Genomic DNA, 121,896 nt, shown 5'->3' on the forward strand with positions numbered 1-121,896 from the left:
CGCGGAGGAGAGCACAGCAACAGGAGTGCAGAGGGCAAAGCGGAGAGATTCCCGCACAGAGGATCGGTACCAACCAGCACTGACCAGCCCGAGAGGCTTGTCTGCTCACCCGCTGGGGCAGCCGGGGCTGGGAGCTGAGGCTCAGGCTTCGGTCGGATGCAGGGAGAGGACTGGTTTTGGTGGCATGAACACAGCCTGCAGGAGGTTAGTGCACCACGGCTAGTCGGGAGGGAGTCCGAGGAAAATTCTGGACCTGCCAAAGAGGCAAGAGACTTTTTCTTGCCTTTTTGTTTCCTGGTGCGGGAGGAGAGGGGATTAAGAGTGCTGCTTAAAGGAGCTCCAGAGACGGGCGCGAGCCGCGGCTAAAAGCGCGGACCCCAGAGACGGGCATGAGACGCTAAGGCTACTGTTGCCGCCACCAAGAAGCCTGTGTGCGAGCACAGGTCACTATCCACACCCCCCTTCCGGGGAGCCTGTGCAGCCCGCCACTGCCAGGGTCCCGGGATCCAGGGACAACTTCCCCGGGAGAACGCACGGCGCGCCTCAGGCTGGTGTAACGTCACATGCCTCTGCCGCCGCAGGCTTGCACCACACTCCGTGCCCCTCCCTACCCCTGGCCTGAGTGAGCCAGAGGCCCCAAATCACCTGATCCTTTATCCCCGTCCTGTCTGAGTGAAGAACAGACACCCACTTTCGACCTACACGCAAAGGCAGGGCCAAATCCAAAGCTGAGCTCCTGGGAGCTGTGAGAACAAAGAAGAGAAAGGGAAATCTCTCCCAGCAGCCTCAGAAGCAGTGGATTAAAGGTCCACAATCAACTAGATGTATCTCGCATCTGTGGAATACATGAACAGACAACGAATCATCCGAAATTGAGGAGGTGGACATTGAGAGCAAGACTTATGATTTTTTCCCCTTTTCCTTTTTGTGAGTGTGTATGTGTATGCTTCTGTGTGAGATTTTGTCTGTATAGCTTTGCTTCCACCATTTGTCCTAGGGTTCTATCTGTCCTTTTTTTTTTTAATCTTTTTTTCTTAATAGTTATTTTTTATTTTAATACTTTATTATATTTCATCTTACTTTATTTTACTTTATCTTCTTTCTTTCATTTTTTCCTTCCTTCCCTCCTTGCTTTGTACCTCCCTCCCTCCTTTCTTTCTTTCTTTCTACCTTTCTATCTATCTTTCGTTCTTTCTACTTCTACTAATACTTTCTTTCTACTTTTTCTCCCTTTTATTCTGAGCCGTGTGGATGAAAGGCTCTTGGTGCTGCAGCCAGGAGTCAGTGCTGTGCCTCTGAGGTGGGAGAGCCAACTTCAGGACACTGGTCCACAAAAGACCTCCCAGCTCCACATAATATCAAATGGCGAAAATCCCCCAGAGATCTCCATCTCAACACAAGCACCCAGCTTCATTCAACGACCAGCAAGCTACAGTGCTGGACATCCTATGCCAAACAACTAGCAAAACAGGAACACAACCCCACCCATTAGCAGAGAGGCTGCATAATATCATAATAAGTCCACAGACACCCCAAAACACACCAACAGACGTGGACCTGCCCAACAGAAAGACAAGATCCAGCCTCATCCACCAGAACACAGACACTAGTCCCCTCCACCAGGAAGCCTACACAACCCACTGAACCAAACTTAGCCACTGGGGACAGACACCAAAAACAACGGGAATTATGAACCTGCAGCCTGCAAAAAGGAGACCCCAAACACAGTAAGATAAGCAAAATGAGAAGACAGAAAAACACACTGCAGATGAAGGAGCAAGATAAAAACCCAACAGACCTAACAAATGAAGAGGAAATAAGCAGTCTACCTGAAAAAGAATTCATAATAATGATAGTAAAGATGATCCAAAATCTTGGAAATAGAACAGACAAAATGCAAGAAACATATAACAAGGACCTAGAAGAACTAAAGATGAAACAAAAAAATGATGAACAACACAATAAATGAAATTAAAAATACTCTAGAAGGGATCAAAAGCAGAATAACTGAGGCAGAAGAACGGATAAGTGACCAGGAAGATAAAATAGTGGAAATAACTACTGCAGAGCAGAATAAAAAAAAAAAAAATGAAAAGAACTGAGGAGAGTTTCAGAGACCTCTGGGACAACATTAAACGCAAGAACATTCGAATTATAGGGGTTCCAGAAGAAGAAGAGAAAAAGAAAGGGACTGAGAAAATATTTGAAGAGATTATAGTTGAAAATTTCCCTAATATGGGAAAGGAAATAGTTAATCAAGCCCAGGAAGCAGAGAGAGTCCCATACAGGATAAATCCAAGGAGAAATATGCCAAGACACATATTAATCAAACTGTCAAAAATTAAATACAAAGAAAACATATTAAAAGCAGCAAGGGAAAAACAACAAATAACACACAAGGGAATCCCCATAAGGTTAACAGCTGATCTTTCAGCAGAAACTCTGCAAGCCAGAAGGGACTGGCAGGACATATTTAAAGTGACGAAGGAGAAAAACCTGCAACCAACATTACTCTACCCAGCAAGGATCTCATTCAGATTTGATGGAGAAATTAAAACCTTTACAGACAAGCAAAAGCTGAGAGAGTTCAGCACCACCAAATCAGCTTTACAACAAGTGCTAAAGAAACTTCTCTAGGCAAGAAACACAAGAGAAGGAAAAGACCTACAATAACGAACCCAAAACAATTAAGAAAATGGGAATAGGAACATACAAATTAATAATTACCTTAAATGTAAATGGACTAAATGCTCCCACCAAAAGACACAGATTGGCTGAATGGATACAAAAACAAGACCCATATATATGCTGTCTACAAGAGACCCACTTCAGACCTAGAGACACATACAGACTGAAAGTAAGTAAGACACATACAGATGGAAAAAGATATTCCATGCAAATGGAAACCAAAAGAAAGCTGGAGTAGCAATTCTCATATCAGACAAAATAGACTTTAAAATAAAGAATATTAGAAGAGACAAAGAAGGACACTACATAATGATCAAGGGATTGATGCAAGAAGAAGATATAACAATTGTAAATATTTATGCACCCAACATAGGAGCACCTCAATACATAAGGCAAATACTAACAGCCATAAAAGGGGAAATCAATAGTAACAGATTCATAGTAGGGGACTTTAACACCCCACTTTCACCAATGGACAGATCATCCAAAATGAAAATAAATAAGGAGACACAAGCTTTAAATGATACATTAAACAAGATGGACTTAATTGATATTTATAGGACATTCCATCCAAAATCAACAGAATACACATTTTTCTCAAATGCTCATGGAACATTCTCCAGGATAGATGATATCTTGGGTCACAAATCAAGTCTTGGTAAATTTAAGAAAATTGAAATTGTATCAGGTATCTTTTCCAACCACAAGGTATGAGACTAGATATCAATTATAAGAAAAGATCTGTAAAAAATACAAACACATGGAGGCTAAACAATACACTACTTAATAACGAAGTGATCACTGAAGAAATATAGGAGGAAATCAAAAAAATACATAGAAACAAATGACAATGGAGACTCGACAACCCAAAATCTATGGGATGCAGCAAAAGCAGTTCTAAGAGGGAAGTGTACAGCAATACCATCCTACCTTAAGAAACAGGAAACATCTCGAAAAAACAACTTAACCTTGCACCTAAAGCAATTAGAGAAAGAAGAACAAAAAACCCCCAAAGTTAGCAGAAGGAAAGAAATCATAAAGATCAGATCAGAAATAAATGAAAAAGAAATGAAGGAAATGATAGCAAAGATCAATAAAACTAAAGCTGGTTCTTTGAGAAGATAAACAAAATTGATAAACCATTAGCCGGACTCATCAAGAAAAAAAGGCAGAAGACTCAAATCAATAGAATTAGAAGTGAAAAAGGAGAAGTAACAACTGACACTGCAGAAACACAAAAGATCATGAGAGATTACTACAAGCAACTCTATGCCAATAGAGTGGACAACCTGGAAGAAATGGACAAATTCTTAGAAATGCACAACCTGCCAAGACTGAATCAGGAAGAAATAGAAAATATGAACAGACCAATCACAAGCACTGAAATTGAAACTGTGATTAAAAATCATCCAACAAACAAAAGCCCAGGACCAGCTGGCTTCACAGGCAAATTCTATCAAACATTTAGAGAAGAGCTAACACCTATCCTTCTCAAACTCTTCCAAAATATAGCAGAGGGAGGAACGCTCCCAAACTCATTCTACGAGGCCACCATCACCTTGATACCAAAACCAGACAAGAATGTCACAAAGAAAGAAAACTACAGGCCAATATCACTGATGAACATAGATGCAAAAATCTTCAACAAAATACTAGCAAAGAGAATCCAACAGCACATCAAAAGGATCATACACCACGATCAAGTGGGGTTTATTCCAGGAATGCAAGGATTCTTCAATATATGCAAATCAATCAATGTGATACACCATATTAACAAATTAAAGGAGAAAAACCATATGATTATCTTAATAGATGCAGAGAAAGCTTCCGACAAAATTCAACACCCATTTATGATAAAAACCCTGCAGAAAGTAGGCATAGAGGGAACTTTCCTCAACATAATAAAGTCCATATATGACAAACCCACAGCCAACATCATCCTCCATGGTTGAAAAACTGAAAGCATTTCCACTAAGATCAGGAACAACACAAAGGTGCCCACTCTCACCACTCTTATTTAACAAAGTTTTGGAAGTTTTAGCTACAGCAATCAGGGAAGAAAAGGAAATAAAAGGAATCCAAATCAGAAAAGAAGAAGTAAAGCTGTCACTGTTTGCAGATGACATGATACTATACATAGAGAATCCTAAAGATGCTACCAGAAAACTGCTAGAGCTAATCAATTAATGTGGTAAAGTAGCAGGATACAAAATTAATGCACAGAAATCTCTAACATTCCTAGACACTAACGAGGAAGAATCTCAAAGTGAATTCAAGAAAACACTCCCATTTACCACTGCAACAAAAAGAATAAAACATCTAGGAATATACCTACCTAAGGAGACAAAAGACCTGTATACAGAAAATTATAAGACACTGATGAAAGAAGTTAAAGATATACAAATAGATGGAGAGATATACCATGTTCTTGGATTGGAAGAATCAACATTGTGAAAATGACTCTACTACCCAAAGCAATCTACAGATTCAATGCAATCCCTATCAAACTACCACTGGCATTTTTCACAGAACTAGAACAAAAAATTTCACAATTTGTATGGAAACACAAAAGACCCCGAATAGGCAAAGCAATCTTGAGTACGAAAAACAGAGCTGGAGGAATCAGGCTCCCTGACTTCAGACTATACTACAAAGCTACAGTAATCAAGACAGTATGGTACTGGCTCAAAAACAGAAAGATAGATCAATGGAACAGGATAGAAAGCCCAGAGATAAACCCACGCACATATGGTCACCTTATCTTTGATAAAGGAGGCAGGAATGTACAGTGCAGAAAGGACAGCCTCTTCAATAAGTGGTGCTGGGAAAACTGGACAGGTACATGTAAAAGTATGAGATCAGATCACTCCCTAACACCATACACAGAAATAAGCTCAAAATGGATTAAAGACCTAAATGTAAGGCCAGAAACTATCAAACTCTTAGAGGAAAACATAGGCAGAACACTCTATGACATAAATCACAGCAAGATCCTTTTTGACTCACCTCCTAGAGAAATGTAAATAAAAACAAAAATAAACAAATAGGACCTAATGAAACGTCAAAGCTTTTGCACAGCAAAGGAAACCATAAACAAGGACAAAAGACAACCCTTAGAATGGGAGAAAATATTTGCAAATGAAGCAACTGACAAAGGATTAATCTCCAAAATTTATAAGCAGCTCATGCAGCTCAATAACAAAAAAACAAACAACCCAATCCAGAAGTGGGCAGAAGACCTAAATAGACATTTCTCCAAAGAAGATATACAGTCTGCCAACAAACACATGAAAGAATGCTCAACATCATTAATCATTAGAGAAATGCAAATCAAAACTACAATGAGATATCATCTCACACCAGTCAGAATGGCCATCATCAAAAAATCTAGAAACAGTAAATGCTGGAGAGGGTGTGGAGAAAAGGGAACATCCTTGCACTGCTGGTGGGAATGTGAATTGGTACAGCCACTGTGGAGAACAGTATGGAGGTTCTTTAAAAAACTAAAAATAGAACTACCATACGACCCAGCAATCCCACTACTGGGCATATAGCCTGCGAAAACCATAATTCAAAAAGAGTCATGTACCAAAATGTGCATTGCAGCTCCATTTACAATAGCACGGAGATGGAAACAACCTAAGTGTCCATCATCGGATGAATGGATAAAGAAGATGTGGCACATATATACAATGGAATATTACTCATCCATAAAAAGAAACGAAATTGAGCTATTTGTAATGAGGTGGATAGACCTAGAGTCTGTCATACAGAGTGAAGTAAGTCAGAAAGAGAAAGACAAATATTGTTTGCTAATACATATATATGGAATATAAGAAAAAATATGTCATGAAGAACCTAGGGGTAAGACAGGAATGAAGACACAGACTTACTAGAGAATGGACTTGAGGATATGGGGAAGGGGAAGGGGAAGCTGTGACAAAGCAAGAGAGAGGCATGGACATATATACACTACCAAATGTAAGGTAGATAGCTAGTGGGAAGCAGCCGCATAGCACAGGGAGATCAGCTCGGTGCTTTGTGACCGCTTGGAGGGGTGGGATAGGGAGGGTGGGAGGGAGGGAGTCGCAAGAGGGAAGAGATATGGGAACATATGTATAACTGATTCACTTTGTTATAAAGCAGAAACTAACACACCATTGTAAAGCAATTAGACTCTAATACAGATGTAAAAAAAGAATAGAACTGAAAAGTGTAACACCTGAAATGGAAAAATCACTGGAGAGGCTTAACAGCAGATTGAAATAAAGGTCAAAGCCTGTAGAGAGATTCAAAGAAAATATCCAGTTCTAGGAAAAGAATAAAAGAAAGAAAATACAAATAAATCCTCAGTGATCTGTGGGACACTATCTAGAGTTCTGGCATATATTCAGTTGGATTCCTGGAAATAAGGGAAAGAATGGAACAGAGAATATTTTAAAAGAAAACTGGCTGAAATGTAACCACATTTTGGGGAAAAAATCAGCTGACATATCCACAAAGCTCAGAGAACTCCCAGCAGGAAAGACACAAAGAAAACCACATATTTTAGACTAACTATTTTAACATATTTTAGACTAACTGCAGGAAAGCCAAAGATATAAAACAATGACAGCCTACTCGACAGATAAAAATGGAAATCAAAGTGATACTATCTTTAAAATGTGCGGAAATAAAATAAAACACTGTCAATCCACAATTCTATATTTAGTAAAGATGAATCTCAAAAATGAAAGCAAAATAAATATATTTTCAGATTAATAAAAGCCGAGAGAACTTACTGCAAGCAGATCTGCACTTTAAGATATCCAAAAGGAAATTCTTTAGTCCAAGGAGAGGTGACACTATATGAAACTCCAATGTCCAAGAAAGAATAAAATGCACATGGACTTATGTATATGTGGGTAAGTATAAGATCTATCTTCTTTTTTCCCTTCTCTTAATACCTATAAAAGAGAACTGACTCTATGCCAAAGTTATAACAATGTACGTGAAATTTATATCATATGTCCATGTAAAATATGTGACAACAATGACATAAAGGATTGAGAAACTGAAACATACTGTTGCACATTTTTAAATTTTGTACGAAGTGACATAATATTAACTCTAAGTGGACTGTGACAACATAAGAGCAACTGGTTAAAAATAACAACACACAACACAAAAAGATGCAGCTAAAAACATCAAGACAAGTGGAAACAAATACTTAAAACAAAAAAGATGCAGTTGTTGTCACGTGACTTATTCAAGTTGGAACATCATTAGATCCTGACTTTGAGAAAGACTTGAGTTTAACTCGTCATAGCTTTGGTGCCTGTTTCTTTGTTTTATATTTTAACACACTTTCTACATTTGAAAAATGTCCTGTTCAATAAGAAAATTTTAGAAAAAGAAAAAGGGAAATGTCCTGTGCAATTTCTAAGGAAAACTACGGTATGATTTTAAAAATTTATTCTCACACACATACTGACAAATAGCATGCAAACAAAGGAAGATGGAAAATTGCAGAACTCCCCTCCCATATGCTTTCCTCTATCCAAACTTCTCCCATACTGGGGCACTGCGAAGTACTCTTCAGAGCTTAATCCATTTTTGTCCAGTTTTGATTGCTTAATCTAGAGGTCTGGGACCTCTAGAGTTTATCCTTCCAGTGAGTAACCAAGCAGGACTCTGTGGGGCCTTTCTGGGACAGACCTCCCCCACCCAAAATTCTCCACCTGCCTCTTGTCTGTAGAAAAACTTTAGCCTCCTAGGTCTTCACTGAGTTCCAAAGAATACATTTAATCAGAGAAGTGAGAAAATGCAGAAAGAAATGAAAACAGTCAAGCAAGACAAAATAATCCTATAATAGTTTTAGCCATTAAACAAAGTCGAGGACCTTTAGTTCCTCCTCAAGGGCCATACATAATATTCTGAGCCATATCTTTGAGCTATTTTGCAGATACTGAAACCGCCACCAGGTGGAAGAAGTTAACGGTATGCTGCCCACAAACACTCAGGCCCCAGACTGATGGGAAGCAGAAGGTTGATGATGTTGACTCCTGATTACCTCACAACCAACCAATCAGAAGAATGTCCACCAGCTGATGGCTCAGGCCACAACCTGCCTCCTTCACCCTGGCTTTAAAAACCTTTGCCTGAAAGCCATCAGGGAGTTCAGGTCTTTTAAGCACTAGCTGCCTAGACTGCTTGCTTGGCGCCTGGCAATAAACACTGCACCTTCCTTCACCACGACCCCAGGTCAGTAGATTGGCTTTACTACACTCAGGGCACGCTGACCCAACAGCGACAAGTGAATTATGTTCCTCCCCACGGACCACAAACCTCAACTTCAGTAGTCTGAAAACAATACTTGTGCCTAACAACAGTAATTAACACATGGCTTTGTTCTCCCAATGCCAGAAAACACAGGCAACACAGCTCCCGCACCTCTCTTTCCTGGCACCCCTTCCTCCCTCCCTCCAACATCAAACTGGCCTCCTCCAATCCTGTGGAAAGGAAAACAAATGTCCGAGCCCCCGCGCTCCAGTGTTTCCAGCCAACATTGCATCGCCAAGGCCAATTCTCCAAGCCAAGCGTGTGAGGGACTGACAGGTGCAAATTAACAGGGCTCTTACGAAAAGTGTCTTCTTCTTTTCCTTTCTGGGCTCTTTAATCTCTGCCACGAAGCCCTGCCTCACAGGCTCTAGAAAGTGCCTTTAGGATTAGAGGCAGCCGTCGACTTGCTCTCTTTTTCTTCACCTCACATGTGAGCGGTGACAACTAGCTTTCCCTCTTTTCCTGTCCGCTGTGTTTTTTACTTGAAAGCCGGCTTCTGCGGCGGCCCACGCCTCCAGGGGGCAGCTGAGCCGGGGCTGCGGAGCACCCAGCGCGGGGGCGGGACGGGGCGGGGAGACGGCGCCCGGGGAGGGTCCCCGCCCGCGTGGTCACGCCCCCGACCCCCGACCCCTGCCCCCTGCCCGGCGGGGCTCTATTTGGTTTTAATTAGAAAATCCTCCTCTTCCTTCTCCCTTTCCCGGCCCCGTCCCTTTCTCTTTCCTCCCTGGATAAACTCAGACCCCCAGTCCTGGCGTCGTGGGTGCCGTGCGGACAGCGGGCCGGGAGGTGAGTGGGGCCGGGCGGGCGGAGAGCCGAGTCGCGGGAGCCGCGAGGAAAGGCCCGAGGCCGGAGGCCGCCCCGCGCCACATCCTCAGGTGGTTCCCGAAGTTTCGGGACTGCCGGGAGGGAGCGGTCTCGGGCGCTGAGTAGGGGTCGGGGTCCTTTGGATCTGAAGTCGGCGGCCGTGGTCCCCAGACGGACTGTGTTGGGGAGACCGTTGTGCCTGCGCAGAAGCGCGCCCCGGAGAGCGGGCTGCGCTGCCTGGCCGAGCTGCGCCCCTTTCCCGCCTCTCCTGGCGCGCCTCCCGCCGCCCGGGGCCGCCCGCCACCCGCCTGTTTCTGTCCCGCAGGCCGGGTCCCGCCGGATGCGACTCAGTTGGGGTCTCCGGCGGGTGCTCCCTCCGCGTAGCTCTGGGGAACCGGGTCAGGTCGACTCGCAGGTAAAAGCGTTTGTAATCACTTCTTGACGGGCCTGACGGGCGGGGTTACAGGAAGAACCCATCTATCACTTTAGCATTCAGGCAAACTGGAGAGATGTAATTATATCGGGATGCACTTACATGTAGAATAAAACTTATATTTCTAGACTTAGATTTTCTCTTAATTTTATATTCTCCCCCTTTGTTTACCTTTACTGAGAACCTGCATTGAGTTTTAAATTTTATATCACATATTTAAAATTGGAGCCACCTAAACAGGTCTAGGTGAAGAAAATATGTGTGTACTAAGTTCATTTCTCACCTACTTAAAGCGTTATAAATTAGTATTTTAAGTTGCACGTCTCTCTGATAGGAATATACAGATAATCTTCTGTTCTTCTGACATGTTTAATGGTAAAACACTACTATCATCTCCGTCAAATTTGAAAAGGACAAGAATGTTCACCATCACACAATCAATGTGATAATACTGTGAATTGTACAGCCAAGCAAATTAGGTAGAACACGTTACTCTGAATGGAAAAAGAAGATGCAAAAACCACCTTTATGCATAATATGGTTGTATTCCTTGAATATCCAAATGAAACAACTGAAAAGCTATTTGAAAAACTAAGAAAATTTAGTAAACTGGATAACTACATTTAATCTTAATCTACAGAAAACGTTACATTTCCTGTATATAAACACCTAAAAAATTAAAATACCCTCTTTTCAGGTTATCAACAAGGAGCACAAAATGTACAGGACTTTTTTTTTTTTTTTTGCGGTACGCGGGCCTCTCACTGTTGTGGCCTCTCCCGTTGCGGAGCACAGGATGACTTTCTCATTTTGTTTTTTAATGATGGCAGGTTTTGAAACTAGTTATAGATACCATGCTAAAAACAACCTGGACAAGATAGCTTACATTGTAACTGAAGACAGAGGCAGCCAGCTTTATTCAGAATGATGCTGAGACACATTAGCGGCTGTCCACCTACTATTCCTTCATGAAACAGGATCTAACAACCCCACAGGAATTCCATCTGACACAGACAAAATTCCATTTCACCCCTACTACACAATTAAAGACATTCTAGGTGCCTTACTACTAATCGAGTTGAGGCTCTCAGGTCATTGACTGTATGGACCAGAAGTCATGACAATGCAAGAGACCTTTCAGATGCACCAACTTCTGTTGTCCCTGCCCCAGGCAAGAAGTCAGAGAATGGAAGTCTAATCCATTGTTTCTTCCTGATCCAACTCTTCATCGCACGGCTATGCTCCTTCCAAAACTACAGAGGAGGGGATTTCCTACTGGCTCTGCCAGTCAGAATGGAAGATTGGTGGGGAGGGGGAAACCAAATTATTTCACCTAAGAAAAATCACAAAGGGCTTTTTCTTATGGGTTCATGCTCTTCAATGGTAATTGGTGGGTCAAGCACAGATTAGGGTTGTTTAGTCAGTGACCACAATTCTATCAGTTGTGTCTACTGAATTAGAAATTTACCTATCACCTAGAACAGAAGTCACACACATTTATCTAAATGTCTCTTTGGATCCCTAGATAAGGTGTTGCTAAGCATACACTTATGCTTTTAGAATTAGAAGAGATTTTAGATAACTTTACACTACCCATCACAACCCAATGTCTTGCTACAGATAAAGAAACAGTGGTTCAGAAAGATTTAAGTGCCTGATGACGGTGTTACGTTCAGCTGGTGGCAGTGCTGGAACTAGAAAGCAGATGTTCTGGGTTACAGTTTGTTACTCTTCTACAACCTGTGCAGCTCTAGGAAAATTGTTTGCTGCAGGGAGAAGAAAAGCAGCTTTAAATAGAGACAAACCAGAATTTTGAATTCTATGTATGTTACCTACTTAAATGTGTACAGTCTACTTAACCTCTTTGGGGCTCAGTGTTCTTATACATAAAATACATATAATAATACCCCACAGAATTACTTTTAAAAGACATATTATGTTAAGTATGAGTGTTTACTAAATATTAATGTATTAATGTAAATAAATATTAATTTATACATTTACATTAATTAATATATTTACATTAATACATTAACATTTAGTAAATGCTGATACTTAATAATTATGGTTTTTTTTTAATTTATTTATTTAATTTATTTATTTTTGGCTCTGTTGGGTCTTCGTTGCTGTGCACAGGCTTTCTCTAGTTGCAGCGAGCGGGGGCTACTTTTCATTGAGGTGTGCAGGCTTCTCATTGCAGTGACTTCGCTTGTTGCAGAGCACAGGCTCTAGGCACGTGGGCTTCAGTAATTGTGGCACACGGGCTCTAGAGCGCAGGCTCAGTAGTTGTGGCGCACGGGCTTAGTTGCTCCTCGGCATGTGGGATCTTCCTGGACCAGGGCTTGAACCCATGTCCCCTGCATTGGCAGGCGGATTCTTAACCACTGCGCCACCAGGGAAGCCCAATAATTAAGTGTTTGGATTGTCTATAGAATGGAGATAATAATAGTACATATCACCTGGATTTTTTTGAAGATTAAATAGTAAATAAATGTAAACTGCTCAGAACAGCACCTGGCACATAGTACAGTGCTCAAAAAATGTCAGTTGTTATTTCCAGGTATTATACTTTATCATTACTGTTTTTGTAATAATAAGCTTGTATTTAGCATGAATCTTCACTTCTAATCCTTGATTCTTTTGGATATTCTAGGAATATCCAAAAGATATTTGCTTCATATTCATGGCTTGGTTTTCTTCTCATATCCTGTAAGTGCAGCCTCCTAAGATTAAAGTAAGCCATGATGTAGTAAAGCTAATCAAAATGACAAGCCTACTCAATTTATGGAACATTTATCCCATGATAGATTTTTTTCTGATTTCTCTAGTTTTACTTGTATTCGTGGTGTGTGTGTGTGTGTGTGTGTGTGTGTGTGTGTGTGTGTGTGTGTGTTTAGTTCTGTGAAGTTGTATCACTTGTGTAGATTCCTGTATCCACCACCACAATACAGATACCCAACAGTTCAGCACTACAAAAATTCCCTTTTATAACCACACCCACAATAAAATTAGAAAGGGAACTGGCTGTTTTATAGCAGGTGGTAATCAAGCTTCCTCTGTGTCCTAAAGGAAAACGTGGCCCCATCCTTCAAAGTTCCTCCCTGCAAAGACATTCTTGAAGAGTAGGAGTGAAGTGCCAGAGATCCATGGAGGACTATCTCTCCCAACAACAGTTTCCCTAGTTCTTGAGTGAGTTAAGAAACACATCTAGGTGGTGTGTATGTGTACATGTATAAATGTAGCATCTTCGCCTCTGTCACTGCTTCATTTACAGCTGGAGGTGCAGTGTCCTGGCATCACCACTGGCTTTGTCATGGAACACTGGAACCTGTGAAGGGTGGTGTACAGCATCCAAAAAGAGAAGAAAGAAAATGTGATGTGAGTGCATGGGCCATGCTCCACCTACAGCTGTGGTTCGGATTCTGTTTTTGAGGTAACCTAATGTTAAAATAATGTATTTAGAATTTTCTCTACCTGGGGTAACCAACTTCAGAATGATATTGTTTCAGTCCACTATCTCATGTTAAGTGAATTGAGGTTTATAATATCACTGATAAAATGAATATAGTAGTATGGTGAAAGAGTTAACCAGCTGACATCAAAATATTTTCAAAGATTGCTAATGGATTGCATGGTATTTTTCCAAAATGTGAGCTCTTTTTTTGATGATTTCAGCAGTTGATAAAGGTAAAAAGAGTAATAACTCATTAAAAACCTTATGAGAGAAATAACCTGACCTAATCTATTTTTTTAGTACAGGTAAAACTCATAATAGGTCATATTATAGCATTTTTTCAGTAAAAAAAACCCAACATTGCCTTTATTTCAGTGGCTACAAATAATTCCTTATTGTCTAACAAATTTGACAAAAGAAATTCACAGAAATATTTCCTGGATTTTTTTAAAGATTCCTTTCTGAATGCCTTACAATCCAGCTAAGTTCATCATGTACATCCAGTAAACTTTTCGAGTTCCCATTTTATTTCACCGTATCATCAGGCATTGCTTATGTGATAAAAAGGCCATTGTAGCAAAAAGAAAATGTGGATAAACTGAAGTGTGGGGAGAAAAGAGTGTATTATTCCCATGACCAAGTGACATTAGCACATTTACCCTATAGCAAGTGCCAGGGTCCCCCTTTTAGAAGGAGAGTCTTTTTGGTGTCCTAGGATACCTTAAAGAAGACAGTGAATTTAGCCTACAGAAGCTTATGTGATTATATGGATTGTGTGAAGTGCACAGCACCATACATACCTCCTTGCTTTTTCATGTGGCTTCCTGAACTGGAGGAGTTTTCCTCCCAATCCCCAGTCCTCATCCTTTGCTATGTTGAAAAGAATTTAGGAATTAGTTCACATCATACCTCTTGACACAAGTTCCCCCTAATGCTTCATTTAAGGATGAAGAAAGAGCATTGCCTGGTAATTTTAAGATGTTGTCCAGCTTAGCTCTTAACTAGTTGCATAGTACCTAACCTTTCCTAACTCTTAACCCTTTCTTCATTTGAAATTACATAACTTCTATATCCTTTTCATGCACTCTTTTTATGCTATCTCAATATAAACTGCTTCTAATTAGAAGATTAAAACATGTATTTTAACACTTTTCAATCATCACAAAGTCTCATTCTTGTCTTTCTAGGTCAAATCACTCAATGGTGTATCCAACGTGGGCAGTGTTACTCAGAAGTGGAATGGTGTGTTATCTGCAATGAGCGATGCTGACCACTTTGAAGTTCACTTCCCATTAGACCTGGATGTGATGATGAAAGCCATCTTTTCTGGAGCTTGCTTCCTCACGGTAAGTCTGTCACTTTTGAGTTATCTTGAAAATGTTATCCTTTCTGATGGGAAGTAGTACAGGGTGCTGGGAAGGGAATAAATGTGACAACTAGGATATCTCCTGACTCCGCCACTCACTAGGTACATGACTTGTGACAAGATTCAATTGAAAAGGTCAGTCAGTAAATTTTAGTTATTTATTAACCTACACCGAAGCCAAGGGCGTGTCTAGTACATCTGAAATGCTCAATTAATGTTGAATAAATGAATGACAGAATGAATAAAAGTCCTGTTGTTTGTAAGACATTGCTAGGTATTTAAGGAGATTCAAAGATGAACAGAATAGTACTCTATCCCTCAGCAAGTGTAAAGCAAGAATATATAATTAAAGTATGAAACTCACCAAGAGTTATTGATATAAAATAATTAATCAGTTTATACATGTGTGTCATATGATTCTCAAAACTACATCATGAGACAGGTATCAGTTAACTGTCCTTTTTAGAGACAAAGCTGAAATTTCATTAGGAGTTCATAGTAGGCAGATGGGGTGCTGAGGAATCTCTTCCCTCAGATGTAATTGTAAGAAAGGGAGTTGGAAAGAAAGGGAAAAACATGAAAGGTCCTGGAAGAGGGGATGCAGAACAGGTAGAATTTAGCTGATACAAGAGCTGTTGAGCTTATGAGTCTCAAAGTTCCAACAGAAACTTGGTGAGGCAGCCTGCTGTCCTAACCCTGTTTGCCCAGTCCCCCGATAGGCTGGTGGTCATTGTCACTGGTGTGTGTGGCAGAGCAGGGGGAGGTGCTGGGATGACTGTGGCTCATCCACTCTTGAGGTTAAAGCTGTATTCAGTTTACTCAGCCTTGTGTGTATCTTAGAGCGTCTATCCATGTAACATTTTCTGGATTCTACGGAACCAAAATATGTGTGCCCTAACATAACACATTATAAGGCAAATGATTTATGCTGGAAACCTATATATAAGTGTAGCTTTAAAAAAATAAATAGTAAGTTCTAAATGCATTATATAATTAGATAGCTTAATAGTTGCCCATTACATTTTCCTGTGGTTCTTAGTTCTGCTGCTTCTCAACAAAGACCAGTCATGTGAAATCAAATAATTTTTCTATATATAGTTGTTAGGTTTACCTTAAAACTTAATTGCAGGCCAGATGGATATGCATTTGGGTAAATATGGAGGAAAAAAATCCTAGTGATGAAATAGGTGGGATACTGTAACCGATTACCTATAACAACAGTGATGCTAATGATGATAAGAGCAGCTAGCCCTTTTTAGTGCTTGCTATATTCTAGGCATGGTTCTGGTTCTAACTACTTTCCATATAGTAATTAATTTAATTCTTATATGTTAGATAAAGTACTATAATAATTCTCATTTTAAAGATGAGAAAACTGAGGTTAGGTATCTTGTTCAAAGTCATCCAGTTAGCTAAATGTCCGAAAGCCACTATCGAAGGTGGTTCCAGAGGCTACACCCTAAACCACTGTGCCATGTGCCTTTTTCATCTCTGTGTGATATTTGGTTTCTTTCTGTGTTAGGAAGAAAAATAGAGTAAAATGGTGGCATGTTGCCTCTAGAAGCCCATGAGTCTCCAAGCAGGTCTTGTCTGAGGTTACACTCTATGAGCAGTTTGCTTTTCCTTCTGCTGGTGTCCCAGTGGTGCAGCCAATTGAAGACCACTTTTTATGTTATTCTGTCAGTTTGATGCTTCCCAATTTCTGTATGTGTTTTAAATATGAACCCCTAAACAACAAGTGCAAATCTTGATTATGAATTCTCAGTGGACGGTTTTTTCCCTACCTCTGGCACAGGCCAGTGCAGTCAAGCTTTTTATTAATCCTCATTTGCCGGTGGGTAAATTTTTTCTAGTCTATCCTTTATACCGGATTGTGTCCCTTTGAGTGTTCCCACTTTGTTGGGGCATCTCTATTACAATACATTTATTGCTCAGGCCCACTGCCTTGCCACAATTGATGAAATCAAATCACCTTGCTAAGGAAGATTGGCAACTCTTAGGAGCCAAAGAAAATGTCTTTGTAACACTCGAATTTTCAGACTTTTCCTTACTTTTTGCCGCACAGATTTCTCTAACTTCCCTAGGTGTTTGGCTTTGCATGGAAATAGGTTTTAATTATACAGTTGTTCCTTGAACAACAAGGGTTTGAACTGCAGGTCCACTTGTATGCAAATTTTTTCAAGAAATATGTGGTATAGTACTACATGATCCACACTTGGTTGAATCCACGAATGCAGAACTGTAAAGTTATATGTGGGTTTTTGACTGCACAGAGGATCAGTGCTCCCACTGCCTGCATTGTTCAGGGGTCATCTGTACTTTAGTCAGCACATTTAGATTTTCACAGTATCTACTTTGCACATTGCCAGAAATGGAAGTGACAGTTGTGAAAAGGGGACATAGATTTTAGTGCCAAAAACATAGGAAGAATGTTCAAGCTTCAACATAACAATTAAAATAATTTTCTTCTTGTGAATTATTAATTGTTGGCAATGACTAAAAAAGATACTCCTTTGTTTTCTGTTTGAGATGACAAATATGATGTTTCTGCCATATGGAATTTCAAATCATCTGAAAAGGTTTGTTTCTACTACTGTTTTTTAGATAAAACATTATTCAGTTAATATGGTAGCAACTGGGTGGGGGGTGCCTTCAAGATGGCAGAAGAGTAAGACATGGAGATCACCTTCCTCCCCACAAATACATCAGAACTACATCTACATGTGGAACAACTCCTACAGAACACCTACAGAACACCTACTGAACTCTGGCAGAAGACCTCAGACTTCCCAAAAGCTTTCCTTTTGCCATTTGACCTAGGGTTCTGACTGGTTGTTTTTTGTTTTTTTTGCTTTTTTCTTTTAGTATAGTTTTTACCGCTTGTTATCATTGGTGGATTTGTTTTTTAGTTTGGTTGCTCTATTCTTTTTTTTTAATTACTTTTTAATTTTTAATAATTTTTCCATTTTAATAAATTTATTTTATTTTATTTATTTATTTTTTCTTTCTTTCTTTTTCTCACTTTTCTTCTGAGCCATGTGGCTAACCCTTTTCTTCTGAGCCATGTGGTGCTCAGGACGGGTGTCAGGCCTGAGCCTATGAGGTGGGAGAGCCGCGCTCAGGGCATTGGTCCACCAGAGACCTCCTGGCCCCACGTAATATCATTTGGCGAGAGCTCTCCCAGAGATCTCCATCTCAACACTAAGACCCATCTCCACTCAATGACCAGCAAGCTACAGTGCTGGACACCCTATTCCAAACAACTAGCAAGACAGGAACACAAACCAAACCATTAACAGAGAGGCTGGCTAAATTAATAATAAGTTCACAGACACCCCAAAACACACCACCAGATGCGGTCCTACCCACCAGAAAGACAAGATCTAGCCTCATCCACCAGAACAAAGGCACCAGTCTCCTCCACCAGGAAGCCTACACAACCCACTGGACCAACCCTACCCACTGGGAGCACACATCAAAAACAACAGGAACTACAAACCTGCAGCGTGCGAACATGAGACCCCAAACACAGTAAGTTAAGCAAAATGAGAAGACACAGAAATACACAGCAGATGGAAGATCAAGGTAAAAACCCCCCAGACCAAACAAAAGAAGAGGAAATAGGCAGTTAACCTGAAAAAGATTTCAGAGTAATGATACTAAAGATGATCCAAAATCCTGGAAGTAGAATGGAGAAGATACAAGAAACATTCAACAAGGACCTAGAAGAACTAAAGAGCAAACAAACAATGATGAACAATACAATAAATGAAATTTTAAATTCTTTACAAGGAATCAATAGCAGAATTACTGAAGCAGAAGAACGATAAGTGATCTGGAAGATAAATAGGGGAAATAACTGCCACAGAGCAGAATAAAAAAATAAAGAATGAAAAGAATTGAAGACAATCTCAGAGACCTCTGGGACAACATTAAACGCACCAGCATCCGAATTATAGGGGTCCCAGAAGAAGAAGATTAAAAAAAGGGACTGAGAAAATATTTGAAGAGATTATAGTTGAAAACTTCCCTAATATGGGTAAGGAAATAGTCAGTCAGGTCCAGGAAGCACAGAGTCCCATGCAGGATAAATCCTAGGAGAAACATGCCAGGACACATATTAATCAAACTATTAAAAATTAAATTCAAAGAAAAAATATTGAAAACAGCAACAGAAAAGCAACAATTAACATACAAGGGAATCCCTGTAAGGTTAAGAGTTGATCTTTCAGCAGAAACTCTGCAAGCCAGAAGGGACTGGCAGGACATATTTAAAGTGATGAAAGGGAAGAATCTACAACCAAGATTACTCTGTCCAGCAAGGATCGCATTCAGATTCGATGGAGAAATTAAAACCTTTACAGACAACCGAAAGCTAAAAGAATTCAGCACCACCAAACCAACTTTACAACAAATGATAAAGGAACTTCTCTAGGCAGGAAACACAAGAGAAGGAAAAGACCTACAATAACAAACCCAAAACATTTAAGAAAATGGTAATAGGAACATACATATCAATAACTACCTTAAATGTAAATGGATTAAATGCCTCAACCAAAAGACATAGACTGGCTGAATGGATGCAAAAACAAGACCCATATATATGCTGTCTACAAGAGACCCACTTCAGACCTAGGGACACATACAGACTGAAAGTGAGGGGATGGAAAAGGATATTCCATGCAAATGGAAATCAAAAGAAAGCTGGAGTAGCAATTCTCATATCAGACAAAATAGACTTTAAAATAAAGACTATTAGAAGAGACAAAGAAGGACAGTATATAATGATCAAGGGATCAATCCAAGAAGAAGATATAACAATTGTAAATATTTATGCACCCAACAGAGGAGCACCTCAAAACATAAGGCAAATGTTAACATCCATAAAAGGGGAAATCGACAGTAACATAATCATACTAGGGGACGATAACACCCCAGTTTCACCAATGGACAGATCATCCAAAATGAAAATAAATAAAGAAACACAAGCTTTAAATGATACATTAAACAAGATGGATTTATTTGATATTTATAGGACATTCCATCCAAAAACAGCAGATTACACTTTCTTCTCAAGTGCTCATGGAACATTCTCCAGGATAGATGATATCTTGGGTCACAAATCAAGCCTTGGTAAATTTAAGAAAATTGAAATTGTATCAAGTATCTTTTCCAACCACAAGGCTATGAGACTAGATATTAATTACAGGAAAAAAAATATGAAAAAAATACAAACACATGGAGGCTAAACAATACACTACTAAATAACCAAGAGACCACTGAAGAAGTCAAAGAGGAAATAGAGAAATGCCTAGTAACAAATGACAATGAAAACATGACAATGCAAAACCTATGGAAAGCAACAAAAGCAGTTCTAAGAGGGAAGTTTATAACAACACAATCCACCTCAAGAAACAGGAAACATCTCAAATAAACAACTTAATCTTACACCTAAAGCAATTAGAGAAAGAAGAACAAAATAACCCCAAAGTTAGCTGAAGGAAAGAAATCATAAAGATCAGATCAGAAATAAATGAAAAAGAAACAAAGGAAACGATAGCAAAATCAATAAAACTAAAAGGTGGTTCTTGAGAAGATAAGCAAAATTGATAAACTATTAGCCAGACTCATCACGGAAAAAAGGGAGAAGACTCAAATCAATAGAGCTAGAAATGAAAAAGAAGTAATAGCTGACACTGCAGAAATACAAAGGATCGTGAGAGATTACCACAAGCCACTATATGCCAATAAAATGGACAACCTGGAAGAAATGGACAAATCTTAGAAAATCAGAGTCATCTGAGACTGAACCAGGAAGAAATAGAAAATATGAACAGACCAATCACAAGCACTGAAATTGAAACTGTGATTAAAAATCTTCCAACAAACAAAAGCCCAGGACCAGATGGCTTCACAGGCGAATTCTGTCAAACATGTAGAGAAGAGCTAACACCTATCCTTCTCAGACTCTTCCAAAATATAGCAGGAGGAACACTCCCAAACTCATTCTACGAGGCAACCATCACCCTGATAGCAAAACCAGGCAAAGATGCTACAAAAAAAGAAAACTACAGAACAATATCACTGATGAACATAGATACAAAAATCCTCAATAAAATACTAGTAAACAGAATTCAACACCACATTAAAAGGATCATACACCATGATCAAGTGGGGTTTATCCCAGGAATGCAAGGATTCTTCAATATGCACAAAATCAATCAATGTGATAAACCATATTAAGAAATTGAAGGAGAAAAACCATATGATCATCTCAATAGATGCAGAGAAAGCTTGTGACAAAATTCAACACCCATTTATGATAAAAACCCTGTAGAAAGTAGACATAAAGGGAACTTACCTCAACATAATAAAGGCTATATATGACAAACCCACAGCCAACATCATTCTCAATTGTGAAAAACTGAAACCATTTCCACTAAGATAAGGAACAACACAAGGTTGCCCACCCTCACCACTATTATTCAACATAGTTTTGGAAGTTTTAACCACAGCAATCAGAGAAGGAAAAGAAATAAAAGGAATCAAAATCTGAAAAGAAGTAAAACTGTCACTGTTTGCAGATTACATGATACTATACATAGAGAATCCTAAAGATGCTACCAGAAAGCTACTAGAGCTAATCAATGAATTTGGTAAAGTAGCAGGATACAAAATTAATGCACAGAAGTCTCTTGCATTCCTATACACTAATGATGAAAAATCTGAAAGAGAAATTAAGGAAACACTCCCATTTACCACTGCAACAAGAAGAATTAAATACCGAGGAATAAACCTACCTAAGGAGACAGAGACCTGTATGCAGAAAACTATAAGACAGTGATGAAAGAAATTAAAGATGGTACAGACAGATGGAGAGATATACCATGTTCTTGGATTGGAAGAATCAACATTGTGAAAATGACTACCCAAGGCAATCTACAGATTCAATGCAATCCCTATCAAACTACCAATGGCATTTTTCACAAAACTAGAACAAAAAATTTCACAATTTGTATGGAAAAACAAAAGACCCAGAATAGCCAAAGCAATCTTGAGAAAGAAAAACAGAGCTGGAGGAGTCAGGCTCCCTGACTTCAGTCTATACTACGAAGCTACAGTAATCAATACAGTATGGTACTGGCACAAAAACAGCAATATAGATCAGTGGAACAGGATAGAAAGCCCAGAGCTAAAACCATGCACATATGGTCACCTTATCGTTGATAAATGAGGCAAGAATATACAATGGAGAAAGGGCAGCCTCTTCAATATGTGGCACTGGGAAAACTGGACAGCTACATGTAAAAGAATGAAAGTAGAACACTCCCTAACACCATACACAAAAAGAAACTCAAAATGGATTAAAAACCTAAATGTAAGGCCAGACACTATAAAGCTCTCAGAGGAAAACATAGGCAGAACACTCCATGATGAAAATCACAGCAAGATCATTTTTGACCCACCTCTTAGAGAAATGGAAATAAAACCAAAAATAAGTGGGACCGAATGAAAGTTAAAATTTTTGCACAGCAAAGGAAACCATAAACAAGACGAAAAGACAACCCTCAGAATGGGAGTAAATATTTGCAAACGAAGCAACTGACAAGGGATTAATCTCCAAAATATACAGGCAGCTCAAGCAGCTCAATATCAAAAAAACAAACAACCCAATCCAAAAATGGGCAGAAGACCTAAATAGACATTTCTCCAAGAAGATATACAGATTGTCAACAAACACATGAAAAGATGCTCAACATCACTAATCATTAGAGAAGTGCAAATCAAAACTGCAATGAGGTATCACCTCACACCAGGCAGAATGGCCAGCATCAAAAAATCTACAAAGAATAAATGCTGGAGAGGGTGTGGAGTAAAGGGATCCCTCTTGTGCTGTTGGTGGGAATGTAAATTGATGCAGCCACTATGGAAAACAGTATGGAGGTTCCTCAGAAACCTAAAATAGAACTACCATACGACCCAGCAATCTCACTACTGGACATATACCCTGAGAAAACCATAATTCAGAAAGAGTCATGTACCAAAATGTTCGTTGCAGCTCTATTTATATTAGCCAGGACATGGAAACAACCTAAGTGTCCATTGACAGATGAATGGATAAAGAAGATGGGGTACATATATTCAATGGAATATTACTTGGCCATAAAAAGAAGTGAAATTGAGTTATTTGTAGTGAAGTGGATGGACCTAGAGACTGTCATACAGAGTGAAGTAAGTCTGAAAGAGAAAAACAAATACCATATGCTAACACATATATATGGAATCTAAAAAAAAAGGTTCTGAAGAAACTAGGGGCAGGACAGGAGTAAAGACGCAGACATAGAGAATGAAGTTGAGGATATGGGGAGGGGGAAGGGTAAGCTGGGACGAAGTAAGAGAGTGGCATGGACATATATACACTACCAAATATAAAATAGATAGCTAGTGGGAAGCAGCCACGTAGCACAGGGAGATCAGCTCGGTGCTTTGTGTCCACCTAGAGGGTTTGGATAGGGAGGGTGGGAGGGAGATGCCCGAGGGAGGAGATATGGGGATGTATGTATATGTATAGCTGATTCACTTTGTTATACAGCAGAAACTAACACACCATTGTTAATCAATTATACTCCAATAAAAATGTTTAAAAAATATATATGGTAGCAACTCTTTTATGATCCAGGACACAGAAGAATTTATTTTGGAAGAATTGCTGAAACCATGTTTTTCCTGAAAATTTCAGGAGCATGTTTGCTCAGTTGTCTACACTAACAATCACTGAACATTATTTACTCTTTTTTTGTTAAAAATAAGCAAAACAGATTGAGAAAATAAACAATTTTAGAAACTCTTGCTTATGCAAGTTTAGGCAGATGAGGGATGCCAGAGAAAATAATTAAAATGAAAACATATTTGTCTAGTTTTTTAAAAAATTATTGCTGCTGGAAGCCTTTTCCACCTTCTCCGCTATAAAACTGAATGAAACAAGCCTACAAAATGGGGCAGCACTAACTCATAGCTTTCTTTACTAAAATATACTCATTTTCTTAGCCAAAATTATGTCAGTTCTAATTAGAACATTTTAATGAATAGAAGCAAAGAATTTTAAAGTTAGAAGGAACATTAAGGACTGTCTACATTCTAATGTACAAATAGGAAGCTGAAAAGCTCTAGTTTGTGTATCCAAAGTTACACTGGGAATTAGTAATAGAACCAGAACTATGACTACGCACTCCCCCTTTCTGTCCAGTATTTTTGGAACCACACCAAAAATTTGATTTAAATCATTTCAAGGTACTTTCATAACAATGACATTTTAATTAATAATTATTCTAAATTAATTCTAAATGATTTTTAAGCACATGCAAATAGAGCCCATTTCAATAATCCAGACTGATCTCACAGCAATCCTCTAACTATGAAGGAAGAAGCAAATTACTGTTACAAAAAAAAAAAACTTTAAAAATGTCTATATCATGGATGACATAGAGATTTATTTTATTTCAAACATTGATACACTTGTATCTTTATTGTCATGCCTACCATTCACATCTGAGTTTAATTTCTTTTATTAATATAGCTACTTTTAGATTTTTTTGTAAAAGGATATTTAGCATTTGACAGATTCACTTGTACTGAGGTAGTTTAATTATTGGTGGCACAATATAAGATGAGACCAGACAGAATCAAACTATTACCTTGATTAGGAGAAGGGAAATGTATCTATTTAATGGGCAATGCCCAGATGTGACCTAGCCTTCCTGCTGGCCTGACAAAAGACTTAACTGGGGATGTGGGAATATCTTATTCAGGGGTCTAGCAGATTCATAGTCAGCTATGACCTGGGGACTGCTACACTGTTTCCTTTATTTTTACAACAACTGTAATATTTCCATTTTTTCTTTTTTTTTATGTTTGTATATTTCTCTCTGTTCTGTATGTCTTTGTATGTTTCTGTCTACATGTAATCCATGCCACTAATTTGAGATATGGCTATAGCACCTGTCTGGACATGGATATCAGGGAGAGATTGTGCTGTTTTCTTCGCTGATAGCTTTATAATGTTCTAAGAGAGAACATGTTCATATTTTTTGCATTTCGAGAGGTCACTTTATACTATCACTGTTCTTTGTCAGTGAATAAAATCAATTGAGAGACATAGGAGTGAGAAACATGTTATCTTTATCCTGACAAAGGTGTTGAGAGGGCATGGTTATGTTCTTTGGGAACATAGTAAGTCCCCTACATACGAACCTTCAAGTTGCAAACTTTCAAAGATGTGAACGTGCATCTGGTTCCAGCAAGGAGCCATAACCTGTGCCATCAATGTCAGGCGTGAGTGAAATTGCAGCTTGCCCTCTGTCTCCTATCACTGACAATCCTTCAGCTCTACCATCTCCCACCCCTTCTCCCTCCTCGAGTCAGTAACTCTTCTTGCCTGTTCACTCGATGCCAACCCCTGTATGCCAGCTGTTACACTGTACTACTGTACTTTTCAAGGCACTGTATTGTAAGATTAAAAAGGTTTTCTTTATTTTCTGTGTTTGTTTGTTTTTTATATAGTACTTGTGTGAAAAGTATTATAAACCTATTACAGTACAGTACTATATAGCCAACTGTGTTAGTTGGGTACCTAGGCTAACTTAGTTGGACTTATGAACAAATTGTACTTACGAATGTGCTCTTGGAATGGAACTCGTTCGTATGTAGGGGACTTACTACAATAGACTTGTAGAAGGATGCAGATTGAGATTTACTCTTCTTGTCTCAGGCAGAGCCAAAAATCCACAGTCCTTTCTTATGGAGGCCTGCCACTATAAACTTTACTCCATGGAGGAGCTAGGAATGTATTCTCCCTGCAGACAGGCTGCCTCTCCAAAGAGAGTCAAAGATAAACAGGGCTGAACTCCTACCCAGCTTCTTTCAATCTCACCAGACCAATAAGTCATCCCTATTCCCTGAGGCAAGCAAATGAGGTGACAGAAAAGGTCAGGTGTGTTCTCTAGAGTCACTGTCTCTACATGGAAATTTCAGGAGTGGAGAGTAATTGTGGTAGAGGTGAGCTTGTCCCTTAAGTCTTTTCTCTTTTTTCATAATATCATAACCTGTGATTTCATTGATTTCACATGAAAACTTGGAATAAAGAGAAAATTTCCCATCCTACTATGCAGCTAGGTGTGATGACTTAGCAAAATTTGGGCCTACTAGATGTGAATTGTAGCAACTGTTTTAAAAGATAATTGGCACACACCATTTGCCTCTCTCTTTGAGTCTTTCCTGATTCCAGGGAACACCTTTCCTCATTTCAGGGAGTATCTTTTCTGGGACACCAGCTGATTTGGGGAATGAAAACCATGAATAGTTGAGCCACAGGGTAGGAAAAACCTGGGTTCCTAAGAACTCCTTAGGGCTAATAGAGCTAACGTAAAGATATTATATGATTCCTGGACTGCCCAATGGCAGACTTTCATGTAACTTGTATCTTGTTCTGGGTCTCTGTTACTTGCGCCTAAACATAATACTAAAAGATACATCTCTTAAAAAAAATCAATTAGGTTATTCTATTTTAAATAATTGCTCAGTTAAATTCATCAATTCTTGGACAATTTTTATAATAGTCCATGACACATGATTTTCACTCATGATTTTCAAAAGAAAACACATGTTTTCTAAGTATGTAAATCATGAGTCATGGACTATTATAAAAATTGTCCAAGAATTGATGAATTTAACTGAGCAATTAGGTTAATTGATTTTTTTGAAATTGTTTTCCTAGGGCATATTCTTGTCAGAGTATAAGCAGACTAGGTTATTTGCAAATAGCTTCCTATAAGGTGGCATGTTGTTATACTTAACTGTAGGTAGGAAGTAATATACTTCATACTGGTAGTTCCCAGTCCCCCATTTCTCTTCCTTTTTCTTGATTCTTAAATGAACTAAGTCTTTCACCATTTTCCCAAAATGTAAGGAAACCTCCTATGCACTGTGATCAAAACTTAATAAAATATGTAAAATTATTATCTTTTTAACTGGCTTAAGAAACATTTTTGAAGAGATTTGACTATTTAAAATTTATTTATCTGAATCAAGTAGGATGTTCAGTCTTCCTATGTTTCCAGTAAAATGTAATTACTCCTAGTCACATTGTCACATCTAAACTAAAATTCCTGTGGAGTCAGGAACAAGGCAAGATGTCCCCTCTCACCACTCATTTTCAGCATCGTGTTGGAAGTCCTAGCAAATGCAATAAGACAGGAAAAATAAGATCATCTATGTAGAAAATCTGAAAGAATCAACAACAAAAACTCCTGGAACTAATAAGGGATTATAGCAAGGTTGCAGGATACAAGGTTAATAGGCAAAAGTCAATCACGTTCCCATACACCACCAATGAACACATGGAATTTGAAATTTGAAACACATTACCATTTACATTAGTACCCCCCAAAAATGAAATACTTAGGTATAAATCTACCAAAATGTGTCCAAGACCTATATGAGGAAAACTACAGAACTCTAATAAAAGAAATCAAAGAACTAAATAAATGAAGAGATATTTCAAGTTCTTGGATAGAAAGACTCAATGTTGTCAAGATGTTAGTTCTTCCCAACTTGTGTATAAAATCAATGTGGTCCCAATCAAAATCCAGCAAGTTCTTTTGTGGATATAGGCAAACTGATTCTAAAGTTTATATGGAGAGGCAAAAGACACAAAATAGCCAACATAATTTTGAAAAAAGAAGAACAAAGTTGGAGGACTGACACTACCAGACTTCAAGACCTACTGTAAAGTTATAGTAATCAAGAAAGTGTGGCACTGGCGAAAGAACAGACAAATAGATCAGTAGAACAGAATAGAGAGCCCAGGAATAGACCCACATGAATATGGTCAACTGATCTTTGACGATGAAGTGAAGATAGTCTTTTCAACAAACAGTGCCAGAACAGCTGGACATCCACATGCAAAAATGAATCTAGACACAGACCTTAAACCCTTCACAAAAATTAACTCAAAATGGACCACAGACCTAAATGTAAAGTGCAAAACTATAAAACTCCTAGAAGATAACAGAGGAGAAAATCTAGGTGTCCATGGATTTGGCAATGAATTTTTAGATATAACACCAAAAGCATGATCCATGAGTGAAATAATTGATAGGCTGGACTTCATTAAATTTAAAAACTTCTGCTCTTTGGAAGAGAATGTCAACAGAATGAAAGACAAGCCACAGATTGGGAGAAAATATTTGCAGAAGACATATCTGATAAAGGACTATTACAAAAAATATACAAAGAACTCTTAAAATTCAACAATAAGAAGACAACCGAAATAAAAAAATGGGCCTAAGACCTTAACAGATGCCTCACCAAAAGAAGATATACAGATGGTAAAATGGCATATGAAAAGGTGCTCCACATCATATGTCATCAGGGAAATGCAAATTAAAACAGCAGTGAGATACTACCATATACCTATTAGAATGGTCAAAATCCAGAATACTGACAACACCAAATGCTGGTGAGGATGTGGAATGACAGGAACTCTCATTAATTGCTAGTGGAAATACAAAGTGGTGCAGCCACTTTTAAAAACACTTCAGCAGTTTATTACAAAACTAAACATTCTTACTGCATGATCCAGCAAACCTGCTCCTTGGTATTTACCCAAAGAAGCTGAAAACATCTCCACCTAAAAACCTGCAGTAAAGTATTACATGCAGACAATGGAGTATCATTCAGTGAAAAAAAAAAAAAAAGACACGGAGGAAACTTAGATGTATAATAACTAAGTGAAGGAAGTCAGTCTTGAGAGGCTTCTTACTATATGATTTCAACTATGTGATATTCTGGCAAATATCAAAAAAGGCAAAACTGTGGAAATAATAAAAAGATCAGTGGTTGCTAGGCAGGGGTTGGAAGGGATGGAGAAATGAACAGGCAGAGCATAGGATTTTTAGGGCAGTGAAACTACTCTGTATGACATTATGACGGTGAATGCATGTCATTATAAATTTGTCCACACCCATAGAATGTAAAACACCATGACTGAATCCTAATGTAAACTATGGACTTTGTATGATGATGATATGTCAATGTAGGTTCATCAGTTTTTACAAATGTACTACTCTGATAGGGGATGTTGATGATGGCAAAGCTATGCATGTGTGGGAACAGTGGGTAAATGGTAAATCTCTACCTTCTGCTTAATATTGCTGTGAACCTAAAGCCACTCTATAAAGTAGTCTATTAAAAACAAACAAAATTCTTATAGAGGCCTTGTAAATGACATTAATGAGTGAGGAATAATTACCGGGGATTGTTGCAAACTGGAGACCCCATCTAAAGGGGGAAGCTGATTGTTACCATCAGCAGATTGAGTCATCAGAGCGTGTGAAAGTAATATGGACAGAATATCAGTCAGGGTAGTCTAGGTTATGCTGTGGTGACAACTCCTAAGTCTTAGTGGCTTATAAGAAAAAAGGTTTGTTCCTTGCTTACCCCATATGTCTAGTGCAAGTTATCAGAACACCTCTGCTCATCAGAGTTTCTCAAGGACATATGCTGGTAAGACTCCATATTGATTCAATCTTTCATAATTGCCAGGGTGTGAGGAGGTGTACAGTGCAACTCACAGACTGGATCTTAAAGTTTCTGCCCAGAAGTGAAGTACCTCACCTGAAGTCACAATTCATTGGTTAGCACAAGTCATGTAGATACAACCAACTTAAATGAGTAAAAAAAAAATGCAATCTTATATACCTGGAAGGAAAGAAAAGAGTTTGTAAATAACGTTAATGACTACCCCACAGATGTTCTGGTTTTTTGTTTTTGTTTTCTTTTTCTTCAGAAGAGCTTATATGAAATCACTTCATATATAAATGTGGGCAAATAGTTACATTTTAAAAACACATCATTAGGTTGATGATGCTTGTTGGCTTCTAGTTTTTCACTTTTATCAACTAACATCTTAGTAGAAGCTAGGATAAATTTGGCAGCTGAGTAAAGGCAGTGAAAGGCCCTAGGGATAAGGAAAATGAGAAAAATAGAGGGAAGCTTCTCGACTGGACACAGGCAGTGGTATCAAAGCTATACTTTCTCTCACTTCGAAGTTTGCCTGACCTGAATGCTTAAAATTAAAAAGACTAACAAGACCAAGTGTTGGTGAGAGTAGAGAGCAACTGGAACTCTCATAAATTGGTTTGCCATTTTGGAAAGCCATTTGGAAGTATCTAATAAAACTAGACATATACTTTATTATTCAGCTATTTAACTTTTAGGTATATACTCAAGAAAAGTAAGTGCAAATGTTTACCAAAGGTCATGTACAATAATGTTTCTAGCAGCTATTTTCATAGCACCAAATTCAAAGATCCCAAAATATCCATCAATAGGAGAATAAAGTGTATTGTATTCACACAATGGAGTACCACAGTAATAAAAGGGAGAAACTGCGACGTACAACACAACATGGCAGATGGAAAAATCTCAGAAGGTGTCTGTATTAGGGTTCTCCAGAGAACCAAGAGAATGTATATATGGAATTGGCTCATTGGGTTTTGGAGACTAAGTCCCACAATCTGCAGTTGGGAAGCTGGAGACACAGGTGAGCTAATGGTATAATTCTAGTACAAGTCCAAGGCAGGAGAAAACTGATGTCCCAGCTCAGACAGAGAGAGAGTAAATTCTCCCTTACTCCACTTTCTCTATTCAGGCATCCAGCTGATCAGAAGAGAATCAACCATGTTGGGGAGGGCAATCTGCTTTGCTCAGTCTACTGACTCAAATATTAATGTCATCCAGAAACACCCTCACAGACTCACCCAGAATGTCTAACTCTATATTTGGGCACCCCATGGCCCTGTCAAATTGACACAGAAAACTAACCATCACAAGTCCACTCCTTGTCAACTTGGCATCCATACATATCTCCTTAAACCATACTTAATCTTTGAACACAGATAATAACAAGTTGATAATTCCACCTGACATGATAGGGCTATACTTCCTACGGTTGAAAACACACTGGGACTTCCCTGGTGGCACAGTGATTAAGAATCCACCTGCCAATGCAGGGGACACGGGTTCAAGCTCTGGTCTGGGAAGATCCCACATGCCGCGGTGCAACTAAGCCCGTGCGCCACAACTACTGAGCCTGCGCTCTAGAGCCCGTGCTCTGCAACAGGAGAAGCCACTGCAGTGAGAAGCCTGTGCACCACAGCAAAGAGTAGCCCCCGCTCACCACAACTGGAGAAAGCCCGCACACAACAATGAAGACCCAATGCAGCCAAAATTTAATTAATTAATTAATTTAAAAAAGAGAAAAAAGAAAACACACTAACCTCTTCCCTAGAAGAGAAAGTCCTTGGGTGATGTTTACTCTTCTCCTGATATCCAGTAACTTAAATACCATGATATAAAATTAATATGTAAATACCATGATAATAAGTCAATATATCTTATGTTACATGATAAGGGAATAGGAGAGGAAAACAAAGATATTTGCTCTACATACAACATATAACAGAGTAAGGAATACTCAGTTGTAATTCTCAATTCTGTAACAGGTCACATAGTCATAGCTGGCATTTATAATTGCCTTCTCCCACTATTTATTACCTTTGCCTTCAGACAGCACTTCAGCTGGTTGTGGTTTTCTACCTAGTGGAATTATCCAAACCTTCATTCCTAAATGTCATGGGACATTAGTAGTCCTGTCTGGATTGGGTTATTGTAGTTTTCCATTGACATTAACACAGGGCATAGTAATACCAAGAGATGCCCTAAAGGATCTCCTGTATTCCAGAATATTCGTCCTTACCTCCATTGTTGACTAGCCGTCCAATATCCCCTTAGTAATCAGGATCAATCACCTCATCCAGTATAGTTACACCCTTCTTTGCCTGTTGACTCAAAGGCATGAAGAGTCCAAAGTGCCAGGGTGACAGTCTTCACTTTCAGAGTAAAGGAATCACTGTTTTGCCTCCCAGTGTGAGAATTCCTCACTCTGGTACTAAGTCTTCTAGGCCAGCAGAGCATAAGGTCACAGGAACAGGAAACATAAGTTTTGCTAATGGGTTTGCTAATTTCCACCCCTAGATTCCTGGATTCATGAATACTGACTATCGAAGAAACAGCATTGTACTTTGGTTGCTGATTCAGAGCATATGTAGCCTCCTGGAGAACCTTGCCCCAGCCTTGCAAGGCATTGCCACTTACTTGGTGCTGTAGCCAAATCTTCAAAAAGCTGTTTCACCATTATATCAATCCAACTTCTTCAAGGTGGTGAGGAACATGGTAACACCAGTGAATTCCATGAGCATAGGCCCATTGCCACACTTCTTTTGCTGTAATGTGTGTTCCTCAGTCAGAAGCAATGCTGTGTGAAATATCATGGTGAATAAGGCATTCTATAAGTCCACAGATGGTAGCTTTGGCAGAAGCCTTGCATGCAGGGAAGGCAAATTCATATCAGAGTAAGCGTCTATTCCAATAAGAACAAAACGCTGCCCTTCCATGATGTAAGAGTCCAATGCAGTCAACCTACCACCAGATAGCTGGCTGATTACCTCATGGAGTGATACTGTACCGGGGACTCAGTGTTAGTCTCTGCTGCTGGCAAGTTGGCTACTCAGCCATGGCCATAGCCCAGTCATCCTTGGGGAGGGGAAGTTCTTGTTGCTGAGCCCATGTTGACCTGATCCCTGCCACCATGGCCACTTTTTCCATGAATCCAATGGGCAATGATGTGTGGCTGGGAAAGGAGTTGGCTAGTAGAGCAGAACGTCTCATCCTAGTTGCATGATTATTAAAATCCTCCTCTGCTAAGGTCACCCTTTGATGAGCATTCACATGGGACACAAATAATGTCATGTTTTTTTGTCCATTCAAAGAAGTCTACCCACATACCTCTTTCTCAAATTTCCTTGTCACCAATTTTCCAACCGTGTTCATTCCAAGTCTCTAACCATCTAGCCAAATGGTCATCCAGCCATTGACCATAGCCCATGAATCAGTATCACGCATCTGGCTTTTTATCCTTGCAAGCAAAGTGAACAACCATGTGTCCTGCCCAAAGCTCTGCTAACTGGAAGGATTTTCTTGACCACTGTCCTTCAGGGCTGTCCCAGAAAGGGGCTGTAGTGTTGCAGCTGTCCACGTCCAAGTGGCGCCTGCATATCATGGGGAACCATCTGTAAATCAAGCCTGAGTCTTCTCCTCTGTGAGCTGATGGTAGGTGCATTCTGAGAGAGAGAGAGAGAGAGAGAGAGAGAGAGGGCGATGTGGCAGGAATGGGGACCATGGACATTTGGGCCATTTTTTTCAAAACAACTAGTTACTCATTCTTATACTGTCTGACAGGTAATTCGTATGATTACTACTCATTTAAGGGAGGAGGATTTCTTGGGTGTTCTTTACGTCACCAACCTCCAGGTAAAGCTCTGCTAAAAAATAAGCAAACAAATCTCTTCTTGCTTCTGATTTGTGTGTGTGTGTGTATGCCATTACTTTTAATGAGGTCTAATCATTTTTATGATAAAGTATAATTGTGAAGTATTTTAAGCTATGTGATAGCAAAGTTTTAATAAGTATTAATTGTACAGTAATAGTAAATAATTTAAAGAAGGGGAAGGCCAATCAAAACAAAAGTGAGCTTGTATTTTGTAAATAAGTTTTTCTAAGTTGTGCATAAAGTAAAAAGCAGGACAACTTTTACCAGATTCCTTTGTTCTTCCCTCTGTTGTAAAATCATATCTAGGTACTGACTCTCCAGTTTTATCATATGTGGTATTTTTATGACACACTCTTTAAGAATGTGGGAAGGAAATAGGTTTTGAAGGGTAAAAAACTGGGATCAACAGAAACACAAAATTGAACCAGTAATTATTTTATTACATTTTCTTTTCTTACTGAAAATATGGATGTGTGTTATTTAAGCAATCACTTCCTTAAGAGAAAGAATTGACTTATCACTCTTTGTTAATTTATATAGTGTTCCAGGATATAAAATAATGTAGAGCTTCTCATCTGGTCAAATTGTGGAACAAAACTTGGAATTCTGCCAAATGATGAGGCCGATAGTATTCCAGGCTTCTGACACCATGAGACCACAGTGTCACTGGCTTTCAAAAACACATCCGTGCAGCCCATTTAACTAATGGTTGTCATTTTTGTTTCCTCCTTAGTTTTTGGCAGTGTCCTATTTTATTGTACAGGTCATAGACCTCCACATCTGGAACTGATCTAGTTTTTTTTTTTTTAACTGAAATAGTGCTAAGTTCATATCCATGCCTCAAAGTTTCATGGGAGTTGGTATTTTGAGGATTATTAGCCAAACCACTCTTCCAATAGCATTTTGATTTCATCCATCCTTAGGGAATTATGAGCAAGTGCTAGATAATTAAATTCAGTCATATTATCAGACATAAAAAATATATAAAATTATGTCATTTTTGCTTCAGAAATCCAAATATGACCAGGATTTGATTTCCTGGCTCTGTCCTTTTTGGACAAAATCCTCGATGAAGCCTCTGTTAGCCTTGATAAGTAAAGGTAATAATTCCCTCTTTTTAGGATTTTTGTTATGATTAAATAAGCATGTTTTACCATTATTATTTTATTTATATTATTAATACACCCTTGATTCTCACCTATAAACATTTTTATGGCTTTCAGATGATGCATAAGTACTCAAAGTGAGAGATAAATTTCTCAGAAAAATAATGAGAAAGTAAAGTTTTACTAATTCTAAATATTGGATATATCTAATCTAGCATTTTCCACACTGAGGAATTAGATGCTCTCCTACAATACTGGTGTATATTTGTAACGTATTTTTGATTTTTGATACTCAATTCAAATAACAACTATAATTATTTACATGTGTATTTATGTAAATAAGCCATACATTCTCCAGATTAGTTTTCCAACAATATTTTCCAAATTTTAGTTTTTGTGAAGACTTGTTGAAGACTTGTTCTAAGTTGAGAATCCATAATTCAGTTTAACTTTTACCTCTCAAAATATGTGATGACTTTCCTTCAGAGTACAGCAAGGAGAATTCGAGAGCATTTATACAATCACAGGATTTATAACTAGAAGAAACTTTAGTATTCTTTAATAGGTAAAATATTGTTTTACAGAGAGTATTATTTTATAGATAAGAAAACTGAGGCTCCAGTATTAGTTAATTAATGTTCACTGACACTGTGGACAGATGTGAGGTATTACTTTTATACCCACAGTCTTTCACAGGATTTCCAATTCTCTTCCCTTTGTTCAAGGGGACGTAAAAGTGTCCAGGACAATTGTGTTGTCCGTAGGTCCATGGATGAAGTGAGCGGAGGGGGTCATGCACAAGGGCAGCTCCTCCATAGCATCCCTAACACTACACTTCTAGGTCTCATGTGTTCACAATTTCTCTCTCTTTTTTATTTTTAATATCATTTTCACTCCTGTTTCGAATTAGTATGGTCTTCCTTTTTATTTTATTGAACCTTGTACAAAATAGAATATTCTGATTCACATTACATGTAGTGTGTCTCTCTTTTTCATACATATAATTGAGGGTGATGCTTCTCAATACTGTGCTCTCACACAAGGTTCCAGAAAGTAATCCAATCCAACAGTGGACTGGATTACAATGCTCTGAAACCATTTTATGGGCCACAGTGTAATTCTTCATTATCTTATCTTACCATTAACTTAGATAATTATATAATTTTACTGAATAAGTGCTTTTTTAATGAAATATAGTTGATTTACAAAGTTGTGTTAGTTTCAGATGTACAACAAAGTGATTCAGTTATATATATATATATTCTTTTTCAGATTATTTTCCAATATAGGTTATAACAAGATACTGGATATTGTTCCCTGTGTTACACAGTAAGTCCTTGTTGCTTAGCTATTTTATGTAGAGTTGTTAATCCCATACTCCTAATTTATTCCTCCTCACCTTCCCTTCCTCTTAGGTAAAAATAAGTTTGTTTTCCAGGTCCATGAGTCTGTTTCTGTTTTGTAAATATATTCCCTTATATTATTCCTTAGACTTCTCATATAAGTGATATCATAAAATATTTGTCTCTCTCTGTCTGACTTACTTCACTCAGTATGAAATTTCCAGGTCCATCCATGTTGCTGCAGGTGGCCATATTTCATTCTTTTTTATGGCTGAGTACTGTTCCATTGGCCATCTGTATGTCTTTTTTGGAGAAATGTCAATTTAGGTCTTCTGCCTGTTTTTTGATTGAGTGTTTTGTTGTTGTTTTACTGAGTTGTATGAGCTGTCTGTATATTTTGGATATTAACCCCTTGTCAGTCGCATCATATGCAAATAGTTTCTCCCATTCTGTAGGTTGTCTTTTCGTTTTGTTGATGGTTTCCTTTGCAGTGCAAAAGATTTTAAGTTTGATTAGGTCCCATTTGTTTATTTTTGCTTTTATTTATTTTGCATTGGGAGACTGATCTAAGAAAGTATTGCTACCATTTATGTCAGAGAATGTTTTGACTTTCTGTCTGATGTTCTGATTGGGTGATTTCCATTATTCTGTCTTTCACATCCCTTATTTGTTCTTCTGCATTATTTAGAATGCTGCTCATTGCTTTTAGCTTGGTTTTTATTTTGGCAATTGAGTTGTCTAATTTTGATTGGTTCCTCTTTATAGTTTCTACTTCCTTGTTACAGTGATCTGCATTTCTATTGATAATCTTTCTTAATTCCTTTACCTTTTTTTTTTTTTTTTTTTGCGGTATGCGGGCCTCTCACTGTTGTGGCCTCTCCCGTTGCGGAACACAGGCTCCGGACGCGCAGGCTCAGCAGCCACGGCTCACGGGCCCAGCCGCTCCGCGCCATGTGGGATCTTCGCGGACCGGGACACGAATCCGTGTCCCCTGCATCGGCAGGTGGACTCTCAACCACTGCGCCACCAGGGAAGCCCCCTTTAGCATTTTTATTACCTCCTTTTTTGAATGGGGTCTAGTAGACTGGAGAGATCTGTTTCATTGTTTGTTCTTTCAGGGGATTTCTCTTGTTCTTTTAATTGGGAGTAGTTCCTCTGCTTTTTCATTTTACTCAAGTTTCTCTGTCTCTGTGTATTTAGGAGAAACAGTTATATACTGTGGTCATGAAGGGCTGTTTTTATGTGGGAGAGTCACTGTGTAGACTGTGTGAGTCTACTATTTTTGGTGCCAGGGCTGTTTCTGGTATGGATGCCTGCCATAACTTTCCTCAGAGTGTGCTGGCTATTATTCCCCCATAGGGGGTGTGTTTGGTTTTGTAGGGACCAGAGCCTGCACTGGAAGTTGGGTGGGGCCTCCTCTTTGATCTGTGGCTGTCACAACCCTGTCAGGGGCAGGTCTGCTCCCCAGTTGTTGGAGTAGAAGCCCTGAGATTTGGGTTCAGTAAAACTCTGTTGCCCTTAGTGTGTGCTCTGTGCCTAAAGAGGTGAGTGCTGAAGCAAGTGAGGCCTGTGTGGTCACAGTGAACCTATGTGCCACCTATGCTGGTGTCCTTGGTTTTTCTCAGAAGTAGCCCAAGGTCACATCCCTTTCTCCATTGTGTTCATCCCAGACCTAGTGTTAGGCTGGCGCAGGGGGCCGGAGTGCTGTGGCTGCAGGAATCAAAGTGGTTGTACTGCTGCCTAGAACCTGACCTGCCTCTGTGGTAGGCATCTCTTAGGGCCCATCCACCCCAGATCCAGCTCCAAGATGCAGTGTGATATAGGTGGGAATGGAATGCTCCTGCTGGGAAAGGAACCACTCCATACTCCTCCCCAGGGGCTGTCCTCCAAGGACATGCAATTCTGTGATGCCATCCACCACCTGATGTGCAGGCTAACAAACACTGCTGCTGCTGGGCCTGCCCCCTGGACACACCCCTGCTCTGGGAGAGTTAATAATCACTCTGCCCCTGCCCTCAAGTCACAAAGCTTGCAGCCTCTGGAGCCACACCCCACCATGGCATGCTGACAATGAGGCTCCCATGGCATACCCACACCCTGCCCTGCACATGCTAATATTGGAACTCCTATGGCATACCCGCCCCCCACCCTGCATGCACTAGGCAGCCCGGACCACACACCAGGCCCTATAGGCTGTCTGTGTGCAGCTAGACTTAGTCCTCTCCCAGGGTCCATCCACTGAAGCCCTAGTTTCAGTGTCTAGGCACTGCACGTACTAGCAGCCCCACCTGGCGCACATTTCGGGCTGGGAAGGGCAGGGACATGAAAGCCATCAGCTCCTGTCTCTCTCTGCCCTGATTGCTAGGCAGGCAGATACCATGCCCCTTCAACTCTCTATCTGTCATAGTGAACCTCCCAGCCAACAAAGGGGGTTCCCAGGGCAAGGGAAACTTTTCTCTTTCACAGCTCCCTCCCAGGAGCACCAGTCCCATCCCAATGCCTTTTTTTTTTTCCATCTTGCCCAGTTACATGGGGATCTTTCTTGCAGCTTTGATTGTATAAGAGGTCTTCTGCCAGTTTTCAGTTGATGTTTTGTGAGAATTGTTCCACATGTACAAACATGATGTGTTAGTAAAGGGAAGTGAGCTCCACATCCTTCTATTCCACCATCTTGATCTCTGCCTTTAACAGCTTTTTCCTACTGCATAATTTCTTATACATTGAAATTACATCCATTTATGACAGCACTTATCACAGCTTGAATGTAGGCAGGGCCTATGACTTGCTTCTAAAATAATAGAATATGAAAATGAGATGGGATATCTCTTCCTTGATTAGGTTAATTATATGACAAAAGTCATAAGATGTCACTCTTAGCTGACTAGAGACTTTTCTCTATTGCTGGCTTGAGGAAGCAAGCTGCCAGTTTGTTTGTGAACCCAGGGAAAGGTCCAGGTGGCAAGGAACTGCAGATGGCCTTCAGCTGACAGCCAGCAATAAAATAGACATTTCAGTCACACAGCAGCAAAGAAGTGAGTTATGTCAACAAACTGAAAGAGCTTGGGATCGGATTCAGCCACTCAAGGCTCCAGATGATAATTCAGCCTAGATAACATCTTAATTGATACCTCGTGAGACCCTGAGCAGAGGATCCAGCTAAACTGTGCCTAGACTCCTTACAGAAATTGTGAGATAGTAAATGTATGTTGTTTTAAGCTGCTAAGTTTGTGGTAATTAATTACAGAGCAACAGAAAAGTAATACAGTCAACAAAGTCAAATTGCAATCATTTGAGCTTGCTTTACCATTTTCTATAGTGCTGTCTCATAAACAGTTGCAATTTGATTTGTGATTTTTTTTAATGAATAAAAATATTTTATTTTTCTGGATTTGAGGTGTTTGTGGTATTTATCAATTTAAAAAATTTTAGATTTGTTAAATGTGTATTTCTTTTATAAGTCTTAAGCAGCACTCACTTTCATACCTAATTTTGTACTGTTTTTCTTAAGGAAGGCTTGCAAAATCCTACCTGCTTTGGCCCTTCAAAATCTGGATTCACCCTGAGCTCTGATCATACTCTCTAGTCCTTGGACAATCTTGCACACCAACTACAAGCTCCTTGAGCTGGCACAGATAGGCTAATTCCTCTCCCTGGCTGATAGTCCTGCCTACATCACTAGGCAAAACTGACTGAACCAACAAAGGGACAGATTGGAAAGGCTTACTGACTTTAAATAGCCAGAGGAAGTGCCCTTCTCCCTGCCAGCGCTGAGACTCAGCTCACTTTCCCAGAGACACCACATAGTAGGGGACACTAGCTAGGGGGATCCCACCACAAGTACCTGGCCCTTGAGGTTCTCTTCTCCCCCACAGGGCACAAGACTCTTCTCCGCAGCCCAGAAACACCATTCTGCTGGCAGCACTGGCAGACGGCATCATGCCAAGATTAATACACAATCTAGGAAATGTTCTTTGTCCCATGCACCTTAGAGGTGTGAGATCACTCAGCCTGGGGAAGCTCCTTCATCTCCCTCAAATTGCATTAGCTGAGACCAGTGGCAGCCTCAGGTTACAAGCTAAGAGAAGCAGCAGACAGCAAAATAGCACTGCATTGACTTTGAAAATTAGATTGTCATTGGAACCACAGCTCACAGAATTAGGCCAAAGATAAACAGAGGACTGATGCTAAAACAAAATATTAATAGGACCCAGGGCTTCCTTTAAAAATAGGCAAAATGCCCAGGATACAGTAAAAAAAAAAAAAAAAATTGACCCATTATACAGAGGATGGAAAATTAACATGAATGAGAGTAGAAAATTAGTTGACACCAACACCAAGATGAGTCAGGTATTGGATGATCTGACAAAGATTTTAAAGCAGCCATCATAAAAATGACTTTTACAAGCAATTACAAATTCTCTGAAACAGATGGAAAAATAGAAGCCCAGCATAGAAACAGAAGTTACTTAAAGGAACAAAATGGAAAGGATAGAGCTGAAAAATACAGTAACAAATTCTTTTAAACTCTCTAGATGACAGAGGATAGAATTAGTGAACTTGATATAATTGACCTAATCTGAACAAAAATAAAAAAATAGACTGAAAAAAAGAAAATGAACAGGGCTTCAAGGACCTGTGGGACAGTAACAAAGAATCCAACCTTTGTATCATCAGAAAAGACAGAGAGAGGGGGGCTGAAAGGGTATTAAAAAATAATGGCTGAAAACTCCCTAAATTTGATGAAAGATATAAATTCACAGATGCAAGTAGATGACAGGTATATCTACATGGAAAATCCCAAGAAATCTACATAACAAATTAAGAAAATTAGAACTAATGAGCAAGGTCACATGATACAGATCAAGACATAAATATCAACAGCATTTCTATATACTAACAATGAGCATATAGAAAATCAAAATTAGAAATGCAATATCATTTACTATCACTCCAAAGAAAACAAAGGACTTAGGTAGTCTTTAACAGGCCTTAGTTTTAGGTAGAATGATTTCTCCTACTTTATTCATAAACTTAACAAACATGTACAGGATCTATATGCTGAAAGTTACAAAATTCTGATGAAAGAAATCAAAGATGTAAATGAACAGAAAGATATACTGTTTTCATGTATTGGAAGATTCAACATAGTAAAGACAGTTATCTCCAAATTGGTTTATAGGTTTAATGTAATTTCTATTGAGTCAGAAAAAAAAACAGAGGAAAAACTTGTGTAGGCATAGACAAGCTTATTCTAAAATTTATATTACAAAAAATTAATAAACAGAAACCTTCAATTAACTAGAATTAGGAGACCAGAACAGGAAGTTCGCACGCCCTGCGACAAAAGCAGAGCCTAACAGGAGGAAGAAAGACTCCTTTTCTTCCCTGGCAAGGACTCAGCCAATGAAAAGCCATGGACAGTTGTGTTTACTATAGCCCTCCCAACTTTTTTTTCACTCTGGCCATGGATACAGACATAACTGCAATTCTCTGCTGATCAAATAAACTCACCTTTGCTAGAGAAATATCTGGCAATCTGTTTATTTCATGTTAACAATATATAAAGACACAGGCCCTAGAATAGCTAAAACAATCATGAAAAAGAACAAAGGTAGAAATCCTTCTACCCAATATTAAGGCCTAATGGAGAGCTGCAGTAGTGAGGACGGTGTGCTATTGGTGGAGGCATAATCAAATAGATTAGTGGAACAGAATACAGGGTCCAAAGTTAGATTCACACAGACTTGTTGAACTGATATTTTTACAAAAGTGGAAAAACAATTCATTGTACGAAGGATAGCTTTATCAACAAATAGCTGGAGCAATTGGAAATCCACAGGTAAAAACATAAACCTCAACCTAAATCTCACACCTTACACAAAAAATTAACTCAAAATGAATCAGATATTGAAATGTAAAACTTAAAACTATTAACATTTTATTTAAAAAATAGAAGGGCTTCCCTGGTGGCGCAGTGGTTGGGAGTCCGCCAGCCAATGCAGAGGACGCGGGTTTGTGCCGCGGTCCGGAAGGATCCCACGTGCCATGGAGCGGCTGGGCCCATGAGCCGTGGCCACTGAGCCTGCGCGTCTGGAGCCTGTGCTCCGCAATGGGAGGGGGCCACAGCAGTGAGAGGCCCGCGTACCACAAAAAAAAAATAATAAATAATAATAAATAAATAAATAATAGGAGAAAAGGGCTTCCCTGGTGGCGCAGTGGTTGAGAGTCCACCTGCCAATGCAGGGGACACGGGTTCATGACCCGGTCCAGGAAGATCCCACATGCCGCGGAGCAGCTGGGCCCGTGAGCCATGGCCGCTGAGCCTGCGCGTCCGGAGCCTGTGCTCTGCAACGGGAGAGGCCACAGCAGTGAGAGGCCCGCATACCGCAAAAAAAATAAATAAAAAATAATTTGTGATTAACTCTCAACATACAAGGTATTGTAAGAAACTTTCTCCGTTTGATAAAGGGTATATGGGAAAGCTACTTAATGCTAAAATATTGAGTGCTTTTCCACTAAGATCTGAAAAAAAGTCAGGATGTTCAATCCTACAATTTTTTTTTCTTTAATAGATCTTCATTGGAGTATAATTGCTTCAGAATATTGTTAGTTTCTGTTGTACAACAAAGTGAATCAGCCATATGCATACATATATCCCCATATCCCTTCCCTCTTGAGCCTCCCTCCCACCCTCCCTGTCCACCTCTCAAGGTGGTCACAAATCACTGAGCTGATCTCCCTGTGCTATGCTGCTGCTTCCCAATAGCTAACTAATTTGCATTCAGTAGTGTATATATGTTGATGCTACTCTCACTTCACCCCAGCTTCCCCCTCCCCTCTGTGTCCTCAAGTTCATTCTCTATGTCTTCATCTTTATTCCTGCCCTGTCACTAGGTTCATCATTACAATTTTTCTTTTTAGATTTCATATACATGTGTTAACATATGGTATTTGTTTTTCTCTTTCTGATTCACTTAACTCTATATGACAGGTTCTAGGTCCATCCACCTCAATACAAATAACATAATTTAGTTACTTTTTACGGCTTAGTAATATTCCATTGTATATATGTGCCACATCTTCTTTATCAATTCATCAGTCCATGTCCTGGCTATTGTAAATACTGCTGCAATGAACATTGTGGTACATGTCTCTTTTTGAATTATGGTTTTCTCAGAGTATATGCCCAGTAGTGGGATTGCTGGGTCATGTGATAGTTCTATTTTTACTTTCTTAAGGAACCTCCGACTATTCTCCATAGTGGTTTTATCAATTCACATTCCCACCAATAGTGCAAGAGGGTTCCCTTTTCACCACACCCTTTCCAGCATTTATTCTTTCTAAATTTGTTTGTTTGTTTGAATTTTATTTTATTTTTTTATACAGCGTGTTCTTATTAGTCATCCATTTTATACACATCAGTGTATACATGTCAATCCCAATCGCCCAGTTCATCACACCACTACCCCCACCCACCACTGCTTTCCCCCATTGGTGTCCAGACGTTTGTTCTCTAGATCTGTGTCTCAATTTCTGCCCTGCAAACCAGTTCATCTGTACAATTTTTCTAGGTTTCACATATATGCGTTAATATACGATATTTGTTTTTCTCTTTCTGAATTACTTCAGTTTGTATGACAGTCTCTAGATTCATCCACGTCTCTACAAATGACCCGATTCTGTTCCTTTTTATGGTGGAGTAATATTCCATTGTATATATGTACCACATCTTCTTTATCCATTCGTCTGTCAGTGGGCATTTAGGTTGCTTCCATGACCTGGCTATTGTAAATAGTGCTGCAATGAACATTGGGGTGCATGTGTCTTTTTGAATTATGGTTTTCTCTGGGTATATGCTCAGTAGTGGGATTGCTGGGTCATACGGTAATTCTATTTTTAGCTTTTTAAAGAACTTCAATACTGTTCTCCACAGTGGCTATATCAATTTACATTCCTACCAACAGTGCAAGAGGGTTTCCTTTTCTCTACACCCTCTCCAGCATTTGTTGCTTGTAGATTTTCCAATGATGCCCATTCTAATTGGTGTGAGGTGATACCTGATTGTAGTTTTGATTTGCATTTCTCTAATAATTAGTGATGTTGAGAAGCTTTTCATGTGCTTCTTGGCCATCTGTATCTTCTATTTGGAGAAATGTCTATTTAGTTCTTCTGCCCACTTTTTTTGAGGTACACGGGCCTCTCACTGTTGTGGCCTCTACTGCTGTGGAGCACAGGCTCCAGACGTGCAGGCCCAGCAGCCATGGCCCACAGGCCCAGCCGCTCCGCGGCATATGGGATCCTCCCGGACCAGAGCACGAACCCATGTCCCCTGCATCAGCAGGTGGACTCTCAACCACTGCGCCACCAGGGAAGCCCCCCATTTTTTGATTGGATTGTTTTTTTACTATTGAGCTGCATAAGCTGTTTATATATTTTGGAGATCAATCCTTTGTCCATTGATTCGTTTGCAAATATTTTTTCCTATTCGGAGGGTTGTCTTTTCGTCTTGTTGGTAGTTTCCTTTGCTTTGCAAAAGCTTTTAAGTTTCATTAGGTCCCATTTGTTTATTTTTGGTTTTATTTCCATTACTCTAGGAGGTGGATCAAAAAAGATCTTGCTGTGATTTATGTCAAAGAATGTTCTTCCTATGTTTTCCTCTAAGAGTTTTATGGTGTCCAATCTTACATTTAGGTCTCTAACCCATTTTGAGTTTATTTTTGTGTATGGTGTTACGGAGTGTTCTAATTTCATTCTTTTACATGTAGCTGTCCAGTTTTCCCAGCACCACTTATTGAAGAGACTGTCTTTTCTCCATTGTATATCCTTGCCTCCTTTGCCATAGATTAGTTGACCATAGGTGCGTCGGTTTATCTCTGGGCTTTCTATCCTTTTCCATTGATCTATATTTCTGTTTTTGTGCCAGTACCATATTGTCTTGATTACTGTAGCTTTGTAGTATAGTCTGGAGTCAGGGAGTCTGATTCCTCCAGTTCCATTTTTTTCCCTCAAGACTATTTTGTCTATTCGGGGTCGTTTGTGTCTCCATATAAATTTTAAGATATTTTGTTCTAGTTCTGAAAAAAATGCCATTGGTAATTTGATAGGGATTGCATGGAATCTGTCGATTGCTTTGGGTAGTATAGTCATTTTCACAATATTGATTCTTCCAATCCAAGACCATGGTATATCTCTCCATCTGTTGGTATCATCTTTAATTTCTTTCAAAAGTGTCTTATAGTTTTCTGCATACAGGTCTTTTGTCTCCGTAGGTAGGTTTATTCCTAGGTATTTTATTCTTTTTGTTGCAATGGTAAATGGGAGTGTTTCCTTCATTTCTCTTTCAGATTTTTCATCATTAGTGTATAGGAATGCAAGAGATTTCTGTCCATTAATTTTGTACCCTGCAACTTCACCAAATTCATTGATTAGCTCTAGTAGTTTCTGGTGACATCTTTAGGATTCTCTATGTATAGTATCCTGTCATCTGCAAATAGTGACAGTTTTACTTCTTCTTTCCAATTTGTATTTCTTTTTCTTCTCTGATTGCTGTGGCTAGGACTTGCAAACTATGTTGAATAATAGTGGCAAGAGTGGACATCCTTGTCTTGTTCCTGATCTTAGAGAAAATGCTTTCAGTTTTTCACCATTGAGAATGATGTCTGCTGTGGGTTTGTCGTATATGGCCTTTATTATGTTGAGGTAGGTTCCCTCTGTGGGTTTGTCATATATAGCCTTTATTATGTTGAGGTAGGTTCTCTCTATGCCCACTTTCTGGAAAGTTTTTTTTTATCATAAATGGGTGTTGAATTTTGTCAAAAGCTTTTTCTTCATCTATTGAGATGATCATATGGTTTTCCTTCTTCAATTTTTTAATATGGTGTATCACATTGATTGATTTGCATATATTGAAGAATCCTTGCATAAATCCCAGTTGATCATGGTGTATGATGCTTTTAATATGCTGTTGTATTCTGTTTGCTAGTATTTTGTTGAGGATTTTTGCATCTAGGTTCATCAGTGATATTGGCCTGTAGTTTTCTTTCTTTGTGACATCCTTATCTGGTTTTGGTATCAGGGTGATGGTGGCCTTGTAGAATGAGTTTGGGAGTGTTCCTCCCTCTGCTATATTTTGGAAGAGTTTGAGAAGGATAGGTTTTAGCTCTTCTCTAATTGTTTGAAAGAATTCGCCTGTGAAGCCATCTGGTCCTGGGCTTTTATTTGTTGGAAGATTTTTCATCACAGTTTCAATTTCAGTGCTTGTGATTGGTCTGTTCATATTTTCTATTTCTTCCTGGTTCAGTCTTGGAAGGTTATACCTTTCTAAGAATTTGTCCATTTCTTCCAGGTTGTCCAATTTATTGACATAGGGTTGCTTGTAGTAGTCTCTTAGGATGCTTTGTATTTCTGCAGTGTCTGTTGTAACTTCTCCTTTTTCATTTCTAATTTTATTGATTTGAGACCTCTCCCTCTTTTTCTTGATGAGTCTGGCTAACAGTTTATCAATTTTGTTTATCTTCTCAAAGAACCAGCTTTTAGTTTTATTGATCTTTGCTATTGTTTTCTTTGTTTCTATTTCATTTATTTCTTCTCTGATGTTTATGATTTCTTTCCTTCTGCTAACTTTGGGTTTTGTTTTTCTTTTTTCTCTATTTCCTTTAGATGTAAGGTTAGATTGTTTATTTGAGATTTTTCTTGTTCTTGAGGTCGGCTTGTATAGCTATAAACTTCCCTCTTAGAACTCCTTTTGCTGCATCCCATAGGTTTTTGATCTTCGTGCTTTCATTATCATTTGTCACTAGATATTTTTTGATTTCCTCTTTGATTTCTTCAGTGATCTCTTGGTTATTTAGTAACGTATTGTTTAACCTCCATGTGTTTGTGTTTTTTGCGTTTTTTTCCCCTGTAATTGATTTCTAATCTCATAGCGTTGTGGTCAGAAAAAAATGCTTGATATGATTTCAATTTTCTTAAAGTTACTGAGGCTTGATTTGTGACCCAAGATGTGATCTATCCTGGAGAATGTTCCATGTGCACTTGAGAAGAAAGTGTAATCTGCTGTTTTTGGAAGAATGTCCTATAAATATCAATTAAATTTATCTGGTCTATTGTGTCCTTTAAAGCTTGTGTTTCCTTCTTTATCTTCTGTTTGGAGGATCTGTCCATTGGTGTAAGTTGGTGTTAAAGTCCCCCACTATTATTGTGTTACTGTCGATTTCCTCTTTTATAGCTGTTAGCAGTTGCCTTATGTATTGAGGTGCTTCTGTGTTTGGTGCATATATATTTATAATTGTTATATCTTCCTCTTGGATTGATCCCTTGATCATTATGTAGGGTCCTTCCTTGTCTCTTGTAACATTCTTTATTTTAAAGTCTATTTTATCTGATATGAGTATTGCTACTCCAGCTTTCTTTTTATTTCCATTTGCATGTAATATCTTTTTCCATCCCTTCACTTTCAGTCTGAATGTGTCCCTAGGTCTGAAGTGGGTCTCTTGTAGGCAGTATATATATGGGTCTTGTTTTTGTATCCATTCAGCAAGCCTCTGTCTTTTGGTTGGAGCATTTAATCCATTTATGTTTAAGGTAATTATCGATATGTATGTTTCTATTACCATTTTCTTAATTGTTTTGGGTTTGTTTTTGTAGGTCCTTTTCTTCTCCTGTGTTTCCCACTTAGAGAAGACCCTTTACCATTTGTTGTAAAGCTTGTTTGGTGGCACTGAATTCTCTTAGCTTTTGCTTGTCTGTAAAGCTTTTGATTTCTCCATCGAATCTGAATGAGATCCTTGCCAGGTAGAGTAATCTTGGTTGTAGTTTCTTCCCTTTCACCATTTTAAGTATATCATGCCACTGCCTTCTGGCTTGTAGAGTTTATGCTGAGAAATCAGCTGTTAACCTTATGGGAGTTCCCTTGTATGTTATTTGTTATTTTCCCTTGCTGCTTTCAATAATTTTTCTTTATCTTTAATTTTTGCCAATTTGATTACTATGTGTCTCGGTGTGTTTCTCCTTGCATTTATCCTGTATGGGACTCTCTGCACTTCCTGGACGTCGGTGGCTATTTCCTTTCCCATGTTAGGGAAATTTTCAACTATAATCTCTTCAAATATTGTCTCGGGTTCTTTCTCTCCCTATTCTCCTTCTGGAACCCCTATAATGCGAATGTTTTTGCGTTTAATGTTGTCCCAGAGGTCTCTTAGGATGTCTTCATTTCTTTTCATTCTTTTTTCTTTATTCTGTTCCATAGCAGTGAGTTCCACCAGTCTGTCTTCCAGGTCACTTAATCCGTTCTTCAGCCTCAGTTATTCTGCTATTGATTCCTTCTAGTGTATTTTTCATTTCTGTTGTGTTGTTCATCTCTGTTTGTTTGTTCTTTAATTCTTCTAGATCTTTGTTAAACATTTCTTGCATTTTATTGATCTTTGCCTCCATTTTTTTTCTGAGGTCCTGGATCATCTTCACTATCATTATTCTGAGTTCTTTTTCTAGAAGGTTTCCTATCTCCACTTCATGTAGTTGTTTTTCTGGGGTTTTATCTTTTTCCTTCCTCTGGTACATAGCCCTCTGCCTTTTCATCTTGTCTATCTTTCTGTGAATGTGGTTTTTGTTCCACAGGCTGCAGGATTGTAGTTATCTAGATTTTTTGATAATGGCCATTCTGACTGTTGTGAGGTGATACCTCATTGTGGTTTTGATTTGCATTTCTCTAATTAGCGATGTTGAGCATCTTTTCATGTGTTTTTTGGCCATCTGTATGTCTTCTTTGGTGAAATGTCTATTTAGTTCTTCTGCCCATTTTTTAATTGGGTTTTTTGCTTTTTGATATTGAGCTCCATGAGCTGGTTGTATATTTTGGAGATTAATCTTTTGTCCGTTGTTTCATCTTCAAATATTTTCTCCCATTCTGAGAATTGTCTTTTCATCTTGTTTATGGTTTTCTTTGCTGTGCAAAAGCTTTTAAGTTTAAATGGGCCCCATTTGTTTATTTTTGTTTTGATTTCAGTTACTCTAGGAGGTGGGTCAAAAAAAAGATCTTGCTGTTGTTTATGTCAAAGGGTGTTTTTCCTATGTTTTCCTCTAAGAGTTTTATAATATCTGGTCTTACATTTAGGTCTTTAATACATTTGGAGTTTATTTTTGTGTATGGTGTTTGGGAATGTTCTAAATTCATGATTTTACATGTAGCTGTCCAGTTTTCCCAGCACCACTTATTGAAGAGGCTGTCTTTTTTCCATTGTATGTTCTTGCCTCCTTTGTTCTAAACTAAGTGACCATATGTGCATGGGTTTATCCTGGGCTTTCTATCCTGTACCATAGATCTATATTTCTGTTTTTGTGCTAGTACCATTGTGTCTTGATTACTGTAGGCTTGTAGTATAGTTTGAGGTCTGGGAGCCGGATTCCTCCAGCTCTGTTTTTTTCCTCAAGATTGCTTTGGCTATTCGGGGTCTTTTCCATTTCCATACAAATTGCGAAATTTTTTCTTCTAATTCTGTGAAGAATGCCATTGGTAATTTGATCGAAATTGCACTGAATCTGTAGATTGCTTTGGGTGGTAGAGTCATTTTCACAATATGGATTCTTCCAATCCAAGAACATGGTATATTTCTCCATCTGTTTATGTCAACTTTTATTTCTTTCATCAGTGTTTTATAGTTTTCTGAGTACAAGTCTTTCGCCTCCTTAGGTAGGTTTATTCCTAGGTATTTTATACTTTTTGTTGCGATGGTAAATGGGATTGTTTCCATAATTTCCCTTTCTGATTTTTTGTTGTCAGTGTATAGGAATGCAAGAGATTTCTGTCCATTAATTTTGTATCCTGAAACCTTACCAAATTCATTGATTAATTCTAGTAGTGTTCTGGTGGCATCTTTAGGATTTTCTATGTATAGTATCATGTCATCTGCAAACAGTGACAGTTTTACTACTTATTTTCCAATCTGTATTCCTTTCATTTCTTTTTCTTCTCTGATTGCATGGCTAGGACTTCCAAAACTATGTTGAATAATAGTGGCGACAGTGGACATCCTTGTCTTGCTCCTTATCTGAGTGGAAATGATTTCAGTTTTTCAACTTTGAGTATGATGTTTCCTGTTGGCTTGTCATATATGGCCTTTATTATGTTGAGGTAGTTTCTCTCTATGTCCATTTTCTACAGAGTTTTTATTGTACATGGGTGTTGAATTTTATCAAAAGCTTTTTCTGAATCTACTGAGATGATCGTATGGTTTTTACTCCTTGTTAATATGGTGTATCACATTGATTGATTTGTGTATATTGAAGAATCCTTGCATCCCTGGGGTAAATCCCACTTGATCATGGTGTATGATCCTTTTAATATGTTGTTGGATTCTGTTTGCTATTATTTTGTTTAGGATTGCATCTATGTCCATCAGTGATATTGGTCTATAATTTTCTTTCTTTATGATATCTTTTTCTTGTTTTTGTATCAGGGTGATGTGATCTCATAGAATGAATTTGGGAGTGTTCGTCCCTCTGCAATTTTTTGGAAGAATTTGAGAAAGATCTGTGTTAGCTCTTCTCTAAATGTTTAATAAAATTCACTTCTGAAGCCATCTGGTCCTGGACTTTTGCTTGTTGGAATATTTTTAATTACAGTTTCAATTTCATTACTGTTGATACGTCTGTTTATATTTTCTAATCCTTCCTGGTTCAGTCTTGGAAAATTATACCTCTCCAAGAATTTGTCCATTTCTTCGTGGTTGTCCATTTTATTGGCATATAGTTGTTTGTAGTAGTCTCTTATAATCCTTTGTATTTCTGCAGTGCCAGTTGTGATTTCTTATTTTCATTTCTAATTTTATTGATTTGCGTCCTCTCCCTTTTTTTCTTGATGAGTCTGGCTAATGTTTTATCAATTTTGTTTATCTTCTCAGATAACCAGCTTTTAGTTTTATTGTTCTTTGCTATTGTTTTCTTTGTTTCTCTTTCATTTATTTCTTCTCTGATCTTTATGATTTCTTTCCTTGTACTGACTTTGGGTTTTGTTTGTTCTTCTTTCTCTAATTCTTCTAGGTATAGGGTTAGATTGTTTATTTGAGATTTTTCTTGTTTCTTCAGGTGAGATTGAATTGCTGTAATCTTCCCTCTTAGAACTGCTTTTGCTGTGTCCCATAGTTTGGGTTGTTGTATTTTCATTTGTTTCTGTGTATTTTTAAATTTCTCCTTTGATTTCTTCAGTGGTCTCTTGGTTATTTAGAAGTGCACTGTTTAGACTCCATGTATTTGTGGGTTTTACAGTGTTTTTCCTGTAATTGATTTCCAATCTCATAGAGTTGTGGTCAGAAAAGATACTTGACATGATATCAATTTTCTTATATTTTCCGGGGCTTGATTTGTGACCCAAGATATGATCTATCCTGAAGAATGTTCCGTGTGCACTTGAGAAGAAAATGTATTCTGCCACTTTCGGGTGGAATGTTCTATAAATATCAGTTAAATCTATCTGGTCTGTTGTGTCATTTAAAGCTTGTGTTTCCTTCTTTATTTTCTGTTTGGATGATCTGTCCATTGGTGTAAGTGAAGTGTTAAAGTCCCCCACTATTACTGTGTTACTGTCGATTTCCTCTTTTATAGCTGTTAGCAGTTGCCTTATGTAGTGAGGTGTTCCTGTGTTGGGTGCATAAATATTTATAATTGTTATATCTTCTTCTTGGATTGATCCCTTGATCATTATGTAGCATCCTTCCTTATCTCTTGTGACAGTCTTTATTTTAAAGTCTATTTTATCTGATACAAATATTGCTACTCCAGCTTTGTTTTCATTTCCATTTGCATGGAATAGCTTTTTCCATCCCTTCACTTCCAGTCTGTATGTGTCCCTAGGTCTGAAGTGGGTCTCTTTTAGACAGCATATATATGGGTCTTGTTTTTGTATCCATTCAGCCAGTCTGTGTGTTTTGGTTGGGGCATTTAAACCATTTACATTCAAGGTTATTATCGATATGTATGTTCCTATTACCATTTTCTTAATTGTTTTGGGTTTGTTTTTATGGGCCTTTTTCTTCTCTTGTGTTTCCCACCTAGAGAAGTTTCTTTAGCATTTGTTGTGAAGATCGTTTGGTGGTGCTGAATTCTCTTAGCTTTGCTTATCTGGAAAGCTTTTGATTTCTCTGCCGAATTTGAATGAGATCCTTGCTGGGTAGAGTAATCTTGGTTGTAGGTTTTTCTCTTTCATCACTTTAAGTATATCCTGCCACTCCTTTCTGGCCTGCAGAGTTTCTGCTGAAAAATCAGCTGATAACCTTATGGGGATTCCTTTGCATGTTATTTTTTGTTTTTCCCTTGCTGCTGTAATATTTTTCCCTAAATTTAATTTTTGTTAGTTTGATTAACATGCATCTTGGTGTGTGTTTCTCCTAGGGTTTTTCCTGTATGGGACTCTCTGTGCTTCCTGGACTTGGGTGACTATTTCCTTTTCCATCTTAGGGAAGTTTTCCACTATAATCTCTTCAAATATTTCCTCAGACCCTTTCTTTTTGTCTTCTTCTTCTGGGTCCCCTATAATTTGAATGTTGGTGTGTTTAATGTTGTCCCAGAGGTCTCTGAGATTGCCTTCAGTTCTTTTCATTCTGTTTTTCTTTATTCTGCTCCTCAGCAGTTATTTCCACCATTTTGTCTTCCAGCTCATTTATTCATTCTTCTGCCTCAGTTATTCTGTTATTTCCTTCTAATGTATTTTTCATTTCAGTTATTGTGTTGTTCATTTCTGTTTGTTTGTTCTTTAGTTCTTCTAGGTCTTTGTTAAACACTTCTTGTATCTTTTCAGTCATGCCTCCATTCTATTCTCAAGATTCTGGATCATCTTTACTATCATTACTCTGAATTCTTTTTCAGGTAGATTGCCTATTTCCTCTTCATTTATTTCGTCTTGTAGGTTTTTACCTTGCTCCTTCATCTGTGACATGTTTTTTTGACATCTCATTTTTTTTTCTTTTTTGTGAGTGGGATAGTGTTCCTGTTTTACTGGTTGTTTGGTGTGAGGCTTCCAACACGAGTTTGTAGGCTGTTGGGTAGAGCTGGGTCTTGGTGCTGACATGAGGACCTCCAGGAGACCTCACTCCAATGAATATTCCCTTGGGTCTGAGGTTCTCTGTTAGTCCACTGGCTTGGACTCAGAGCTCCCACCTCAGGAGCTTTGGCTGGACCTCTTGCTTGTGAGCCAAAATCCCACAAGCTGCGTGGGGTGGCAAAAATAAAAAAGAAGAAGAATAATAATGAAGTAAAAAATAAAATTAGACTAGGAAACTAATAGCTATGTTAGAAAAAATATAAAAATAAAAATATAGATGAAATAACAACCAGAAGGTAAAACAGAACCAGAATAGTAAAAAAGAGAACAAAAAAAGAAAAAGTGGAAAAGGCCTTGGCTGTGGAGAGCAAGGCCTAAGCAGGGGTGAGGTTTGGGTGGTGGGTGGGGCTTATGCTTAGGCCCCACGGGGCTGGAAATGGCTCTGGGGGTTTGGGGATGGGGCTTAGGCCCAACAGAACAGAAGGGGCCCAGGCGTGCCTCCCACCTCTGATCTCAGAGGGTGGGGCACTCCACCTGGGTGCCCAGCAGACTTCCTGGGCTCGAGTGGGCAGGGCATACAGCCTCCTGCTCCTCTGGTCCTGGGGTTCCCCTCCAACCTGCCTCTCCTGATCTCCCTGGCCTCCCTTCTATTCCCCCAGTAACCACATGGCCTGGAGTGGGCTTTGGAGGGCAGGGGATCAGCCTTGGAGCTTAGCAGGCTTCCTGAGCCTGAGAGGTGGGGAAAATGCCCTCTGCTCCTCTCTGGCTCCTCTGGTTCCAGAGGGCCTCTCCCACCTGCCTCTCCTGTTCTCTCCTGGCCTCCCTCCTACGCCCCCAGGACCAACCCAGCCCAGAGCGGACCTCTGAGGGCATAGGACCCAGCCCAAGAGCTGGGCAGACTTCCCTGGCTAATTGGGCAGGGGAAACTCTGACCATGCTCCCCCCCAATCCAAGCTCCTGAGGGTCTCCCCAGGCATGGGAACCCCTCCCTCTCTCAGCCACCCCTCAGGGGCTCCAGTCCTGTCTGCCCTCCACTTCTCCTCCCCCATCAGTCCCCCCATGTCCTTCCTACAAGTTCGCTTGGGGGTTCTTCCCATCTCCTTAAGCGTTAGGGTCCCCCGCCAGCATCTGGCAGGCACCCTAGTTGTGGGGAGATGCGAAGTCCGTGTCTTCCCACACCACCATCTTGACTCTGTCCCCAGTCCTACCATTTCTACTGAACTTTGTACTGGAGCTATAAGCTGATTGCAGTAAGGCAATGAAAATACTTAAAAGGCCTAAAGTTCAAAAATAAACAAAACTCTCTCTATTGGTAGATGACATAATTTTTAACATAGTAAAAACTAAGGAAACTATAATAAAGATACTAAAAATAATAAATGAGCTAGCAAGCTCACAGATTATAATTAAAAATCAATTGTATTTTCATACACTAACAGGAAAAAAATTTGGTAAATGAAATTACAGAAATAATTCCATTTATAATGGCATCAAAAATCATAAAATATTTAGAAATTTAACAAAGGCTATGAAAGACATTCACACTGGAAACTACTATACATTGATGGAAGGTAATAAAGGAGACCTAAATAAATAGAATCAATTTACTGGGTTTTATTGGTTTGAAGACCTGAAATTGTTAAGGCATCAATTCACTCCACAGCAATCTATAGATTTAGGGCAATCCTAACACAATCACGATAATAATAATAATATTATTATATATTAATTATATATATAATATTACATATTAATAATATAATCAGTCTAGGACTGATAAACAAATTACAGAATAGAGAGTAACAGAATAGAGTTCAGAAATACAATCATATATTAATGGTAGTTTTGACAAAGGTGCCCCTGAACTCCAAAAGGGATAGGAATGTCTTCAACAAATGATCCAGAAAAGGTGGATATCCATATGGGAATAATTAATTTCAAACACTATCTAATGCCATACAGAAAAATTAACTCAAGCTGTAACATAAACTAAAATATAGTAGGTAAATCTGTAAAGCTTTAGAAAAATAATCATAGCATAATATCTTTGAAATGTGGATTTAAGCAAAAGTTTTGTAGACAAAACTAAGAAAGCAATAACTATAGTAGAAAAAATGTAAGTTAGACTTTATGAAAAGTAAAAACTTCTGTCATCAAAAGACATTAAAAAAATTAATAGGTAACCCAAAGACAGGGAAGAAACTTTACAAACATATCTGACAAAAGACTGCTATGTACAATATATATATTTTAAAACCCTATAACTCAATAATTAACAGACAAAAGAAAATCTATTAAATATGAGAAAAATATTTCAACAGAAATTTGACAAAAGGAGAGATATAAATGACCAATAAGCACATGAAAAACTGCTCAGTATTGCTTGTGACAGGAAGATGTCTAATACATTCACATGAAGATTTCTACACATCTCATCAGAATGGTTAAAATGAAAAAGAATGACCTAACTAAATGTTGGGAAGAATGTGAAGCACTTGTAACTCTCATACATTTTTAACTGGTGTGTAATATCGTACAACCAAACTGGAAAAAGCTCTGGCAATTTTTTATGAAACTAAGCATATGTTTATATTTTGACACTGTAATTCAAATCCTACGTGTTTATTCAAGAGAAATAAAAACACATGTTCACAAAAACACTTGTATAAAAATATTCATAGCAGTCTTTATTTGTAATAGCCAAAACCTGGAAATAGCTCATGATTCCATTGAGGACAATGGATAAAGAAGGTGGGATCCAGATGGTGGAGTTGGAGGACATTGAGTTCACCTTCCCTCATCATGAACATGTACATCAAAACTACAACTACATAGGGAACAACTCTCTCTGAAATTGACCTGAAGACTAGCAGAACATCTCTTATACCACCAAGGCTATAAAGAAAGATCCACATGGAGTCTGGTAGGTAGGGAAGAGGAGCGCTCTAGTCTGGACCCACACCCCTAGCTGGGGACCCAGAAGATAGGGAGATATCACAGGCTTGGGAAGTCCCTCTGGGGAGTGAGGTGTTCAAGTCACATAATAGGCACCCCAGCCCTGGGGTCTGACATTAGGAAGATGAGCCCTCTTAGCTGGTTTGAAAATCACTGAGGCTTGGGACTTCCCTGGTGGTGCAGTGGTTAAGAATCTGCCTGCCAGTGCAGTGGACATGGGTTTGAGCCCTGGTCTGGGAAGATCTCACATGCTGCAGAGCAACTAAGCGTGTGCACCACAACAACTGAAGCCCATGCACCTACAGCCTGTGCTCCACAACAAGAAAAGCCACCACAATGAGAAGCACGTGCACCACAATGAAGAGTAGCTCCCACACACCGCAACGAGAGAAAGCTCGTGCACAGCAATGAAGACCCAATGCAGCCAAGTAATAATAAATAAATAAATAAATTTAAAAAAAAGAAAAAAGAAAATCAGTGAAGCTTACCAGAGGGCTGTAAGAAACTGAGACTGTGCCCTTCAAGAGTATACACACAAACTTGCTTACTCCCAGTCACAGCATGGCGACAGCCAATTGAAAACTGCCTGGTGTTCTGGCTGGCTTGCCAGGACCACCACTAGCATACCCCCCAGCTCTCACTGGGCTCCTGCTCGGGCCCCTTTTGCTCTGATGCTGCTCCCAACTAAGACAGAGGCAGCCATTGCAAATGAGGATGTGCACACTAAGAGGGAACATAGCTGGCTTGGGCCCTGGCACTGCCTTTGACCAGGACAGAGGCAGCCATTGCAGATATACGCATGTGTGCACACATTTAGGAGGACATAAAACCAGCTCCAGGGAGAAGACCAGCATTTCTGGCACAAACATCCATGTTTACACTTGGGAGGGAATGAAACCTACTCAGTAGTATGGCCCCAACCTCTCTGGCCCCACCCAAGCCTAAAACTAGGGCACGCACACTGGGGGAAAATGTCAAACAAGCACAGAAGTACAGCTCCAAGTCCTTGGGCCTTGGTGACACCCCCAACCAAGATGGAGACTGCCATCACACCCATGAGAGACCCAACTCCCTCACAGCTCCTGCCCACCCCTTGGGTCCTACCCTTACCCCTGATAAGGTGGTGACTGCCATTGAGCATAGGAGGAGCCCTGACTCATACTTGGCTCTAGCTCTAGATCCTCCCACTCCAGCCCTACATCCCACCAATGCATTGCTTGCCACTGTACCCCTGGAGAAGACATAGCCTGTGCTCACTTCAGATCCATCTCTCCCACCAAAGCCAGTGGGCACACACAAACTGCATAGGGATGCTCCCACACAGGACACGCCTTTAATACTGGGATAGGTAACTGTTTCATCTAATCTACAAAGACAGAGAAAGTTAAACAAAATGAAAAGACAAATATGTTTCAAAAGAAAAAAGGGAAAAAAATCTCTGAAAAAACCCTAATGACACAGACACAAATAATTTACTTGATAAAGTGTTCAAAGCAATAGTAATAAGAATGCTAACTGAACTTGGGAAAAGGTGACCATAGTGAAAATGTCAACAAAGAACAAGAAAATGTAAAGAAGAACCAATCAGAGCTAAAAACAAAAATAATAATAACAGAAATGAAAAGTACACTAGAAGGAATTAGCAGATTCAGTGATACATAAGTAATCTGGAAGACAGAATAATGGAAATTACCCAATCAGAATACCAAAAAGGAATGCAAATTTTAAAATATGAGGATAGGGCTTCCCTGGTGGTGCAGTGGTTGAGAATCTGCCTGCCAATGCAGAGGACACGGGTTCAAGCCCTGGGCTGGGAAGATCCCACATGCTGCGGAGCAACTAGGCCCGTGAGCCACAACTACTGAGCCTGCACATCTGGAGCTTGTGCTCAGCAACAAGAGAGACTGTGACAGTGAGAGGCCCGCACACCACGATGAAGAGTGGCCCCCGCTCGCCGCGACTAGAGAAAGCCCATGCACAGAAGTGAAGACCCAACACAGCCAAAAATAAATAAATAAATAAATAAATTATAAAATATGAGGATAGTTTAATGGACTTCTAACATAACATCAAGCATACTAATATTTGCATTACAAAGGTCCTAGAAGGAGAAGAGAGAGAGAAAGGGGTAGAAAATTTGTTTGATAAAATTATGACTGAAAAATTCCCTAAGCTGGAGAAGGTAAGAGACATCTGGGAATAAGAAGCACAGAGTCCCAAACAAGATGAACCCCAATAGACCCACACCAAGACATGTCATAATTAAAATGGTGAAAGTTAGATATAAAGAGAGAAATTTAAGGCAACAAGAGAAAAAGAGTTACATATAAGGGTATCAGCTGATTTTTCTACAGAAACAGAAGTTTATAGCAATACAGGCCTTCCTCAAGAAACAACAAAAATCTCAAATAAATAACCTAACCTACCATCTAAAGCAATTACAAAAATAAGAAAAATAAATCCTAAAGTCAGCAGAAGGAAGGAAATAATAAAAGTCAGAACATAAATAAATTTAATAGAAACAAAAAAATAGAAAAGATCAATGAAACCAAGAGCTGCGTTTTGAAAAGATAAATAAAATTGATAAGCCTTTAGTTACACTCATTAAGAAAAGAACAGGCCCAAATAAACAAAGTAAGAAATGAAAGAGGAGAAATTACAATTGATATCACAGAAATAAAAGCAATCATAAGAGAATAATATGCCAAAAAATTGGACAACCTAGAAGAAATGGATATATTCCTAGAAACATACAATCTTCCAAGACTGAATCAAGAAGAAATAGATAATTTGAACAGACAGATTATTAGAATTAAAATTGAATCAGCAATCATAAAACTCCCCCAAAACAAAAGCTTAGGACCAGACCACTTCAGAGGAGAATTCTACCAAACATAAAGAAGTGTTAATACCTATCTGTCTCAAACTATTCCAAAAATTTCAAAAGGAGGGAACATTCGAAAACTCATTATATGAGGCCACCATTACCCTGATACGAAAACCAGACAAAGACACTACAAAACAAGAAAATTACAGGCCAATATCTCTAATGAATATAGATGCAAAAATCCTCCACAAAATATTAGCAAACTGAATTCAGCTATATTTTATAAAAGGATCATACACTACTATCAAGTGGGATTTATTCCAGGGAAGCAAGCATGGTTCAATATTCACAAATCAATCAATGTGATGCACCACATTAACAAAAGCAGGATAAAAATCACATGATCATCTCAGTAGATGCAGAAAAAGCATTTTACAAAATTCAGCATCTATTCATGACAAAAACTCTCATCAAAGTGGGCATAGAGGGAACGCATCTCAACATAATAAAGGCCATCTATGACAAACCCACTGCTAACATCATACTCACTAGTGAAAACTAAAAGCTTTTCCTCTAAAATCAGGAACAAGACAAGGATCCACATTCTTGCTGTTTCTATTTAACATGTTATTGTAAGTCTATCCACAACAATAAGACAAGAAAAAGAAATAAAAGGTATCCAAGTTGGAGTGGAAAAAGTAAAACTTTCACTATTTATAGATGACATAACACTACATGTAAAAAACCCTAACGTCTCCACACACAAAAAACTATTAGAACTAATAAATGAATTCAGTAAAGTTGCAGCATACAAGATTAATTACAGAAATCCATGCTTTTCTATACACTAATAATGAAATATTAAAATTTTAATTTTAAAATTGCATCAAAAAGAATAAAACACCTAGGAATAAACTTAACCAAGGAGGTGAAAGTCCTGTACTCTGAAAACTATAAAACATTTATGAAGCAAACTGAAGATGATAAAAAGAAATGGAAAGATATTCCATGCTCTTGGATTGGAAGAATTAATATTATTAAAATGGCCATACTTCTCAAAGCAATCTATAGATTTAATGCAAACCCTATCAAAATACCCATGACATTATTCACAGAACTATAAAAAGTAATTCTAAACTTTTTGGAACCACAAAGAACCCTAAATAACCAAAGCAATCTTGAGAAAAAGGGACAAAGCCAGAGGTATCATGCTCCCTGACTTCTGACATACTACAAAGCTACAGTAATCAAAACAGCATGGCATTTGCAGAAAAACAGACATATAGATCAATAGAACAGAACAGAGAGCCCAGAAATAAACCTATGCTCATGTGGTCAATTAATCTATGACAAAGGAGGCAAAAATATTCAATGAGGAAAAGATAGTCTCTTCAATATGTAGTGTTGGGAAAATTGGACAGCTACATGTAAAAGAATGAAATTAGAACTTTTTCTTACAATATATACAAACATAAACTCAAAATGGATTGAAGACCTAAATTTGAGACCAGAAACCAAAAAACTCCAAGAAGAAAACATAGGCAGTACTTTCTTTGACAGAAATTCTAGCAATATTTTTTGGATCTGTCTCCTGAGGCAAGGGAATCAAAAGCAAAAATAAACAAATGGGACCAAATCAAACTTAAAAGCTTTTGCACATCAGAGGAAACCATCAACAAAATGAAAAGACAACCTACTGAATGGGAGAAGATGTTTGCAAATGATATATCTGCTAGGGTGTTAATATCTAAAATATATAAAGGCTCATACAACACAATATCAAAAAACAAACAAAAACCTGACCAAAAACTGAGCAGAAAACCTGAAGAGACATTTTTCCAAAAAAGACACACAGATAGCCAACAGGCACATGAAAAGATGGTCATCATCACTAATAATCAGAGAAATGTAAGTCAAAACCACAATATCACCTCACACCTGTCAGAATGGCTATCATCAAAATGTCTACAAATAACAAGTGTTGGCAAGGATATGGAGAAAAGAGAACACTTGTGAACTATTGGTGGGAATGTAAACTGGTAGAGCCACTATGGAAAACAGTATGGAGTTTCCTCAAAAAATTAAAAACATAACTACCATATGATCCAGCAATACCACTTCTGGATATTGTATTCAAAGGAAACAAAAACAGTAACACTAATGTTCATAGCAGCATTATTTACAATTGCCAAGATATGGAAGCAACCTAAGTTTCTATGAACAGAGGAATGAATAAAGAAGATGTGGTATAGGGAGTTCCCTGGCGGTCCAGTGGTTGGGACTCAGTGCTCTCACTGTGGTGGCCCAGGTTCGACCCCTGGTCTGGGAACTAGGATCCCACAAGCCACGCGATGCAACTGAAAAAAAAAAAAAAAAAGGAAGAAGAAGGAGTTGTGGTATATATATACATATAAACAATGAAATATTACTCAGCCATAAAAGGAATGAAGTTTTTCCATTTGCATTGCAATAACATAGATGGATCTGGAAGGTGTTATGCTTAGTGAAGTACGTCAGAGAGAGACAAATAGTGTATATTTTAACTTATATGTTGAGTCTAAAAAAAAAAGAATGAATATAACAGAACAAAAACAGATTCACAGTTACAGAGAACAAACTAGTGGTTACCAGTGGGGAGATGGGTAGGTGAGGGGCACGATGGGGAAGGGGATTAAGAGGTACAAACCGGGCTTCCCTGGTGGCGCAGTGGTTGAGAGTCCGCTTGCCGATGCAGGGGACACGGGTTCGTGCCCCGGTCCGGGAAGATCCCACATGCCGCGGAGCGGCTGGGCCCATGAGCCATGGCCGCTGAGCCTGCGCGTCCGGAGCCTGTGCTCCGCAACGGGAGAGGCCACAACAGTGAGAGGCCCGCGCACCGCAAAAAAAAAAAAAAAAGGTACAAACCACTAAATATAAAATAAATAAGCTACAAGGATATAATGTACAGCACAGGGAATATGGCCAATATTTTATAGTAACTTTAAATGGAGTATAATCTATAAAAATATCAAATCACTATTTCGTACACCGGAAACATAAAATAAATAAACTATACTTCAATAAAAAATATTTTAAAATAAATAAGTAAAAGGATCTGGGTCAGAAAAAAAGGATAATGAATAAAGAAATTGTAATATTCATAAACGGAAAACTTCATAGCAATAAAATGAATGAACTACTGGTATATACAACAGCATGGACTAGTCTCATAAATATTCTGCTGAGCGAAAAAAGCTGCACACCTAGAGTACTGATTCCGTTTATAGCATCTATAAACAGGCAAAAATTTCTATGGTAAGAAAAAGATCAGAACAGTTGTTGCCTATAATGAGTGGAGTGGGGGTTTGCTTGAAAGGGGCATGAGGAAGCTTTCTGGACTGCGGCTAGTATTTAACATCTTGATAATGGGTTAGGTTACCATGTGGCACTCCAAGCAACTGCACTTTCTCTGAGGCCCTTGAGGCCAGCCCTGGCCAGCGGGCAGTATCACTTTACATATTGAAGCAAGCTAAATATTTTCCATTTCTGTCTGGTACTGGAAATTATTGGTTTACAGTGTTGCAGATGCAGATGTGAGTCCTAGCTCTGTCACATATCACCTGTTGGATTTGGGGCAAGTTATTTTCAGTTTCCTCTCCGAAATGTGGCCATGCAAATTAAATTTCCATTGCGAGTTCCAGCATCGCATATGAATTACACATGTGAATTTTATTCTAGTGAATTTACAAATAACTGAATGTATTATAAACGTTATAAAAATTAGTGACTTTAAAATCTTGCTATTAATGTTAGAAACAAGAATTACATTAATTAAAACAATCTTTTGCTTTTCTCCCCCACAATCCTTGGGGTCCCTTTTCCCAGTTGTGAGCTATCAGTCATAAGTAAAGGTCATTTTAAAATCAGAAAGGCTTATTATTTAAACAAAGTTATATATTTAGGATTAAGAACATAATATCGTGGGCACTATATAGTCTACATACGGTATTCTTCATTGTAATCTTTTGCCATGACTTTTTGGTATTCATAAGTAGAATAATTTACATAGTGCTTAACAATTCTAAAAATGTGTTTACTTGCATTTTATCTTTTACTCTTGTACTGAAAAACAGGAGTGCTGGTTCTTGACTGTGGACCTGTCTCTGTGGGTGGCCAGGCCACTTCCTTCACCGTCTCCAGGTGCTAGAAACCTGGCTTTTTCCAGTACATCTTTAAAAAACTGACACCAAAGCTCAAAGCATCTGTTCCCCAAAGACATATCACTGGTACGCACTCCCCATTAAAAACAGAAAACAGGGGCTTCCCTGGTGGCGCAGTGGTTGAGAGTCCGCCTGCCGATGCAGGGGACACGGGTTCGTGCCCCGGTCCGGGAAGATCCCACATGCCTGGAGCGGCTGGGCCCGTGAGCCATGGCCGCTGAGCCTGTACGTCCGGAGCCTGTGCTCCGCAACGGGAGAGGCCACAACAGTGAGAGACCCGCGTACTGCAAAAAACAAAGAAAACAGTAGGAGGCAAAGTACCTCTGCCAGCACCCAGCCCTATGCCCCAAACACATCTCTCCAGGAAATTGTAAAAGCAGGGGTCTCTTGCTCGTACTGGCACTCACCTGTGAGTTCCTGCCTGCATTATGTGGTTCTTGCTGCTGTGTGCCCTGAGCCTTTGCAAGATAACCTTTAAGTCATTGTGGGACAAATAGGGGCAGGAATTATTCATCTCATTTTACAGTAAGGAACACAAAGTCAGATGGATAAAGTGAAATGCTCAAGGTCACATATCTTGATTGATGTGGCATTTGACCTTCCTATGCCGGGATAAGTCATCAGTGATGTAGGCTTCTTGATAATAATAGCTAACATATTATTTACTCTATACCAGATCCTCTCACAGGCACTTTATACTTATTGACACATTTCATCCTACAACAAACCTCTAGGACAGGGACCAATATTACCCCATTTTTACAGAGGGAGAAACTGAGGCAAGAGAAAGTTTGGTGTTTTCCTCAAGGTCTTAACTGATAGTAAGTTGCAAAGCTGTAGTTCAAATCTACACGGTCTGGGTTGCAGAGTCCACACTCTTATTCTGGCTCTGAAACCCTTTCCCAGGGCTGGAGCTGTCCAACCATAGCTCTTCCTGGGCCTCATAACCAGCTTATTCTGAGGAAAAGGAAAAGAAAGATCTCCTTGTCAGAGATCAGGCTTGTGTTCAGGGCAGCCCCAGGAGGGCAGGACAGGGTTTGTGGTCCACGTCACTGGTTAGGGCAGGGTGTAAGACCAAAGGCAGCAGACATGTAGAGAGCTGATTTGATAGGTCAGTAGTCTTCACCCATTCAGACTCATTCAACACTTGATGACACCTATTTTTTCATGTCTCCCATTAGGCATTCCAAGTCATGCAGGACACTAACAAATACTCTTTGTGCAGGGCTGCCCTATGTCCTGCAGGAAGTTCAACATCTCTGGTCCCTGTCCTTTCAATGCCAGCAATGTCCCTATCAAAGTGACAGCCATAAATGCTCCCTCACATACTCTCCCACTCCCAACATGAACTCTGAGACGTGGTTCATTCTGTGCTGAGAATCACCCGTGTATATCTGTGCAAAGCCTTCAGGGATGATCTAGACTCAGGAGCCATAGGCAACTCATCTGCACCTCTCTGGGGTATATATACCTCATATCTTTATGTACCTGGCCTAGAAGCAATTCCCAATTCCTGAGGATGCCCTAAATTTCTCCTCAACAAGATCTCTACTTTTTCTTCACCTCTTGTTTCACAAGCGATGTATATCAAGATATTCTGGGCTCATTCCTGCTGTTAGAGCTTCATTGAAGACAGAGTCCCAAGAAACAAAAATTGGAAACAAAATGTTTGCATGACCCTCTTACAGGAAATAGTTAACTGGCTGGAGTGTTGGGGTGGGCTATAACCATGCATAGATTTTTAAAGAACAGCTAAGACAGGAGCACCCCGGGAGGTAACCAAAATGAGAGAGCTGGTGAGCAGCTCTATGCCAAAGTTCTTGAAGACTGTCAGAAACCAGAGACAAAATATAAATGCCAAATCTCCAGGGCAGAAGCAAGCGTTACATGAGAAAAAGGATCAAAAAGTCAGGAAACAGATGGAGATGGAATTTAAGAGTGAGCAGGCCAGGAACATAAGAGTAGGGATGGTCTGGGATGACAGCCAGACTATTGTGTGTTTTGGGCTCATTATTTGCTTGGTGGTGATTGTTGCACAACTCTCTGAATATACCAAAAAATACTGAACAGTACATTTTGAAAGGGTAAATGTTATTGTATGTGAATTATATCTAAATAAATCTGTTTTTTAAAAAGTATATGATTGAAATAGATTTTAAAAAATCAAGAAGAAAGAATGTGGCAGGAAACTGTTTACCTAGTAATCCTAAAATCCTTAGATGTTAACACAAAATCTTTTGTGGATACATGGAACTGAAGGTGAAATGGCACCTCTAGCCAGGGCTTCTAGCAGTCACAAGTTATGACATCACAGATCTAAGAGAGCAGCAGAGGATTATGTGCACTAGTTTTCTTCATCTGAAAAGCAGGATGTTATCACCCTCTGGTATGTGAAAGTAAGGAGTTAATTTTCTACTGTGCGGTATTCAGAGTTATTAGGAATATCAAATAAGTATTAAAAATCATATTTTTATGCAGTGAATGATATGATTCATATAAAATGCTTTCTTTAAATCATCTAAAATATGTTCTTATTCTACAATTATTTTAAAACACATATGTGGTGTAGTTGATATCTCTCCATTGGTTTTTATTTTTTTCTTACCTGTATGAAACTCAGTCATGTCTCAGTGTACTAAAGCCAATCATTTAAGACTTGGCTCAGGTCTAGCAGAGCGCAAATAAATATTAAAATGTAAAATAAACACATAATGGGTATTATTAGATCATGTTTAGCTCATGTCTAATTTTGCAGTAGATTGTATCATATTTGTTCTTGTGTCCAAGAACATTTTAAGTTTGTTGAAAACCTCTGCAGAGTAAAGGAATGGGAATGTGTAAACATGGTTAAATAAAACAATGATTGTAACTTCCTCTTTGGATGTGTACCAGAGAAATGGAGAAAAAATTACAACTGTCATCGAAACGTTTAACAAGTAGGTATTCAGTGTACTGTTAATTTGTTTTCAAGATGCATTTTCAAATGTTCTTGAATCTTAATATAATTAAAATTAGATGAAAATCAGAAAAATAGAACAAACAATATGTCTTTGGCCAAAATGCCTGTGCTATTTTCCATTTAGTTGGCACTCTCTAAGAGACTATTCAAGAATTCTAGTAAAAGATACAATGCATTTGTCCAGTAAAAGTATGTATTGAATCCAATCACATGCCAACTACTGTGCTAAGAACTGGGGTTGTACAGGTGCCAACTTGTACACAATCTTTGCCCCCATTGGGCTGTTAGTCTGCTGGGAAGGCAATACATGAACCTACAAAGCTAATTGTAACATACTGTGTGAGGTTGATGATAGAGAGAGGCATTGGGAAGTCCATAGAAAGAGTATTTAACACAATGGGGTGAAAAAAGAATAGCAAGAAGACTTACAAAGACTTTGGGAGTAAGGCCTGAGCCAAGTCTTACATAGGAATTACCCAGGTAAAGAGCAGATATGGGAGCTCACAACAGGAAAGGTTTCCAGAACAAAGGGATGAAATTAAACAAGGAGCAGAAATGACAAATAGCATAGTGAATGGGGAGTTTGCTAGCAACTGGATTATGATAAACACAGTGTTGGGAAGTGATGGGAGAGAGGGTGACAGAGGCAGAGGGGCCATGTGTGCACTCTAAGAGGTTGGGCTTTATCCTGAATGTGTTAATAAGGGACTGAAAGATTTCGACAGTTGACTAATGTGGTTTGAATTGTATTTTGGTTACATCTTTATGACTGTGTATAGAAAGCAGTACGTTAGTGGTACTAAGGAAGAAAAGAGGAAAATTATTTGAGAAATATTTGGGGTGTAATATCTATACACATAGAGCATTGATTAGAAGTGAGTTAGTGAAAGAGATTTTTTATCTATGTCATTGGTACATCTTTTTATTTTTTCATTGCAGTATGGTTGATTTACAATATTATAATAGTTTCAAGAATACAGCATAGTGATTCAGTATTTTAACAGATTGTACTCCATTAAAAATTATTATAAGATAATGGCTATAATTCTCTGTGCTATGCAATGTATCCTTGTTGCTTATCTGTTTTATACATAGTAGTTTGTATCTTTTAATCCCATACCTCTAGCTTTCCCCTTGCCCCTTCCCTCTCCCCACTGATAACCACAAGTTTGTCTTCTATATTCATGACTCCTTCTGTTTTGCTATACACATCCCTCGTATTATTTTTAGATTCCACATATAAGTGTTATCATACAGTATTGTGTCTTTCTCTGTCTGACATTTCATTAAGCATAATATTCTCTAGGTCCACCCACATTGCTGCAAATGGCAAAATTTCATATATACACACATATGCACCACATCTTCTTAATCCATTTGTCTGTTTATGGATACTTGGGTTGCTTCCATATCTCAGCTATTGTAAATAGTGCTGAAATGAACGTTGGAGTGCATGTGTATTTTCGAATAAGTGTTTTCATTTTTTTCTGTATATATACCAAGGAGTGAAATTGTTGGATCAGTTCTATATTTGTCTTTTTGAGAAACCTCCATACTGTTTTCCATATTGGCTGCACCTATTTACATTTTCACTAACAGTGGACAAGGGTTGCCTTTTTTCCACATCCTTGTCAACACTTGTTCTTTGTAGACTTTTTGATGATAGCCATTATGAGAGATGTGAGGTGATATCTAATTGTTGTTTTGGTTTGCATTTCTCTAATAATTACTGATATTGAGCAACTTTTCATGTGCCTGTTAATCATTAGTATGTCTTTTTTGGAAAAATGTCTATCCAGGTCATTGCCCAATTTTATGATTGGATTGTTTCTTTTTTTCACATTGAGTTGTTTGAGCTGTTTATATATTTTGGATATTAACCCCTTGTTGGTCATATCATTTGCAAATATTTTCTCCCATTCTGGAAGTTGTCTTTTCATATTGTCATTTGTTTCCTTTGCTGTGCAAAAGCATTTAAGTTTAATTAGGTCCCATTTGTTTATTTTTGCTTTTATTTCTTTTTCCTTAGGAGACAGATCCAAAAAAAATATTGCTATAATTTATGTCTAAAAATGTCTTTCCTGTGTCCTCATCTAGGATTTTTATGGTTTCATGTCTTACATTTAAGTCTTTACTCCATTTTGCGTTTATTTTTGTATATGGTGTGAGGAAATGTTCTAATCTCATTGTTTTACACATAACTGTCCAATTTTCCCAGTGCCACTTATTAAAGAGACTGTCTTTTCTCCATTGCATATTCTTGCCTCATTTATCATTGATTAATTGACCATAGGGTGCATGGGCTATTTCTGGGCTCTCTATTCTGTTTCATTGATCTATTTGTCTGTTTTTGTGCCAATACCATGCTGTTTTGATTACTGTAGCATTGTCATATAGTCTGACATCTGGAAATGTGATGCCTCTGGCTTTGTTCATTTTCTCAGGATTGCTTTGGCAATTTGGGGTCTTTTGTGGTGCCATATGAATTTTACGATTATTTGTTCTAGTTCTGTTATTATAATGTCATGGGTATTTTGATAGGGATTGCATTAAATCTGTAGACTGCTTTGGGAAGTATGGCCATTTTAATATTAATTCTTCCAATCCAAGAGCATGGAATATCTTTCCATTTCTTTTTATCATCTTCAGTGTTATTCATCAATGTTTTATTGTTTTCAGAGTATAGGCTTTTCACCTCCTTGATTACGTTTATTCCTAGGTATTTTATTCTTTTTGTTGCAGTTTCAAACGGGATTGTTTTTTTCACTTTCTCTTTCTGTCTTTCACTGTTAGTGTATAGAAAAGTCATAAATTCTGTATATTAATCTTGTATCATACAACTTTACTGAATTAATTTATTGGTTCTAATAGCTTTTTGTTGGAGGCTTTAGAGTTTTCTCTTTTTTTCCAGTTTCATATTTATTTATTATTTTTAAATTTATTTTTATTTATTTTTTGCCTGCGTTGGGTCTTCGTTGCTACACGTGGGCTTTCTCTAGTTGTGGTGAGCAGGGGCTACTCCTCATTGCAATGTGTGGGCTTCTCATTGCAGTGGCTTCTCTTGTTGTGGACCACAGGCTGTAGGCACACGGGCTTCAGTAGTTGTGGCACACGGGCTCAGCAGCTGCGGGTCATGGGCTCTAGAGCACAGGCTCAGCAGTGTGGCACACAGACCCAGTTGCTCCGCACCATGAGGGATCTTCCCAGACCATGGCTCGAGCCTTTGTCCCCTCACCGGCAGGTGGATTCTTAACCACTGTGTCACCAGGGAAGTCCCCTAGAGTTCTCTATATAAAGTATCATGACATCTGCAAATAGTAATGGTTTTCCTTCTTTCCTTCCAATTTGGATGTCTTTTATTTCTTTCTCTTGTCTTATTGTTGTGGATAGGACTTTCAATACTATGTTAAATAGAAGTGGTGAGAGTGGACCTCCTTGTCATGTTCCTGAATTTAGAGGAAACACTTTCAGCTTTTCACTGTTGAGTATGATGTTAGCTGAGGGCTTGTTATAAATGGCCTTTATTATGTTGAGCTATGTTCCTTCTCTTCCCACTTTGATAAGAGTTTTTATCATGAATGGATGTTGAATTTTGTAAAATGCTTTTTCTGCCTCTACTGAGATGATCATGTGATTTTTATCCTGCTTTTGTTAATGTGGTGCATCACATTGATTGATTTGTGAATATTGAACCATTCTTGCGTTCTTGGAACAAAACCAACTTGATCGTGATGTATGATCCTTTTTATATATTATTGGATACTTTTTGTTGAGGAGTTTTGCATCTATATTCATCTAAGATATTGGCCTGTGATTTTGTTTTGTAGTGTCTTTTTCTGGGTTTGTTATCAGGGTAGTACTGGACTCAGAGAATGAATTTGGTATTATTCCATCCTCTTCAATTTGGGGGAGTATTTTGAGAAGAATAGGTATTACTTCTTTATATGTTTGGGAGGATTCCCCAGTGAAGCCATCCAGTCCTGGACTTTTGCTTGCTGAGTCTTTTTTTCTTTTAATTACAAATTTAATTTCACTAATAGTGATCAGTCTGTTCAAATTGTCTGTTGCTTCTTGACTCAGTTTTAGCCAGTTGTATGTTTCTAGAAATTTCTTAATTTCTTCTAGGTTGTCCAATTTGTTGGCATATAACTGTTTGTAGTAATCTCTTATGATTTTTTTTGTATCTCTGTGGTATCGGTTGTTATTTCTTCTTTTTCCTTTCTTATTTTGTTATTTGGGTCCTCTCTCTTTTCTTCTTGGTGAGCCTGGCCAGAGGATTATCACTTTTGTTTACGTTTACGAAAAAATCAGCTCTTGATTTCATTGATCTTTTCTGTTTTTTAAAAATCTCCATTTCATTTATTTCCTCTCTGATCTTTATTGTTTCCTTCCTTCTGCTGAAGTTGAGCTTTGTTTGTTCTTCTTTTTCTAATTCTTTCAAGAGGTAGGTTAGAGTACTTATTTGAGATTTTTCTTGTTTGTTGAGGAATCCCTGTATCACTATGAACTTTCCTTTTAAAACTGCTTCTGCTGCATCCTATAGATTTTAGAGTGTTGTGTTTCCATTTTCATTTGTCTTGAGGTATTTTCTGATTTCCTGTTTGATTTTACTGTTGACCCTGTGGTTTTTTAGTATCATGTTTACTCTCCACGTGTTTGTTCTTTTTCCATTTTTCTTCCTGTAATTGATTTCTAGTTTCATACCATTGTGATCAGAAAAATGCTTGAAATAATTTGTCTTCTTAAATTTGTTGAGATTTGTTTTGTGGCATAGCGTGTGATCTGTCCTGTACAACAATCCAAGTACACTTGAAAAGAATGTGTATTCTGCTTGTTTTGGATGGAATGTCCTGTAGATATTTATTGTGCATTTAAGACCACTCTTTCATTATTGATGTTCTGTCTGAATTATCTGTCCATTGATGTAACTAGGATGTTAAAGTCCCACACTGTTATTGTATTATTGTATATTTCTCCTTTCATGTCTGTTGATATCTCCTTTATATATTTAGGTGCTTCTGTACTGGGTGCATATATGTTTACAAATGTTATATCCTCTTCTTATATTGATCACTTTATCGTTATATAATGCACTTCTTCATCTTTTTTTATAGGCTTTGTGTTAAAGTCTGTTTTGTCTGATATGAGTCTTGTACCTTCCCTTTCTTCTTATTTCTGTTTGCATGATATATCTTTTTCTATCCCTCCATTTTCAGTCTGTGTGTGTCTTTAGCTCTGAAGTTAATATCTTTCAGGAAGCTTATATGTGGATCTTGTTTTTTATTCAATCCACCACCACATGTCTTTTGATTTGAGCATTTAATCATTGACATGTAAAGTAATTATTGATACGTATGTACTTAATGCCATTTTATTACTTTCCAGTTGTTTTTGTTGTTCTTCTCTGTTTATTTATTCTTTCTGTTTCTTCCCTTGTGGTTCTACTAGTATGATTGTGTTCCTCTCTTTTTAGTTTTTGTGAATCTATTGTAGGTTTTTGACTTGCGTTTACCTTAGGGTTCATATATGTTGACCTATATTTACTTGTTTTAAACTGTTAGTCTCATAAGTTCAAGCACATTCAGGAAGATCACATTTTTTACTCATCTCCCCCACATTTTGTGTTTTTGATCTCATATTTTACATCTTCATTTTTATCCCTTAACTTTTAATCTTCATACTGGCTTATTTAAGTGGTTGATCCTCAGTCATGACTATATATTTGCCTTTCCTAGTGGGATTTTCCATTTCCTATAGGTTCTTGCTTCTTTTCCACTTAGAGAAGATGCATTAACCTTTCCTTTAGGGTAGGTTTAGTATTGATGAACTCTTTTGTTTTTCTTTTTCTGAGAAGTTCGTTATCTCTCCTTCCATTCTAAATAATAATATTGCTGGGTAGAGCATCCTAGATTGCACGTTTTTCCCTTTTACCACTCTGAATATATCATGCTACTCCCTTCTTTCCTGCCAAGTTTCTGCAGAGAAATCAGCTGATAGCCTTATGGGGATTTCCTTGTATATGACTCTTTGTTTTTGTCTTGCTGCCTTTAAAATTCTCTTTAACATTTGCTGTTTTACTTATGATGTGTTTTGATGTGGGTCTGCCTGGGTTCATCTTGTTTGAGACCCTCTATGATTCCTGTATCTGAGTATCTGTTTCCTTCTTCAGGTTTGGGAAGTGTTCGGCTATACTTTACTCAAATACATTTTCATTCCCCTTCTTTCTCTTCTTCTGGGAGAATGTTGAGTGTGAATTTTGAGTTGTGAATATTGGTATGATTAATGTTATCCCAGAGATCTCTAAATTGCTTTTATTTCTTAAAATTTGTTTTTCTTTTTGCTGTACTGATTGGGTGATTTCCATTATTCTATACTCCAGATGACTTATGCATTCTTCTGTATCACTTAGTCTGCTGTTCATTCCTTCTAATGTGTTTTTATTTCAGCTACTGAATTCTTCATTTCTGATTAAGTCTTTTTTATTTTCTAGTTCCTCATTAAAGTGTTCAATGTTTATATCAATTCTTTTCCCTAATCCAGTTAATGTTTTTTTATTACCAATGCTTTGAATTCTTTATCTGGTAAATTGTTTATTTCTGTTTCATTATTTATTTTTTCAGATGTTTTTCTCTTGCTCTTTCAAATGTGATTAGCTCCTCTGCCTTTTCATTTTGCTTAACTTTCTCTGCCTCTATGAATTTAGGTGAAACAGGTAAGTATTGCAGTCTTGAAGAGGTGATCTTATGTGGGAGCATCCCTATACAGGCTGAATGTGCCCAGTGCCTTTGGTGGGAGAGCTTATTTGATGAGGACTCTAGGAACATCTTTTCTCAGGGAGTGCTGGCAGCTATCACATTTTTGGGAAGTGGGGCTGGAGCTGGAGAGTCTAGAGCTGGCACCAGGTATGACTCAGGTCTTCCCATCTGCTCAGTGGCCAGCACCACCCTATTGGAGGCAGAGTCTGATCCCAAGTTGCTAGAGCAGAAGTCCTGTGGGTTGGGCCCAAGCTTGCTCTGTTCCCTTTAAGTGTGTGTTTTTCCTTCTCCCTGTACCAGGACCCTTGTCCTGGAGAGGGGGAGTGTTGAAGCAAGTGGGGCCCATGTGCAGACAGAGTACCAGTGCTCTGCCTGTGCAAGAACCTGCAGCTCTGCTCGAATGCAGCCTTGGATGCAAGCCCCCTTTGTCCCCCACAGACTCTGAGTGCCCCAGCCTCTGCCATCCCTGCCCTGTTGTGGAACTGCTCCACAGGGCAGGTGGGGCCTGCATGGATTCTTGGCATGTATACAAGGTAAGCTATGGTGGAGTAGCCACCATCAGAGATCTGGGCTGCTTCTGAGGCACTGCTTGAGCAAACACAAACAATGGCAACCACCACCCCATGCAGTTGCTGTCCCTGGACCAAGTCACTTCTGCATCCCATGGTCATGTATTTTACTGGGTTGTGGCCACCCTAGATCCAGTGCCATTCTGTGACATGAGTGAGTAGGGCCACAGCACTCACTCAGTCTGGGCTGGAACACATGACATGGTGGTTGCAGGAAACCTGGCAGGCAGTAGAGAAGACCTCTCTGTGCCCTGCCTAAAGGTCTAGCCAGCATGTGCAGACTCCTCATGAATGGAGTCCAGGCTTCCCACAACTCTTCCATTTGTCCCAGTGTCCTCCAACCAGCCAAGGAGTCTTGTCTCCCCTGTGTAGGACCCTAGGACTAGAGCTACCAATCTGTGGCTCAACTTTCTCACTTCCCAAGGTGGGTATCTGCCCATGTAATGTCTCTTTTCCTCTGATCCCCTCCCAGGGGCACAGATCCCAACCCAATCAATTTTCTTCCCTTCCTACTCAATTACATGTGTATATTTCTTACAGCCTTTGTTGTATGGAAGTTCTTCTACCAGTTTCCCATTAGTTTTCAGTGAGAATTATTCATAATGTAGATGTATCTTTGATGTGTTCATGGGGGGAGGTGAGCTCCATGTTCTCTTACTCTGCCTTCTTGATTCGAACCCTGAAAGATAGAGAAATTTTGAGAAAAACTGGTTTCTGGCTAAGTGGATTGTGGTACTACCAGTTAAGACAGGGAGCGTACAAGAAGATGCCTAAGGTAAAATCAGTTTGTTTTAAATCTGTTGAATTTGGGATGCCACTGTCATACCCAGATAGAAACATCCAGTAGGGAACTGAGTTTGTGAATCTGTAGCTGAGGACAGAGATATCTGTGGGAAGTAGAGTTTGGGGAATTTTGTATATGTGGGTAATCATTGAAAACATTTTAAAAGATTAGATTATCCATCTCATTTTAGCAAATAAGGATTTGCTACATAATGTATCCTATGCAACAGGACATTTAAGGTTTATGTGGGAAATATAAGTTGTGAAAGAGACAAATATCTGCAAAAGTATGAGAACCAGAAGGATGTAATATCAGGGAGCAGAGAGCCATGGAGGATAAATAAATAAAAGCTAAATTGTTTCCACTGAATTTGGAAATACAGAAGTCATTGGTGAACTATGCCAGAATCACTTCCACAGAGAGTTGATAAAGCAAGCCAGATTGCAAGTAATTGAGAAATAAATGGAAAATAAGATAGTAGAAATGCTTTTAGACTCTATAGTGGATATAGGGAAAAGTAGAGACAACAGATGACTTTTTCGGATGGGAGGGATAAGCCTAAATTTTGTCTAAGGGAAAGAAAACAAAAAAGAAAGAAAGTAGTTGAAGATACAGGAGGTAGACATTTCAAAGGGATAGGAGTGGAAAATTCAGAGGAATTGCCAGGAAGAAGAAAAGGAGATAAGAGGAAGACAGATGGTTTCTGTTTCATGTTATCAATCCAGAAAGGAAATATCTATATGCTCAGGGTCCAGAGGTTGGCAGTGCATCGACACAGGTTGGTTAGTTAAGATGGATTTGGCTAGACCAGGCTACCACACCTAAATTTCACATATTCCCAGACTGGAATTGTTTTGTATTCAGTAAGTGCAATATTCAAATTAAGAATGAATTTAATTTTCTCTTCTATCCTGCACTTGTGTGTGTTTGAGTATGTGTTTCTTCTCTTCTGTATTGTTTGAGTCTTCATAATATATATATGGATCATTTTCACAATCAGAAAAATGTTAAGAATGTTGCTATCATGAACATAACAAGAATCAATGGGCTAGAGAAATTGAAGGAAAACATCTGACTAAATTCAATGGGAGGGGAATGGACAGAGTTCCTTTCTTGTTACATTAACTCAGAAGGCACTAGACCCACAGGTATCATACTTAGAAAAGATAAATACAAACATTGAAAGCAAACTAATTCTACATATTGACTAGAAATTACCAGACTTATTTTTTAAATGCTTTATTATTCATTTTTAGAACCTGTAAGCAAACCCGTTTCTGGTAGTCTTATGTCCCTAAGATATAAGTCATCACAGTATAATTATATTAGGAAGAAATATACTATGAGGTTTAAGCAAGCCTACAAATAGATTAGCAAAACTTTTAATAATTATGTTTGTGAGTATATATAATTGAGTTGCTGACAAATAAATCAGATTTGAAAGCTAATGGACATGGTTGGCAAAATCATTCTTCCTATTGAATCACTGGAAAAAATATTCAATGGCCCTGTTACTGTGAATTATATACTAAATTATAATGCATTTCCAATATTTTCCTTGTACGTTCATGGACATTTATTTTTCCCCTCTATATTGAAAGATCATTTTAGTCAATTATTTGAAAGTTAGAAATTGTCAGGTATTATTAATATATTAATTTTTAATGTATTGATTTTTAAAAATATTGATTCTTCTCATCCAAAAACATTGCTTACATATCCTATATTTTACAGATTTCATTAAAATTTCAGTCTTTTTCATGAAGGCCCTATCGATTTTTTTGTTAAATTTATTCTTAAATTTCAAAGTTGTCTCCACTGTGCATAGTATTTTTTTTTAACTCTTTCCTTTTTAAGGACGGATGGAGATGATATTGCTTGAGAGAGGCAGAAAATAAATGTAATAAATGCATTCATAGATATAAGAAGTTAAAATAAGTATATTCCATAGTACTGGAAAAAGATAGAGGGTACAACAGTTACAAAGATCCTGAGGTAGGAGTGTGACTGATATTCAGGAATCAGAATGCTGCCAGTGACTGAAGTAAAAGCAAGAGAGTGAGAGAGCAATGGGAGATGATGTCAGAGTTGCCAGATCACGTAGGTCATTGGCTTCTACTCTGAGAAGACTGATAGAATAAAAGCAAGCAAGTCATATGGTAGTTCTATTTGTAGTTTTTTAAGGAACCTCCATACTGTTCTCCACAGTGGCTGTACCCATTCACATTCCCACCAGCAGTGCAAGAGGGTTCCCTTTTCTCCACACCCTCTCCAGCATTTATTGTTTCTAGATTTTTTGATGATGGCCATTCTGACCGGTGTGAGATGATATCTCATTGTAGTTTTGATTTGCATTTCACTAATGATTAATGATGTTGAACATTCTTTCATGTGTTTGTTGGCAGTCTGTATATCTTCTTTGGAGAAATGTCTATTTAGGTCTTCTACCCATTTTTGGATTGTGTTGTTGTTTTTTTGTTATTGAGCTGCATGAGCTGCTTGTAAATTTTGGAGATTAATCCTTTGTCAGTTGCTTCATTTGAAAATATTTTCTCCCATTCTGAGGGTTGTCTTTCAGTTTTGTTTATGGTCTCCTTTCCTGTGCAAAAGCGTTGAAGTTTCATTAGGTCCCATTTGTTTATTTTTGTTTTTATTTCCATTTCTCTAGGAGGTGGGTCAAAAAGAATCTTGCTGTGCTTTATGTCATAGAGTGTTCTGCCTATGTTTTTCTCTAAGAGTTTGATAGTTTCTGGCCTTACATTTAGGTCTTTAATCCATTTTGAGCTTATTTTTGGTGTTAGGAAGTGATCGAATCTCATACTTTTACATGTACCTGTCCAGTTTTCCCAGCACCACTTATTGAAGAGGCTGTCCTTTCTCCACTGTACATTGCTGCCTCCTTTATCAAACATAAGGTGACCATATGTGCATGGGTTTATCTCTGGGCTTTCTGTCCTATTCCATTGATCTATATTTCTCTTTTTGTGCCAGTACATACTCTCTTGATTACAGTAGCTTTGTAGTATAGTCTGAAATCAGGGAGCCTGATTTCTCCAGCTCTGCTTTTCGTTCTCAAGATTGCTTTGGGTATTCGGGTCTTTTGTGTTTCCATACAAATTGTGAGATTTTTTTGTTCTACTTCTGTGAAAAATGCCAGTGGTAGTTTGATAGGGATTGCATTGAATCTGTAGATTGCTTTGGGTAGTAGAGTCATTTTCGCAATGTTGATTGTTCCAATCCAAGAACATGGTATATCTCTCCATCTATTTCTATCATCTTTAATTTCTTTCATCAGTGTCTTATAATTTTCTGCATACAGGTCTTTTGTCTCCTTAGGTAGGTTTATTCCTAGATATTTTATTCTTTTTGTTGGAGTGGTAAATGGGAGTGTTTTCTTGATTTCACTTTCAGATTTTTCATCATTAGTGTATAGGAATGCCAAAGATTTCTGTGCATTAATTTTTTATCCTGCTACTTTACCAAATTCATTGATTAGCTCTAGTAGTTTTCTGATAGCATCTTTAGGATTCTGTATGTATAGTATCATGTCATCTGCAAACAGTGACAGCTTTACTTCTTTTCCGATTTGTATTCCTTTTATTTCCTTTTCTTCTCTGATTGCTGTGGCTAAAACTTCCAAAAGTATATTGAATAATAGTGGTGAGAGTGGGCAACCTTGTCCTGTTCCTGATCTTATTGGAAATGCTTTCTGTTTTTCACCATTGAGGACAATGTTGGCTGTGGGTTTGTCATATATGGCCTTTATTATGTTGAGGAAAGTTCCCTCTATGCCTACTTTTTGCAGGGTTTTTATCATAAATGGGTGTTGAATTTTGTTGAAAACTTTCTCTGCATCTATTGAGATGACCATATTGTTTTTCTCCTTCAATTTGTTAATATGGTGTATCACATTGATTGATTTGCATATATTGAAGAATCCTTGCATTCCTGGAATAAACCCCACTTGATCATGGTCTATGATCCTTTTAATGTGCTGTTGGGTTCTGTTTGCTAGTATTTTGTTGTGGATTTTTGCATCTAGGTTTATCAGTGATATTGTTCTGTAGTTTTCTTTCTTTGTGACATCCTTTTCTGGTTTTGGTATCAGGGTGATGGTGGCCTTGTAGAATGAGTTTCGGAGTGTTCCTCCATCTGCTATATTTTGGAAGAGTTTGAGAAGGATAGGTGTTAGCTCTTTTCTAAATGTTTGAAAGAATTTGCCTGTGAAGCCATCTGGTCCTGGGCTTTTGTTTGTTGGAAGATTTTTAATCACAGTTTCAATTTCAGTGCTTGTGATTGGTCTGTTCATATTTTATATTTCTTCCTGGTTCAGTCTTGGCAGGTTGTGCATTTCTAAGAATTTGTCCATTTCTTCCAGGTTGTCCATTTTATTGGCATAGAGTTGCTTGTAGTAGTCTCTCATGATGTTTTGTATTTCTGCAGTGTCAGTTGTTACTTCTCCTTTTTCGTTTCTAATTCTGTTGATTTGAGTCCTCTCCCTTTTTTTCTTGATGAGTCTGGCTAATGGTTTATCAATTTTGTTTATCTTCTCAAAGAACCACCTTTTAGTTTTATTGATCTTTCCTATCATTTCCTTCATTTCTTTTTCACTTATTTCTTCTCTGATGTTTATGATTTCTTTCCTTCTGCTAACTTTGGGGATTTTTTGTTCTTCTTTCTCTAATTGCATTAGGTGCAGGGTTAGGCTGTTTATTTCATATGTTTCCTGTTTCTTAAGGTAGGATTGTATTGCTATATACTTCCCTCTTAGAACTGCTTTTGCTGCATCACATAGATTTTGGGTCGTCGTGTCTCCATTGTCATTTGTTTCTAGGTATTTTTTGATTTCTTCTTTGATTTCTTCAGTGATCACTTCGTTAAAAAGTAGTGTATTGTTTAGCCTCCATGTGTTTGTATTTTTTACAGATCTTTTCCTGTAATTGATGTCTAGTCTCATAGCATTGTGGTTGGATAAGGTATCTGATACAATTTCAATTTTCTTAAATTTACCAAGGCTTGATATGTGACCCAAGATATGATCTATCCTGGAGTATGTTCCATGAGCACTTGAGAAAAATGTGTACTCTGTTGTTTTTGGATGGAATGTCCTATAAATATCAATTAAGTCCATCTTGTTTAATGTATCATTTAAAGCTTGTGTTTCCTTATTTATTTTCATTTTGGATGATCTGTCCATTGGTGAAAGTGGGGTGTTAAAGTCCCCTACTATGAATGTGTTACTGTCAATTTCCCCTTTTATGGCTGTTAGTATTTGCCTTAGGTATTGAGGTGCTCCTATGTTGGGTGCATAAATATTTACAATTGTTATATCTTCTTCTTGGATTGATCCCTTGATCATTATGTAGTGTCCTTCTTTGTCTCTTCTAATAGTCTTTATTTTAAAGTCTATTTTGTGTGATATGTGAATTGCTACTCCAGCTTTCTTTTTGTTTCCGTTTGCATGGAAATCCTCTCACTTTCAGTCTGTATGTGTCTCTACTCTGAAGTGGGTCTCTTTTAGAAAGCACATATATGGGTCTTATTTTTGTATCCATTCAGCCAGTCTGTGTCTTTTGGTGGGAGCATTTAATCCATTTACATTTAAGGTAATTATCGATATGTATGTTCCTATTCCCATTTTCTTAATTGTTTTGGGTTTGTTATTGTAGGTCTTTTCCTTCTCTTGTGTTTCCTGCCTACAGAAGATCCTTTAGTGTTTGTTGTAAAGCTGGTTTGGTGGTGCTGAACTCTCTCAGCTTTTGCTTGTCTGTAAAGGTTTTAATTTCTCCATCAAATCTGAATGAGATCCTTGCTGGGTAGATTAATCTTAGTTACAGGTTTTTCTCCTTCATCACTTTAAATATGTCCTGCCAGTCCCTTCTGGCTTGCAGAGTTTCTGCTGAAAGATCAGCTGTTAACCTTATGGGGATTCCCTTGTGTGTTATTTGTTGTTTTTCCCTTGCTGCTTTTAATATATTTTCTTTGTATTTAATTTTTGACAGTTTGATTAATATGTGTCTTGGCGTATTTCTCCTTGTATTTATCCTGTATGGGACTCTCTGTGCATCCTGGACTTGATTAACTATTTCCTTTCCCATATTAGGGAAGTTTTCAACTATAATCTCTTCAAATATTTTCTCAGTCCCTTTCTTTTTCTCTTCTTCTTCTGGAACCCCTATAATTCGAATGTTGGTGCATTTAATGTTGTCCCAGAGTTCTCTGAGACTGTCCTCAGTTCTTTTCATTCTTTTTTTTAATTCTGCTCTGCAGTAGTTATTTCTACTATTTTATCTTCCAGGTCACTTATCCGTTCTTCTGCCTCAGTTATTCTGCTATTGATCCCTTTAGAGTATTTTTTATTTCATTTATTGTGTTGTTCATCGTTGGTTGTTTCATCTTTAGTTTTTCTAGGTCCTTGTTAAATGTTTCTTTCATTTTCTCTATTCTATTCCCAAGATTTTGGATATCTTTACTATCATTATTCTGAATTCTTTTTCAGGTAGACTGCCGATTTCCTCTTCATTTGTTAGGGCTGGTGGGTTTTTATCTTGCTCCTTCATCTGCTGTGTGTTTTTCTGTCTTCTCATTTTGCTTATCTTACTGTGTTTGGGGTCTCCTTTTTGCAGTCTGCAGGTTTGTAGTTCCCTTTCTTTTTGGTGTCTGTCCCCAGTGGCTAAGGTTGGTTCAGTGGGTTGTGTAGGCTTCCTGGTGGAGGGGACTAGTGCCTGTGTTCTGGTGGATGAGGCTGGATCTTGTCTTTCTGGTGGGCCACGTCTGGTGGTGTGTTTTGGGGTGTCTGTGGACTTATTATGATTTTAGGCAGCCTCTCTGCTAATGGGTGGGGTTGTGTTCCTGTCTTGCTAGTTGTTTGGCATAGGGTGTCCAGCCCTGTAGCTTTCTGGTCGTTGAGTGAAGCTGGGTGTTGGTGTTGAGTTGGAGATCTCTGGGAGATTTTCGCTGTTTGATATTACGTGGAGCTGTGAGGTCTCTTGTGGACCAGTGTCCTGAATTTGGCTCTCCTGCCTCTGAGGCACAGCACTGACTCCTGGCTGCAGCACCAAGAGCCTTTCATCCACACAGCTCAGGATAAAAGGGAGAAAGATAAGGAAGGAAGGAAGGAAGGAAGGAAGGAAGGAAGGAAGAAGATAAAAGAAAATAAAATCAAGTAAGGTAAAATAAAATAAAGTTATTATAATAAAAAAATAATTATTAAGAAAAAATATTTTAAGTAAAAAACAAACAAAAAAATGGACGGATAGAACCCTAGGACAAATGGTGAAAGCCAAGCTATACAGACAAAATCTCACACAGAAGCATATACATACACACTCACAAATAGAGGAAAAGGGGGAAAAAATCATAAATCCTGCTCTCAAAGTCCACCTCCTCAATTTGGGATGATTCGTTGTCTATTCAGGTATTCCACAGATGCAGGGTACATCAAGTTGATTGTGGAGATTTAATCTGCTGCTCCTGAGGCTGCTGGGAGAGATTTCCGTTTTTCCTTGTTCGCACAACTCCCGGGGTTCAGCTTTGGATTTGGCCCCACCTCTGCATGTAGGTCGCCGGAGGGCATCTGTTCTTCGCTCAGACAGGATAGGGTTAAAGGAGCCGCTGATTCGGGGGCTGTGGCTCACTCAGGTCGGGGGTAGTGAGGGGCACAGAGTGCGGGGCGAGCCTGCGGCGGCAGAGGCCAGAGTGACGTTGCACCAGCCTGAGGCGCGCCGTGCATTCTCCCAGGGAAGTTGTCCCTGGATCCCGGGACCCTGACAGTGGCGGGCTGCACAGCCTCCCCGGAAGGGAGGTGTGGATAGTGACCTGTGCTTGCACACAGGCTTCTTGGTGGTGGCAGCAGCAGCCTTAGCGTCTCATGCCTGTCTCTGGGGTCCGCACTGTTAGCCGTGGCTCGCGCCCATCTCTGGAGCTCCTTTAAGCAGTGCTCTTAATCCCCTCTCCTGGCGCACCAGGAAACAAAGAGGGAAGAAAAGTCTCTTGCCTCTTCGGCAGGTCCAGACTTTTCCCCGGACTCCCTCCCAGCTAGCTGTGGTGCACTAACCCCCTGCAGGCTGTGTTCACGCCGCCAACCCCAGTCCTCTCCCTGCGCTCCAACCGAAGCCCCGCCCATCCCAGCGGGTGAGCAGAGAAGCCTCTCGGGCTGGTGAGTGCCGGTCAGCACCGATCCTCTGTGCAGGAATCTCTCCGCTTTGCCCTCCGCACCCCTGTTGCTGTGCTCTCCTCCGCGGCTCCGAAGCTTTCCCCTCCGCCACCCGCAGTCTCCACCCGCAAAGGGGCTCCTAGTGTGTGGAAACCTTTCCTCCTTCACGGCTCCCTCCCACTGGTGCAGGTCCCGTCCCTATTCTTTTGTCTCTGTTTATTCTTTTTTCTTTTGTCCTACCCAGGTACGTGGGGAGTTTCTTGCCTTTTGGGAATTTTGAGGTCTTCTGCCAGCGTTCAGTAGGTGTTCTGTAGGAGTTGTTCCACGTGTAGATGTATTTCTGGTGTATCTGTGGGGAGGAAGGTGATCTCTGCGTATTACTCTTCCACCATCTTCCCCCTCTCCTGCTAGTGTTGGAGGGTCTCCTGCAGAGGCAGGCAGTGGCTGTGGCTCACCATGGGGACAAGGACACTCTGAGCAGGTTTTTAATGTGGACAAGACAGGACTGTACTGGAAGAGGAGGCCAGACCGAAGTTACATCAGTAAGGAGCAGAAGTTGTTGCCAGGCTATAAAGCAGCAAAGGACAGGCTAACTCTGTTGTTTGGTGGCAATGCTTCCGGTGATATGAAGCTGAAGCCTCTCTTAGTTTATCATTCAGAGAACCCAAAAGCCCTTAAAAACATAGCCACGGGCTCTCTTCCTGTTGTACAGAAGAGTAACCCCAAAGCCTGGGTTTACACAGGCCCTTTTCGAGGATGGGTTTTTCTACCACTTTATCCCAGAGGTAGAGAAATATTGCTTGGAGAAGGAGATCCCATTCAACATTCTTTTGCTGCTTGATAATGCTCTGGGCCACCTCCCATTCATGGATGACTTTCATCCCAATGTCAAAGTAGTGCATCGCCACTGAATACCATGTTGCTCATCCAACCTATGGACCAGGGAGTTATAGCGACTTTCAAGAAATATTATTTATGTCACATTTTTCGTCAGGCAATACAGGTAAGTGATGAATCAGGAACAACATGGCAACAATTTTGGAAGGACTATAACATCTACAAGGCCATAAGAAACATTGACTTTGCTTGGTGTGAGGTTACGGCCGTTACCATGAATGGGATTTGGAAGAACATTTGCCTGCAGTTTGTTCATGATTTTCATGGATTTGAGGTGGATGAGGAGTCCAAAGAGGTCTTCAACAACTTAGTGACCCTTGGCAAGAAGATAGATCTGCAAGAGGACAATTTCATTGAACTCCTTGCTCTGCAACACAAGGAGCTTACTAATGAAGACCTGATGGAATTGGTGGCCCAGAGTAAGGATGAAGAGAGACAAGAGGAAGAAGAAGTAACTGAAGAACTGAAGAGATTCACGACCCAGGAAATGTCAAGGGGATTTTCTTTATTTGAGGAGGCGCTGTTAGTTTTCGAGGCACAGTACCTGAATGTAGAATGGTTCACGAAGGTTGCAGCAGCTGTTCAGAAAGCAGTCTCTGTTATCTATATGAGAAAAAAAGAGCTACTACCCAGACATCGCTGTATTGTTTTTTCAAGAGGGTAGATAGAATTGAATCCAGTAAGGAATCAGAACCCGTGTCATCTATGTCAGGTGTGAGTGAAATTGCAGCTTGCCCTCCGTCTCCTATTGCTGACGATCCTTCAGCTCTATCATCTCCCACCTCCTCTCCCTCCTCCAGTCAGTAACTCTTCTTGCCTGTTCACTCGATGACAGCCCCTGTATGCCAGCTGTTGTACTGTACTACTGTACTTTTCAAGGTATTGTACTGTAAGATTAAAAATGTTTTCTTTATTTTTTGTGTTTGTTTTTTATGTATTATTTGTGTGAAAAGTATTATAAACCTATTACAATACTATATAGCTGATTGTGTTATGGGTACCTAAGCTAACTTTGTTGGACTTACGAACATGCTCTCGGAATGGAACTCATTCGTATGTAGGGGACTTACTGTATTGGAAAAAAGTAAACAAGTCTTGCTGACCTGTGAGGCAACATTAAATGGTCTAAGATACATTTAATTGAATTTACAGAAGGAAAGAACAGAGAATGGTGTAGGGAGGTAAGTTAAAGAAATAATGGTTGGAAGTTTCCCAAATGGTGAAAATATCAACCTATCATCTGTCTGTGATGCTCAAAGACTTCCAGTGAGGATAAATACAAAGAAAACCACACATCACAGCCTAATTGCAGAAAACCAAAGCTAAAAACTTTACCTTAAAGCCAAAAATCTGAATCCCATTAGATAAAAATGTAACTCAAAACTGTTGGGGAAGAAAAGAAAAATCTGTCCACTCAGAATTCTATAGCCAGTGAAGGTATTTTAAAATGCATGCAAAAAAATACTTTCAGATTAAACAGTGCTGAGAGAATTTATCTCTAGCTGTTCTGCACTACAAGAAATGCTAAAGGAAATTCCCCAGCCTGAAGGGATGTGACAATAGATAAAACTCTTTAACTACCAGAAAAAATGAAAAGCAGATAACTGTGTATTTGTGGGTAAATATAAAAACTATTTTTTCATCTCCTAATAGCTGTAAAGACAACTGATTGCTTTAGCAAAACGTAACATTTAATTATGTAGTCTATAATTTGTGTGCATGTAAAACATGATAGCAATGACATATAGAATTGAGGTACCAAAAAGTGCTTTGCAAACTTCCTAATTTCACGTGAAGAGGTACAATATTAACTCTAAGAAGATTGTGGTAATGTGGGAAAAAACAATAAAAATAAAATAATACTAAGAGATGTAGCTAAGGAGCAATAGGGCAAGTAACGTAGGATTAGTACAAAAAACAGTAAAGTTTTCATCCCCTGAAGGATTTGAGTTGGAACATCACCAGATCAGGAATTTCATAGACATAGGTTTGATCATTATTCTTCCCCTCAAAACTTGGGATTTGGGGCATATGAAATACTTTCAATCGTTTCTTTATCCCTCCCCAAAGCAATATGTTTCACAAGCCATGTTTTGCTCCTGAATTATTGGGGATCATTCATGTGATCATTTTGGAGGTTTGCATTCATAAACTCAATCTCTGAATCACTCTCATGAATTTAAAACAAAGCTAATAAATAGTATCATATTTAGCTGTAGTTTCGGCACTACTTCGTTTTATGCTTTCAATATAACATTATTTCAGTATCTGGGTAATGTCCCATGCAATTACTACTGAGAAATGCAATATGAATTTTTAAAATCTATTTCACATACACAGTAGCAGATAGCATTCATAAGGGGAAAATGGAAAATTCCAGAACTCCACTCCCATACGCCTTCCCCTATCCAAACTTCTCCCATAGTGGGGCACTGCCAAGTACTCTTCAGAACTTAATCTAATTTACTTCTGTCCAGTTCTGATTCTTTATAAGGTCAGAGATATCTAGATTCCCTAAGTTCCTGTCAGTGGGTTGTGTTCCTTCCCATGGACCACAGATCTAAACTTCATTAGTTTGAAACCAATACTTGTGCCTAACAACAGTAATTAACAAATGCCATTTTTCTCTCAGAAAACATAGGCGATCCAGCTCCCCCACTCCTCTTTTCTGGCACCCCTTCCTCCCTACCTCCCTCTAACATCAAACTGGCCTCCTCCAATCCAGTGGAAAGGAAAACAAATGCCTGGGCCCCGCGCCTGAGTGTTTCCAGCCCGCATTGCATCGCCAAGGTCAATTCTCCAAGCCAAGGGTCTGGGGTGTGGGACAGATGCAAATTAACAGGGCTCTTAGGAAAGGCTGGCTTCTTCTTTTCCTTTCTGGGCTCTTTGATCTCTGCCACGAAGCCCTGCCTCACAGGCTCTAGAAAGTGCCTTTAGGATTAGAGGCAGCCGTCGACTTGCTTTTATCTTTTTCTTCACCTCACATGTGAGCGGTGACAACTAGTTTTCCCTCTTTTCCTGTCTCCTGTGCATTTTTACTGGAAAGCCGTCTTCAGCAGCGGCCCGTGCCTCCAGCGGCAGCGGACCCGCGGCAGCAGAGCTCCCAGCGCGGGGGCGGGGGCGGGGCGGGGCGGGGAGACGGCGCCCCGGGGAGGGTCCCCGCCCGCGGGACCACGCCCCCGACCCTCCTCCCAGTCGCCTGCGGGGCTCTGTGTGGTTTTTCATTGCAAAATCCTCCTCTTCCTTCTCCATTTCCCTGCCCCGCCCCTTTCTCTTTTCTCCCTGGATAAACTCAGACCCCAGGCCTGGCGTCGCGGGTGCCGAGTGGACGGCTGGCCGGGCGGTGAGTGGGGCCGGGCGGGCGGAGAGCCGGGTCGCGGGCGCCTCGAGGAGAGGCCCGAGGCCGGCGGACGCGGGGGCACGCCGTGTCCTGGGCTGGCTGCCCCCCGGCCCGCCGCGCCCCGCGCCGCATCCCCAGGTGGTTTCCGAAGTTTCGGGGCGCTCGGCGCATGTCTGCCAGGTGGACGCGTGGGCCTGGCTGGCAGCGAGCCGTCTCCGGCGCTGGGTGAGGGGTCGGGGCCCCCTGGATCTGAAGTCGGCGGTCGTGGCCCCGGGACTGAGGCTGTGTTGGGGAGAGCGTTCCGGCCGCGGAGAAGCGTGCCCCGGAGAGCTGGCTGCGCTGCCCGGCCGCGCTGCGCACCTTTCCCGCGTCTCCTGCCCCGGAGGCGGCTCCGCTGGCGTCTCTGGCGGGCGCTCGCTCAGCGCAGCTTTGCGGACCCGGGCCTGGCCGACTCGCAGGTAAAAGGGTTTGCAGCCACTTCTTGACGTGCTTTGCTGGCAGAGCGACGGGGGTTACAGGAGAGAACCCAACTCTCGCTTTAGCATTCAGGCAGACTTGGGGGGCGGGTGGTAATTTATTTCGGCGTACAGTTGGTTTGTTTCTATAAAATAAAACGTTTATGTTTCAAGACTTAGAATTTTCTTTCATTTGTTTTCTGCTCTTAGGACCTACGATTTAGTTGAGTTTTTACTTTGTTGCGTATTTAGTGTGTTATCTACCCAAACTAGTACAGAGATGAAGATATTATGCACTAAGGTCGATTTCCCACCTACGTAAAAGGGTAAAGCTTTAATATTTTATATTGGGTGTTACTGCATTACGAGTAGGATACCCTCCATCTGTCTGTCTTGCTCTTACGGTAAATCTTGGAACACTAGCATCACTTCCAGGAAATTTGGAAAAGCCAAGAATGCTCATCATCATACTCTATGACGTTGTTGAGTTGTATAGGCCAGTGAGGTAGGCAGGAGGACACGTTAACATTCTGATTAGAAAAGAAGACACAACATTATCACTTTTTACACATAATACAATCGTGTACCTTGAGAATCAACAGAAAACAACTGAAAATCTCATAGAAAAAATAAGAAAATTTAGTGAAGTGTCTAATTGCATCTAACTGCAATTTACAGTTATCAATAGATTTTTATATATATATATATATATATAAACTGGAAAATAGAACAAAATAAACCATTCCGTTTGGCATGAACTTGAAAAACGTATTTTAAAAAAGATGTAAAGATCTAGGGACATAGATGAAAATATACTATATATGAGAATGTATAGATAAAAATACAATGAAATACATAACATTCTTCTAGACAAAGGTATCATTTCTCTAAAAGAACATATAAATTAAACAGAATCCTAACCGAATTTTTTTGTTTGTTTTTAAAGCAACTGTTTAGCTCAAGGGGAAAAATAACTACTTGCCAGGAAGTTTTCAATTCAAAGAAAAATATACATATGTATACATATATCTGGGGATTTTGCAATATAATAAAAGGGCTTATAAAGCTGTAGTGATTAAAAGGCCACTAGGGGGAATAGATCTACTACCAGACAAATCAAAGAAACTGAAGAGACATTTAAGAATAAAAGGAAAGCTGACATTTGATAAACATACATTTAAAATAGGGAATGGAGAATAAATAACATTTAATCCATCATGTATGGACAGTCAGGTGTTTATTTGGGAAACCTAATAATAAAACTTGAACTTTCCCTCACTCTTAACATACAAATGAAATCTAGATGATTTACTAATTTAAGTTGAAATATATGAAACCTAAAAAAGAAGAAAAGCTGAATGAATGTTTGTTAGTGTAGCATGTGGGAAAGCATTTTTGAGGTTGATAGAAAAACCTAAAGCCCATGTAGGGACATGATTCTTAACATTTGCATGCAAGAAAAACAAAACAAAACAGATACAAATGGAAATTGTTAACAGAAAAAGAGCTAATTTTCTAATATGCCTAGAACTCTCATTAAGGACTTTTAAGACCAACCATCCAATCTGAGAATAAAAAGTGTGAATTCAAAGTAAGAGAAACACAAATGATAAGGGGAATGAAGACTCAGCCACATTAATTATCAGAAAAATGCAATTAAAGTAAGACCATTTTTGCCTGTTTTACTGATTTTGAAAATGTGATAATGCTCAGTATTGTTGATAGTGTGGTGAGAGAAATATACTCTTACAAACTCTTAGTGGAAATGTATTGGTAAAACTTTTTTATGGTGATAACTTAAAAATTTTAATATCCATTCACTTATTGGAATTCATCGTGCTCCTAAGTGTGCAAATAAAAATCTGTGTCAAAGATGGTCACCAAAAAAAAAACAAAAACCAAAAAAGATGGTCACAGTAGGATTGTTTGTAATAGAAAACTTGGGAATAGTTTTGTAACCATTGATTGGAATTTGATTACATAATTAATTGTACATCTACAGTGGAATAATAATAGTTTAAAACATTTGATAGTTCTAAATGTTCTAAGGTGGAAGTATGTCCGAAGTATATTATAAATTGAAAACAAACAGAAACAAAAAACAAGTCGTACCACAGTATGTATAAATGTTTATGTATGTGGGTGTGTATATATACATATATTTATATGTATATATGTGTATTTGTTTTATTGTGGTCTGGAACTGAACATGCAATAGCTCTGAGGTATGCATATATTATGTGTATTCATGTTGTGTTCTGTAAATATATGCATATTTGTAAATAAAAAGTGATATTTTTATAATAGGAAAAATAAAATAATAAATAGTAAAGATCTTGAGATTGTAATTAGTAATTTAGGTATATAATTCCTTTCTGGATATATTAGTTATCATTCAGTGTAGAAGAAATATATTTTCTTTCACAGAGCTTTTCGTATTGTTCACTTCATTTACTTTCTCTTTGAATGTTCTTTCAGCTTCTTTCTTTGAAAATCCTTTCCTTTATCTACTTCCTCAGTATTGATTGCTATGATGTTTCCTATAGGCACACAATTGAAGTTTTGCTTGAGGGATTTCACAGCCTAACATTTTTATAAACAGAAAATACAGTAGTTTTTATACTCTTTATATATTTCAGTAACATTGTCCTAAAATCACTTTTATAGTACTCATTCTTCAGGATGAGAGAGATGCTGTACTTCAAAAAGTTTGTAAGAGTATATTTCTCTCATCCCATTATCAACACTACTGAGTATTATCACATTTTCAAAATCAGTAAAACAGGCAAAAATTAGACTACAAAAAAAACAAAAAGAATGCGTGGCAAAAATTAAACATTCATGACAAATTTGAGAAAAAATTCTTAACATAAAATGAAATTTTCTTTTTATACAGCAGGTTCTTATTAGTTATCCATTTTATACATATTAGTGTATATGTGTCAATCCCAATCGCCCAATTCATCACACCACCATCCCCATCCCCCTGCCACTTTCCCCACTTGGTGTCCATATGTTTGTTCCCTACATCTGTGTCTCAATTTCTGCCCTGCAAACTGGTTCATCTGTACCATTTTTCTAGGTTCCACATATATGGGTTAATATACGATTTTGTTTTTCTCTTTCTGACTGACTTCACTCTGTATGACAGTCTGTAGATCCAGCCACGTCTCTACAAATGACCCAGTTTTGTTCCTTTTTATGGCTGAGTAATATTCCATTGTATATATGTACCTCATCTTCTTTATCCATTCGTCTGTCGATGGGCATTTAGGTTGCTTCTATGACCTGGCTATTGTAAATAGTGCTGCAATGAACATTGGGGTGCATGTGTCTTTTTGAATTATGGTTTTCTCTGGGTATATGCCCAGTAGTGGGATTGCTGGGTCGTATGGTAATTCTATTTTTAGTTTTTTAAGGAATCTCCATACTGTTCTCCATAGTGGCTGTATCAATTTACATTCCCACCAGCAGTGCAAGAGGGTTCCCTTTTCTTCACACCCTCTCCAGCATTTGTTGCTTGTAGATTTTCTGATGATGCCCCTTCTAACTGGTGTGAAGTGATACCTCACTGTAGTTTTGATTTGCATTTCTCTAATAATTAGTGATGTTGAGCAGCTTGAAAAGAAACTTTTTACAAAACCTAGCAAACAGAAAAATGGGCACATGACAAACAGGCAGTTCACAGAAATGGAGCTGAAAATGACTTTTAAGCAAAGAGTAAAAAATGCTCAAGATATGGAAAATAAAACTGGAATGTTTTCACCTTTCAGATTAACAATGACAAAATTTTGATAAAACATAGTGTTAGAAATGTAACACATTTTTGTCTGGTATGTGAGTTGATTCAGATTCTTGGTGAAGAGTTTGACGATATATGTCAAAATAAAAATGTTCAAAACTTTTATCCATCAGTTCTGCTTCCAGGGATTCAATACACTGGTGCATAAAATATATAAATTTATTTCAGCATTGTTTGTAATGGCATACATTTGGGAACAATTTAAATTTTCATCAAGCAGCCAGTTGAACTGTGGTGCAGCCTTTAAAAATAATAAGGTTATATGAACTGAAATGTAATCAACATCAAAGAATTTTAATAAATGAAAAAACAAGATACAAAACAGTATATAGGAAACTGCCGTTTGTATTAAAAGGCATATATATTAGTTTGTGTTTGCTTAGAAAACCTCTTGGAAGACACAAATCTAGTATCTGTGGCTGCCTTTTGAGAAGGGAAATGGGGCTCTAGGTAGGAAGGATCCTTTTTGTGATATAAATATATGTACTTTTGCAGATAACACATTTTAAAATGTAAGGTTACTTATCAAAATGATTTAATTGTAGGTCACCTGACATCCTGTTTTGTTACAGTTTTTAATACTAGAAGACTAGCCAGAAAATGACACAATAAGGCATTATCTGGCAATCTTTTAGATATCATGATTGTCATGGTAATGTTTCCTAAAATGTATTATGTAAACATCATGATTATATTATTCTTCTGGAATTTTTTGTACTCCAGGTAACAAAAACATGCCTCCTCTGAAAGCTAAAATGGAGAGACCTGATATTCTCTTTTAAAAAATTAAGCTAATACGTTTAATAAAAGTTATCTATCGGGCTTCCCTGGTGGCGCAGTGGTTGAGAGTCTGCCTGCCCATGCAGGGGACACGGGTTCGTGCCCCGGTCCGGGAGGATCCCACGTGCCGCGGAGCAGCTGGGCCTGTGAGCCATGGCCGCTGAGCCTGCGCGTCCGGAGACTGTGCTCCACAGCGGGAGAGGCCACAACAGTGAGAGGCCGACGTACCGCAAAAAAAAAAAAAAGTTATCTATCAACTGTGACTATCAGTTTGCTCCCATTTAATCTAATTCTTTTGTTTTTAAATAAAGCTGAATAACCAACCTCCTGCTAAAAAAAGGAAATGTCCTACCATAGACCTTTTGTTTGGAAGGAACCATAGTGTGACTAAAATAAGAAAAATATTTGTATAAATTATAAAAACAGAACATAAATTGATTAGATTTTTCATAAATTGATTAGATTTTCCAACATTTTTATTTGTTCATAGTGAAAATTAGTCACCATTTCTGTCAAGTTTCTTGTAGGATTAATTTCATGCAAATATATAATTAAATGTATATTCCATGTATTGTTCTAATGAAAGATTCCATGTGTCTCTGGGTTACTTCTACTGCATGTTTTCTTCCAAAGTAACAGACCTAAATTTATCTTGTTAGTGCAGGCCTCTGTAATTGCTTTTTGAGTAGGATAGTTTCTTAATTCCAGCCCATGTAACAGCAACCTATTAAGTTGCCAAGGTGTGGAACAGGAATGACAGAATCCTTCACAATCATCGGACTTTAATCCATTCATACTGAGTCCACTCAACTATCTAGTTCCCTGGTGACTAGGAAACCCATAAAACTAACACAATACACCACAGGAGCCAAGATTTTGGCTTCAAGTCTGTAAAGAGAATTGTGTTTGGAAGGGTGTGTAAAGTTTTCATCTTTTATAGACCTCAGGTCTTTTTAGTTAAATTCACTGTAAGAGTCTAGATTGTCAGTTCTATTTCTATTATTTTTTTCATTTCAGATTATAAAATCTATTATACATTTCTTTTTTTTTTTTTCGGTACGCGGGCCTCTCACTGTTGTGGCCTCTCCCGTTGCGAAGCATAGGCTCGAGACGCGCAGGCTCAGCGGCCATGGCTCACGGGCCCAGCCGCTCCGTGGCATGTGGGATCTTCCCGGACCGGGGCACGAATCCGTGTCCCCTGCATCGGCAGGCGGACTCTCAACCACTGCGCCACCAGGGAAGCCCTATTATACATTTCTTATAGAAAATTTGAAAAGGAAATATTATTTATTATTTAGCATATTCTCTAGATTTTAAATACTTTTAAAAACAAAACTTTCCATATTATAATTATGCAGATTATTGTAAGCATCTTAATTATTTTTACAAAATTATTGTGACCATATTTTTAAAGGAATATGATTTTTATAACGTTTCACTATAATGTGTTTTCTTATATGTGTTAGATATTTATGTGCTAGATATTTATGTAGTTTACAGTTACTACTGTTTCATTCTGTACTCCTTCTATGAGAATGAGAATGTATCACTTAAAACAAAAATCTTACAACATATTTGAACTTTAAAGGAAGTTTATTAAGATAAGGTTCTTTTATAAGTCAGAAAGAGAAAAATACCGTATGCTAACGCATATATATGGAATCTATAAAAATGGTACTGATGGACGTAGTGGCAGGGCAGGAATAAAGACGCAGATGTAGAGAACTGACCTGAGGACACAGCAGGGGAGGGGAAGCTGGGACAAAGTGAGAGAGTAGCACTGACATATATACACTACCAAATGTAAAATAGATAGCTAGTGGGAAGCAGCCACATAGCACAGGGAGATCAGCTCCGTGCTTTATGACCACCTAGAGGGGTGGGATAGGGAGGGTGGGAGGGAAGCTCAAGAGGGTGGGGATATGGGGATATACGTATACATATAGCTGATTCACTTTGTTATAAAGCAGAAACTAACACACCATTGTAAAGCAATTATACCTCAATAAAGATGTTAAAAAAAACAAAACTATATTGTAAAATTTTTAAGAATGGGGAGAGCATTTAGAGTGGTGAAAAAAAAAGAAACCAGTGGCTCAAAGGAGGGAGGACTAAACAAATTCCATGAGCACCTGCAGCTTGTTAGGCAATGTGTAGGTGTATTTTACTTTAAATTCATTGATATTAGTTACTTTAAAAAACATTCTTATAGATTTAAAATTTTTTCAAAATTGGTTTATTTTTTCAAGGTGTTTTTCAATCACTGGAATCACATTTGAATGGTAATTTCTGCCTGGCATGGTTGAGAACTGTTATTTTTCTTTACACTATATCAGTCCAAACATGCCTGATCAAAAGGATCACCTGGGCCTGTGTTAAAAGTACAGATTTCCAGGCCTGGACCCCAGAGGTATTATTTCACTTTTGGGGTCCAGAATTATGTACTTGTTTTCCTTCAAGTTTTTTGTTTTTGTAATAAAAATATTCAAATCTGTCTTCACTTAGCTTCAGCAATTGTTAACATATGCCACTTTTGCACTATGCTGTACCATTTGCCACTCTAGATAGTTGGATGGATTTATGGATGAATGGATGAATAGATGGATAGATAGATTGATAATTTGGCCCGTTTTTACTAAGGCACTCAATAATCTGTTCTAATTACTTTCCATCACAGTTATTTGACAGTTTGCAATCCCCAGGCTTGATGTAGAAAGGAACAATAGATGTTTAGTTAGAAAGTTACACTAAACATATAACTGTCAGATGGTTCTTTTTTATTGTGAAACAATGTCATACATATAAATATGCAGATATAAATGTATATGTACTCTTTAAAAACTAGTAACAACCCATCACCCCTGTTTCACCACCCTATTAGAACTAGAACATTAGCAGGAACTTCAAGCGCCTTGGGGGCCAGAGCTAAACACTTTACCCACATCACTTCTTTTCCACAGGTAACCGTTTTCCTAAATTTTGTGTTACTAATTACCTAATTTTATTCTTTAAAGTTTCCCCCATACATGTATCAGAAAAAAAGCGTTTTGTCTCATTTCCTGCTTTTGAACATTCTTAAATGGACTCATATGTGTTCTCCTATGACTGCTTTTTTTTGTACAGTGTTGTAATTTCGAGATTCATCTCTGTTGATGGGTATGGCTGTACTTTGTTTTCACTACAGTATACTATTATATCATATAAATATACCAGAATATATTTATCCAGTGTACCATTGATGGGCACTGGAAATGTTTTTAGTTTCTTTTAGTATGAACAGTGTGTCAAGAATATTCTCGTATATAACCTGTGTGTACACATGCAGTCACTTGAGAGTACATTCCTAGGAATGTCCAGAATTTAAGGTTCTAGAAAGGTAGGGGCATTTTCCTAAACACCAGATATTACCATCATTAAAGGAATAGGACAAGTTCCTGGAACTCTTGGTTGGCCTGCAGTTGGGTCTGGATTTGTGATGTGCTCCAGGGAGCTGTTTTTACTTTTAAGACACGTAGGATGTTGTACAACTAACTCCAGCTCCAGAGAGGGAGAGGAAATGGTCCAAGACTGACGCAGGCTTGGCAGGAGGCTAGAATCTACATACTGGCTTATGCCATGGTGACATTTGCTGGGTCAACTCAGTCTGTATTGACTACTCACTCATATAGTGTTCTAATGCTTCTTTGGCATACCTACCCTGTATCGGTGATTTCTACCCTACTGGAGCAACACAAATGACCACATTCTGTACTCTGATAAGCAGGACAACTCATTGGAAAGAACATGGACTGGGAACTTAGAAGTACTTGAGTTGAGCAGCATTGGCCATTTACGTATTAGATGTTTTCATTTGTTTTTTCACTATTACATTGTTTTGTTTATTTACTTTTTTTCCAGTTTATTTATTTATTTATTTACTTTTGGCTGTGTTGGGTCTTTGTTGCAGTGCACGGGCTTTCTCTAGTTGTAGCGAGTGGGGGCTACTCTTAATTGCGGTGCATGGGCTTCTCATTGCGGTGGCTTCTCTTGTTGTGGAGCACAGGCTCTAGGCGCACAGGCTTAGCAGTTGTGGCTCGTGGGCTCCAGAGCGCAGGCTCAGTAGTTGTGGCACTCAGGCCCAGTTGCCCCACGGCATGTGGGATCTTCCCGGACCAGGGCTCGAACCCGTGTCCCCTGCATTGGCAGGTGGATTCTTAAGCACTTCACTACCAGGGAAGTCCCTGTTTATTTATTTATTTTTTTGGTTTGTTTTTAATTTTTATTTTATATTGGAGTATAGTTGATTAACAATGTTGTGTTAGTTTCAGGTGTACAGCAGAGTGATTCAGTTATACATATACATGTGTCTATTCTTTTTCAAATTCTTTTCTCATTTAGGTTATTACAGAGTATTAAGCAGAGGTCCCTGTGCTATACAGTAGGTCCTTGTTGGTTATCTATTTTAAATATAGCAGTGTGTACATGTCAGTCCCAAACTTGCAATCTATCTCTTCCCCCACCCTTCCCCCGCTGGTAGCCATAAGTTCGTTCTCTATGTCTGTGAGTCTGTTTCTGTTTTGTAAATAAGTTCATTCGTATCATTTTTTTTCAGATTCCACATATAAGCGATATCATATTTGTCTTTCTCTGTCTGACCTACTTCACTTAGTATGATAATCTCCAGGTCCATCCATGTTGCTGCAAATGACATTATTTCATTTTTTTAATAGTTGAATAATATTCCATTGTATATATGTACCACATCTTCTTTATCCATTCATCTGTCAATGGACATTTAGATTGCTTCCATGTCTTGGCTGTTGTAAACAGTGCTGCAGTGAACATTGAGGTGCATGTATCCTTTCGAACCATGTTTTTCTCCAGATATATGCCCAGGAGTGAGATTGCTGGATCATATGGTAGTCATATGGTAGCTCTGTTTTTAGTTTTTTAAGGAACCTCCACACTGTTCTCCATAGTGGCTACACCAATTTACATTCCCACCAACAGTGTAGGAGGGTTCCCTTTTCTCCACACCCTCTCCAGCATTTGTTGTTTGTAGACATTTTGATGATGGCCATTCTGACTGCTGTGAGGTGATATCTCATTGTAGTTTTGATTTGCATTTCTCTAATAATTAGTGATGTTAAGCATCTTTTCATGTGCCCCTTGGCCATCTGCATGTCTTCTTTGGATAAATGTCTATTTAGATCTTTTGCCCATTTTTTGACTGAATGGTTTGTTTTTTTGATATTGAGCTGCATGAGCTGTTTGTAAATTTTGGAGGTTAATCCCTTATTGGTCGTATCATTTGCAAATATTTTCTCCCATACTGTGGGTCGTCTTTTCATTTTGTTTATGGTTTCTTTGCTGTGCAAATTGGAGATAATATATGAAAAGTGCTCTGCCTTTTCCTGACATTTGATAAGCATTCAGTGTATTATAGCTTTTGCTGATGTTTTCTCCTTGTTATTTGTCATCACCCAGAACTCAGAAACCTGAAATACTGAAATTCCTTTCTGTAATAATCTTTTCCCCTTAATTGAATTAATGAAATCAATGAACTCTCTCCCCAACCTCCACCCCTTGTTTCAAATATCATCCCAACTTCTAGATTACTTCTCTGAGTTATTCTCATAATGTTCACATATACATGTTTTTTATTTAAATGTTTAACATGTCTTCTCTTGGACTCTTCTTTAAACATAACATGTCCCAATTTAAACTTTTGATTCCTGCCCTCCCCAGTCCCAACATTTTCCCACCATCTTCCTCTCTAATTCAGCTAATGGCATCACCATCAGCTCGGGTACCCTGGCTTAAAAAATGAGACTCATCCTCGACTCCTCTCTTTACTTAGTCCATCAGCAACTCCTGTGGGTTCTGCTTCCAAATCTTGTTATGCATCTGACGGCATCTGACCCTCTCTCATGTTACCTCCCCAGTCTAAGGCAGCATCAGCTCCCACCTGGATTACTGCTGCCATCCCTCCCCCACTGCTTCTACTCCTGCCCCTCAAGATAAAGTTTAAATCAGATCTGGTCACTCCACTGATTAAAGTCTTCCAAAGACCTCCAACTGCAATTACAACAGATTCCAAACATTTTGCCATGAGTTTCAGGTATGATCAGACCTCTGTCTCCACCTCTGACCTCGGTTCTCTTCTTTCCCTGTGTTCCAGTCACACCTGACCTCTTTCTCTCCCTTGGTCATTGCCCAAGCTCATTGCCATCTCAAGGCCTTTGCACTTACTTTCTTGTCTTTTGGGAACTCTCTTCCTACATTTTTAGTATAATGCTTTCTGTCATAGTTCAGATAGCTGAAAGCTCACCTCCTGAGAGAGCTTTTCCCTGACCCTCCTCGAGCGCCTCATCCATGTTTTTCTTAATCTTTAACTTTGTTTTCTTCATAACTGTACTATCTAAATTTAATCTTAAATATCTCTTGATATGTTTCACTCCACTAGAATATAATCTCCAGCAGAGTGTCCATCTGGTTTACTGCTGTATTTTCAACACCTATAATAGTCCCTGGTACATAATAGATGCTCAGGAAATATTTGTTGAATTAATGAAGGAATGAAAGAAAGGTAACTGGGGACTAAAAGAATCACAGAACTTGTTACATGTATTACTAAATAATAATACTAACTATATAAATATATTTTTAAAGGTATAAAATGTGTTTTTTTTTCAGGATTAATTAGAATTCTTCAAATGTCAGGTAAGTTTTTGTGAATAAATTTTAATATGCTTTATTTTCAAATGTGAACTGTGTGATTCCTTTCCTTAAAAAATTGGAGTTTATTTCACTTTTAAGTCACTTGTTTAATATTTGAAGAATATATACATATATATACATTCATTTGTTCATTTATATATATGAACATTCCTCTTTATCTTTGACAGAAAAGGATTAAAAGGGTTTTATACTGGCATATAGGTACTGCAAAAATCTCTAAAGTATGTGGGGGAAAGTTAGGTAAAGGAAAAATACAGGTAGGAGAGTAAATCTGCAAAGAGAGGTAATAGTAATAAAAAGCCTGTGATGGCAGCTTGCCCTTACAGAAGAAGACTCAAAAGTAGCGCTGCTTTTTCAAGCAATGTAGGAGATGATACAAGGAGAGAAACACCACATCTGTGGGATTTGTGTTTCTTATGAGATAAAAGTCAACCAGTTAAGAGATTCAGGACTACCTTCTAGTGAGTAATTTCTCTAATTTCAACAAGAGGACAAGACAAGTGACTTCAGTACCTCCCTTGCAGCAATTACAATGATCTAGGTTGCTTTTAGGCGGAATATGGTAAAAATGTGACTCACTGGAGAGGAAGACTGAACCACCTCCAGCTGAGTTGTGTGTAGCATTACTGCTATTTAAAGTATTAAGTATTCATTGTGTTATGTTTTAAATTTATTAAGTATTCATCATGTTATATATTAAATTTATTAAGTATTTATTGTGTTGTGCTTTGAATTTATTTAAACACAGCCATTTTCCAAAAAGGATTCGGGACTAAATCAGATGCACTCTATAAATGACTGTACTCTCCCTATTATATAATAGGAGAAAGAAGTTTTGCTACTGTGCAAGGAGTTTATGTAGATAGGAATGAGCATCAGGTCAGCTGAACACTAGCATGAAAGCTTGTTGCTTTGATCATAACAATATAATTGCTTAGTTTTATTTTTAAGTCCATATTCAGGCTAAAAATTCATCAAATATATTAATAGGTTGATGTCTAATTACATAATGAATTGCTTTTTTATAAAAAATGAGTGTATGTCATGTTGGTTATATTCATTGATGCATACCAAAATTTAAAAAATGAATATCTTCTGTAATCATATTATCATTCCCATTGTAAATCAGGTCCCCTTTCTCTCCCCCAAAATATAGTCCCCACAGGCCCTGAACAACTTGCAGATGAAATGGAGAATCAAATAAAATCACCTGATCCAAGGCCTGGTGCCCCTCCTGAGTACAATTCCCATTTTGTACCAGGTAGGTTGAATATTCAGGAAGAATCTTGCCCCTCTCCAGAAAACCATGCTCATAGTTAAGATTGCTTTTAAAATTAACTAATTAATTAATGGAATGATTCAGTAAATAAATACTGGATGCCTACAGCGTGCCGAGTAGTTCACTAGATGTTAATTAGAATTATATTCCTGTCTTAGGAAGGAAGTTGTGCAAACATTGATGGCATTCTCTTTGCTTGAATGTGAAGAGAACGTTGTCCTGTGTAGAGCACAGAGGGCAGTAACTGCCTCTACTGGGGATTTGAGGGAAGCACTAACTGAGGAAATCAAGTTTTACTGGCACGTGAGGAATTTATCAATCGAAGGAAAGGGGGAAAGGGCCATACTTGCAGAAAGAACAATATGTCCAAAAGCTCAGGGTCATGAAGGTCTGGTTGGGACAAATGGCAGGAGAAGTGCAGAAAAATGGAAGTGAATGGCTTTGAGTTCTGATTCAGGAGCTTGTAGTTCGGCAAATATTTTTATAAGTCTGAATACACAACTCATACTGTACTCAGGGACTCAGGAAAATAGATACTCCTAAGTATTTGGGCAATATGTAAATTCTTTAAAATTAAAAATACTCTTACTCTTTCACTTGGTCATGGCTAAAAAAACTAAACAAACAGTATTTTTCTCGAATGAACATCCTTATGATAGATTTTCTTTTTTTTCCAGAGAACAGCAAAACATCCACAGCTAAGCCTAGCTGTTGAAACTTAACCTTAATCCTGACTTGAAGTGGAAGCTTTTAAAAAATCTTCTCTTGCTTTTCTACCAAATTCTAGCTACTGTTGTCTTTGCTGCTACTTTTCCTCCCTAGATCTCATATTCAAAGATGCCTATGGGTTTAATTGTATGCAAATTGCACGTCATTATTTTTAGAGACACACAGCATGGAGGGTGGGTGGAGCCCTGTAGGTGCTGAATTTTGATCCTTTGCAAGATGACAGCAGTGGGGTCTTCTGGATTCTGCAGCTGTTAATTCAGGTCACCACCGACCGTGTTGTGATGTTCCAGACTAAAAGGCAAACTGGAGATATTTCTTTATACTGTTATTCTCATAAAGAGATAAAAGTGACATACTATACGTTTATATAGCAAGGTCTGTTTTTAATACCAAATAGTTTATATCTCTATGCATTTATATCTCTGTGCCTTTATATTTCTAATAATATGGTTCTTGTTGGTATATGTTGAGACTTTGAGAATGTTAGGATCCTTGACCTTGTGCAGTAGAGTGTTACGTTCTCAACTGTTGTGTGCCTCCCCTTCCCCCTCCCCTCTCCCTTTTTAAGCTGCTTCACCAGATTTGGAAGCTCCCTGATTCACTTTTACTTTCCTTTCAGTGGGTAGAAGAACGGTTGGTTGCTTGCTTGCTTGCTTGTTTACTTGGTTGGTTCTTTGTTTTTCAGTTACGCTGTTAAACTAAAAATCTCTGTTAAACTCCCTTACTGTTCATGTGACTGTTCTCTTTATGGTGTTTGACCAGTGATGCCGTGAGTTCGGGAAGATCTTCGCTGAACAGTCTTTTCCCCTATTGTTCATCCATTGTCAGTGTTTTATGTTGACCGTGTGAAGGACATTAAAGCCCTAAAACATCTAAAAAAAAAACCAACTCTTACTTTTGACTAAGGAAATAGTTTTAATCAGGATTATATTCAAATACATTTTAGTGATTTAGAAAATGATAAAGTATAGTGATATTTCTTTAAATATATATTTAAGTGTTTGTTTAGAGGCAGAAACCAGTGAGTTAGGCTGTGAAAGAGCAGAAGAAACCCCAGTATCCACAGGATGATGGCAAGGATGTTGTCTTGGCTCCAGACATATGATTCATGGAGCTCAGGTAGCCTTTGCCCCGGTAGTGTTTTCTGAAAACAGGGCTTCCTTTTCCCCTTTCCCTCATGTGTATGCATGTTGTGTGAATCTGATCCAGTATAACCCCTCATTATGGCTTAACCCCTGCTAAATCCAAGTTTTTGACAACCCTACATTGTAATATCACTATATATATGTTTCTCTATGTTTTACTTCAGTGGCTATCAACATTATCTACATAATCTGTCTTAGATTCACCAGTCACTCTATATCCAAGAACTTAGGTTCCAGTAGAACAGAAACTCCACCGTTTCTAAGAAGTAAACCTTGGTTATAAATCATGTTCTGCTCATCTGGGAAAGTGTCTGTCTCTTCCTTTCTGTATCAAAAAAATAGCACAAGTAATGAATTTTCAGTTATGAAAATCAGCAACAAAAATTCACTGTGATCACCATCTAGTGGCTGAACTATATACTTATTTATACTGATGCAAATTGTGTGCCCTTGATTCACATTAAGGAACTTGAAATACTATACTTGAAATTTTAGCTTTAATGAATTTCTTTAAATTCAATTATATAATTCCATTTGCATTACATTACTGGATATTTGTTACCATTGAAAATAATTTTGGGCCAAATATGTTTAAAAACATAGTTAATAAAGAAGCCTTTGTTATATGTAGTCTATTTAAAGAGGAAAATGACATACTTTTTTGAAATAAAAAAGGATGATAATATTCAAAATAACTAAGAAAACGCAAATCCCATAAAGCAGTATTTCTCACACTAGCATTGGTAGGAAAATGCTCCATAACAGAGTTCTTTATTTAAATAAGTGTGGGATACTATAGTTACACAAAGTTAAACATGTTTTGTTGTGTTTTCCTGCAGAACAATCAGAACCCTTAACGGCAATTTTAAAGCTTGAAAGAGAGTATAAAACATTTCCCACACGTAATTAGATTATGTTTTTTTCTTCACTTCTCTTAACATCTCTGAATAATACATACTTATAACAAAAATCATTTGATTACATACATTTGTATACAATTTTTTTTAGAAGTATAGTCTCTAAACTGAATAGCACCATAATCTAAATTGTAATTTCCTTTCTAATTTATTGATCCTCAAATTTTATTCCATGACATACTTTTATCTTAAAATCACATGGTTAATACCAGAAGAATTAATCATCAACTCATTGAAGTGATATAACAGTTAGTATTTTTGAGATAGTTTGTGTGACTTTTTAGGTGCATTGTATGCTTTTTAATAATAGTTCTAAAAAACTGATGAGCAGGATATCCGATTTCCAATCCAATTTGGGTACTCTTAAATACAGCTCTTAAAGGAATTAAAGTCTATTCTTCACAACAAACTGAAACGTGAAATTTCCTCCATTTTTTCTAAAGACATTAGCACTTTTTTTCTCACTTAGCTCTAATTTAACATTGTTTCTAGTTACCATTATTTTTCTGTTAGTCTCTCCTGACACCTGGTCTCTGTCAAGAGGTCTGTGTTCTCTACCCTTAAAAATGGGTATTCCCCAGAGGTCCTTGGGCCACTCCCCTGTCCAGCCCTGCCCTGCCGTGTCCTCTCTCTCACCTCTTCCATTCACCTGTCCTTTTACACTCTCCTAAGTTATACTGGGAATACCCCATATGGTTTCATTTGCCTTTAACCACTTACGAATCCCTTAGCCCCTACCCACATCAGTCTCCTCTGCTCTAAACTTGCATTTCCACCTGCCTGTAGACCACTTGCCCTGGGTGACCCAAGATCTCAAACTCAGTGATTCCTCAGTGCATCTTGGGCATCTCACTCCGGAACACGTGCCCTCTGTTCTTTCTCTACACTGGAGGCCTGCAGGGACCCACGTCAGAAACTTGAGAATCTTTCCTCACATCCAGTCTATTGCCAAGACAATATGTCTCTTAAACGTCGATTATTATTTCTCCACTTTCTACTCTTTTCATCACAATTAAACTTCCTTACCTCACATCTAGACTCCTGCAGGCACCTCCTTCCTAATTTAACCTTCTCATTCATAAAGGTTCTAAATGTAAAACTGGTCACTCCATTTTACATTTTACTAGCATAAAGTTCAGGTTCTTTGCACAGAGCATAGGTCTTTCATAATCGTCACTTCCTCCCCACCTTCCTTTCTGTTTTGTTTGCTAAATCTCTATATATGCATGGCCTTTACTCCTGTGGTACTGAGCTTCCTCTGTGCAGCTGCTCATTTTGTACCTGCTGTATCTAAAACCTTTGCTCATCGTAAAGGTGCTGGCTGGGTCTAATGTGTCAGCACTTACATCACAGGGTATCTCTTCTGCCTAGGTTAGTTGCCCCTCCTCTCTAATCACTTCACATACTATGCATCTACCAGTGAATATGTTACAGACCCAGGTCCTTGGACAATTTAATCAACAGAAATTGTTAAGAGGCCAGATGAGAAGTTGAAGCAGGGCTTTACTGGGATTCCTGCTACAGCAGAGGGAGCGAGAACAAGAAGCAGGTGGCCTTGCTCACTCCCCGAGGCAGGGGCTGAGCTGGTTCCTTAAATGGGGTGAGGGTAGGGACGGGTCAGTGGGTTGGGCAGGAGGCGTAGCCTGGGTGGTCTTCCCACCCCCTTGGTGGTGCTGTGTGCAGAGATCATGCACAGGACCCTGCTTTTGCATGCAACCGTTCATAATATTTCCATATGATGCATTTTAATTTCTGTAAGTTTAGTAATGTCCCCATTTTCACCCCTGTGTTTAATAATTGAAGTCTATTTTTTTTTCTTGGTTAGTCTGGCTTAAGGTTTCTCAATTTTGTTGATCTTTTAAAAGAACCTACTTTTGGTTTTGCTGATTTTTTTAAAAATTAATTAATTTATTTATTTTTGGCTGTGTTGGGTCTTCGTTTCTGTGCGAGGGCTTTCTCTAGTTGTGGCAAGCGGGGGCCACTCTTCATTGCAGTGCGCGGGCCTCTCACTATCACGGCCTCTCTTGTTGCGGAGCACAGGCTCCAGACGCACAGGCTCAGTAGTTGTGGCTCACGGGCCCAGTTGCTCCGAGGCATGTGGGATCTTCCCAGACCAGGGCTTGAACCCGTGTCCCCTGAATTGGCAGGCAGATTCTCAACCACTGCGCCACCAGGGAAGCCCAGATTTGCTGATTTTTGTCTATTGTTTTTCCTGTTTCATTCACTCACTTCTACTTCAGTGTTTATTATTTCCTCCTGCTTGCTTTGGGTTTGATTTATTTCTAAGGTGGAAAGTTGGGTTACTGATTTGAGATATTTCTTTTTTAGTGTAGGTGTTTACAGCTGTCAATTTCCCTCTAAGCATTGTTTTAGCTGCATTCCATAAGCTTTGGTATATTGTGCTTTTGTTTCATTCATCTCAAAGTATTTTCTCATTTCTCTCATGATTTCTTTTTACCCCTTGGTTTATTTAAGAGTGTATTGATTTATTTCCTCATATTTGTGATTTCCAAAATTTCTTCTATTATTATTGATTTCTGGTTTTATTCCATTGTAATAGAATATACTCTGTATGATTTCAGGTATCTTAAATTTGTTGAGACTTGCTTTATGGCCAACCAGTAGGTCTATCCTGGAGAAGGTTCTATGTGCATTTGAGAAGAATGTTCAGTCTGTTGTTGTTGGGTAGAGTGTTCTATACATGCCTGTTATGTATTGTTTCATTTATAGTGTTTTTCATGCTTCTGTTTCCTTTTTGATCTTCTGCTTAGGTGTTCTGTCCCTTACTGTGAGTGGGGTATTGCAGCCTTCAGCTGTTGTTCGTTGGATTGCCTATTTCACTTTTTAGTGTGTCAGTTTTTGCTTCATGTATTTTGAAGCTCTGTTTTTAGGTGTATATAATTGTTATGTCTTCTTGATGGACTGACACTTCTGTTATTATAATAAAATGTCCTTTACCTCTAGTAACAGTTTTTGTCTTAAAGTATATTTTGTCTGACATGAGTATTGTTATTTCACTAGTTTTTATTAATGAAGTACTAATGCAAAGTTCAAGGATGAACCTTGAAAACTTGCCAAGTAAAAGAAACCAGATACAAAGGCTATGTCACATGATTTTATTTATATGAAATGTCCGGATTAGGCAAATCTATAGAGATAGCGGTTTCCAGGGACTGGGGGAAAAGATGGGGAATGACCGCTAATGGGTATGGGATTTTGGGGATGGATGATGAAACTGTTCTGGAGTTAGACAGCAGTCATTAAAAGAACCCCTTTGGGGGGCTTCCCTGGTGGCGCAGTGGTTGGGAGTCCGCCTGCCGATGCGGGGGACATGGGTTCGTGCCCCAGTCCGGGAGGATCCCGCATGCCGCGGAGCGGCTGGGCCCGTGGGCCATGGCCGCTGGGCCTGCACGTCCGAAGCCTGTGCTCCGCAACGGGAGAGGCCACAACAGTGAGAGGCCCGCGAGCCGCAAAAAGAAAAAAAAAACAAAAAGAAGAACCCCTTTGAAGTTAAGTAGACCTTACTATCTTTATGACCTTAAACAATAATAACAGTAAACATAGTAACAAAAAAATAACCATGCTAATTATATGCTAGGCCTTGCGCTAATCCTACTATAACCTAATGAAGTAGGTATATTATTATCTCCAAAGAAGGAAGCTAATGCCTAGAGGCTAACATGTTAACTTGATATTTCAACCTTACTTCTGTACCTCTGAAATGGGAATAATTGTCTCATAAGGTTTAAGAGGATTAAATGAGTTAATGTGTAAATCCCCTTAGTACATTTTGGTACATCCTACACACTCGTAAAATGGAACACCTTGTTATTTTTAAGTGGAGGTTGTGTGATCCATATCATCTCCATGTAAAAAGTCATGCTAATTTCCAATATATTGTAGTGTTTATAATGTATAACACTTTCATTTGTTTTTGAACACAGGGCCCCCTGGACCAGCTGTCCCTCCTCCTGCAGGCCACCCAGGAGGCTTGCCTGTGGGATACTACAGTCCACATCAGCCCACTACCTTCCCCTTGTACATGCAAACTGGTGGTAGCCATCCTATCCAGTACCAGCCTGGAAAATATCCTGCACCACAACATTCTGCTCCAATAGTGTGGATGCCAATGCCAACTGTTATGCCAAACTGTCCTCCAGGTCTGGAATATTTAGCCCAGGTACTCCACACAAATCCAAATTATTTTCTTACAAAGTATGACTGGGGATCCAACAAAAAGAGACTGGATAGAGTGGATAAAGGGATGGGTCAGTGATGACAGATGTTTGTGAGACTATAGGAGTGGTAGTGCTAATTTCAGAAATGTGAATGGGGAACAAAGAACATAGGGATTTTTTTGGTGGGATGATACGGTTTTTGTGAAGGTTGTATATTGAATTTTAAGACATTCAAGATGTCCTATGAAGGCAGTTTAAAAACTAGGAATTGGAATAGAAGAAAAATTATCAAAGATGTTAATTGGAGTGTCATTTGCTTAGAAGTAAAGGCTGAATGTCAAGAAAAGCAACATTACAAAGAACAGAACAGAACGGTAGACAGTGAGTAAATCACTCAGTGCCTCAGGCCATTGCTATTTCTCACCACCCATAGTTTTCATCAGCCAGTCCTGTCACCTCCCAAAGCATACAAGGTAAATAAAAATAGGGGACCTCCAAGGATACTGTTTCAGGTCAAGTTCCGGAGAACCCCTTTCCACAACACAGAGACTCTCTAATTTATATCTAGATGGACATTCTAGGACTGGGCCACCCATTTCAGAAACTGGGGCAACATGCCCACAGGTTTGTGTATCATCAAATGGTACTGTTTAAAAACCCATGTCAGAAATAAAAATGTTGCTTAATGAAAATAAGATAAACCTAGTATTGCAAATCCCCTAGAAACTACTAAATCATGTTTCACTTTTAGAAAAAGCAAGTGTTGGAATATTGACACATTATAAGCAAGGGACTTGCCAATTCAATACATGTCTCCCCACCGTAGTCAACCAAATGTTCCTTGGAGTTTGACATGTTTCTCTTTTCAGTTTTATATACTGACTGTTAATCCTGTGTACTGAAAACCATTGTTACAAAGTTCTAGTGTTGATCTTTGAAAGTAATACAGTTGTATCAGGAAAATTTGGATTTTACATAAACCAAAAACTTTATTAACCTGTTGTTTGGCAAAATATTGACAAAGCCAGTCATTCAGGTACAGTGCTAGAGTAACCCCTACATTATTTTGGAAGCTTATAAAATGTTTATAAGTTAACCAAGTTTAGAAAGTTTATTTTTTTACTTGATGATAAATGTAGAAAATTTCCTTAGAAATCCAATATCTAGAGTCATTTCTTTTTAAAAATGTATAGCTTTAATATTGTTCATTTAAATATTAAAAACCATTTTCTTAATTTCTTCTATTACTTTAGGTGAAGTTAAATGGGCATATTTTATGAAATCTATTTTCCCTTTCAGCAATGTTTTTAGTTAAAAAAAAAAAATGAAAAAGAAACAAATAAAACAGGTTTAGAGCCAGACAAACCTGGGTTTTAATTCTAGCTCTACTCTCTCCTCACTCTGCTACCTTGAGTAACTTTTCTAACCTCTTGGTGCTTGAATTTCATCATCTATAAAATAGTGCTAGTCATACCTACTCTATTGGTTGTTAGGAGAATTTTTAATGAGATAAGGTTTGTAACGTGCCTAATATTTTTGGCACATGGGACCCACCCAGTGGATAATAGCTGTGTGGATGTTTTTAGTTGAAACACCTTGTGTGTAGGTGGAAGACACAGAGCCAGGCATCCAAGCATTTTTTCATCCTAGGCTTTTATTTTTTTATTTTTGGCTGTACCTTAGTTCCCCGACCAGGGATTGAACCCATGCCCCCTGCAGTGGAAGTGTGGAGTCTTAACCACTGGACCGCCAGGGAAGTCCCTATCATAGTCTTTTTGCCATCTCGTGTGCAAATTACATGAATCATTATCAGGACTATCCTGACACTTTAACATCCAGAGTAGCAGGTTTACATTATTTCTAGAATATTGGCTTGGCCAGTGACTCCACACTTTGTTAGGACTGCTTCTTAACAACCATAGTATCTTATTGGGTAAACTGCTTTCACAGTAACAGGCATTTCTTTAGAATATTTTGCTCAGCAGTAGAAGCTCTTACCAAGTAGTGAATATTTTTACTTTTTAGTTATAGATGTTTAAGAGTCCCTAGAGTTTTTCAAAGGGACTGTAAACCACCCTAGTGGCCACTTTTGATAATTTTGTAAGACATGTTTAGGCCCTCTCACCTGATCGTCTTTTCATAAAAGAAATTTTTTTTTTTTTTTTTTTTGTGGTACGTGTGCCTCTCACTGCTGTGGCCTCTCCCGTTGCGGAGCACAGGCTCCGGACACACAGGCTCAGCGGCCATGGCTCACGGGCCCAGCCGCTCCGCGGCATGTGGGATCTTCCTGGCCCGGGGCACGAACCCGCGTCCCCTGCATCGGCAGGCGGACTCTCAACCACTGCGCCACCAGGGAAGCCCGAAAAATTTTTTAATGAAAGAAAGATTGTATCCTCTCTATACCCTCCTGTAATGGATCACGCCACAGAATGTTTATGTCAGGTTACATTATTTTAAATTTTATTTATTACCACAGTAATGTAGTGTTCATTAATTAATGTATTCAACAAACATTTGGTAAAATATGGCATTTCAGGCAGTGTTCTGGGCTCAGGCATTAGGAATGATCTAATGATCTAAATTATCTACAATTAGATATGTGTAGTCTGTCCTTAAGGGGGTTTCTTTTCTGCTAGGATGTTCTCAAGTATAACAGATGATGGGCCAAAGTGTTTATCTTTACAGTGATTCCTAAGTAAAGTTAAGGTAGAAGTTGGTCTAATGGTATTACCAACCTCCCTTTTCAAGGGATTCCATCCTTGGAGAATGTTTCCTCTCCTTTGCCCTCATCCTATTCACACGCTTCCAGCTCTCTTGGATCTTCCCCTATTAGTCTGCACTTAGGGAAGACCCTGGCATCAGCAGCCCAAGTGAATGGAAGTCAGTGTGTTAACCTCTTTCAGAGGTACTGTGAAGTAATATGAGATCGGAGATTCCTGTGCAAGGTCCACCCTGCCTCATTCACTCTCCCTAAGCCACTGAGAAAATTGGCTTCTTGTGGCTGGTCCATGTTAAACTGTCCCGAACTTCCTGACAAGTCCAGTCTGTGGGTGACATATCAGAGAGACCAATGAGTAGGAACTGAACTAGGCAACATAGCTTCTTCTAGGTGCTGTTACTGAAGCAGGAAGATGATTTTCTGATATTTTAGAGAATTGTTTCAATATTTTACAGTGGACCTGGAGGAGAGTGTTCTATCTGGACAGCTCTGCTAATAACCATCTGATCAGGTGCAGATGGGCTGATTTTACTTGATAAAAATGTTTTTGATTCCATTCAGTTTCAGAGAGATATTTTTGTATCAATTGATACATTTAATTTCTGTCTCATCAGGTTTTTTTCTAATACTGGTTTGATTTGATTCTGTTATTTCTCTCTCTCCTAATTGCTTTGTTCTATCCCAACAGTTGGACAACATACATGTTCTTCAGCATTTTGAACCCCTGGAAAGTATGTATACTTTTGTAGTGTCCAGCAATATTTGAATCAGGTGAAAATTTGCATTATCCAATATCTAGTTCCTTATTTATATTGATCATTTTTTAGTGGTTCAAAGAGAAAAGACTATCCTCTATTACCCTATCTTCAAGAAAGTAATAAAGGGACTTAACTTTGTATAATTTTATCTGTTTACACATCATACATGAGCTCTTAGATTTCAAAAGGACTTAAACATTTTTACCTGATCGAACGCCCTATCCTTTACCCATCTCAACTCCTCCGTATTCACTTTTCATGGACAAGGGAAAGAAGGAGCAAAAAGACTAGATGAGCTAGTCAAGGGCACCCTAGTCAGCTAATCAATGGCAGAGCTGGAAATAGAGTCTCAGTCTGCTGGGTTCTAAGTCCAATGCTGTGGAAGTAAGAAAAAATCACGGTAAGCACAATGCCTGTTCTCAGTTCCCCTCACTGTATCAGATCTACACCCTCATTTCATTCATTTTACCTCCACATAGAGCCTTTGACTTTTCTTATTTGGTTTTCTTATTTGCAATTAGTAATGACCCTAATCCTCTCAGCATATTTCATAAGCTGATTAATTCATGGTCTGGTGTATAATTTCCTTTAAATGTTTTTATAATTAAAGTTTTCTTAATTCAAGTACTCCAGGAGTATTGTTTCCAATCTTTGCTTCTATGTGGAAAAGTTTTAAAAATCATTTTACACTGAACTTCTCAGAAGAAATGTTTTAAAATTTCAAAATTACCTATATACTTATAGGGCATATGAATTACAATGACGTTCTAATAATTGCATATTTTTCACCTGAAATTTTTTAAAAAGCTCTTTTGCTTTAGGCCCCTGTGAAATACTACAAAAGGACTTCTTGAGGCCCATTTTAACTGCTTCTAAAATAAGATGGCTCTCTCATTTTTAGTGATAACAGATTTTGAAACTAATAATACATATGATATTAAAAACAACCTGGGCCAGATGGTTTACTTTGTGACCGAAGACACAGATGATTATACCAGGAATGCTTATCGGACACTGAGGCCCTTTGTGCTCCGGGTCACTGACTGTATGGGCCGAGAAATCATGACAATGCAGAGACCTTTCAGATGCACCTGCTGCTGCTTCTGTTGCCCCTCCACCAGGCAAGAGGTAAGAGGACAGAAGTCTCATCCGTTGTTTCTTCCTGATCCAACTCTTCCCTGCACGGTTGTGCTCCTTCCAAAGCTACACAGGAGGGGCCTTTCATGGCACAGGCAGAATGGAAGAAGATAGTGGGGTGGGGGGAGGAAGGAAGCCAAATGCCAAATTGTCTCACCTATGGAAAAACCACAAAGACATTTTTCATGTGGGTTCATGTCTTCAGGGGCTAGTTGCGGGGGGCGGGTCAAGCACAAATGAGGGTTATTTAGTCACTGATCGCAATTCTATCAGTTGTGTCTACTGAATTAGAAATTAGTCTGTTACCTAGAACACACATTTGTCTAAATGTGCCTACATATCCCCAAATAAGGTCACACTAAATGTAGACATGCTTTTAAATAGGATCGGAAGAAACTTCAGATACTTTTACTCTACCCATCATAACCTACACCTTGTTACAGATAAAGGAAGGGTGGCTAAAAAAGAATAAGTGCCTGAGGATGGTGTTACACTTGGTAGATGCTAGAACTAGAAAGCAGTTGTGCCAAGTTACGGTTTAGTTGCTCTTCTATAATCTGTGCTGCCCTAGGAAAATTGTTTGCTACAGGGAAAAGAAAAGTTTTAGAGAGAGATCCAAGAGAATTTGAATTTCAAATATGCCACCTACTTAAAAGTGGGCAATTTACTTAACCTGTTTTAGCCTCAGTGTTCTTAATATGTTAACTGGGCAGAAAAAAATACCTCCTAGGATTACTGGGATTTTAATTATATATTAAGTACCAGCATTTTCAATAGAATTTACTTACAGCCTCTGTGCCTTGATTTATTCACCTATAAAATGGAGATATTAATAGTACCTATCTCATAGGATGGTTATTTTGAGGATTATATAGTAAATAAATGTCAACTGTGTTAGTATAGTGCCTGGCAAATAGTTTAGTGCTCAGTGAATATTAGCAATTGTCCGATAGCTTACTCCTTTGTCATTATTGTCTTTGTATAATAACAGTCTTATATTTGAGATCAGTCTCCACTTCATCCTATACTTATACACACATACTGTTGTCTTCACAACCTACAATTTTCAGAATGCCTCTTTTCTCTTGTTTCCTATTACACTTGTCATGTCTGAGATGTCAGTCTAAGAAACTAGCATGATACTTTTTCATGGATTGTGCCAGAAGACGTGAGACCCCTAGGTCAGGGGCAAAGAACTTTATTACAGCACAGTAAGCAGCGTGAGCTCCAGCACATGTGCGTAGGTCCCCTCATCCCCAAGTTCTACAAGGATGACTCAGCGGATCCCAGGTAGATGCTACATATGCAGCTAAGGGACATGGAGCTTGGAGAACTGACCATTTTATAACAAGGAGTAATTTTGTCCCAAAGGGAACATGACTTCATCTCTCAAGGCTGTTCACTGAAATACAGCCCTAAGAAATAGCCTGGGGATAATGGAAGACTCTTTCCCAGTGACAGTTTCCCTAGTTCTTGAATGAATTAGGAACATACCTAGGTTGTGTGTATCTGTGTATGTGTATACCTATACATGTAGCATCTTCGCCTCTGTCACTGCTTCATTTGCAGCTGGAGGTGCAGTGTCCTCCTGGCGTCACCATTGGCTTTGTTGCCGAACACTGGAACCTGTGCAGGGCAGTGTACAGCATCCAAAATGAGAAGAAAGAAGATATGATGGGAGTGCTTGGGCCATGCTCAACCTATGGCTGTGGTTCAGATTCTGTTTTTGAGGTAAACAAATATAAAAATAAATGTTTCTACTATTTTTTCTACATCTACTAACAGACCTCAGAATGATGTGCTTTTAGATGATTTTTGTGTGTGTGAATGAATAAAGTAATGTGAGAAAAGAGTTAACTAACCAGTTGACATTGAAAAATTTTCAAATTATCATTAGGGGATTGCTTAATGTTTTCCACAATGTGAGCTTGTTTTGCATGATTTCAGTGTTTGATAGAGATAAGAAGAAACCATTTAAAACATTAAACCTGAGAATAAATAGCCTAACCTAATCCATCTATTTTATTCTTGGCTGTATTTCACTAACCATTTTTACCAAAGATTTCCAGGAACAGAATATAGGTCCTGAGTAATGAAAAGGCCCCACATGTCACAGAACCAATAGAGCACCCCTGAGGTTGTGCAAATTGCTTATTTGCAAGATAGAAGTCTGTCTGCATCCTCAAGAAACAAGACAACACTCATAAACCAGGATAAATCTTATAGTGGATTATAACATTTTCTGGAAGAAGGAAAATCCTTCTGTTCTGCCTTCATCTCAATGGCCACAAAATGATAGCTTATTACTCTTAACAGTTGTGACAACAGTTGTGACAAAGGAGATTCCTGGGCTTCTTAAAGAGTTCTTTCTAAATGCCTCACAATTCAACAAAATTGATAATCCAGAATTGCTCATTCAAATATTTTCTATGACACTTTCCTTAGTTCTCATTTTACATAACCATATCATCAACCATGACTTATTTATTAGAAGGCCATTATAGATAGATAGAAAATGTAAATAAGCCAGATTTCGAGGGCAGGGTGTGTGGGTCATTTTAATCACCAAAATGTAGTGTTTGGTTATTATCCTTGTGGCAGGTGCCTTCTAGAAGCTGAAGCCCTTTGGGATTCTGACATACTTTAAGAAGACAGGGCCCACAAAAGCCTGAGTGATCATATGGATTTTGTGAAGTGAAAAGAGCCATACCACCTTGCTTTTGCTAACATGTTTCCCTCGACTGGGAAAGACTCCCTCCCAATCCCCAATTCCCACCCTTTGCTATATGAAAAAGAATTTCAAAATCAGTTTAAATCATACCTCCTCTGACAGGCTTCCCTAATAACTCATTTGAGGGTGAAGAAAGAACACTGGCCTGAGAATTGTAAGATACTCCCCAGCTTGGTTGTCAACCAGTTGCAAGGCACTTAACCCTTCTTGGCCATAATTCCCTATTTGAAATTATATTATTACTATATTCATTTCCTGCACCATATTTATACTACCTCAGTGTAAACTGCTTATAAACAGGAGAATAGAGCATGTAGTTTAACACCTTTCAATCATAAAGTCACATTCTTGTCTTTCTAGGTCATATCCCTTGATGGTGTATCCAGTATCGGAAGTATTACTCGGAAGTGGAATGGTGTGTTATCTGCAATGAGCGATGCTGACCACTTTGAAATTCACTTCCCATTAGACCTGGATGTGACAATGAAAGCCATGATTTTTGGAGCTTGCTTCCTCATTGTAAGCATTTTGCTTCTGAGTTATCCTGAGAGAATTATTCTTTCTGATGAGAAGCAGTGTAGTGCAGTAGAAAGGCAATACGATTTGAAGCTGTCTCTGCCACTTACTAATTATATGTCTTGCAAAGTGTTTAACACTTGCAAGCCTCAGTTTCCTTATTTGTAAAATGGAAATTAAAATACATATATATATATATATATATATTTCAGGGTTATGAGTATTAGCTATCATATGAGTAAAGGGGCTAGGAGAGTGCTTGAAAGATACTAGGCATCCAGTGGGTGTAATTGTCATCATTTCATGTTACTTACCATTCTCACTACTTAAAGATTCCTGTTCTTTGATTTCTTAGTGAAATAAAATAACTCTAAAGCTGATGTTCTCTCCCTTCATCTATTACCTCTTTGTCAATATACCTAAGATTTATTAGGTACAATTTCCTTGCTGTATTCCTGTCTGATTAGTGGCTAATATTCATAAATCATAGAAATAAAATTGATAACATTTACCTTAAAAACCTAATTAACATATTACAATTGGTATATTTAACATTTTTAATATTGATTATCAAGTTTTTCCTCCTTTCAACAAGGAAAATTTAGTTAATTGGTACCCCAAATGGAAAACTTATTGACTACCCACAGTTTCAGATTTGCAATTGCTGTTCTTCATATTAGGTTCTCTTCATGAAAATTTCATTAGCTTGATTTATTCTTAACTGGAATGAGATCACCTGATAAATTATGAAGAATAACATTTTGTGCATTGCACCTAATTATCTATTTACATTCTTTATTTATGTAATTATTTATCTATCTAATTTGATATTTATCTATACATATAATTCTTTTTCCAATTTCAGGACTTCATGTATTTTGAAAGCTCTCCACCACAACGTTCATCCACTCATGATTGATGGATACCGCAAATCAGCAATTCTGATTAATGAAAAAAATTTAGAAAAGTTGGTTGGGCTTACAGTCAGCCCTCAATTATTCACAAATATATTTATCTGCTCTTGCAGATTATTGTTATTGGGTATTAGCTTTGACAGGTAGGCTGAGCGTGTAAGTGAAAGAACACATCTAAACGTGTTTCAATTGAGTATCTGTCTACCCGTCTACTTGGTAGACTAGGAGTTTACCTGAAAAAGTTATGACCCATTAACCAAGTAAACATATATATAGTGAACTTGAAAACGCTTTAAACATGAGATGAGGGGAAATGAATCCCAAAGCTTTCACATTAATTGATAGTAAAATGATGGGCTTTTTAGAGCAATCTTTGTTGAGATAGAGTAATATAGCTTCTAACTCTGACCCTCTCCTCTCCATCAACATGTCCAGTTACTGAAGGCAAATTTGATTCCAGGTGAAAAGAATGATGCTCTTCATTGTTAAAAACAAAATGGAAGGCAGAGAGAAATACTATGTTTTATTGCCCAAGGAAAATTTTACTTGTGCAAATGTATCAGAACCTTATTTTGCAAACTTCATAAAAATTTCAATGGAAATTTTTATTTTATTACAAAATAAAACATGTTTTTCATATCATAAGGTTATATTTTCTATGCCTTATTTACTAGCATACACAATCAGGAGCTGCCTCTGTATGAAGATAGAGTCAGGCTACCAGGGCCATTAACCAATCTAGATCTCTGAGCAATTTAGAGACATCAGTGCCCTTATGAGAAGCTTGTATTTAATACATTTAACCTCTCTTGGTTATAGATGTCTTACATGTAAAATAGGTTTGGTCGAATCTCTAGGATTGCCTATTGAACCCGTGTCTCATTTGATATGACACAGAGGAGATGATATTTTTTTTCTTACAAGAAGATCCCTGATTTGAACTGTGCTGTTCAAATTGCAAGAGTTGGAGTTTTGTTTTTAAACTTTGAAATGTGACATTCTGCATAGCACTTTGTAAAAGCAAAAATTATAAATGCAGACACTGCTTAATACTGTTTTGCTGTTTTTTATTTAAATGATAGATAAATCTGTATCTATGCAAAGAAAATGATAAAACACAGCAAACATGCTGCTTCTCTGGGATCTATAGCTTATCAGTAAAGATTATTTGGATCAACATAGTAAAAGTATAAGTTACACTTATTTGTATTAACTAGTTAAAATCACAGTGTATTAGTGAATACACTCTGATAAATCAACTTGCCTCTACTGCACTTTAGCTTCCTATCTGGACCTGAACTCTGTTCTTTCAACACAGCCAGTACATAGAATGGAATGTATTCTTCCACTGCTCTTTATTAAAAGAAGCAAGACTGAGTGTTCTTTGGTATGAGATGAAGGCCTTCACCCACAGTTCCTATTGAAGTGAAAGAAAGGTGCCTCCTTTTAAAATTATATTCATCTTTTCATGGTAAATGTTGTTTTAACCAGTTTCTTGTAATGTTCATTTTTATATGCTACTACTAGCTTTCTAAAAAAATGTAAAAACTGCTTGTTTCTAAAATAATAATTACCTTATATTTAAGGCAATTGTAGTCTTAAATGGACAGATATATTATTTCTTATAATGATGTCTGACATTTGATAGAGCAAATCAGACAATAGTATTCAGAAAGTTTACTATATAAACTTTTCATTTTTACTTGCCTACATCCCTACATTCTAAGACCTGATGCATAATACTAAGAAAAAATTATTTCTAGCATGACATTTTAAATTTCTGTTTAAAGTTGTTGTGGTATTAACATGTCTCTTACAATTTCTTTCTTTAAAAATAATACTATGTTTCTTATATTTTTATACTACAGTTTATATTATAATTTTTATGTTTCTTAACGATATTTCATTGTGTAAAACTGATCAGATTGATTAACAAAACAAGCCATTCTCTGAAATGTGTGTGTTTTCATGTTTCATCATATTGTTTTTGGCTTCTAAGTAAATATAATATAGTTTATAGTAAAATACTGTTTTATTTTTGACTTGTGATTGAGGCTTTGCAATAGACTGGATGTTTGTATTCCCCCCCCCCCCCCGCCAAATTTATGAATTACCTGTGTGACGGTATTTGGAGTGGAGCCTTTGGGAGGTGATAGGTCATGTAGGTGGAGCCCTCATGAATGGGATTAGTGCCCTTATAATCTGCCAGCCTTGATCTTGGAATTCCCATCCTCCAGAGTTAAATGTTTGTTGTTTAAGCCTCTCAGTCTGCAGTATTTTTGTTATAGCAGCCCAAACAAACTGACAGAAATTGGTACCGAGAAATGGGGATGCTGCATAACAAATATGTAAAAATGTGGCACTGGCTTTGGCACTGGGTGAGGAATAGAGGCTGGAAGTTTTAAGGTTCATACTGGTAAAAACCTATATTGACATGAACAGAATTTTAAAGATAATTCTGATGAGAGCTTAGGAAGAAAAGAGGCAAACTGTAGAGAAAACCTCAGTCTTCTTAGAGAATACCTAATTAAACATGAACAGGATATTGGTAGAAATATGGACAATAAAGACCAGGATGGAAATGAGGGACAAGTGATCCGTATCGTAAAGTGGCCAAGAACTCTGGCAGAATTGTGTCCATGTTTTAGTGTTTTGTGGAAGGTAGAACTTGCAAGTGGTGAAATGGGATACCTAGGTGAAACAATTTCTAAGCAAAGTGTTGAAGTGCAGCTTGGCTCCTCCTGACTGCTTACAGTAAAATTCAACCTGAGAGAATGGACGTAAAGATGGGATTGTTAAGCAACAAGGAAGCAGAATTTATTTATTTATTTAGAATTTTATTTTATTTATTCTTTTTTACAGCAGGTCTTATTAGTCATCAATTTTATACATATTAGTGTATACATGTCAATCCCAATTTCCCAGTTCATCTCACCACCCCCCTGCCACTTTCCCCCCTTGGTTTCCATACGTTTGTTCTCTACATCTGTCTCTATTTCTGCCCTGCAAACTGGTTCATCTGTACCATTTTTCTAGGTTCCACATATATGCGTTAATATACGATATTTGTTTTCCTCTTTCTGACTTATTTCACTCTGCATCACAGTCTCTAGATGCATCCACGTCTCTACAAATGACCCAATTTCATTCCTTTTTATGGCTGAGTAATATTCCATTGTATATATGTACCACATCTTCTTTATCCATTCATCTGTCGATGGGCATTTAGGTTGCTCCCATGACCTGGCTATTGTAAATAGTGCTGCAATGAACGTTGGGGTGCATGTGTCTTTTTGAATTATGGTTTTCTCTGGGTATATGCCCAGTAGTGGGATTGCTGAGTCATATGGTAATTCTATTTTTAGTTTTTTAAGGAACCTCCATACTGTTCTCCACAGTGGCTGTATCAATTTACATTCCCACCAACAGTGCAAGAGTGTTCCCTTTTCTCCACACCCTCTCCAGCATTTGTTGTTTGTAGGTTTTCTGATGATGCCCACTCTAACTGGTGTGAGGTGATACCTGATTGTAGTTTTGATTTGCATTTCTCTAATAATTAGTGATGTTGAGCAGCTTTTCATGTGCTTCTTGGACACCTGTATGTCTTCTCTGGCGAAATGTCTATTTAGTACTTCTGCCCATTTTTTGATTGGGTTGTTTGTTTTTTTAATATTGAACTGCATGAGCTGTTTATATATTTTGGAGATTAATCCTTTGCCTGTTGATTTGTTGGCAAATATTTTCTCCCATTCTGAGGGTTGTGTTTTTGTCTTGTTTGTAGTTTCCTTTGCTTTGCAAAAGGTTTTAAGTTTCATTAGGTCCCATTTGTTTATTTTTGTTTTTATTTCCATTACTCTAGGAGGTGGATCAAAACAGATCTTGCTGTGATTTATGTCAAAGCGTGTTCTTCCTATGTTTTCCTCTACGTGTTTTATAGTCTCCAGTCTTACATTAAGGTCTCTAGTCCTTTTTTTTTTTTTTTTTTTTTGCGCTACGCGGGCCTCTCACTGCTGTGGCCTCTCCCGTTGCAGAGCACAGGCTCCGGACGCGCAGGCTCAGCGGCCATGGCTCATGGGCCCAGCCGCTCTGCGGCATGTGGGATCCTCCCAGACCGGGGCACGAACCCGCGTCCCCTGCATCGGCAGGCGGACTCCCAACTACTGCGCCACCAGGGAAGCCCTCTAGTCCATTTTGAGTTTATTTTTGTGTATGGTGTTAGGGAGCGCTCTAATTTCATTCTTTTACATGTAGCTGTCCAGTTCTCCCAGCACCACTTATTGAAGAGACTATCTTTTCTCCATTGTATATCCTTGCCTCCTTTGTCATAGATTAGTTGACCATAGGTGCGTGGGTTTATCTCTGGGCTTTCTATCCTTTTCCATTGATCTATATTTCTGTTTTTGTGCCAGTACCACATTGTCTTGATTACTGTAGCTTTGTAGTATAGTCTGAAGTCAGGGACTTTGATTCCTCCAGCTCCGTTTTTTTCCCTCAAGACTGGGAAGCAGAATATAAGATTAGGAAAATTCTCAGCCTATCCATATTGCAAAAAGGTAGAACACTAAGGGCGTGGCCAAGTGACTGATAAGGAGATTAGTATGGATCAGCCATCTGATCAGAAGCCAGGCACTATTCTTCAAGGCAATGAAGAACGACCCCCAAAGGGGATTCAGAGATCAACAGAGCTGCCACTCCCATCACAGGCCCTGAGTGCAAGGGCCTGGGGAGCAGAGTGGTTCAAAGAAGGGACCACCAGCACCTGTGAGACCTTTGTGCCAGCTGTATGGTGCCATTCACATGTAGAGCTCTGATATCTGTAGTCTGTGCCACACTCCTCCAACACCCCAGACGAAACTCTGGTAGACCCCCAGTGTAGCATGGGCCTCAGTGGTTGCCCTTCCAAAGGGCACAGGCAGCATACTTTGGTGATGACCATACGACCCTGTCTCCATTGGCTCAGGTCTGGTGGGGCATGGCTACCTTTACCTAAATTTCAGAGGATGGGGCCACCTGGGAGACTCATGGGCCAAGGACCCCAGACCCAGAGAGCCATGGAGCCCAGGCAGAGAGTCGCTACAGGCCTTCCTGCTGAGCCCTGGGATGATGTTGCCATCCCAGTGGGTCTAGAAGGCAGATCATTGAGTCAAAGAAGATTATTCTTGAGCCTTAAGGTTTAACGTTGTTTGTTCTGTTCGGTCTTGGCATACCTGGGAACTGTCCTCCTTTATTCTTTCCTGTTTTACCCTTTTGGAATGGAGATGTCTATGCTATGCCTGCCCCACCATTGTATTTTGGAAGCACGCAACTTGTTTGGTTTCATAGGTTCACAGCTGGAGAACAATTTGCCTCAGGATAAATCACACCTTGCGTCTCACCCATAGCTGACTTGGCCAATATTTAAATAAGACTTTGGACTTTGTAGGAATAACTAGCTTTCTGATATAACCAAGTTATTTATAAGTGCTTATTTGTAATTCACTTATTTAAGACACATTTAAATTTTAAGTATGATTTCAATGCCAGTATATCATGAAGAAAAGCTGCTAGAATTTGTAACTGTTGGTGAAGGGTACATTTCAAACATTTTTTTTTCTTAATGACAGATTTCCCAGAAATTTTATAAAAATCTGGTTACTAGACTGATGTACTAGCTGAATTTTCCAAACAACTAGATGTTAAATTAAGCTCAAGTCTGGAATAAGTAGTGATTCTGGGGAATGTCATCCTGCCTCTGATGGGACTGCTGGCTACTTTTCAGTCCTTTTTCCCCCCAGTAGTCGAAGTTTAATGTAATTTATACTGAAAGATGCAAGCTTGGGAAACCCATAGGTCTGGATTTAATCAACGAATACCAAATTCAGCTTTTTGGCTGGTGATAGCTGATATTTAAAATGGATCTATTCCCATAAGTCGGTCGACCATTGCAGAATGCATTTCCCATTTGCCTCTAGCTCCCTAAATTGTAAAACCCAGAAAAGAGAAAAACAGAATGACACATTCCAAGTGTAGTCAGAGTGAGGCAGCATAGTATGCTACATGATTATACGTAGTATGGTTATTAATAGCACACGGTAGGCATTCAGTCAGTAGACATTCACCTCTGCCTAACGAATAACAATAAAGTCAGTGGATATATTTTTGCAATATTTGTTATAGTAGCCTGTAAAAAGTTTTAACATCCTCTCCACTATTTCGCTCTATCAATCATTACTTTATTGAGCATCTTCTAAATTCAGACACTGAGCTATTTCTGAAGCAGAGGGAAGCACAAATGTGAAAAGTACATAATTACTACTCTCAGGGGCTCCCAGGCTAGTGGATGAGACAGATTTTTAAACAAAATACACGTCTTTGAGGACCAGGGTGGACATATGCTCAATGGGTTGTTGGCATATTCAGTAGAGGCCATGTCACTAGCACAATCTAAAGGGTTGGGTGATATATTTCTGTCCCATTTAATCAGACAGTCAGGCTGGCTGGTTGTGTCATAAACTCAGGTAAACTTCCTGGCATAGCTGGAGATGAGTAGGATGCATTTTACAGTGTGTTGGCAAACTGAATACATGGTGAATGTAACTGAAATGGTCAGTTGAGTAAATCTTCATCAAACAAAGCGGGGATTGATGGTTTATTACAGTAAACATAGAGCTCTAGACAGTTGTACATTTAAGATGCTCAATG

The 121,896-nt window shown here is 38.5% G+C and overlaps 1 protein-coding gene across 4 annotated transcripts; it reads left to right on the top strand.

Moving 5' to 3' along the window:
* Positions 1–9,569: 9,569 nt before the first annotated feature.
* PLSCR4 (phospholipid scramblase 4) lies at positions 9,570–117,363 on the top strand. Of its 4 annotated transcripts, XM_079922337.1 has the most exons (13): positions 9,570–9,795; positions 13,521–13,679; positions 14,888–15,046; positions 33,424–33,495; positions 35,893–35,949; positions 98,148–98,174; positions 99,349–99,453; positions 106,207–106,442; positions 109,848–109,890; positions 110,819–111,045; positions 112,624–112,785; positions 114,146–114,304; positions 115,167–117,363. In XM_079922337.1, exons 6-13 carry the CDS (start codon positions 98,168–98,170, stop codon positions 115,218–115,220), a joined length of 993 nt encoding a protein of 330 aa, XP_079778463.1. In that variant the 5' UTR covers positions 9,570–9,795; positions 13,521–13,679; positions 14,888–15,046; positions 33,424–33,495; positions 35,893–35,949; positions 98,148–98,167; the 3' UTR covers positions 115,221–117,363. The 4 variants fall into 4 exon arrangements, with proteins under 4 accessions (XP_079778463.1, XP_079778464.1, XP_079778465.1 ...); XM_079922338.1 differs by lacking the exons at positions 33,424–33,495; positions 35,893–35,949; XM_079922339.1 differs by lacking the exons at positions 9,570–9,795; positions 13,521–13,679; positions 14,888–15,046; positions 33,424–33,495; positions 35,893–35,949 and adding an exon at positions 86,314–86,438.
* Positions 117,364–121,896: the final 4,533 nt, after the last annotated feature.

The sequence above is a fragment of the Stenella coeruleoalba genome, assembly GCF_951394435.1.
Source record: "Stenella coeruleoalba genome assembly, chromosome: 5".
Lineage (NCBI taxonomy): Eukaryota > Metazoa > Chordata > Mammalia > Artiodactyla > Delphinidae > Stenella > Stenella coeruleoalba.

Excerpts from the sequence above, each read along its gene's own strand:
- PLSCR4 (XM_079922337.1), top strand. Across the intron at positions 112,786-114,145 it reads GTTCAGATTCTGTTTTTGAG|GTCATATCCCTTGATGGTGT; the intron begins GTAAACAAATAT and ends TTGTCTTTCTAG. Across the intron at positions 114,305-115,166 it reads TTGGAGCTTGCTTCCTCATT|GACTTCATGTATTTTGAAAG; the intron begins GTAAGCATTTTG and ends TTCCAATTTCAG.